General features: G+C 32.0%; 15 protein-coding genes across 37 annotated transcripts; 9 read left to right on the top strand and 6 right to left on the bottom strand.

The window, feature by feature from the left end:
• Nucleotides 1–869: 869 nt before the first annotated feature.
• Nucleotides 870–2297, bottom strand: LOC101209292 (protein BIG GRAIN 1-like A). Its single transcript, XM_004144160.3, has one exon. The coding sequence runs from the start codon at nucleotides 2201–2203 to the stop codon at nucleotides 1013–1015; it is 1191 nt and encodes a 396-aa protein (XP_004144208.1). The 5' UTR covers nucleotides 2204–2297; the 3' UTR covers nucleotides 870–1012.
• Nucleotides 2298–18869: 16572 nt separating this feature from the next.
• Nucleotides 18870–20162, top strand: LOC116404509. Its single transcript, XM_031887026.1, has 2 exons — nucleotides 18870–19386; nucleotides 20041–20162. The coding sequence occupies exons 1-2, from the start codon at nucleotides 18987–18989 to the stop codon at nucleotides 20160–20162; spliced, it is 522 nt and encodes a 173-aa protein (XP_031742886.1). The 5' UTR covers nucleotides 18870–18986.
• Nucleotides 20163–20274: 112 nt separating this feature from the next.
• LOC105436007 (protein RKD3) lies at nucleotides 20275–21325 on the top strand. Of its 2 annotated transcripts, none has more exons than XM_031888184.1 (4): nucleotides 20275–20456; nucleotides 20573–20673; nucleotides 20817–20966; nucleotides 21051–21325. In XM_031888184.1, exons 1-4 carry the CDS (start codon nucleotides 20348–20350, stop codon nucleotides 21189–21191), a joined length of 501 nt encoding a protein of 166 aa, XP_031744044.1. In that variant the 5' UTR covers nucleotides 20275–20347; the 3' UTR covers nucleotides 21192–21325. The 2 variants fall into 2 exon arrangements, with proteins under 2 accessions (XP_031744044.1, XP_031744045.1); XM_031888185.1 differs by having other exon boundaries at nucleotides 20576–20673.
• Nucleotides 21326–22425: 1100 nt separating this feature from the next.
• Nucleotides 22426–27406, top strand: LOC101208889 (PHD finger protein ALFIN-LIKE 4). Of its 2 annotated transcripts, none has more exons than XM_004144159.3 (5): nucleotides 22426–22940; nucleotides 23095–23127; nucleotides 23722–23950; nucleotides 26407–26479; nucleotides 26806–27389. In XM_004144159.3, the coding sequence occupies exons 1-5, from the start codon at nucleotides 22844–22846 to the stop codon at nucleotides 27076–27078; spliced, it is 705 nt and encodes a 234-aa protein (XP_004144207.1). In that variant the 5' UTR covers nucleotides 22426–22843; the 3' UTR covers nucleotides 27079–27389. The 2 variants fall into 2 exon arrangements, with proteins under 2 accessions (XP_004144207.1, XP_004144206.1); XM_004144158.3 differs by having other exon boundaries at nucleotides 22427–22940; nucleotides 26407–26539; nucleotides 26806–27406.
• A 7090-nt stretch (nucleotides 27407–34496) lies between these two features.
• On the bottom strand, nucleotides 34497–36394 carry LOC101204064 (ankyrin repeat-containing protein ITN1). Its single transcript, XM_004144225.3, has 2 exons — nucleotides 35726–36394; nucleotides 34497–35631 (listed from the first exon to the last, which is right to left on the bottom strand). The coding sequence occupies exons 1-2, from the start codon at nucleotides 36317–36319 to the stop codon at nucleotides 34795–34797; spliced, it is 1431 nt and encodes a 476-aa protein (XP_004144273.1). The 5' UTR covers nucleotides 36320–36394; the 3' UTR covers nucleotides 34497–34794.
• Nucleotides 36395–48256: 11862 nt separating this feature from the next.
• On the top strand, nucleotides 48257–49346 carry LOC101208403. Its single transcript, XM_004144156.3, has 2 exons — nucleotides 48257–48652; nucleotides 48784–49346. The coding sequence occupies exons 1-2, from the start codon at nucleotides 48524–48526 to the stop codon at nucleotides 49207–49209; spliced, it is 555 nt and encodes a 184-aa protein (XP_004144204.1). The 5' UTR covers nucleotides 48257–48523; the 3' UTR covers nucleotides 49210–49346.
• A 795-nt stretch (nucleotides 49347–50141) lies between these two features.
• LOC105435852 lies at nucleotides 50142–50994 on the top strand. The gene has a single exon (XM_011659071.2). It carries the CDS (start codon nucleotides 50389–50391, stop codon nucleotides 50965–50967), a length of 579 nt encoding a protein of 192 aa, XP_011657373.1. The 5' UTR covers nucleotides 50142–50388; the 3' UTR covers nucleotides 50968–50994.
• A 3980-nt stretch (nucleotides 50995–54974) lies between these two features.
• Nucleotides 54975–56684, top strand: LOC101203818 (ankyrin repeat-containing protein ITN1). The gene is made up of 2 exons (XM_004144224.3): nucleotides 54975–55581; nucleotides 56146–56684. The coding sequence occupies exons 1-2, from the start codon at nucleotides 55030–55032 to the stop codon at nucleotides 56614–56616; spliced, it is 1023 nt and encodes a 340-aa protein (XP_004144272.1). The 5' UTR covers nucleotides 54975–55029; the 3' UTR covers nucleotides 56617–56684.
• Nucleotides 56685–61286: 4602 nt separating this feature from the next.
• On the top strand, nucleotides 61287–62461 carry LOC101203573 (probable WRKY transcription factor 50). The gene is made up of 3 exons (XM_004144223.3): nucleotides 61287–61621; nucleotides 61904–62036; nucleotides 62214–62461. The coding sequence occupies exons 1-3, from the start codon at nucleotides 61414–61416 to the stop codon at nucleotides 62332–62334; spliced, it is 462 nt and encodes a 153-aa protein (XP_004144271.1). The 5' UTR covers nucleotides 61287–61413; the 3' UTR covers nucleotides 62335–62461.
• Nucleotides 62462–62572: 111 nt separating this feature from the next.
• Nucleotides 62573–67097, bottom strand: LOC105435853 (protein PLASTID MOVEMENT IMPAIRED 1-RELATED 1). Of its 7 annotated transcripts, none has more exons than XM_031887204.1 (4): nucleotides 66837–67097; nucleotides 66601–66649; nucleotides 63993–66277; nucleotides 62573–63904 (listed from the first exon to the last, which is right to left on the bottom strand). In XM_031887204.1, the coding sequence occupies exons 3-4, from the start codon at nucleotides 66251–66253 to the stop codon at nucleotides 62761–62763; spliced, it is 3405 nt and encodes a 1134-aa protein (XP_031743064.1). In that variant the 5' UTR covers nucleotides 66254–66277; nucleotides 66601–66649; nucleotides 66837–67097; the 3' UTR covers nucleotides 62573–62760. The 7 variants fall into 7 exon arrangements, with proteins under 7 accessions (XP_031743064.1, XP_031743063.1, XP_031743059.1 ...); XM_031887203.1 differs by having other exon boundaries at nucleotides 63993–66280; XM_031887199.1 differs by having other exon boundaries at nucleotides 63993–66354.
• Nucleotides 67098–70038: 2941 nt separating this feature from the next.
• On the bottom strand, nucleotides 70039–70994 carry LOC101208159 (uncharacterized protein At4g33100). Its single transcript, XM_004144155.3, has 3 exons — nucleotides 70732–70994; nucleotides 70549–70633; nucleotides 70039–70452 (listed from the first exon to the last, which is right to left on the bottom strand). The coding sequence occupies exons 1-3, from the start codon at nucleotides 70863–70865 to the stop codon at nucleotides 70369–70371; spliced, it is 303 nt and encodes a 100-aa protein (XP_004144203.1). The 5' UTR covers nucleotides 70866–70994; the 3' UTR covers nucleotides 70039–70368.
• A 659-nt stretch (nucleotides 70995–71653) lies between these two features.
• LOC101207918 (protein phosphatase 2C 53) lies at nucleotides 71654–76897 on the bottom strand. Of its 9 annotated transcripts, none has more exons than XM_031886939.1 (7): nucleotides 76742–76895; nucleotides 76334–76437; nucleotides 76132–76251; nucleotides 74625–75945; nucleotides 74183–74500; nucleotides 73964–74069; nucleotides 71654–72374 (listed from the first exon to the last, which is right to left on the bottom strand). In XM_031886939.1, the coding sequence occupies exons 4-7, from the start codon at nucleotides 75525–75527 to the stop codon at nucleotides 72040–72042; spliced, it is 1662 nt and encodes a 553-aa protein (XP_031742799.1). In that variant the 5' UTR covers nucleotides 75528–75945; nucleotides 76132–76251; nucleotides 76334–76437; nucleotides 76742–76895; the 3' UTR covers nucleotides 71654–72039. The 9 variants fall into 9 exon arrangements, with proteins under 9 accessions (XP_031742799.1, XP_031742798.1, XP_011657379.1 ...); XM_031886938.1 differs by having other exon boundaries at nucleotides 76658–76882; XM_011659077.2 differs by having other exon boundaries at nucleotides 76530–76882.
• Nucleotides 76898–81030: 4133 nt separating this feature from the next.
• LOC101203326 (U-box domain-containing protein 51) lies at nucleotides 81031–86617 on the top strand. Of its 3 annotated transcripts, XR_969804.2 has the most exons (10): nucleotides 81031–81710; nucleotides 81848–81930; nucleotides 82302–82423; nucleotides 82509–82721; nucleotides 82828–83137; nucleotides 83241–83342; nucleotides 83540–83968; nucleotides 84176–84943; nucleotides 85129–85274; nucleotides 86307–86617. XR_969804.2 is itself a non-coding variant. In XM_011659078.2 (9 exons), the coding sequence occupies exons 1-9, from the start codon at nucleotides 81545–81547 to the stop codon at nucleotides 85162–85164; spliced, it is 2229 nt and encodes a 742-aa protein (XP_011657380.1). In that variant the 5' UTR covers nucleotides 81031–81544; the 3' UTR covers nucleotides 85165–85694. The 3 variants fall into 3 exon arrangements, 2 of the variants coding, with proteins under 2 accessions (XP_011657380.1, XP_011657381.1); XM_011659078.2 differs by lacking the exon at nucleotides 86307–86617 and having other exon boundaries at nucleotides 85129–85694; XM_011659079.2 differs by lacking the exon at nucleotides 86307–86617 and having other exon boundaries at nucleotides 81548–81714; nucleotides 85129–85694.
• Nucleotides 86618–87434: 817 nt separating this feature from the next.
• LOC105435854 (extensin) lies at nucleotides 87435–88360 on the top strand. The gene has a single exon (XM_011659080.2). The coding sequence runs from the start codon at nucleotides 87547–87549 to the stop codon at nucleotides 88114–88116; it is 570 nt and encodes a 189-aa protein (XP_011657382.1). The 5' UTR covers nucleotides 87435–87546; the 3' UTR covers nucleotides 88117–88360.
• Nucleotides 88361–94345: 5985 nt separating this feature from the next.
• Nucleotides 94346–112911, bottom strand: LOC101203087 (separase). 5 transcript variants are annotated; one of them, XM_031887141.1, is made up of 31 exons: nucleotides 112151–112910; nucleotides 111745–111922; nucleotides 111550–111669; nucleotides 110360–110494; nucleotides 109781–110244; nucleotides 109175–109283; nucleotides 108968–109093; nucleotides 107758–108051; nucleotides 107567–107683; nucleotides 107250–107471; nucleotides 107021–107131; nucleotides 106692–106838; nucleotides 106240–106608; nucleotides 106055–106144; nucleotides 104155–104418; nucleotides 103935–104058; nucleotides 103090–103818; nucleotides 102535–102772; nucleotides 101994–102096; nucleotides 101251–101448; nucleotides 100997–101040; nucleotides 100674–100903; nucleotides 100340–100583; nucleotides 99611–100010; nucleotides 99255–99494; nucleotides 99059–99146; nucleotides 97811–98935; nucleotides 95807–97295; nucleotides 95419–95596; nucleotides 95224–95343; nucleotides 94346–94926 (listed from the first exon to the last, which is right to left on the bottom strand). In XM_031887141.1, the coding sequence occupies exons 1-27, from the start codon at nucleotides 112801–112803 to the stop codon at nucleotides 98424–98426; spliced, it is 6549 nt and encodes a 2182-aa protein (XP_031743001.1). In that variant the 5' UTR covers nucleotides 112804–112910; the 3' UTR covers nucleotides 94346–94926; nucleotides 95224–95343; nucleotides 95419–95596; nucleotides 95807–97295; nucleotides 97811–98423. The 5 variants fall into 5 exon arrangements, with proteins under 5 accessions (XP_031743001.1, XP_031743002.1, XP_011657385.1 ...); XM_031887142.1 differs by having other exon boundaries at nucleotides 94346–95046; XM_011659083.2 differs by having other exon boundaries at nucleotides 94346–95343; nucleotides 100340–100580; nucleotides 112151–112911.
• Nucleotides 112912–114298: the final 1387 nt, after the last annotated feature.

Raw genomic sequence — 114298 nt, forward strand, 5'->3', positions numbered from 1 at the left:
AAAAAATATCAAAAATACTAATTTCAAATTAAAGGCAGTTCTAAGCTACATAGAGTATTTACAAAAGGCCATTTTGAGTCTTGAGGCCAAACTCATATATAATGTCTCATCCCTAGACTCCAAACTTGCCGACTAGACAGAGAGACCTTAATACTCGGCCATTCAAAACATCTAATAACAAATTCAAAATACATTCTAAGTTTCCAACAAGTTGAAATAAAACAATATATATATATTCAACACAATTATTTAGCAAGTGTGGAAATATTCACATCTACCCTACCAAAACTAAAGTGTTCCAACTTCAAAACTACTTAAAATAGAAAAAAAAAACAGAGAGAGATGAGAAGAACACAATAGGAATGGATTGTAAAGTAATTAATGAGGTGGAGATGCTAACGCAATGTTGAAGTAAGTGAGAGTCCAAGTTGAGGGAGTCCAATTCCAGAGGAAGAAAAAAAGGAAAGAAAAGCACATTAAAGCTTTATTATTCTCTTGATGATCACTTTCTCTATTCCCATGGCTTAATAGATCTCTCTTTTTCTCCCTTTTTCTTTCAACTCTCTCTCTCATTTTGCTTCTGATTACGATCTCGAATCTTTCTTTCTTTTTCTTTCTTTCTTTCTTTCTTTCTTTTCATGTTTCTCCCTCTCTTCTTAACGCATCCCCATTTCTCCCTTTTCTTTCCCCTTCAATTTCTAAAATTTTTAATGGATCGATCTTCACTTTTCCCCCCCAAAAAAAGAAATAAAAGAAAACGAAAAAATCATCCTTAGTTATTTGGACATTTTAATATGTAACTAAATGAACCAAAATATATCCATTTTCAAATATGATACTGTGTATTCTATTAGTAACAGTGATCGGTGTCCGTAATATCCATTCATCAAGATTTTGAGAAAAATGTGTAATGACATTGGCATTGAACAAACTTGAATGGGTTTTGAGTTACAAAATTAAAGATATAATCAACACACAAAATTAATTGAATCTAACTAAAAAGTAAACACTATTACAGTAATAAGCCCTTTGAAATTGCGCGATTTTTCTCAACGTGAGTTGTTTCATACACTGGAAGTTCTTCGCTGAACCGTCGTTGGCCAATCATTTCCAGATGTTCCAATTCGAAAAGATCCGAACTCGAACAGCTAGCATTGTCGTCATCGTCGTCGTAGTTGTTGTTTTGAGTGTTGCTGTTTAAGTTCTTTATAAGCTCTCTGGCTGCAGCTTCTACTTTTCTGCTCTTCTCTGTGAATTGGGATTTTAGTTCTTTTTCCGCTGATTTGCCAATCGGTGACCGGCCGATTTTCCAGGCGGTGGGAATTGATACCGGCATTAGATTTGATCCATCCTCTTCGTAAAGACATTTATGGCCGTAGGGTCTGCAATCTTCGTCGAAGATTACGCTAACTGGGCAAAAACGAACTGATCTTTTTGTGTTATTTCCTTTTGAAGAAGCAGAGCTTTTGCTTAGACACGATCTTGCAAATGAGGAAGCTGATGAACAGGTGGATTCTTCCCCTGTTTTAACCTTTGTTTCTGTTGTTGTCGTGTTCTTCGACTTTCGGGTGTTTCCGGCGGTGAAGAGGGAGTTAATTAATCCGGCGAGTCGAACCCCTGGTGAAATTGGTTGCTTCACTTTCTTCGTACCACTTGATTTTGACTTGGCAAATTCGTCCAGCACTTTGCGGTCATTTTTTCCCTGAAACTGAGTCTTTTTTCTCTCTGTTTCCGCCGGACGGACACAAGCACCGGTGCGAATTGCCTTGAGTCTCGACGAGGCAAAACAGGATGATGGGGTTAAGGATCTGGTTGCGAACACTGATTCAGTGTCGGAAGAAGAGAATCCGCCGGAGCTGGAATCGGATGAACTGGAAGTTGAGGTGAAAAACAGATTATCGCGATCGTGGTCGAAATCGTGAGGCGTTTTCCTGTAGCGTTCTTGTTTTCTATATACGTCGGCCTTCTCGCCGACTTTCTTTTCCATCCATTTCTCTATCATGCAAGCTCGCCGGAGATTCGCCATTTCTTGGTCTTCAAAAGCTCTGGTTTTAATATGTTTCTTCACCGTCGATATTTCTCTGTAGAACTTCGTCTCTCCCGTGGGTTTTTTCTCCCCGTCGTCGATGGATCGGTAAATTTCATCAAGAAGAGTGGAGGAAAAAGATGGGTTTTTGTGTTCGTAGTAATCCCACTTCTTCATCGTAAATTACTACAAAATGCAACCTCTGTTTATTTTTTTGAGACAGAAATTCCTTAGAGAGAAAGAGAGAGAGATGAAATGAAATGAAATGGCACGAGTTGAAGATGAAGGAGGCGGGGAGATGAGTTTTATAGAGGGTAGTTCAGAGCGTGGAGTCTACGCGCCATTGCCAGCTTGTCTTGCTGACGTGGCATTTGAATTCACTTTTTTCATGTTCCCAAAATGTCCCTCCTTAATTCGAATTTGGAGCCGTTGATTCTGTTGGATTGGATGGGGAAGGAAGACGATGGGTAAGCGTAAGTATTTGCTGCCCAAATATATACAAATTGCATTCGTACCAACAACGCTAATTGTAAATATCACTCACATCATTGGTGTATATAGAGCACCCTAAAAAAATTTGTATGTTCGTTTCGTAATAATCGAACTTTTTGATTCCGAAATTGATAAATTGTGTTATGTTCCTCTCACTTAACTTAATTAATTTAAGTATTTTAGTTCATTGTTGATTTGAAAACTCATGTAAAAATAAATTAAAGTATTATATTTAGTTGTAAATGTAACTTAATTCTGGTTTTTCCATAAAAATATTGATTTTTCCTATGGTAGAATTGATCAACTTTTAACTTTTAACATGTGTTAAAAAAATAAGAGAAACAAATGTTATTCTTAAATTAGGTTTGGAAGTGATTTTAAATTTAACTTTTAAATTGGTATATCACTGTTCAAAATCATTCATTATTATTCAAAATAAATTTAATATTAGATTTTACATTTAAATTTTATAGCATGAAAGTTCAATTTTAAAAAGCTAAATGTATTTTAAAATGAATTAAAAATGATAAAATAATTTTAACAATTTAATGAACCTGATGGATGCCTTAAACAGGAGGTCTAAGGTTATATTTAGCCTAATTTATTGATTTTTATCCTACGTGGCACCGTGTTTAATTAATGCAATTTTGTTTTGATTTTATATGTGAGAAAAGTATTAAGTTAATGATGGTGGTAAGCTATAGTGCTAAAGTTAGCTCGGTTGATGCATGTTCTAAAATTAACCAAACTTGGTGGAGTTTAAATCCTTTCACTCTAATTTGTCAAAGTTGTTGAATTATGATTTTGTTTTACAAATTAATTCAAACTTTTGATTTTAAGAGGTGGTATAAATTATTTTATTTATATCGAACTATTTTAAGCATGGGAAAGAAGGTTAAATTATACAACACATTCCTAAACTTCATTAAATTTTGAAAATTTACAATTAAATTCTACTTTGAAATTTTGTTGAAAGTTAAAATCCTTGGTCTTTAAAATCGTAAATAAAAAAATACTTTTTTTAACGTAATAAAATATTTACCTTTCATATAAAAAAAATCAAATATAATAAATTTTATTTTTTACTCATTTTCTTCCCTAGGTAAATAGTTGGTGAATTTTTCTAATAAAAGAAAAAAAAAAAACCCTAATATAAATACATAAGTGTGTATATATATATACCTCGTAAAATTATTCACCATGCAATCAATTTGTATACATCAACTGTCATATCAATTTACATCAAACAATCACACCTGTTTTTCACTTTTACACATTACATGGTGACATTAAAACACTTAGAATAATGAAAAATGAAAAGTTTCGAAGTTTTAAAGGTAAATGATGAATTCTATCCCAAATTTTAATTAAAGAGGTGTGTGTTTTGGAACGCTATATATATTTTCATGTTTAAATATACATTCCTTAACTACAACTTAAACATGGTTGGCTAATGATTAGACCTCTAACCCTCCTATGATTAGACAAAAACATTCCTATATGGAAACTCTAATTTTATAATGTCTTAATTAAAGTTACTAACTTTTTGCAAAACTGTGAATATGTTGCTTAGTACTAATTGAGTTGCAAAACTTTATATTTGTGGTTTATACAAATTTGAATCATTCACATGTAATAAAATATTATTGATATATTATCTTTATAGTGCTACTTTTTAGTCATATGGATAATCGAATGTGTTAGAAGTATTTCCAAAATTAACATATAAAAACTAGTTAGTTTAAATTTAATATTATATATAAAAGATCATTTTTAAATATAGTAAAATAAATAGTTTAGAATCTAGGGATGATAAAATCTAAAATTTTGTTATATATGGTAAATGTTTTAGCCAATTTTATCATTTACAACAATCTCCTTCCTTGCCATAAGAGAACAAAGCAAAGAATTTATAAATTAATTTAGATATACTTTATAGTTATAATAATTTGTTAGGTACATACGCAACTGTTAATGTCTTGCATCCACTGCCCCATTTCCATGGAAAATTTATAACTAATTGAAGACCAATATATAGTTTATAAATTAATAAGATAAAGTGCAAAGTGAAGTACAATTCTCAATGATTTCATCAAGGGAAAAAGTAGACCCATGCCCCCATAGAAGCTATTGGACTTCAAAATATTTATGGTTGTAATTCTAATATGTTACTTTTAGGGTTTATTCTTGTAGGATAGGCTTTATTTAAATCAGTAATTTTTAAATATATATATATATATACATACATTACATACACTAAAGTTTTGATTTAAATAAAAGGCTAAAAGGATAGGCTGTTGAGTGGACAAAGGAGAGATTGAAGTGATAGAAAGGAAGGAATGGTGAGCGTGAAGGTGATTTTAACCCTATGGTTAAAGAGAGGCCTTTTTCTAAATTTTGAAAATTATAAATTTTAAAATTTTAAGGTGTCGAAAGGTCTCTTAATTTTGAAAATTATAAATTTTAAAACTTTAACGTGTCTATATAGTTTTGGAGAGGTTTTCAAGGATAATAACTTGATTGTTATAATTCACAATTTGATATATAATAAACTTATTAGTTTTAAAAAAATAGTTTTAACGAAACAAAACTTATAGTGGACTTTGAAAGTTGAATCTTGCTTATTTGAAACACAATTAAAAGTTTAGAATTAATATTATACGTACATTTTAAAGTTAAGAAATCCATTTAAAATTGTTAACGTACACCAATATTATCAACTAAAATAAGAGAGAAAGCTATTTATTGAATAGAAATAAGTTGATGTATTAATATTAACGTTAAGAAGTGTAAAAAATATAAACTTTTACTTATTTTTTCCTTTTTTAATTCTAGATCAAAGAAGGTATACGAAAAAGCTTGAATTAGACATATATCTAAACTACAAAACTATATTTGGATGATCATCCGTCTGTATTCATCAAGAGCACACATAATATGGGAGATAAATATAAGAAACCCCACAAATTGAGCATAGAAAAAGAGACATTTAAAAAGAGATATGATGTGCCTCCAATATACTTATCAAGATCACATGGTTTCCAATTGTGGTTGATTGATGAGAGAACATTGGGCATGATGGGAGCATCCTCTATAGGCCCTTTTTTGCACCCTATCTTGGAGGTAAAGAACAAGCCAACTCTTTTTCAATTTCTTTCTCTTTCCTTTTTTTTTTTTTTCCTTTTAAGTCGTGGTATATATATAAACCCTAGGTGGCTTCCACTACTAAAGCTATACATTTAAATTAAAACTATATGATATCATATATTTTGATCTTTTTCTTGTGTACTTTCAAAGTTTTCAAAAATCCTATATGGTATGGAATTAGTTATTCATGATTTGTCAAGAGTCTAACCCAACATGTAGGACCATAACACCAACCCTAATTCCCATTCTTGTAAAAGGGTTTTGGGTTTTTTTTCTTTGGTTAAATGTGCATTAGGGCATGTGTATCTAAACTAAATCTGCTCTTTCTTAGAAGTTGAGACTATAGGTTTGGAAATTTATTAGATGGTATCTCTTTCCAGATTTTGGTGCTTGTTTTTTCCTTCCAAAATGTCTAAGGGTTGTTGAGATAGAGATTTGATTCCATTTTTTGTTGGAAAAAGTGAGATTAGTGGTAGTTGTTTGAACAAATAGTATATGTATTCTTCAAACCTGAGTATAGTTTATCAATGTTTTAGAGATTAAGAGATCTGTAGTTTGAATATTCTGTACTTTATTTAATTGTGCAAGAAAAAATGTCTATACTATATAGGTGTAGCTTTATATATTATACATTTTATATTGTGTTCTATTCGTTGTGGTTTGAATCTTCTATTCTATCTGACTTAATTGTTTACTACCGTTTTAATCTATCTACTTGATTTTGGTTTATTTGGTTCACATATTTTGAAGGAAAAAAATGGTCTATTTTAGTCCCTATATTTTTAAAAAGTGATAATCAAAGATTAAAATATCAATGTTAATATCCATATAAAGATTATATTACAATTTATGGGTACATACAGTGATAGATATATTCATAAATTATATGACATATATTTTAGTAACAAAATATAAAAATAGAGTATTTCTATTCCATGTCGAGGACACATTTTATGATTTATGACCATTTATAAAATATCATAAGTATCGACAAAAGTTTAATATCAATGTTGAATTCTTCAAACTACGAGTATCTAAACTCTAAATTCTAAACCCATTCGTTAATATTATAATCGTGAAATTCATCGTTATAGTCTCTTTCATTCTTTTTTTATCGCGGGAAATTGAGCATTCACATATTTATATAAACACAGAGATTATTATGTATATAAGATAAGATATGATAAAATAAGAAAAGTAAAAATGATAATAATAATAATAAAAGAAAAGGTAGTAATGGTGCATTTGTTGACTAGTCAACTGAAGGAAGGGGAAATTTTAATTTAGTTGGAGGCCCCTTGAAATGAACGGCGGATGTGGGGATGATACGGGTATGGGGTGGCCCCAACATACTTTAGTTATGGTTCCGAGCGGAAGCAGCGGGATTCGGACCCCAGGGTCCTTAATTTGACACGTGAAAGCATTCACTTCTTTGTTGGCTTTGACTCATTACCAACACCACCTTAACACGTGCGCGGCCATCACATCTCACACGCCTTCTCTTCCTCCTCCTACCTGCCCGACCTCCCACAGACCCCCTAACTCCATTTCCATCTTCCATTCCATTGCTTTCCTTTCAATTGTCCAAAATTTATCACAAATATGCAATATCCAACCTAATTAAGAATTACGATTCGTTAACCCTACACATATATTCACTCAAATGTTTTTTCCATCCAAATTTTCATTTTAAATTATGTGAACCTGTGAACCTATTTTCATACCTATGAGTGTAAAAAGGGGTAGATTCTGTTTTATAAAAAAGAAAAGTAAAAGTATTTTCAAATTTATCAGAACGTGAGTATTTTGTAATGTAATATATGTGCTTTTCTTTTATATTTGATCTTGTAATTTCTCTATTTAAGTCTATCCAATGTAGAATTAATAAACAATATTGAATGCACTCCTAATCTTCCTCTTAATCAAGATTGAGATGAAATAGAGAAATTACATGGATCCGATATAAAATAAAAGAATAGTACCTTTTAGTTTCGAGTTTTCAAAATGTACCGTTTTAGTTTTTAAGTTTTTAAAAGTGGGTTTAAAAGATCATTCAAATAACTTTATACTTTTATTTTAAATAATTATATATGACATTTTAAATTAGAATAATAACTTCTAAAATCATGTCCTCCCTCCAACCATTTTTTTAATTTAAATATCATATAATTATTTTAAAAAAATTAAATAAAAATACTTCTAAGACTTTGTTAACCTATTTTTTAAAACTAGGGGTCTAAGATTCAAATGGATGTATTGTTACAAATTCTCTTACTATTTAGTTTATTTTAAAAATTCATAGACCAAAAACACATATCTATATATAAAAAAAACTTGTGAACTAAAAAGAAAGTTTTCTCTGGAATAATTTAATCCTATACGTTAGACTCTCTAAATATGATAACAAAAATCTTAAAGACATTTTTACGTTGGTAGCTAAACTAATGGGCGATCCAGTACAATTTTGGACAAAAATATCTATGGAAAGAAACAACAAAATTAAAGAAGAGTATATATAAAACAAAAGAAAAACATAAAGAAATATGATTAAAAAATAGACGTGTGGAATATTGAACAAAGTAAAACAATGCAATTAATACAAACCGTTTTGCTGATTTGGAGAGTGCTATTAGCCAACATATAGCTTCCAAATTAGATCCCACACGTTGAAAAGTAGAAAGAAGACAAACAATACAATGAAACCAAAAACAAAGAAAAAATTGTTAAAGTGACGTCGTTTTCATGGTCCAGCTTGTCTCTTTAAATTATTTTTTATTATACATACATACATACATATAATTGTTTGAAAATAAATAATTGAATTTGAATGTGACAAAATTTAAGGTACATGGAAAAAAGAAAAAAAGAAAAAAGTGTCCTGATGAGTGTGAGTGATGAAGGGCCATTGTTGAATCTTGAAACTTCCACACCTTAATGAGACAATTTAAACAACACAAAGTGGTTGCTAATTTGTATGGTTGAATTTGAATAATGCAGCCAAAATCGGAAGGACAATCTTTTTTTCTTTTCTTCTTATTATCATTTTTTTATCACTGTTTCTCTCTTCTTCTTTTTTTTCACTTTTGGATTATGACATTAATTTATTATTTTTCGAAATTTTCACTTTTTTTTTTAATCAAATATGTTTAGTAGATTTTTTTCTCAATAGATTGTAAATTTTAAAAGGAGATGTTGCATAATATAATAAATAAATTTAGAAAAAAAAAAACGTGAATTTTAATTCAAGAGGAAAAATATGAAAATCCTGATTTTATAATTCAAACTAAAATACATTTGACTACAAATTTTAAACTTTTTTCAATGTGAAAACAATGGTAAATAAATTTGTGATGAAATAATCCATCCTCCACTCCTCCCAAAAAAATTGAAGTACTATCAATCGTGGTTGTATTCATTTCAACTCCGATATTAAAGTAAATTGATTTTTCAGTGCAATACCAACAAGTTACATACCGTTTCACATGATATACTGCATGTCATAGATTATGAATCGAACTAGTGATAAAAAGTGAGATCATGTAGTTTAAATAATTAACTAAAAGGTTGTGGGGTTCAATCCAAGATAGTTATTGTATGTTAGTGGTTATATGTTTCGATCACTTGAATATATTGAAAATAAAAGAAAAATAATTTATTAGATGAGTTTACTTTTTTTTCCCTAATCATACAAAAACTAACTTCACTTTCATCCGAGAAGGTAAATAAAAATAAAACCCAAACATTCCCATGAGAAAATTAATTTAATTTTGTGTTGATTTTTCTATTGTCCTTTTATTTCTGAAAAATTTATTTGGCATATAGCCATCGAAATGAAATCTTAATATATATTTTACAAAACCTAATTCCCCAAGCAAACCAAACAAAGATGATTGATTTAATTGTTTTTTTCTTAGTTCTACTTCCATATGTGGAATGTACTACCTCTTCTCTTGCTTCTTTAGATGTCTTTTTGTAGGTGTATTGTATATCAATTATCTATGATGTTAATATAGTTTGATGGCAATTTGGGGCATATAATATTAATAATATCATAAGATTAAAAAAAATAATGCACCACTCCCCTTTAAGACTTTGGGGATTGTAATAAAGAATTTGAAGTCACACGATTTTAAAAAATATTGTGTGAAAACATAAAAATATTTCAAATTGAAATTATAATTAGTTATAGGTTGAATCAATTTAAACATGTTAATTAAAATTACATTTCAACATCATCCATGCACATGTAGGCTTCTTCAAACGCCATATTAATGAAATGGATGATGAGGATTGATGTATGAATTATTTTCTTTTAATTTTGATTACGACTATAAATTATTTGTTAAATGTTATATTGAAGGTTAAAAATCACTTTTGGTCTCTAAACTTTGGTAAAAGTAACAATTTAGTCTATAAACTTTAGTGTAATTTTGTTACAATTTTACTTTTTGAACTTTAAAATTTGTAAAGATTTAGCCCATGTTGTTGAAATAAATGTGAAAACAAATCAATAAACAGTAATTAGAGACTCATAATCTTATAAATATGCATGGTATGTGTCATAAAATAGTAAAACTTGACAACAAATTTTTATGAATTTTGTTTAGGTTTTGGGCTAAATTGTTACAAAATTAAATAAATACGAAAGCACAAATACTAAATTGTTACATACCAAAATTTATTGACTAAATTGGTACAAGATTGAAAGTTCATAAACTAAATTGTTACAATAGTCTGATAATATTTCCATTTCTTGTTTTTTGTTATTTATTTCTTTTTTTTTAAATAAAATAAGAAATACGACTATAGTTATTTGAAAAAGAAACAAAAAGAGAAATTTGTTTGATAAATTGATTGTTTCTCGTGTTATTGTTTCTAAAAATTTTGTTAATCTTAAATGTGGCACTTACGAAAATAGCAAAACAAGTGATAATAACTAAGTACATAGAACACAAATGGTAAAAACAAAGCCCAACTTACATATACAAATGTAAAATGTCTCAAATGTCTTCGTTATTAATATATATTTGATACTTATTTAAATTCAACTCCATTATAGTATTGTGTAAATGAGTCGTAAAATATTAAAGATGACAGATAAATATCTTAGTAAAAAAAATTATAAGCGTAAAATTCTAACTAATTTGGAAGGAAGTAAAAATAATAATTTTAAACTTAAATTAACTTATAAATGCCAAACTTGAAATTCAAAATTAAGAAATTATTTAAATAAATTTAAATACGGAACGGTTTAAAAAAAAAAGCTAAATAGAAAAGAAAATTAAATATTAAAAAATCCAAAATCCAAAATTAGAATAAACATATAAATATGAACAAATAATAATAAACAAAAAAAAATACTCAAAATAGAAAAAATTAATAAACTATTTATACTAACCAAATCACTCCAACACAAAATTTATTTTACATATTTGGTTAAATTTTCTATTTTTCTTAAAAAGTATATTAAACATAAAAAAAATTCATGAAAGTTGGAAATTGAATTGTAAGACTTATAAAATTGGCTTCAAATATGTTTCATAATCAATAAACCAACTAAAATTTTTAAAATATATATATATAAAAAAGAGATTCAAATAAAATGAAAATAGAATGGAAAGAAACTATATAAATAGAAACGTGATGAAACAAAAACCAACTTAAATGATTAGGTAAGTAAATTGATAATAATCGTATATGGAGTTGAGGGTGGGAAGTGGTGGGTCTGTAGGCGTGAAGAGAGAAGAGACAAGAAAAGAGAGCCAAGCAGAAAGAGTTAGGCATGAAAATGCAGCTTTGATGGTAGCGCCCACTCCTCGGGATTGCATAACAATCTCCTCCTCTCATCTCCTCATCATTTGTTTCTTCTTCTTCTTCTTCTTCTTCTTTTTCTTTTTCCTTTTCTTTCTCTATTTATCCATTCTACGTATTTATGAATTTCCTCTTCCATCCAACCTTAGTTAATATTTGTTCATTTTCATTATGTTATTACTATGACTATTTATTTATACCATATAAATAATAACCTTTTAAACTTGTTTGATTCTTTAATTTTTTGTTTTTGCAAAATTGAGACTCATTGTTTTTTTAATTACAATTATTAATTTTAAATATTATTGATTCTATGTTGAAATATTGAAATTTTTTTTAAAATTTAAAAAAAAATTAACAAACTATTTACATTTTATATAACAAAACAACTCAAAGACAAAATTTACTTCGAATGTTATATTTTTTATAGTTTATTTTAATTAATACATGACTGGACATTTAGGATAGTACTAGTTTTCATTAACATTGATGGATCAATTTTTCATTTGATTATATCTTTTTCTATTTTGCTTTATTTATACAATAATTTATGTGAAAATTCCAAACTCAAAGAAAAGTAATAGTCGACCAAAAATAAACCATGTGAAGAAAAAAATTTGTTGCACAACATAAGTTCTTCCAATCCGTAATTGCTAATCCCAATGACAATATAGCATTCACCCAAAATTATGTATTATTTACACTTTTTTTAATCTCACACTGTATGAAGAGAGAGAAAATATATGAAAAAATTAATTTGGACCGTTTCGTGCATCCACTTTATGTTTGAATGAAGTATTATCATAATCTTAAGATTATGACTATTTTTTTTTCTTATTTCTCATATTCATCACTTCTTCAAATATAGGCTATAATAATTCAAACTATTATAATATGTATCTCAAACACAAACTATAATAATCCATAAACTATTATAACTCACTTTAAGTCTTATACGCCCTTTAATATTTAGTAAATACTTGAATGCCATCACCTCAAATAAATAAGAAGAATTTATAGTATAACAAAATTTAGTTAGAGAGTTTAGTATAATGCATGGAGATGGAAGAGAGTTGGAGTGCACCGAGACATTATTATTTTCTCCAAATTTTTTAGGCCTAGAAAAGGGATTTGGAGGGCGTTCCTTTTAATTTTGCTGTATTGTGTTTGTGTAGTGTACCACCTTCAAGCTCCAATCAACAACCGATCCTTGGCTTTTATCATCATTGGGATTCCATAATAAACGAGTCCCACAGAGTCTGCCAAAAGTACTAAAAATCCTCTGAAAAAAGAGACCGATCCAATGGACAAATTTCAGATCCCAATATACAAAATTAAAGAAACCCAAAACACACACACACACCCCTTGGGATTTGAAACCTCTGTTCAAAAAAACACAAAACAAAAGCACCAAAACCCAAGTCCTCTTTAAATCATCATTTCCCCATTTTCTTCTTTCCCCTTTAACGTTGCGTTGGAGCCTCACCCTCACCCTCACCCTCACCCTCACCCTCACCCACACCCACGTGCAGTGCCATGTGGCTCACCCATTGCTTTCTTCTTCTTTTCCGTTTTTTTTTCCCCTGCATGTCTCTGTCTTCTTCACGTGCTACCTCCTTCCCTACACCACACCCTCAATTAATTAACCCAGTTTCTTCTTCATTTACATCCATCACTTTCTTTGTTAATATTAACGTATATCTTGATTTTTTGGTGAATTAAGTTGACCCATCACTCATTAATTGTAGAAGTGGGGTTGTGGGTTGTGGGATTTCAGGCTCCTTTTCTTTTCCACACTTTTAGTCGGCTACGCATTTCGTCGAACATTTGGTGTGCATGTATGTAAACATATGATGATGGATCAGATTGGATTGGATTGGATTGGATAGATTGAGGGCTTTTATTGAAAAGAAAAGATTGCCATGAGAAAGCAAAAGGGAGGAGAGATATGAAAACAGCGTCGTTTTCTCGTCGTTGTCCTTGTACTTCAGATGTTGGAGTCGGTTACGCCCATTATTCAATCACCTGTTTGGGATCAATTTCCCTTGCCGTAGTCATCTTATATTTGTCGGAGTTCTTTTCCTTTTCCTTACGGCCTTACATTCATATATTATCGAAATTTGAAGAAAGCATCGTTATGAACAAAAAGATCATTCAAAATATTAATAAAATATAACCAAATTTTATAATCTATTCAATAATTGATATTATATAATTATATACACTTAATCATAGAATAATAAAAAATAATTTACATAAATATAATAACACCCGTAATATTTACGGATGCGAAAATCATTTTTTTCATAATTTCATATATGTCTTTATGATTTATATCTTCTTTTCAATTTATTAATCACATGTTATCTCAGTGTAATTACAAGATCGAATAACTTCCTTGAACATCTTGGATCAATTATGCATGTGATCAAATAAAACAAAGCATAATATTTTTTTCATCTCAAGACATGGTATGCCTGAAATCGTGTATCAAAATCTATATGATTGATATTTTACATTGTGGGTTTAGGGTTTAAAATTTATACCTTTAATGATGAATCGAATGTGAATGATATTCTAATCAAATGTGGTTTTCAATTGTAATAACACATCATCTTATACATGCATTTGTTGATAAGGCCATAAGGGTATCTCTTAAAATGATCTAAGTTTGTGTCATTTTGCCAATTTATATAGTCTAAAAATTTTAGACATTGGTGAAATTTTAAAAGTAAGGAAACATGTTAGATAACTCAGATTGTATCACTACATGCATGCATGTTTTATTTCAATTAATTTATAATGAGTATGAAATGTTTTGAATTTAGTCTAAAGGTTTGAAACTAATTAATTTTATAGAGGAAAATATAAACGTAGAGTAAAATAAAATTTTGTAAGTATTAAACATTAAATTTTAATTTAAAAAAGAGATCAAATGCAAAAGGTTTGTATAGTACAATTTGAAGGGGTAACGATTTTAACTTTACCCATTTACCCATTTTCTTTTCAAGTTCATTGAAATGTTAGATGAGTTAAGTTGTTAGTTTTTTTAAAAGTTAAATAATTTTAAATAAAAATAAATTTATCTATACCAAAATTGATCATTTGAGATTTTTTTAAAAAGATAATACAAACAACTTCCTATCTTCTAATAAATGGTTGACTTTTATAAATTGGACAAAGTTTCTATTACTTTTGAGAAAATAAAATAACAATTGAAAACAAAAAAGAGTAATATATATGGAAAACAAATGATTTGAAGGACAAAATACGTGATTGAAAAGGATGTAATGAGAAAAGAAAAATGTACAATAATGAAATGGGTAAAAGAAGAAAAACATGGAAGGTGAAAAGAGGGTAGAGAGGTGAAAAAAAAAAGTAGGAAATGATGTGAAGTATGAATATTGTTGAAAAATATCACAGTAAAAAAGAAAGTGTAAACTTAAGTAAATAAATAAAAAAATAAAGGACATGAAAAGTACGTAAAGGAGTATGGAGGGTTTGTTTTAAATCTTATGATTTTAGATCCAATAAATCATTTTTAATTATGAAAAAAATATGAAATGAAGGTATTCCAATGATAATCGAAAAGAAAAAAACAATTACGAATTTAGTGATATAGATTTTATCTATGAATGTATTTTAAATTTTACTTTTAAATTCTATATAAATTAAAAGTAAAAAGTAGGATTTGAAATCATTTTCAATTTTAAAATAATTCTTTTTAATAAGATAAAAAAAACAATATAATTCATTTAAAGTTCGATATAAATTAGAATTCTTCACAGTTGCAAGGTTTAGTATTAGTCATTTCTAGCGTAGTATAGATATGATGTAAATTTATGCCATTATTATTATTACATAAGCTTAGAGGTTTATTGGTTGATTGTTTAATTTTATACCATTTTCATTTGTGAATTTACAATTTTAAATTAAGATACACCTTTTTACTTTAATTTTTTAACACTTTGAAATCTTAATCTCAATTTCAATATTCAAAAATCACATTTGTTTTTTTTTTAATGTTTTTGAAAGAAACACCTGTAAATATATAATAATTAGATTTAAAGTATTACTATATATATCTACATTTTAAAAAATTAAGAAAAATAGAAAAATTAATCAACAGCCTATTGACGATAGAAAAAATTATTACTAATAGTTCATATTGTAATTATTGATATATTACTGGTAGAATCTTATAGTCTACCAAATATAAATGTATACGTAATTTTTTAAACGTTGTTGTACATTTTATTATCTCCAGTATTTCTAATAATTTTCTCCACCGTCCGAAGAAAAGTATTGGGACGAAAATAAAAACTGAGTGTAGGCATCTCCGAGCGCTTTTTGTGGGAAAAAACTTTGATATTACTCAAAGTGAGGTCACGTAGTAGTTATCTGTGAACTTTCGGGACGTTTCTCACATGGTTAAAAATCGGCCGATTTTTTTGGTACGTTTAGATTTGATTGTTTAAATTTGGGAGCTAAATCTCAACGATTTTTTTCAAAAAACTTTTGGTACATAATTGTTTAGATTTGGGAAACAATAGTTTACATTTGGCAATTCATTCTCAAATTTCCTAGATTCCATCATAGGATTTTATTTAAAGAAAAATGTTAATTTATTAGAAAAGATTCGGGAAACCTTATGAAATCATAGATAAAATTTTGAAAGTTTTGAAAAGCATAAAAAAATTTATAACATTATAGACAAATTTGCTAAATGATTAAAATAATTTTTATTTATTTATATTTTAAAATTATAATAATTCTTAATAAATAAATTTCATTATGGTATGAAATTCACAAAAGAAGGGCAATAGCATAAGTCAACGGAGTTACAAGAGACTTATCGGTATAAACAAATTGGCCAAATGTGGAATAGATAGAAAAAAGGAAAAGACAGTCCGTTCTAAGTTTATCATTATTTTTCAACTTTTTTTTTTTGTAAAAAAAACATTATTTCTAACTAATCAATTTTAATATACCTTTTTTTAAATAAAATTGCATCAAATAACACAAATTATAAAATAAATATAATCTATACATACGGAAACAATATTTGCAAAAATCACAATGTTTTACCAGTCATATGATAAATTATTTTGAAAAGTAAATTTTGCCAAATAACCACACTAACTTGAATATGAAAAATAGATAATTACAAATTCGGCGGTGTTTAAAATGCTCCACTTTTTGGGCCACAAAAGAAGCCCAGCCAAGCCGAAGAGTAAATCAATGTTATGGCTTTTAGCCCAGCCCATAGTCCAATATAATTGCCCAAAGAGCTAAACCAATGTTAAATTACTTACAAATCTAATTGCTCCTTTCATTTTTCATTTAAAATTGTCTATTGGATCATAGGGTTTTAATTTTCCTCTGGATAAATGTTGCACTCTTAATTTTGTCCTTAATGATTATTCAACTTTTAATTTCGTCTTTAAATAGATCTATACAAAATTTGAATTTTGTGCTTGCGGATGATAAACATGATCAAATCAAAATAAACCTTAACGTTCAAAAACTAAAAAACAAACTTGCAAATTTCTCTGTAAAACTAACAAATTACAAATGAATTCTAAAGGTCGTTTGATGTAGATCTTTAAATATTAATTCAAGTAAAGTTTATAGTGAAATTGAAAATGATTTTAAAAGTTATGTTTATCAAAAACGAGAAATGAGAACACATTTAAGTAACATCTTATTTAAATTATTTATGCAACCAATTTTATAAATATTAACTATCACACCTATATTTATCTGGTTTTAACAAAAACAATTTCACTATTTTCAATAGGTATTTTTGGGACTAATTTAAGCATTATAAGATTAAAAGTTTGGAATATTTATAAAGAGATTCTTTGTGAGAGGAGTAGGGAGTAGGAAGTAGGTGTGTGTGTGGCTACAAATCTTGGAGAATTCCAATTACCAAGAACCACACACTATGATCTTAAATGCGAATCTCTATTAATCACTACATATATAATTAAGTTACTAAAAATACCATCTTCCTACATCTAAATGTTTAATTTTCGTTAAGCGTAATTTCTATATTTTGTTAAACACTAATAAAAATAATCATAATCATGCATTCAATTACACTATGTGTGTCGATATATAATTACAAAAATGTATTCTAAAATTACAAGATAAAAAAAAGCCCATTAAACAGTCAACAATAAATATAAACTAAATTTTAGATTTACTTCAAATTATTCATTCATAAATAAAATTTTGATTTTGTATCCAAGTAAATTTAAAGTTAATTGTAATTAGTTAAAGTGAATTTATAATTATTCAAAACGTTTTATACAAATCTATAAACTAATTGGACACTAAAAATACGTCATTTATATATATAGAGAGTAAGAAATCTATTAGTGTCTATTATTGATAAAATCTAAAACTTGTTATATTTATTTTAAAAGGTGTTTTAGTTTATTTTACCATACTTGAAAACGCTCTTAAATATTAATCGACAATATTGAACTATTGTTAATTTATTTAACAAACATTTTTATTTTGAAAATTGCGCCAGATAACAATTTTTTTAGAAAAAAGTGATCAATAATATATATATATATTTTTTTTTGCATATTGCAAATATGACAAGTAATTAGATAGCTTTATTTCGATTCTTCATTCTCATCTAGTTTAGTTATTGAGAGACAATTGAAAAAGATTTTTACTTGTTTCGGGATCCTTTATCTTTGCCTTTAATCATTGGGTTTAATTTAGACATTACTTCGGTCATCTAATCGTTTCAAAATGGTAGCAACATATCATTTTTTTGTGATTTATTTTTATCAAATAATCATATAAATAATGGATTCTCATGTGATACACTTTTGATCAAATTTTATGTTTGAATTTGAAACTTGTTCGAATTGGATCCTTTCGATTTGTATACCGAACATATACTTACGAAGTAGTTTTAACTTATTGATTGACACTAACCCTAGATCTCTGCCCTTGATAAATGAATCAATACTTTCTACTCGAGCTCCATCATGTACTATTTGCGTCAAAACCCTAAAAAAACAGAGCTCGAGTGTAGCCGAACAAACTATGTCGAGTCAAGAGCATATTCATTCCTAAAAATGATATTCATTTTTAAATTTACTATTTTTGCAATTTAGAAAAGTTGTGACATTGACTTTATTATTATAATATTATTTTGCTATTTTTACAAACGACCTTTTTATTTCACATTCTTTTCGTATTATTATATAATATACAATACATTTCATAATATGAAATAAAAATTGATTATGATAAAAAAAAATCATAAATGAAGAAGAAATTTTAAAAATAAAATAACCGTCAACACACTGATCTTTAACGGTAACAATAAATAAACCACCCACACACTCTGCCGTTTCTTCCTTTCCATTAAATTAAATTTCATCACACACACAATTCCCTCTCACCACAAAACTTCCCGCTCTCGTCTCCACGGCGGCTCTCTCGACAGCGCCGGCCGCCCCAAAAGACCCCAGCCAATCACATGGCAGCGGATCCAATGGCGGCGGCGTTGTTCGACGAAGTAGAAGATCAGGATTATCCATACGAGAGTTCCATCAACGCGAACATCCTGAACTTTGGGAACGACCGAAACCCAACGCTGGATGATTTGCAGTCGACGGCGGAGCAGCCAGCGGGGTGTGGGTTTGGGAACATGGGAATGGTGGAATTACTGAGGCAGTTTAGTTATGGTAACGGGCAATATGATTCTGAAGCGGGGCCGTCCAATATTGGTGGGGAAGAGGAAGATCCTCATCAGGATGATAATTATACGAATATTCCGAGTGATGTGGAATCTAAGTTGCTTCCTATTTGGCCTCTCACTCCTCTTCCTTTTTTATGTAGTTGTTGCCAAGTTCTTCGAGAATTTCTTCATACTAATGGTATGGTTCCCTCCTCAGGAATTTTTCATCCAAATTATCTTTCAATTTTTGTTGAAACGCAGTGTGTATGATATTGTGCTCTCTCACGTTGATTTCTGAAAGATTAGGGTAATATTCTTTCGATCAAACCATTTATAAATTTTTAAGAAAATGTTCCTTTCATTTTCGTAATTTTATGAAATTTGGTATTTTTAAAATTAAGGATAGAATTGTCAGAAAATTAATTTTATTTTTTGAAACTATTAACATTGGTTAATTACGAAGAAAAAAAGTGAAAATTGTGTTTATTTAACCCTAATTTTCAGAAACTACGAGTTTAGTTTGGCAAAAATTTAGATTTGGTTTCTCTCCTTATTTCTTCTATAGAAACTTCAAATATATTAAAGAATTACTTGAATTCATTGTCAAAATTTAACAAGTTGAAATACTATTTTTAGGGCTAATTTTTATAACATAAATCAAATGATTATGGCCTAAATTGTTATTAAATAGAGCTTAATGAAACACTTAGGGGCTAATTTTTTAGGTTTTATTCTGTCAAATCTTATGTAATTAGTTTCAATTTTTTACTTTAATCCTCTAAAAATTTTAATTTTACGACCCAAAATCATTTATTATTATTATTACTATTATTTTGAATCTAAATGTTGGCAGGAGTGCACAGCAGAAAACTAGAGATTCATGGTAGGCTAGGGATGATTAGCCATGCAATATTGGAGCATAAACCCATTGTTAATGTGGATAACATAAGTCCTCAGTATCAAATGTTCGAGTAAGAGAATTAAATTTAAACCGAAGTATTGTTTTATTTATTTAATTATGATTTTGTTACAATTAATTAATTGATTAACTAAAGGGTTGAAATGAACGATGATATATTAGTTTTTGCGAGAAAAGCTGTGAGGAGATAAAGCAATTTCTACTACAGTATTGTCTGAAGCAAATATTAGAAGATTACAATATGATTCCAGATCCAATGTCCAATTTCTACGATGCCCTTTGTGTTGGAATTGATTGGTTTGAAAATCTCAATACTGATGGTTTCTTTCAACTCTCTCCTGATAATTCTGGTTCGTTTTCTTTTTTTCCTTCCAAATTTTAATTAAAATGTTCAACTCCATTCATCACACCTTTCCATTTTTTCTTCTTCTAATTTTGTGTTTTGCTTCGTTTATTGTTTTTGAAGAAGATGATGAAATGGAACAACCCACTCCAGACTGCCAAAATGAGCCGCCGGAGCAACCGGAAGAGCAGCCTCCAAGACGACGACCCTCCCTTGCTGCACAGGTTTCGATTCCATTTTACTGTTGTTCTTTTTTACTTTTAATTTATCTAGTACAAAATGGAAAACTAACAGTTCTTTAAACATAATATTCAAATATAAAGAATTGAAAGTTGGTGATTCATTCAAATGTAATTTGTCTGCGCAGCGACAAAGAACGGGAAGAATGACGGTGAATGACGTGTGGGAATATCTTCATCTTCCAATATCAGAAGCTTCAAAAAAACTGAATGTGTGCAATACTGTATTGAAGAAAATATGCCGTCGGAGCGGTCTTAGCCGGTGGCCTTACAGAAAGGTGTGTGTGTTCTTCTTTATTAATTGTTCGACTACTCTGATTTTCACAGTAAAATGACTTGATAACTTATTTTGAACGACATAGATACGTAGTTACGAGAGACGAATAGCTGCACTGAGAGCCACCATGAATTCAAGCTACGGAGATACGAGAGTTCGAGCTGAAGCCGAGATTGAAAGGGTTCAAAAAGAACTTACTGATTTTTGTGCTCGAATCAGGATTTGAGTTCTTTTCCCCTCGTTTTTTCGTATACTTTTACTTGAGTTCTTGTGTGTTTTCGTGTGTTTTTTTGGTCATTTTAGGTAAAGCATAGTTAGTTGAAACTAAAATTTTGTTGTGTATAATTTAGCATTACTATTTATCTGTATTTGAATCTACCTTTATGTGCTTTTCATATAATTTGAAAAAAAAAATGAAGGAATGCTTGTTTAAGAACATCAAATTGCTATCTTAAGCCCCAAATTATTTAGTTGTAATTATTTTATGTTCAAGGATAAAAAATATTTTTGGTGCATGCATGGGCTTTGATTTAGTTTGCATTCGACTTAATTATAGGGTTTTTTTTTGTTATCTCATTTTATAACTTGTTTCATAAACCCTTTTAGTTTAAAATTTGAGGAATTTACGTAAATATAACAAAATAAAAAAATAAAACTCATGATACATGCAATAATTTTTTCATAAATTTCATATATGTCGTTACCGTTTTATATTTTACATCGATGCAATTAAAGTATGAGAACGAGTAATTGAGACAAAAGTCTTTCATCTCGGACCATATTTTAGAGCTTTCTTGATGACAATATAGTGGTTTTTGAAATGAAACTCATGCCATCTCGAGAAAGTTTTTCGAGCGAGATTGAGAATAGAGAATAAATTTAAGAATTCTTGAGTAATCTCGGGCTCGAGTCCAACTGAGGTTGAAGTTAAAAAAGGAAATTTGAAGGATCGATCTCGGGACTATCTCAACGTGTTCTTTTACCTCAATACATTTTGGGGCATGGTATGCCTAAGATCATGTATGGTGTGTTGATGAGAATAATTTTGTTATTTTACATTTTAGGCCTCCAAATTTTTTTCGTTTTTAAAATTATTTTAATTTGTTATATATATATTTTAAAAACTCGGATAGATCACTTAAATTTAATTATTTAGCATTCTAAAATTTATAAGCAAGAAAAGGAATAAAATTGTTGGGAGAGGAAAAGAGAAGAACGATAAAACACATATAAGAACGACCAAGATTTGAAGGGAGAGAAGAAGGAGTGAGGATAGGGCCACGTCGACTAATATCCGAATCAGAAAAGAAAAAAGAAAAAAACTTAAAATTGGTGGGGACCACCTGGCCACCTCAGCCAAAAAACCCACCCAAGAAAAAGAAAAAATATTTGTTGAGATTAAATTTCTGGGACCTCCGTCTAATCCCCCCCAAGTCCAATCAGAGTTTAGTAGCGCCTCCTCCATTTTTAGGGCTCATTTCCCAATTTATTTTCCTTTTCTCTTCCTCTCTTCCTCTCTTCCTTGGCCCAAAAATCATCCCATTCCGGACTTTTCCCCTTTTTATCCATTTCAATTTAATTTCACCTCTCTCCTCCGATTCAAATCCGGCCTTCATTCATTTCCCATTCTCTCTCTCCTCTTCTTCCCTTTCTCCCTCCCCCTCCCCACACTGTCGTCTCTCAGAGTCAGAGGTCAAATATTTGGCTGTTTTTTTTCCTCTTCTTTTCCCTCCTTTTGCTTTCCCTCTTCTCTCTTCTTCCTCTCCCCATGCTTCTCGATCTGTAGTTCATTCTTCTCTCTCTCAATTCTCCTCCTCACTCTCTATTCCACTTCTGCTTCTTCTAACTTCTACTCTCAACTTCTGACCTTTTTACGCTATGGACGGCGGTGCTCCGTACAATCCACGTACTGTGGAAGAGGTGTTTAGGGATTTCAAGGGCCGTAGAGCTGGTTTAATCAAAGCTCTCACTACTGGTCAAAATTTCACTTCATTCTCTTTTCTAAATTGTTTCGCGCTTTTCGTACTTTTTGTTTTTTTCCTCTCAATTTCATTACTCTTCGTGTTTTTTTTTTTGTTCTTCTGTTAATTTCGCTTGATTTTCACTTGTTTTGCCTTTTTTGGTTGCAGATGTTGAAGAGTTCTACCAGCAATGTGATCCTGGTTTGATTTCTTGCTGTTTTGTTTGCGGTTTTTGGATTATAGTTTGCATTTAGTTTGAGACTGTGAGAGATGCGAAGTTTTTAGTAGGAACGTAATTTTGACCACTGTCAGCTTAAAGAGCTATTGATATTGATCGATTTTGATTATTTTTTATTAGTTAACAGTTTTCCGCTGCTTATTTTTACTTAGCCAGTTTGACAGTTCTCTTTCTGTTTTTGTTTTTCCTTTTTAGTTTCTTAGAAGGCTATGCATGCGTATGATTTATGAAGTCTTTGATGAACTTTATAACTTAAATTAGAACATATGTTTTATATGGAAACGCAAAGGTTTGATTCAGTGGAATCTTTATAAGCTGGTCAGCAATGCGGTTTAATGCTAATTTTGTGATGTAATTTTGAAATGAGTTGGGGTTTTCTGTTTTGATATTCAAATTTTAGCGTGTAAATAATATTTGATGCATATATTACTGTTAAGATAGAACTAAGCATGTTGTATTACTTTCTTCTTTTAATACATTCTTCCTTGTTCTGCTTATTTCCCGAGGAAGTCATGTATGTATTATAACCTAAATTTTCTTGGACTCCACATTTACAGAGAAAGAAAATCTTTGCCTTTATGGATTTCCGAGTGAGCAATGGGAAGTCAATTTACCTGCGGAAGAGGTGCCGCCAGAGCTCCCAGAACCTGCACTTGGCATAAATTTTGCTAGAGACGGGATGCAAGAAAAGGACTGGCTATCCTTGGTTGCGGTTCATAGTGATGTTTGGCTTCTCTCTGTGGCATTTTATTTTGGAGCTAGGTTTGGGTTTGATAAGACAGATAGGTATGTGTTTCTTATCTAGTCTTCTTTATTTTATATTAATGATTCATACATAGTGTCATTTGCACTGTTTGTTGGCTGTAGTGAAGGCTTGAGTATGATTTTCAACTCTCTCTCTCTATTTTAATTTTTTTAAGCTGTTCTTAGTTCAGTATTTGGTTCAACACTTTCTCATTTCACATTATTGGTGAGCTTTTTGTATATTCCTTCTAGGATCTAATGTATCATAATGGGAGTTTTTTTGTGGTGTGCTATATTTTGGTCCAATTTTTTTATAGCCAATCAATACAAACTGTATACTTAATATTTTCTCATACCATATGTTTCATACAAGGACACACAAACACTTTAGTTTGGGTATTGTGAACGTGCAATATGTGTTTTTGACACTTCTTAAATATATTGGACATGCGTTGGCTACTTGCCTAACTCATGAAACACTACACCTGTTGAACATATTGGATGAACAGATTTGGGACAACTTTTGAGCATGACATTTTAATTGTCAACCAATTTTTTTGTTCTTGTTTGAAGACTAATCAACCATGAAAACAGATGTGGGAGAAAAGTAACAAATTTTGGCTGTGGCCAAAGCCATGCGTTAAAGCATTTAAGAATGTAAAGATGGCCAGTTTTAATTTCTTTTTTCTCATATTCAACGTTGAGTCATTTGGAAGCATGTTTAGTGGATTCTTTATTTTTTTGTGATAAGGCACGCATCGTTAGCTATATATACAATAATCACAATTAATCTTCCTGCATTGTATATTTGATGATATTGCAAAAAAAAAAAGTAATCCATCACTTCTATATTATCTTCTAAATGAAAATACCACTAACTAAAGCATGCTATTAACTATACGAGATTTTCCATTATCTTTTAGGTTAAACTACAAGCTTGGTCCCTTAATTTTTCATGTTTGTGTAAAATGTCATAAGTTCATGAGATTTTATTCATGTCTAATAATTTCCTGAACTTTCACTTTTGTATTTGTAGGTCCTTAACATATTTGAAAATTTTAAAAATTTTATGCACTTCTAAGACTCAGTTGGAACTTGATAGTTTTGGGCCCTATCATATATGAAATCCCATTGTAAATATAATTAATCTATTGATTTCAAAGTGTTAAATATGTTAGCGAACAATTAAACACAAAATTAGAAGTTGAAAAGATTTATTAGATACTTCGAAAGTTCAGGAAGCTTTTAGACTAAGAATTGGAAGCTCGGACCTATTGGACACTTTTTAAAGTTTTGAGACTTATTAGACACAAACATGATAGATTAGGGACTGTCTTTTAACCAACATTTTGTAACTTGTAAAGTTTACTAAGTATGCGCTTGCCATGCATGTGGCCTTATTTTATAGAAAACGAATAATGAAGTTCACTGTGTCTATGAATGCTGTGGCTTTGCAGGCTCACTTTTTATATGTAGGCTGGGTTTTCTAAAGGAGTTGCAATTTTTTTTGGAATGTGATATTGATTCTATTTCCATGTATCTGGCCTTTTTTCACCGTGAGATTTATGTTTCTGGATTCTTTATTTCCCACAACATAAAGTTTGCTTCCAGAGAAATTTAAACTATCCCTTGATAGACTGAAGGCTTCTGTTTGGGTGTCAGTGTTAATTTTTTTTTACTTCGTTGAACCACTTTTTTCTATGGCTAGTTTACTTTTCTTTCTCTAATCTTAAAGTAAGCTTGATTCTAACCAACTGTTATTTGGCCTTGGTCATTGGGGTCAGTGAATAAGTAACCTACCTAGGATGTATTTAATGAGCAAATCTATTAGAGTTAGGTGGTTGTCTCGTAAGAATAGTTGAGGTGCATGTAAGCCACTTTGGACATGGGATATAAATGAAAAAAGGTTTGGTTTTCCATCTGTATATATCCCGTTGCTGGGTGCATTTTCTTGGGATGAAAAATTTGTAAGTTTCTGATTCGACTAAGATAAGAAGAGATTACCATGTTAGTGTACTGCATATTCTGGGCATCTGCCGTCCTTTCAGGCTTTATGTTTTATTCTTGAACTGGATTATGTGATAGCTTAGAGAGGTGTAGGCTTGTAGTAGTAACTCATTTTAATATACTAACACAAATAGCTATAGTTTTCTCCTTTTATTTTAATTTTATGACAGATACTATAACCTCTCTTAAATGCATATAAACGTGACTATAACTTTCAGGGGGATGATGAATTTACTTCTTGTTTCAATTTTGTGAGCGAGAACCTATGAATTGCTTTCTTTGCTTGTTTCAGATTGAATACTGAATGTAGGAGAATGAACACACACATATATTGCATAGTTTATGTGTCTTCATTAGAACACGGATCGTGACTGAATCTTTTTATTTTAGTTTGGCTCCTTTTTGGGTGGTGTTTTCATTGGTCTCGGGTTTTGGTCTTCTCTTGAAGTTTCCATGACTGGGAATTAAAGTTTCTGTTGCTTTTGTTGCAGGAAGCGTCTATTTAATATGATAAACGATCTTCCAACAATATTTGAAGTGGTGACAGGGACAGCCAAAAAACAAGTTAAGGATAAATCATCAGTTTCAAATCATAGCAGTAATAAATCTAAATCAAATTCAAAGGTTTGAAAGAATTTTTTTTATCCAGCTCTCTCCTTTTTTCTTAATTTTTTTAGCCAATTCGGCTTAAAATAGTTATAGATTCAAAACTAGTGATTTTTAATTTCTCTAATGGTTTGGCTGAGGAGCCTGTAGGAAACCAGTCGGCCAGCATACTAAACTCGAGTATTATTTGATTACTAGTTTGCTTTGCTTAATATTTGATTTTGATCCTTGTTGGAGGCAACTTATTAAGCATATTATTTGGCATATATATTTGCAATATACAGCGGAGTTCTGAACCTCAAATAAAAACTACCAAAGCTGTTCAGTCGAAGGACGAGGAAGAGGAAGGCGGCTTGGAAGAAGAAGAAGAGGAAGAACACGGAGAAACACTTTGCGGAGCTTGTGGAGAGAATTATGCATCAGACGAGTTCTGGATTTGCTGTGACATATGTGAGAAATGGTTTCATGGGAAATGTGTGAAGATCACTCCGGCAAGAGCCGAGCACATTAAGCAGTACAAATGTCCTTCTTGCAGCAACAAGAGAATCCGACCCTGATGCGGTTTACATAGAGCAAGTGTGGTATTTACTAGTAACAACTTCCGCTCCCTTCCCAAACCAAAGTTAAACAAAAAAGGGGATAAAAAGAAAAAAAAAGAAAAGAAGAAATGGAATTCAAAGATTGTTCCCCTTAGGATCTCAGCGTAGACTAATTGTGTATTAGGATTAGTTTAAACTTTAAATTAGGACTATGATTAGGTTGGAAATTTATATTCTATGTCATTTGTGGACAAACTCCTTTCTGTTTGTGTATTGTATGAAAACTATGTCTTTTGTATGTGTGTGTTATAACGTGTTCTTGTTGAAAAGTTTATATTTGTCAGGATATCACTATTCTACGTGCCGTTCGGGTTACAGGTGCAACAAGAAGAGAGGTTTGGTACGTTCGTGCGGGTTCATTATGCTTTGAAGGTCAGTTGCTCTCATTTTATCTCTCATCTCAGTTAAAATGACCGGATCGATTCACACGAGTTCTTGATTTTTAGTCAGACTTCAAGTATTTTAGACTAGTTTACTGCTTTAGCGTCTGTAGACATATAACTTGTTATACTCATAATTGGAAAAAGAAAACTCCAACCACTTCCCAACACTTAACATATCCAAATGTGAGGATTTGTTTGGAGTGTTCTTCATTTTTCTCGTTGCATTAGGGATGTTCATCGGTTGGTTGGAGTTGATTTTTCGACCATACCACTCGTGTCTGTTTAGTAAATGTTTGAAGCGACCTTAACCGTTGAGGAATAAAAGTCGGTTGGTTGATTTAATTCCTTGAAATATCGTTTAAAAATTCCAAATAACACTGACCGACTTTCGATTCAGAAGCTTGCTTGGTTTTTCGGTCTATCATTCCTCGCTTTTTTCCCCTTGTAACTTTAATCATTTTGCTCACTCACAATACTTGAAATCTTCTTATGTTTCTAATTATAAATATTCAACTTCTTGAAGATCGTTGCTTTGTCTTGTAAAAGTATTTCATAGATATTTAGGAATACTTCCAAGATGTTTCTAAATTTAGGTATCGTTCTTGAGATGTGACTTTGGTTAATTTAGTATCCAAATACCCACATGACAACTCTTCACGAGTCTCGTTCTTGTCCAATAGTCTAATGTCATTAGATTAAGCATGAACAAAAATATAAAGAAAAGCTTTCTTTTCATACACATTTTTTTTCATTCTTTAAATTTCTGCCATGTCATGGATTATTATGTATTCATGTCACCTAATTAAGTTTATCATTGGAGAGAATCGAGATTCACCAATACCTCATTATTGAATCGAAAAGTCATAGATATTTGTTGGAGAACCCAAATTTGTAAGTCTACAAATTGTTTAGATGGATACTGTCGTTGCTGTCCATTGAAAATGAAAGCTATTTATTATCAAATTCTTTAGCCTCAATTTTATATGAATATCGTTTAATCAAGAATAGGTGAAGCCTAAATTTAGTTTGAATTAGACTATTTGAAACCTCGTGTCGAAACAAAAAGAAGAAAAAAACAACAAAGCAGTAGAGTTTAGTTCATTGCTATGATTTTGTGGTTTATCTCCTGTTTCTTGTTGATAATTAATATAATTCTTCAATTTTTTAGTTAACAAACTCCACTCTATCAACTATTGTTGCATCTAATAGTTATATTATATAAATATTAAATTGCGGAATGAGACATTTATGAATCGAGATTGCATCTGAATGAGTGGGGTGGTTTTGAGCACACGAAAGTATTTTTTGAGGAAAACATTACAAGAATTGAAAGCTAGTATCTATATCAATAATATAGAAACTTTAAAGTTAAAAATACTGAAAGAACTTGTATTTGTTTGTAGGAATAATTCACTGTTTGAAGTCTTTAACACAAGTAGTAGGGTTGTTAATTTTCAAATCCCAAACTTGAGGGATTATATATTTATAGATTTTTTTTCTTCTAATCTCTAATTTTTATGTGGTAATATTTGCCAATTAAAAATTACTAGAAAATTTTAAAATTATTTTCGAAAACTGTGTGTATATTTTCCAAAAATTAATATTAAAATAAATGGAATTAACAAGAATATAAAAAGGCAACAAAAACCCATAAAATTGTAATTTAATAAAATGAAGTTTCAACCAAAATAATTATATCAACCAAATAATTCACAACTGAAGAGATATTTTATTGGCTTCTAAAATGCTTCCACATCTTTTCCTGACTGGAGAATCCTTTGCATCCACAAATGTCTTTAACAACATCTATTAATTCAATGTGGTCTTGTTGTAGCCGTTTGTCACATAACAATTGGTCTTTCACAAAAAGAAAAGAAAAATCATCAGATTGATCACAGCCATGGCAAGTAGGGTTGAGGAAGATCAAGAAACTGCCACCATAGCAGCTGAAAATCAAACCTCATCAGAGAAGACCTTGCAGAAGGCAGACATAGAGCTTCTGATGGTAATCATAACATTCATCGGAACCATTTCTTTCCAAGCTGGTACAAACCCTCCTGGTGGCGTTTGGCAAGAAGGGTCGGTATATACTTGAAACGACCATGCTTAAAATATCTTCTTCACTCCTTATATTATTCATTATTTTTCAAAGTTTTGTTCAATTTTAGTCTATTGTGTTTTCTTAATCTTTAACTTTACTATTTTAAAGTTTTTGTTTTAAAAAAATTGAAGTTGGTTGGATCATAATAGTTCTTTTTATACTGAGAATGAGATGACAAAACGATAATAAGTGACCAAACCTATACTGTAATATTAACCATTTAAAAAATTTATTGAAATGAATGGTGTTGGATAAAAGGGAATTTGATATATGTTTGGGGTTTGAAGGCCTGAAGCAGGGAAATCGATAATGGCCTCAAAAAACCCATCTCAGTTTGTGGTTTTCATCGTCGGAGTGACAGTAGGGATGGTATTATCAGCGGCGCAACTTCTGACGCTGATGAATGAGTTGCCTTACAACAAACTCTCGGATTCAAGGAACTTCATCTACTGTTCTTTGGGCATCACAATCACTGCATTGGGTTTCGCTTATTGGTCGTCGTTAACTGCTTTGACGCCGTCCTCCATGATACTCGAGGTCAGAATTGTGCTCATCACTGAACTTTCCATTGGTGTTGTCATAGTGGCCATTATAGTCTACATACAGAAGAAAGACGTCTGCTCCAAGCTGAAGTGTAACAAATAGAATTACGATCAAACATTAAAACTGATGTTGGAATGAGATTGTAAAACGTGAAAAATTAAAGTATAAGCTAAGAATGGTGTGTAAATCGGTAAGAAGGGAATGTAATAAAAGATTACAAATAAAGCCCAAACCTCCCGATTCAACCAAATTTAGTTTTCTTAAAAAGGGTCATTTTCAAGTTATGTTTACCGCATATATATATACCAAAATCTATTAAATTCTTAGAAATATTGCGAAATAATTTTTTTCTTATATCTATAACGATATTCCTCCTTAAAAAAAAACAGTCTTTTCAAAGTTACTTTTCTTCTAAAATTTTGAAGAATTTATGCTCTAATTAATTATGCAAACTTTAAAAGAATCCTATTTAAAAGATTCCCAAAACATAATATTCACATTCTAAAAAGTAATATTCACATTCTAAAATAGTACAAAAATATAACAATCAAACTTTAGTACAATTGAAATATAACAATCAAATTTAAAATATACGTGGATATGTAAAAATTTAAATGTACATAATTGATTAAAAATATATATAAAATATATCTATAATTGATAGATTATTTGAAATTTTGTCATATTTTAATTTATTTTTTATATTTAAAAATGCTCTTTATCGGAGAAAATTAGGCATATGAACACAATTTTCCCATGTGATTTTTTGTGTGTGTTAATTTTGTTATTTACTTTAATATTATTATTTTAAATTACATTTAGTATAAGTTTACTACTTTTTTTAATCAAATTATGACTAATAAATAATATCAAATCTTTCAACTTTTACTAATCTCTCTTAATAATGTTTAATAGATATATTACTTCCAATTCAATAAAAAGTCCCCTACAGTGTAAAAATGCTTAAAAATCAACACAATATTTTTTTTCTAATTGAATCTCAGAAATTGATTTTTTTTTTGCAATAGTTACATTTTAAAAAAATGAGAGAGAGTGAGTTTTTATGGGGAATAATAAGACCTGCAGCTGGAATTGGATCAATCACCATGAAATTAAAAGATGGGAGTGTGAAACTTCTGAAGGCAAAGAACCAAGAAGAAGAAGAAGAAGAAGAGAAAGAAAAGGGTAATTAATATCCTTTCATTTTTGTTTTCTTTCCTTCGTAACGTGTAGGATAACAAAGGGGAGATACTCACCTTCGTAAACGTGTACGACTGCCATCAAAGAGGAACGTGGCTTCTTCTCCTCCAAGGTTTGTGTTGCAAACTGTCCTCCACCTGCTTTGGGCTTAAAAACAAAATAAAGAAGCCCAACAGAGGAAGAAGAACCAAGCCCAGCAATTATGTTTGAGGATCAAACCTCAGAGAAGTCTTGGCAGAAAAGGTGATAGCAGTGAGAGTTTCTATGTATATATCACAAATATTGCTCTTATACAGTAAATTTGAGAATAAACAAGAAGACTCTCACTCTTCTCCCCTAGAGAAGGGAATTAAACATAAAACTAAATTTACTGTCATACTCTTTTACCAACAAAATAAAGTTAAAAATTAGTTTTTTTATTTACAAATTATTTTAAACATAAAATTTAGGGAGAAGAGATGAGAAACACCTGAGAAGATACACCTAATTATTGTTCACGTTTTACTACTTCTACTTTAAATAATGTTTAAATTTAGTATTCAAAGTGATATACTTTTTCTTCCATTTGATTAGATAATCATAATAATGTTTTAGGCAAGGCAACATACGAGGTGAGTTTTTTTCAAAAAAGTTATAGTAAAAATGCTAATTAATAAACGAAGTGTCTACTTTTTTTTTTTATTATAAAAAAAATTAAGTTTATGGGTGAAGATTATACTTAAATTGCACTTAAATGATCTTGAGATAATTATAAAAAGATTTAATTTTAATTATACTTAAATCTTGATATCAACCATTACTTTATTCTAACGTGGAGAAAAAGACAAAATCATTTGTTTTTGCTATATTTAAAACCAACCATGAATACACTTCTTTTTAAATAATGAATTTGAGAAGAAAAAAAAGTTAGTTTTAAGTGAAATAAATACTTAAAATCAACGTTTAAATGCTGGGTGTGCTGGTTTTGAATTGATGAGTTTAGTTAATTTCTTTGTTTTTTTTTATTAATTGTACGTCCTGAATTTATTTTGTATCAAAATTTTAATTAATTATATATACAAATATATATTTTGTACATTTAATTCAATTTCTTGGCTTTATTGATTTTAATGAAAATAATGTAAAAACGAGAAATTTTAATATTAAATAATAATAATTTTGATTACGGTTGCATTAACATGAATAGTCTAAGTAGGAATATTACAAACCATTCACAAAATATAACAAATCATTTATTCAGATGAAGTTTACGAAAATTATAGTTAAGCAACATTAAAAATGGTTTAATAGGTTTCAAAATAAGTATAACGGAATGTTCATGCAAAAATATTATTGTGATTAAATCAAAAGCGTATATAGAATGGTTCAGATAAAAAAAGTTTTCAAAAATTCATTTTTATTAATTTTTCAAGTTTTGCAGGAATAGCAAAAGTGGTGGTCGGAAGTTCGTCGACCAAGTTTGTTAGAAATCACACCTAGTGGTCGACCGACAATAGTTGCTAGGGTAATGTTTGGAGTTGGTTGATGAATTTTCTAGATTGAATTAGAAAAAAAAAGTAATCCATGGGCTTGAATAATATTTACTATTCAATCCCATGGAAAAGAGTGTAGGAAGCTTTAGTGAAGACATTCGTTGATCATTGGTGAAGACGATCAACGGTCACCAATTTTAAGATGATTGGTTGGTCGTCGACCATCATAGCAATCAGTCGTCAAGGGTTATGGTTATTGATCATTGAGCATCACTACGACAGTTGCTTGTTAATAGACATGGAGATCGATAATTGACAATAACGATTGATTGTCGTCGATCAAGATGTTCACCCCACGACGGTAACATCCAAAGTTGTAGGTCGTCACAAGCAATCAAGATCGATCATCGACAATTAAGACGATTGATAATCAACAACCAAGACGATCCGAAGTTGACGATTAAATGACTGTGGGCTTATTTGATGAGATTCTGATGCTTGAAAATTATAGATGCTTGTGTGTGGAGTGCAGAAGTTGGTAATATGTTTTTTTTGTCAATGGTACCATCTAAATTTATCATGTATAAAATATTTAATTGATTTTTTAAAAATATTTTGTACATATAATTCAATTTCTTGACTTATTGATTTTCACGACAATAATGTAAAAGCAAAATGGTTTAACGTTCAATAACAATAATTTTGATTACAGTTGCATTAACATGAATGATCTAATTAGGATTATTACAAACTATTTAAAAAATATAACAAAATATATAATCAAATAGAGTTTACAAAAATTTTAGTTAAGCAAAACATTAAAAAATGTCTAATAGCTAGGTTTCAAAATAAGCATAGCAAAAGGGTCATGTAGAAGCAAAAGTCAAATATAGTTACATTCACTGATAGTTATGGTTGTCTTTTTATATGATGTACATGCAATTTAATATTTAAACCGCTTTTATAAGAAGAGTTTAAACAAAAATGAGTTTTTTTTTGTTTGAAAAAGTACTTTTTTTTAAGCCAATCAAAATAAGTTCGGAGTCTTTTAGTTAGAGTGACCAAAGAAAAAAAAAAAAACAAAAAATGTATATTTAAATCCTATTTCGTATGTTGAAGTATAACATACTCTTAAATTTAATTTTTTTAATTATGTGTCAAATATATTCAAAATTTCAGGCTTTTGACATTTGTTTTCTTCAAGTTTTACTCGAGAATGAGATTTATATTTTTTCCTACAAAAAATGATAAAAATGAAAAAAAAATTCTAATCTGTTCATTTATTTTTATTCTTTGAAAACAAATGTACCATTTTCTAATTTTTATTTTATTTTAGTAATAAAACAATTATTTTGATTTTACATATACAAAAAATAAAGAAATTCTATATTTATTCGTTCAAAATAATAAGAAATTACACTACCTATTTTGATTAGAAAAATCTTATTTAATACATAAAATTATAAATAAAATTTTAATCATTTTGAATCAAAACCACTAAAATAATTTATTTGAGTTAGTAATAATTTTAAAATAAAAATGAAATTAGTAATTTAAATTTGATAATTAAAACTTAAATTAAAAAAAATCATAAATTTACTTCAAGCCGATAATTTTACTAAACATAGAATGCCAAGTCTACTTGTTTCCAAGGGAGGGGCCAAACATGGGCTTCACTTCAAGAATTTATCTATCTACATTTACAACTAAATGAAAGATCTAGGAGAGAAGTTTCTTTAGCACGAAGTTAAATTACAATAAGTAACTAATGAGTTAGAAAAAAAGGCTATTACCCATATATATATAGTAATTATGTTTTTCTTATTATGAATTGAAACGATCTATAAACAACAAAATCATAAAGAGGATATCTTTTTATCCGTCTGATTTTCGAACCAGGATGTATGAAGATAACTAAAACTGAGTAATACTTGACTGCTAGCAGCTGATATTAGGTGCATTACTATATATATTATCATAGCGGCGAATCAGGGTGTTCGGTAGATTTATTTTCACGAGAATGAACGTAAAAGAGCTTCCCGATCAAGAAAACCCCCATGGAAGAAGTCACCACTATAGCAACAATGACCGAAATCCAAGAGATGACGGACTTCGGCTTATAACCTGCATCGGTAACGGAACCAGCTTGAAAAGGTTGTGGAGAGGGTGCAGGAGAAATACCGGGTGATACTGGAGTGAAAAAACTTATGGAATATCCATAAGTGAAAGCCATGGAACACACAGCAGCGCACATTGTCATAATCAAAAACCTCATGAAAATACGTTTCTTAGGCAACCCAACAAGAATCATCACAATTGCAATGAACGAAGTCATGAACCCAATTGAGTTAGCCACAAGATACTTCTGGTATGTTTCTTCGGCTTTTGCTGCCATCACCGACGTTCCGGCTCCCGGTGAATCGTCACCCCAAACGCCACCGGGAGGGCTCAAACCGGCTTGAAAAGCCATTGTTGCAATTAGGGATGCTACAACCATTAGTGATTCTTGCTTCATTAGCCACTCGCTTGTTTCGTTCGGAAACCACCAATCGCCACCGTGGAATAAAGCTGAAAAGGCCCATCTAAGCCCCGTCCTTTTGTTTTTCTCGACACAATTAGAAGACGACGGCGGCGGCGGCGGCGGTTTTTTGTTTGTTGTTCGGACGGCTTTGGCGGCGGTGAGAGTCTCTGCAATGTCCATGTCCTTTAAATCTCTATGGCTTTGAGATAGAATGTCAAGAGCTGTAAACCCATTTGAGGTTTTTGCATTTACTTGGATTTTTGTATTGTTGTTGATTAGATATTTCACCGTCTGCAATTAAAAAAAGTATCTAAAAACATAAATTAATCGATACAAAAATAGATGTAGGTCGGATGCATCGAAATATTTTTCAAATAATAATTACCTGAAGTTGTTTGTTGGAGACTGCTAAATGAAGGATAGTGAACCCATAATTATCTTGACTATTAATAAACCCATTGTCTCTGTCTTTCACTCCAATAGTTTCAATCAACATCTTCAGAGCTTCAAGCTGATTATACTTAACACACAAATGCAACACCGTTCCACCGCCGTCCACGGCAGTTCGAGCGGCTGTGGGTCTGACTCGAACGAGCTCAGCCAAGACATCAATCCGGCCTCTCATGGCGGCTAGATGAATAGGGTTCATGCCATCTTGATTGCATATAGAACACATATCAGGATCAACTCGCACCAGAATCTTGACAATGTCTAAAAAGCCCTCAGCAGCGGCGAAATGGAGGGCGGAACAACCGCGAGAATCCAACTCCTTGGCCAGCCGAGGGATTCGCTTGAGAAGCTCATGAACAAATGTGAGGTGACCAAGAAGAGAAGCCACGTGCAGTGGAGTCTCCTTAAAGTCGTTGAGGTAATTGAGTCTGGTTAACAAGAGTTGATCTTGTTGGAGCAACTCTAACAAGGTTGTTACGTTTCCTTCAATGGCGGCTTCATTAAGCTTCTCTCTTCTACTTTCTGCCATTCAGATTTCACTTAATTATTATCTCTCTCTCTACTTGCCTTTTCTTTTTTACAAGAATAGAGTGAGTTGTGGGATACATTTGGCTATTGTTATCATATATACACACAGACAAAGTTGGACAAGGGGCGATCACGATTCGTGGAAGTTTCCTTGTGAAACAAAATCCACTAGTGATAATTTGAAAAGTAAACCTTAGTTGATTACATTTGTTGATCTTTATTTGTGTTTCATAACTGGGCCTAAGATAATAAAAGGGACGGGATCGAAAAATTTATTAGGTAACAAAGACGGGAAGGGGCAGCCATCTCTTTGTTCTCGTTCCACCCTATTGACATCTCTAACACTTTGTAACTACACATCATTCCACCCTATTGACATCTCTAACACTTTGTTACATGTGTTGTTATCCCTAACAGTACAAGGATTACAAATTTATCACATTTACCTTTATTTGTCACTATTAGTAAAGGTAAGGATGATAAATTTGATTATGTTTGCAATGATCAGTCAATAAAATTTACTATCATCATTATCACACCAATTTTCATTTATGGATCGGTAAATGTAACCTTAAATCACCATTGATAAAAAAAATATAAGATTAAATTAGTGGATGAATGTAAAATATATATTATACTATTTAACACTTCTTCCTCATTTATAGCTTGAAATATAATACGTAGAATACTCCAACAAGTGAAAACCAATATTAATTAATTGAAAAATAATAACTAAGACTCCAGAAACTTAAATACACGACATAGTAGACTACTTAGAAAATTGTATCAAATGACAAATAGAAAAAAAAGCAGTTCATGACACATATTTTTTGCATATTGTAACGACAAAATTAGTAATATCAAACGGTTATAAAATGGTAATTATAGAACTTTTAAATTTGTTTGTAATTTATAAATTGTAGTGAAATAAATTCTATTATCGTAAAATTTTTTTACAATTTTTTTTGGAGGATTTCGAATTACTACAGAGTGAGAGAAATTGATTTAAAATTTGGAATGAATTAAAAATTAATATTATTATATTCTAAAATTAATCAACACAAGAGAAAGGTCTACTTAAATACAAATTTAGTGGCTGCTTCTTTAGTGTTCTTCCCCAAATTGGAAGTCAATGCATAAGTCGTTTGATGTAATATATTTAATTAACAATCATATCATATCCAAATCCTTTTGAATATAATTAGTTGCAACAACATCCTTTTGGTAAAAAATACTTAATGTACTATTCAATAATCTTTTTTCTATTGTCCATTCTATTAAGATTGTTCAATCATAAGTGGTGTTTGGTGATAAATTTCTCATTCCATTTGAAATGTTTGGGAGTATTATGATTGTAGAAACGGGGTTTTGGAGCCGTGGTATTAATTAGGATGCTGGCTGTTTGTTATTGGACAAGATGGCATATGTAATTGGGGTGAAAGAAATATTAAAAGGACAAAGGTGTAGGCAGCAAGTGGGGAGGAAGTAGAGATGAGAAAGATAATAATAATGGATCCCATCCAACTTGTGGACTCACACACTGTGTGGATATATTCAAGATGAGACGTGAAACAGCATTATTCAAATTAAACTTGTGTTCATCTTTCAGTCAAAATCAGTATAATCCAAGTCAATTAAAAGTCATCATTGTATTAACTATATTTAAAATCAACTAATTAATTTAGGACTGTTTAAACAGTTTGATATTTAAAAAATTGGGGTGATTTGAAAAAACAATTGGAGGAGAAAGGTGTTTTCAAAACTATTTTGATGAAATTAGTGATTTTTATGGCATTATTAGCCAGAGACGTATTCCATGTTATTATTATTATTTTTTAATTTTTCTCTTTTTTTTACGGAAAAGAAGGAAATGAAGTCAGTGGGCTCCATCAATTTATATGATAGTGGGCCATTCAATTTATATTATTATTATTTTTATTATTATCTTTTTGTTCTTCTTGTTGTTATTATCTTTTTTTATTATATTAATATCTTTATTATAATTATTACAATATTAAAATATTAAAATAACAAAATTTATGTACAAATTATTATTTAAAAAATATTTCCATAAAATTATAAAAATATTTTACTTTTTATTCTTCAATCACATATATGTATATATATCACAGAGTTAGTTTGTTATTGATTTATATCTTATCTCAATTTGTGTTTGTTATTGATTTATATCCTATCTCAATTTATCATTCCATCTTATATTACTTTTTTTTAATAACAAATCATTTCTAATTTGTATGAATTAAAAATTATTAAATATTTTTGAAACAAAATTAAACATTCAAAAATTGAATCTATACAATATCAAAAATTACACGGTTAAAAGAAAAATCATGAGCTAAACATATTAAAAATGGAATTAAACAATAAAGTTACCATTTACCTCCCTACTTAAATATTTCATTTTACTACTTTTTTTCATAATTAAATAATAATAATAACAATAATTTATAGCTAGTGGGACCCATTTCACAAATGCCAAAAAAAAAAAAAAAACCACACCTTCAACCTAAATAGTTTTGAAAATATCCATTTTCCCCAATTTTTTTTTTTAAAAAACAACCCTTTTTTTTCCAATTGTCCCTAATGAATTGGTATCAAAACTAAATTTCTTAAATTATATTGAAATTTAAAACGGTAAAAAAATCAATATATATATATGATTCCGTCATAACAATATATGATATAGTGTATTAGAGAGGACAAAAGAACATAGAACTCAGTGTCGAATGCGAACAAAGGAATTTAAAATCAATAATGTCATTGACCTAAGTCAATTTTAAATATTTTTCAGAATGATAAGTTATTTTAAATTAATTTTCGAGATGAGCCACCGGACTAATTTCTTGACCTGTTGCATCCTATCAATTAAAGGGTATAGGAAGAAGGGTGGAACACACACAAGTGCAAAAATGATTGAACGAGGTCATACCATATAAGGCTGCTGACCTATGCATTTTTATTTTGACAACATGTTCAATGTATAGGATCCAAGAACCTTTGTACAAGTTATATATATATGTTCTTTATCATGAACTATGAAAATTCATTTTTCGTTTAAAATGAGATTTCTCCAACTCTATCGAACAAAAGTAGAGTGAACTTAATATATCATAGTTTTTAATAAGGGTTGTCCTTTATACTTATCTAGTTTTAATATAAATAATTTGAGTAATGAGCAATTCCCCAAAGTTTGAATTAATATTAGAGTTTTTCTTATTGAAGCCGATTAGAGACATTTTGGATATAATTATTGGACCTCCTTGAAATTAGTTTTCAACCTCTTAAACAAATTAGAAAATTAAAGTTGGATTGTAATTAATTTTATTGGATCAAATTATTAATTAAATTCGTTATGTTTTAGGTTGGATTTGAGAATTATTATTTTGCAACCAACGGTTGAACTCTAAGGGACCGTTTGGGGGAAGGGTTAGGGTTATGATAAAATTAGTGTTATGATAAAACTAGTTTTATGATAAAATTTGTTTGGGGGAAGAGTTATGTGAGTAGTGTTATGATAATATGTGTTTGGGGGAAGGGTTATGTGATTAGTGTTATGATAGTTTTATGATAAGATGTGTTTGAGGGAAGAGTTATGTGTGTAGTGTTATGAAATTTATTTTTTAAACATTTTTTTTAAAAAAATCCATATTCTAAATCCAACCAAAATTTTGTATATTTAATTTACTAAATTATTCTATTTTCGTAAAACAACTTTCAATAATTTCTTTAAATGTGACGTCTATTTCCAACATTTTGTACGTTGTCGTCATGTGCAAATAATTTATTGATTTTTTAAAGAAATTTGTATTATAAATCTAATACACAGATTTCTTTGACGTAATTGTTACGAGCAAATAAATTATTATTTTTTTAAAAAAAATTCATATTCTAACTTCAATACACAAATTTTGTATATTTAATTTATCTAATCGTTTTAGTTTTCGTAACACAATTTTCCTTAATTTATTTAAATACAATATGAACTTTTTTTTAGTAATCGTTTCGGTTGAATAAATTACTACTTTTCTTTTAAGGATAAAACATTCTTAGTTTTCTTCTTATCTCAATATTATGATTTTTTTTCTCCTCTTTTTAAATCAAAGGATCATGATAAAAAAATTATAATAAATCAACGAAAGATATAAAAATAAGGAAGAAGAAAGAGAGAAAAAAAAAGAGAGTACATCTTGGAAAAATATAGCATAATTTGGAAAAAAATTAGATTCAAAATTTAATTCAAATAAATCTTAAATCAAATCTCACCATTAAATTGATTTTTTTAAAAAGAAAATTCTTATACATTTAAGGTTTAAATGCTTCCAAAAAAAATTTGTTATACATTTTTTTTAGGTTGTTTAAGAATTCTAAAGTTAGTTAATTTAATATTAAATCGTCTTATTTGATTTTGTTTTTATTTTTCTATAAGTTTAATAAAATTTAGTTTTTAGAAATTTATTTAACTCAAATTTATCCGAAATAGTTTACATACATATAGATTAGTTTTAAAATAAAATATTTAAAAAGGTAAAAAACAAATAAAAGACATAAAATAAAAAATAATAAAGTAAATACGAGTACTAAATACATAAACTAATCACAATTAATATTTATTTAAAATTTATTTCGTAAATAAAATAAATTAAAAAACAATTTTTTAAAGATTATTAAATTAATTAAAAAAACAAATGACATTTGATAAATAAAAGAGTAATTTTTTTAAAAAAATGAAATGGTAAAATTGTGAGGAATTGAAAAAGTAGGATTATGGAGAATTGAAAAAGTAGGATTATGGAGGGTTGAAGAGGGATTGAGAAGGAAGAGAGAGAGGGAAGATGGGTTATGATAAACCTAAAACAAGGGTTATGATAACCCTTCCCTCAAACAAGGGTTGAGTTACCATAAACCTAACCCAATAGTGATAATCCTTCTCCCAAACGGCCCCTAAAAGTTTTAATTAGGTAAGTGATTCTTCTACTCGGATACTCTATTGAGTTGGACATTTAAAAGTAAATAATTATTTTTTCTAATTATGGTATCATATAATTAAACATGCTATTTTATGATGGAATATTTTATGTGTTAAAAGGACATTATTCACATTGAGAAACTTTGGACTATAATATCATACTAAAGCCTATTAATTCTTGAATGCCATGCTAAAATTAGCGGTAATTGTTATTTCTCGTGATAGGCTTATATGTATATCTTATATTTTGTGATCCTTTTGAACCATGACTACTATGCCATGAACGATGTTAATTTCAACTTTGGAATCACTACTTATGTTATGTTTTGTGTTCTCTTGAGTTCACTATCTATGTTATGATTTGCGATATCGATCTTTAGGATCATTATCTATGCTATGTTATCATTAGTACGTTATGTCTATGTTGGAATGAGTTTAACAACTTAGCCAAAAAGTCCCGTAGGAGGCTAATCACCAAATATTTTTATAGTCATGTTTCTTACTCTATGTTTTTCAATAATGCCTACAAAATCACCTTATGAATACAAAAATTCATGGCGGGAGTGACCTTATGTCTTGCATTTTCATTGATCCAGTTAAATTTGATGTTGATCAAATGGTATATATCTCAAAAGTTATTCAATATATAGCGCCAATGATGGCTTCCTTTTGGGCCTCTGTCAAAGCTTTGACACCTGAAAAACAAATGCCTGAGATCTCACTGCTACCATATGGTCTATATATTTTGGGATTCTATATCTTATTGTCCTCCCAATTGTTCTACTTTACTGCCTACTCAAGAAATTCTTGTGAGTTATGTATCATTTTCCTATGTTTTTATCTTGCATTTCCTTCATTAGGGGAAAAAAAATTCAATGTAATTTGTTTAATTTGTCAATAAATTTCAATAATGTAATTCTCTTCGTTTTAAGTTTCGAGTTAATAAACTTTTTAGTTGGTTATTTGGTTCCATAGTCACCTTTCTCCTACTTTCTACTTCTCACTTTTTTTGGTACGTGGAATGCTTTGAATTTAATTGATAATGTATACGGTCCTTTCAACTATTTAATTTGTATTCATATTTACATTACTTATGTTTTTTAAATTAAGTTTAGAAAAATATTAATGCTTATTTCATGAGTGTTATGAAATTTGAATCATTATATTTAACGGTTAATTGTTTTTCCTCGTAGACTAAACAAACATATATTATTAATAAATCACTTTAACTGGATTTTGGTTTGCAGTCCAAAAATTATTTTTAAGAAGAATAAATTTAGTAGAAAACAAAAAGAAATATACTTGTATATGGTAAGTTGAAAAACCACTTATACATAAGAAGTTGAAAAACCACTTGTATATATGAAGTTGAAAAACATTGGATAAATCACAATTTTTCTTGAAGTTGCTTGACATGAAAAGTTTTTCAATTTTCCAAGAACAAACAAACCAACTAAAAGAAAATGGCAATTAATTGTTCAAATTTGCCAACTGGTTTAAAATAAAAGTCATTGCCTAAGTCACTTTTAGTTCATTTTCAAGATGAACCACTTGGCTTTCTTGACTTGCATTGCATGCATCCTATCAATTATAAAGGGAATATACGAAGTTGGGTGGACTACGTAAATGGGAAAATGATTGGATGATATCATACAATATAAGGCTGCTGACCTATGCATTTTTAATATTTGACAACATGTTGAACGTAGGATTTAACCTTTGTACAAGTTATATATGATGATCTTGATATATCATGAACTATTCCAAATTTATTTTTCGTTTAAAATGAGATTCCACCAATTCTGTCAAACAAATAGAGTGATATCATATGTTTTTTTTATAAAAAAAACAATATTTTATTGTAAAAAGTTCTTTAATAAGGCTTGTCCTTGATGGACAATTTACAAAAAAGACTAAAATATTTTATTGTAAAACATTTTTCTTGCACAATTTACAAAAAAGACTAAAATATTATTTAAATTCATATACTTTGAAGTTTGTTAAATTTTCTTTTGATTTATATACTTTAAAGTAGGTTAAAAACAGATTAATGAAAGTACGAAAAGATAAAAAAGAAAAAGAAGTTAAACAATGGACATGATCAACTAAAATCGGTCAAATTTTACAATATAAAAACCAAAATAGTGAAGAAAAGATACACTAAGAATTGTAATTTCTCAAACAATAATGTTGTCAAATATTAAAAATGCATAGTGATAATTTGGTTCTTAGTGTATCTTTTGGGAAATGCATAGCCAAATATTAAACAATTGTAATTGTAAGTTGATAATTTCCTTTCCCAACTTGTTTCTACTGATGATCGGATCAAAATATCAATCTATGATATCAGTTATCTCTGTTCGTATTGACTTCCCAATGTTCAAAATATTATGTCTTTGTTGTTTACTCAAGAATCACACGTTGAAAATAAAATTAACAATGATGTTTCTCTACCCACTGTAAATGTTGCTACTCAACCATTAGAAAAGGAAGGTGAAGGCCGCAACTGAGGCAATCAAAACGATTTTCAGTACACAAATAATAACTCTCAATATAATCAGAGGAACCATGGTGGAGGTAAATCAAATAGAGGAGGAAGAGGAAACAGAAACAAACCTCGGTGTCAAATTTGTACAAAATTCGGTCACATTGTTGATCGATGCTACTTTCGATATGCTCCAAGAAATAATTCAGGTTTCTCTCCAAACTCATCTACACCTTCATATACTAATAATTCTTACAATCCACAGATGGCTGCCATGATTGCTGCTCCTGATATGAATATTGATTCTAATTGGTACCCTGACTCTGGAGCTACAAACCACTTAACACACAGCTTGAGTAATCTATCCACTGGAGCTGATTATAATGGAGGAAATCAGATATATGCAGTAAATGGGTCAGGTTTGCCAATACTTTATTATGGTTCTTTGCATTTTAATTTAATTCATCATTTATTCCTTCAAAATCTTTGGTTCTGGAAAATTTACTTCATATCTCCTCCATTACAAAGTTTTTTTTGAATTTCATCCCGCTGTTTGTTATGTGAAGGATCAGGGAACTGGCCAAATTCTTCTCCAAGGACACCTCTGTAATGGTGTATACAAGTTTAGCCTCAAATCATCTTCTCCAAGTTTTTTGAAATTTGAATCTAATACTAGTCCTATTGCTTTAAGTATTGTCTTACATAATTATCATGTGAATGATATTGATATTTGGCATAAGAGATTAAGTCATCCTCACTCAAATGTTATCCGAAATGCCTTGAAAAATGTTTATAATGCCAATATCAGTATGAATAAAATGAATTTATGTGAAGCATGTGCTCTAGAAAACATCATGCTCTTCCCTTTCCTACTTCAAATACTGAATATATATATCCTTTACAACTCATTGTATGTGATTTTTGGGACCCTGCTTTTAACCTATCTAAAAATGGCTGCGTATATTATATTAGTTTTGTTGATGCATATAGTAGATATACTTGGATTTATTTTCTTCAATCTAAGTTTGATGCATTTGTAGCCTTTCAAAAATTCAAAACATTCATTGAAAAACAACTTGGCCGACCAATCATAATCTTTCAAACTGACAGGGGAAGTGAATTCAAACCTTCCATAGCTTACCTAAACAACCATGACGTTGAACATAGATTAACCTGTCCACACACTTCTCTCTCAAGCTACTTTACCTTTATCCTTTTGGGATGAAGCTTTCTCAACAACTGTGTATCTTATCAATCGCCTACCCACACCTATTCTTAATCACCTTAGTCCATTGGAAAAATTATTTGGTCAGGAAACCTAACTATCCTTCTCTAAAAAAATTTGGTTGTAAATGTTGTCCTTTCATCAAACCTTATAAATTCCACAAACTATCTTACAGATTCACATCATGTACCTTCTTAGGCTACAGTTCATCCCACAAAGGTTATAATTGCCTTTCTCAAGATGGTCGCATTTACATATCCAGACATGTTCTATTTGATGAAAATTCCTTTTCCTATGCATCTTTTTCATCTCATTGTAAAACTTTATCAACAAAAAGTGTCTTGGCTACTCCAATCCAGTCCATAGTCCATAAGCCAACAATGAATCATAATGAAGAGAGGCAACACACTAATACATTCACTGATAATAATGATAATTTGAATTCTACTGCTGTGTATCCCTTAGAAACAGGAAGTCAGGAACAATATGGAGATGAGTTACCAAGAGGAGACCGTGAGAATAAGCAAATATCATCACAGACCCAAGATGACTCTACCAATACAGATCAATCCTTAAATCTCAATACTCATCCAATGGTAACTCGGAGCAAAAGTGGTATTTATAAACCTAAACCTTTCTTAATTGATTATACTGAGACTAAAGCTAAAGAAGCTTTAAAGCGTCCTCACTGGAGGAAAGCTATGGAAGAAGATTTTAAAGCTTTAAAACAAAATAACACATGGAGTCTCACTCAGAAACAGGAAAATCAAAAAATGTACTGTGTTGGCTGTAAATGAGTTTTTAAAATCAAAAGAAACTCGGATGGGTTAATTGTTAGATATAAAGCTCGCTTAGTTGCTAAAGGGTTTCATCGAACACCGAACATAGATTACAATGAGACGTTTAGTCCTATTGTGAAACTAGTTACAATACATATGCTTCTAACTATTTCTATTATGAAATGATGATAAAGCAGCTTGATGTTAATAACGTGTTTTTACATGGTGAATTAGAAGAAAATGTTTACATGGAGCATCTAAAAGCACATCATCCTCTTGTTTGTCATCTAAAGATATCTATCTATGGGCTAAAACAAGCACCTCGGGCATGGTATGAAAAGTTAAGTTGTAGCTTACATACCTTAGGCTTTAAAACATCTAAAGCTGACCCATCTTTGTTAATTAGAATAACTCCTACTTCATGTTGATATATTCTGGTATATGTTGATGATCTGATTATCATGGAAAATTATGATAAAATCTTGGATGATTTGATTAAGTCTTTAAACAGTAACTTTGCTCTTAAAAACCTTGGGACACTCAGTTATTTTCTTGGAGTGGAAGTATCGTATCCTACTAATGGAGGTATGTTTTTATCTCAAACAAAATACATTACTGATCTATTGCAGAAGACATAAAGGATTGAGGCAAAACCAATCTCCACTCCGATGGTAAGTGGGCCATTACTTTTTGCTCATCAAGGTGAAGACTTTCATGATGTCTATATGTATCATAGTACTGTTGATGCATTAAAATATGCCACTTTTACACATTTTGGGATATCATATAGTGTGAACAAAACATGTCAATTTATGCTTTCTCCTAAAATTGCTCATTGGCAACATGTAAAACACATTCTAAGATACCCCAAAGGTGCTTTATCTCATGGTTTATGGCTTAGACGTACTAATAACTTATCACTTGTTTATTTTGTTGATGCTGATTGAGCTTCTGATCCCAACGATAGACAGTCCACATCAGGCTATTGTGTTTACTTTGGTAACAATTAGTATCTTGGGGATCAAAGAAACAATCCATTATATCTAGATTTAGTACTGAAGCTGAATACAGATGTCTTGCTTTACTTGCTACTGAATTAGTATGGATTCGTTCTCTATTAGTTAACTCATGCATCACTATACCTCATCCTCCTATTTTGTGGTGTGATAATTTGAGTGCAGTCCACTTAAGTGCTAATCCCATATTGCACTAAAAAATGAAACACGTTGAACTTGATATTTACTTTGTTCGAGATTTGGTTAAGAAGAAAAAATATTTGTATGTCATCTTCTAGCGTTACAACAAGTTATAGATATTCTTACCAAACCATTGTCTGCTTCATCATTTCACAAGTTAAAGAACAAACTCACCGTTATTGACGCAACAACCATTGGTTTACCGGGGATTGTTTGTTTAATTTTGTTAAGTTTTGAGTCAATGAACTTTTGGATGTAATTTGCTTTCAGTTTTAAGTTTTGAGTTAATAAACTTCAATTGTGATTTGTTATTTGGTTTCATAATTATCATATTCTTTCTCTACTCTCTACTAACATATAAGTTCCATTTTTTTTTTGTTGATAGAAAACAAAAACAAATTTTTTTCTTCACTTTATTCCAATTCACGTTTGGTTCCAAACACACTTGTACAATAATAAGTTGAAAAACATTGGATGGATTTAAGTAAAACGTGGGTTGAAGATTGAAGAAGTTGCTTGAGTACATGAAAAGTTTCTCAAAAATTCCAAGAACAAACAAACCACCAGTTAAAAAACAAAATGTAATTCAGTGTTCAAATTTGCCAACTGATTTAAAATCAAAGTCATTGCCTAAGTCATTTTTATGATTTTCAAGATGAACCACTTGGGCTTTCTTGACTTGCATTGCATCCTATCAATTAAAGGGAATATAAGAAGTTTGGTGGAAATACGTAAGTGGGAAAATGAGGTCATAAATATAAGAGGCTTCTGACCTATGCATTTTTCTTTGATGAACAATACTCATGAACTTAATGAACTATGCAGATTCATTTTCGTGGTCAAATAGAATGATATTTATGTTTAAAGAAATTAAAACAATAATATTTAATTGTAAAAAGTGTTTTACTAATAAACAAATGAACTTAATATATCATAGTTTTTAATAGGATTGTCCTTTATACTAATCTAATTAACGAGTAAGGAGCAAATAAAATATTCTTGTGTATTAATAAAACATTTTTTTTTCCTGGACACAATTTATGGAAGACTAAAATATTATTTAGATTCATATGCTTTAAATTTGTTCAATTTTATATTGATTCATATACTTTGAAGTTTGTTAAAAATGTTTTTTAGATAATTTAAGATTTATTAAAAGTAGGAAAAGATAACTAAAATCAAACAAAATTCAAAATATAAAGTCAAAAAGGGTGTCTGACCAGAAGAAGATACACTACAATAATGGTAATGTCTTAAACAATAATGTGATCTTTTGTTTCTATTCCAATATCACTTGTAATATAATACATTAATCCTCAAGTTGGGAAAGGAAATTATGTGTGAGTGGTGCATTGCATTATGTACTGTCTTGTGGCTGCTAAGAGGAGATAGTTCCTGGCATCTTCCATTGGACTTCATTACTTCATTACTTCATCAAAATCATAAAGCCACTGCCCTATAAATATAAGCATATGAGAAGGGGTTTTTGTAAATTGTAATTCATAAGAAGTTTTTACAAGTAATATAATCATAATGTCAAAAGCAGGGGCAAAGAATGAAGAGGCAACAGTAGTATCTATAGATACTGCAAGTGAAAATAAAAAGGATAGAGAAGAGAAGAACAGTGGTTGGATGAAACCAGGAGATGTGGATTTTGTAATGGTAAGTCCTTCAATTTCTCTGCTCTTTTTGTTTCTCCCTCTGGCCTCTATCCGTTATTAGTGGTTGGATGGAGCTTTCATTACTGTTTCATTTTCTTTTGCTCACCTTATTATTTGTCAATTTCACGACAGGTTGTCGTAACATTCATCGCAGCCGTGGCATTCCAAGTAGGAATAAACCCACCGGGCAGTGTATGGCAGGAGGACAAGAATGGGTTTACTGCAGGTAAATCAATAATGGCATCAAAATCACCTTCGGAATACAAGAAATTCATGGCGGGAGTGACACTATGTCTTGGATTTTCATTGATCCAGTTATGTGTGATGTTATTCAGATGGTATCTCAAAAGTTATTCAGTTAGGAGAATGATTATGTACATACTGATGCTGTGTACAATAGCGCCAATGATTGTTTCGTTTTGGGCCTCTGTTAAAGCTTTGACACCTGATGAAAAACTAATGTCTGAGATCACTGCTACCATATGGTCTATTTTGGGAGTCTATCTTATAAGTCTCCCAATTATTCTTCTATACTACCTAGTCAAGACGTTCTTGTGAGTTATATCATTTTCCTAATGGTTTTATCTTCTATTAATTTCTTTAATTCATAAAAAAAATCAATGTAATTTGTTTAATTTTCTTTTGTAAGTTTTGAGTTAATAAACTTCAATTGAGATTTGTTATTTGGTTTCTAATAGTTAACTGTACTCTCCCCTTGCATGGTATGGTGGACTTAGTTAACAAATATTATTAGGGAATCACTTAATTTTTTTTGAATTCCCGGGCACATATTGATTGTTTTGAAACGAAAGAGAAAATTTGAAACTATAACAAAGATTATATTGAGTTCTAAACAAAACATGAATTCATATCTTCTTTTTTAAAACAAAAAACAATGATATTCATGAAACCATTTTCCTGGCAGCTGCGGTTTAGGATATGCTGTTTCGTTTCAAACTTAATTTATTCAACAAGTTGGCAAAATGATTTGATAGGACAGTACAGGCACATGGGGCCAACGTACTGAAATTGCTGAGCAAAAGCAATATGTAATAATGTTATCTCATCCAACTTGACTGACTCATATATCATTCAAGATTCTAAATGAATGAATAATATTCAAACTTTCTCAAACTCCATTAAATATCTATGTTCCTTATAATCTGTCCAATTAGTAACCTAAAATGGTAAGTTTTCAGTGTCTTTACTAACACCATTTGCCTATGATACTTCAAATAATTTTTTAAAATTTTCGTTTCAAATACAGACCAATGAACTAAAATATTTACAAAATATAATAAAATTTTAGAATTTATCCTATCATACACACTAATAAAAATATATTTTATAAATATTTTTAATTGTTTATCCATTTGAAATAATTTACTAATTAAAAAGAATAATTCTATTCAATTATTTCGTTTTTTATTTTTGGTCTTTGAAAATTAACTAGTTTTTTCCATTTACCAAACATTATATTTCCTTTTTAAATTTAAAATTCTCATTTTATTTATATATGAATAGTCCACTTTTGGGGAGGAAAATATGAGGGTGTAGTCAGTCTTTCTTGGCTGCCTAAAGAAGAAGATGGTTCCTCCCATCTTCCTTCCTCACTCACACATTCACACGTTATTCAAATCCAAAACCCTATAATTACAACTTTATGTTATAATAAGAAAAGCATCACTTGCAAAGCAAAATATCCATTTAAAAGCTATTGAAAACAAGAAGCCAACAATGTCAAGACAGAACAATAATGGAGCTGAATCAGTAGCAATAACAATAGACACAACAGACGATACAGGTCATGAGAAGAACAAGATGATGAACAACAATAATTGGATGAGAGAAGACACAGATTTCCTAATGGTAGTAACGACATTCATTGCAACCGTAGCATTTCAAATCGGGACGAACCCGCCGGGTGGCGTATGGCAAGAAGACGATAAACAGGGAAAGTACTTTGCTGGGAAATCCATAATGGCTACAAAATCTCCTTCTGATTTCATTGGATTTTTGGTAACAATTACAGCTTGCTTTGTGTTTTCAGCAATGCAATTCGCTGTTCTGTTCCTTAAGAAATGGCCAGTTGGTGCCAAAAATTGGTCATTTTCAAGGTTCATTCTTTATTCAACTATGGGATTGGCCGTTTCTTCCATGGGATTTGCTTATGGATGCTCTGTTAGAGCTTACACACCTGACTCAGAGGAAAATACTCTTTTTGTTATTTCTTTTATTACTATGTTGGGATTTCCTATTAGTTTGGCTGCCATTTCAATTTATTTACAATACTTTAGTAAATCTTCATCTTCTTAAATGTTTATATCACATCCTTTGTTTTCATTTCTGTATGTCCTTAAATTTGATTTTTGTGAGGATTTTTAATATTTTGCCAAAACTAAACATAGATTAAATAGTCCAAACATAAATTGTGTTTTGTAATTTATTACCCACGCATATAAACTAATAATTATTAAATTACTTCCAACAGCTAGCCAAAGTATATATAAAACTCTCTCATCAATAACAACCAAGTATATATCAACACAAACAAATTAAAGATTTCCGAATTCCATTAACAATGTCAAGAGAAGTAGCAGATGACTCAGTACTTCCAATAGAAACTGATCAAACTATAAATGTTAAGGATAAAGAAAATCGAAAGAAGAAGAATGAAGGAGGAGAAAGGGATAGGGATTTTCTAATGGTAGCAACAACATTCATTGCAGCCATGGCTTTCCAAGCCGGGACGAATCCTCCAGGCGGCGTATGGCAAGAACGACAGCAACCCGAACTACGAACAAGGCAAATTCATAATGGCTACGAAATCTCCTTCTTTATTCATCAGTTTCATGAGCGACGTTACGGTTTGTTTCGCATGATCAGCGATGCAGTTTATAGTGCTGTTGGGTAAGTTTTCTAAAAAAGTTGGTCGGTTTCTAAGAGTTTTATTTACTTCACAATGGGGTCTGGAATATCAGCCATCGTTGTTGCTTATTGGTCCGCCATTAAAGCTTTGCCTCCCGAAGCTCAAATGTCTCATGTCATTGTTATGCTCAAATTAAAACTACTCTTGTTCTTAGTATTGTTTCGCTCCCTATTTCTATGTATATATCGAAAAGAAACGACTTGCATCTCGTTAGAGATCCTAGACCCTTCACATAATTTCTTTGTTATCGTATTGTACAATGATATGATATATATTGTCTGCTTTATAAGCATATAAATCCTGATTTGGCTTGAAATATCTTGAACAACCCTTGTATAAAAATCTCACTGTATTCTTTATTCTTTCAAGATAATAAAATTATAGTAATTTTTCCGTTGCATATTGACGTATAATTAACATACTATTAGTGAATCATATAAATGTATAGCTAGGGCTCCAACACGTCACCAAAAGTTACATAATACAATTTCTTCGAGGTTTGATTCTAATTTGCTTTATCTCATTGTTTTTGTCATACGTACACACTTTCCATTTACAAAACTAATTTAGCATATTTTGGTTACAAAATCTCAATGGTTTTGGTGGGTATTTTGTTAAATCATCTCCCTCCCTAAAAAATGCAGAAAATTGTACTATTAATTAGTTGATTATATTTATATATTAACTTAGAAACTCCTTTAATTTATTTTTCAGAAAATGATACTTACAGTGTTAGTAGGTGCACCTCCAAGCAATCCCACTAGAAGAACACCTTCTTAGCACTTTTATCATCCTCAAAGATATATTCAATAAAATATAGAGAATACAAAGTTCAGGTCCATTACAAGTTGGCTAGAGATAAACCACAAATAAAGAGTTAACTAAAAACATTAATATTTAAAGCAATAGATGTAGGAGAATAACTTTTGAAAAGCTTGTTTATTTAAGACCAAAATCAGTGAGCTGCTTGCATATATTCTCCCAAAAGCTAATAGAAGAAGTCATGGTCGTTGTTGTTGAAGAGTCTTCTATTCATTTAATTTCCATCCAGATGGCCCAAGTGAATCACTCCCCTTTGAGACTTTGTATTCATAGAGCAAATGTGGTTGCATATCGAGTCTCTTAGGTTGTTTGTATTGTTTGTTCAATCAGAGTGTGCCTTATAGCTATACTTCTTTGACTATAAAAAAAAGTATAAAATATAACTTTTTTAATCATATGGTATTGTATATGATCTTATGTTGTCCTCATTGTAACGTTGTTAACGAGAACTTAATGTTGCTATATACTATGCCTTAAATCTTCCAACGCCACCAATTGAAAGTACATTACAATTTGTAATTGTTTTGTGCAAATTTATTAGTCACTATACTTGGTAATTATTCAGGGTTTCTTAAAAATTAGAATATTCCCTAGCTTTAATATCTATTTGAGTTTTTCATTTTTTTTAAATTTAACTTATAAATGCTATTGCCTTCACTTAAGTTTCTATGTTTTTTTGTTGATTGATGTTTTAAGAAGTTAGATTATTTTATTTTTAGAATTTAGCTAATAACTCAAGTGTTTCTTTGAAAAAAAATGGAAGGAAACATGGTAAATTTTAACCAAAGACATATGATCATTGCATATAAAGCAACCAAATATTATAAAAGTAGCAAAGCTTAAATCAACTGCAAATGTAACAAAAGTTATCTTCAACTTGTAGAAAACATCCAAAAACTCCATTAAAGTCACAAAAAGGCTCAAAATTTTCAATGTTAGTTGTAGAAGGTAATAGATGTCTAATAACTAAATTTGGTTTGGTACTTTATTTGTTAAGTGATACACTTAATTATTCTTTTGCCTCTACCGGATTGAAAGAGTATTCGAAGACATAATTTTCAATAATATGCATCTAGATATCTCAATAAATTACAAACTAAAAGTTGAACTTTAGAATGCAACTGTGTTCGAACGAATAACTAGATTTCTTGCAAAAAGGAACAAAATTATTGGTCGACAAAAAAAGTACTTTTCTTAGGTTTTTGGACTTCAAAATTTAATGGAGTGTTCGTTACAACATTTTCCAAATTCTGAATTTGGGCACCTTTCTATATATATATAGTTGACATAATTATATGAAAAGTGAATGAAAATTAATTTTCTAATATTACAAAAATACCATCATACACCATTCATTATCACTAGAAATTTGTCAATCCCTAAAATATTCTTTAAATACTAGTGAATTTAAACCAAACTCTATTAATAAAAGTGGTATAAAAAATTAGATAAATTCACAAATTATTTTATTTGAGAATGGACGAGAACTACGACGAATGCTTGATCGTGTGATGCTATGAACAATACCCGCTCTAATGTGTCCATTATTGCCTAAGTCACTATTGGGTCAAAGTGGTATTATGCTTAATAGAGTTTGCTTTTACCTCATTAATTTGATTATTAGTTCCTTTATTTATACATTTTTTCCTTAAATAAGGAATAATAATGTAAATATATAAATTATTTAAGAAGAAAAAGAAAAAGGAGAGTGTAAAAAGGCAAACATATTGTAAATAATGCAAGAGACTATTATAGTCTTTATTAAAAATATGAATTCCTAAAAGAATACTTCTTTGCAAAGAATCCTTTTTTTTTCCTTTTTAATTTTTTTAATAATATGGACATAATTCCACTAATTTGGTTTTGTGGTATTCAAAACTCTATTAATTAAACTAAAAATTTATTTTTCTTTAAATGTGTTTGTGAGAATAAAATCAACCGAAATAGTTATATATGGACAAAGTTTATCACGAATAAAATATAAAATTTTACTATATTTTATAAATATTTTTAACATTTCTACTATAATTTACAATATGAAAAAAAAAAGTAGCGAGCATCAAAGTTTTATAATTTAAAATTTTCAAATATTTATTCTAAACATCTAAATTTATGTTGGTCGAGTTACACTTATCTTTGTTCAGTCACATCAACTTTTAAAAATATTTAAATTTAATTATATTTTCTCTTCGTAATTAAAAAGTCGGGTGCATATAAGTATTACTCGTCTACTGATAACCTCAAAGGCACGCAAAGCCAAGGGAAGGCAACTTTTTCACAAAAGTCACACACCATTTTTTGTGTCCCAAAATTGCTTCTTTGCAAAGAGTGGTTCATTGTGACTCAAAAAAGTTTTATTTATCTATGAAATGTTACTTTTTTCAATTCTTACATTTTTTTTTATTTTATTTATTCCAACGTATCAAAAATTCTAAAGCAGTTTTCTATTGTAAGATAAATAACTTTTTTTAAAAAGAACCCCAATAACTTAGATATAAAAAGATACCATTAGAGAAAGGTTTCTTTTTAATCTTTTACACATGGTTGCCAATTGAATTCAGAGCTATAAAACCACACCATCCGAAATGTAGTGGAAGTAAAAAGGTTGAACACACAACAAATAAAGAATGGCAACCTTAGAAAACAAGCTTCAAGAAGCAGCAATGTCAGGCAACCTAGAAAAGATAATAGAACTGCTTCAACAATCCCTTCGTCTTATCGATACAGTCGGACCCGATAATCCACCGCCTCACGATTTCGCCAATTTCCCTGACCGGATTCTTCAACAGAAGCCTCACCTGACTCGAGTGTTGGACTCAAAGGGATCATGCCCCCTTCACTTAGCAGCTGCAGAGGGCCATGTCGAAATAGTGAGGCTTTTGCTGCAAGTCGACTCTCATACGTGTTTGTTTCGCAATGCAGATGGCTGGAATCCTCTTCAACTTGCTGCCATAAATGGCCATGTTGATGTCTTGAAAGAGCTCGTTCGTGAAAGGCCGGATGCTGCTCGAGCTCGAACGGTTGTCGACGGTGGGGGAAACGCCTTGCATTTGTGTGTGAAGAACAACCAGTTGGAAGCTTTGAAGGTGTTGGTTGTTGATGCTGTAGGTTTTATTAATGAAAAGGATGATTTTGGATGCTCTATACTTCAATTAGCTGTCTCTAACAAACAGACTGAGGTACATAATCGTATAAATTGTATTGACAATGTGTCTTCTTTTCTTTTTCTTTCTTATTATTGAAAAAATGTTTTTAAATAGTTCTTAAACATTAGATAGATTTTGCTAAAATATTGGTTTATAATCATATAGCTAGGAATTAAACAAACTAAAATTAAGTTTAGGAAGGGATTGTATGATTTAAACAAACTTTTAGTATGGTATGATTGTGATATACCATTGGTATGTCTTTAACAATGTCCCTTTCATTAGTTATTATTGATCTTTTAAAAATGGAAACGAATGTAACTATGTTGGAATTGCTCCTTCACTGTTATTGAAGAAGAAAAACTTAATTAGGTTTTTCCTTCCATGCATACCTCTATCTTGGTGCATTCCCAATATAGTCTACTAAAATATTATCATAATTCCAAATCATTGCTCTTATTAGAGTTGAATATTACTATAAACTTCAAAAGTTAGATGTGGGTTAGGAATAATAAGAATCCCACTTTAGAAAGATGATCATCTATATAAGATTCATGGTTAAGTAGTGCATATAAGACTTCAAATATATGAATGCAGACGATAAAATTTTTGGTGAACACAAATGGAATGGAACTAAATGACCTGTTCCAGAGCAACAAAGAAGAAAACGCCTCGACCACAGGGGAGGTACCCGGCGCCATAGTGCCATCGCCCACCAGCCATTTTGACAGGAAAAATAGCTTCAGCAAGCAGCAGAAGATGAGACAGAGAGAGGCACTAATGGTGGTGGCGTCGGTAGTGGCGACGATGGCATTTCAGGCTGCCATCAACCCTCCTAATGGCTTATGGAAGGATGCAGAAAAATCGACGATACACCCTCATCGATTCGTGGCCTTCGTTTCTTCCATCACTTTCAGTTTTGTGTTCTCCATTATTGAATTATTTTTGCTCGTTAGTGATTATCCCTCCACCATTCCTCTTTTCTTGAGATTTCTTTGGCTTGCAAAGATCTTGTCCATTGGAGGCATGGCTGTGGCATATTTGATTGCAATTATGTGTTTGTCTTAATTAACTTAACATTGAATTATTACTACTTTTTATGTTGCCTAAATAGAGGTACGTGCATGATACTTGAATTTATGGTACCATTAGTGAATTCGTAACATATTGGAAAAGAAAACAATTAAATTAAATCTTAACACAAGTGTATGGTTGCATAGGCAATGGCATGCACACTATAAAGTCAATAACGATTTGGGAGAGCTAATAAAGGTAAAGAATACAATAGTAAAGAGGTAGTTGACAGTTTCCATTGGTCTCTCCTTTCCTCTCACTTTAAGACTCGTAACACATTTGAAGTTAGTTGAAAAATACTCTGAATTCTTTACCTTAATTAGCTTTCTATCGTCGAAGCTAAGTATCAATGACTAAGCATTTACACTGATGTTAACTTATTGCTTAATTTGCATGATCATGTTAACATACAGTGGGGTTTTAGTCAGTGGTACCAAATTTAGGCATCAACAATGATTATTGTGTTAAACGTACCATTTGAAATAGGTTATTGTATTTCTTTTTTAAGTGTGGTTTTGTATTACCTAGCTCAGTGTGATAGAGCGTGGTTGAAGATCAAGCTATAATTAGAGAAGCTTTGTGTATTGAGAGGTACTTTATTTTTTTTAAAAAAAAAGATATATATTGTGTGATCTTGAACGTCTCCACTAGCTAGGTTGACACTTTTGTAGTACTCTCGTCATTCCCACTTTATTAAAATAAGCAATACTTACTATATTTTGATTTGAAAAAGATATCCTTGATCTAAACTATCTTGAAATATCTTATGTGATAGATATATTTCTCTACCTAATCGTTTAAACGAGACTAATTATTTTTTTTTAGTCTGTGATAGATATATTTCTATACTGAAAGTAAAGGACTTTTTTAATATTCATTTTATTCTCAAGAATTTTTTAAAATAAAAAGTTAAACATGATTGAGAATAAAAGTAAACAAATTGTGAGAGAAAAAATTGACGAAGCAAGCAAAACGTTGTACATCCTTATTTCTAAAATACAAGTGAAACAACGTGTCAATCTGAAATTTTAAAACTATCAAGTTGAACTAAACTTATATAGTTTAGACTAGACTCAAATTTTTTAAATTAGTTTTTTAACTTTATGGAATGACAACATTTAATTCAACAATAATGCACTCAAAGGAACATGGGGTCTCACATATGACTCATATCCGTACAAAAACATTCCAATATTTAGTTTTAGAAATGGGTTTCTTTCAAAGAAAAGATCACAAGAGTGATTAAAATATAAAAGTCTTGAACAGGAGAGTTGGTCTAAGATAACTTTTTGACTAAAGAAAGAAAGAAAGAAAAAAAAAAAGAGATTATAATATCTAATGGGGGAATTAATTGGGAGAGTTATTTGTTTAATGTGATGAGTTGGGATAACTAATGATGGTTTTTGAATTCCCCATTTAGCATAAAGTAGTTTTGTTGAAAGTCATGGGTCTTCGTCTTCTTTACCACCAATTGAAACGTACATTCTAATTTCAAAATTACACCCATATTTCCATTATCAATAATAATATTCACTCCCAACTCCACAAATAGTCCTTTTATAAATATTAATAAATAATCTTACGATAAATCACAAAATTAAAATAAAAAAAGATTGAGAGTAAGCACTTTATATATGTGAACTCACCAACGACACTTTTCCTTTTTCAACCAGCCACGGAACAAGAGCACAAAATTCAATCAGCTCGAGAAAATGGGAACAATCAGAATCAACCCGTTCAGAATTCCAACAACCAAATCTAAATGGAAAGATAATAAATTAAGTAAATAAAGAAAGTGAGACCTCTCAGACTAGCAAATTCTCCTCACTAAGACGTAACCAAGGAACGAGAATTAAATAACAAACACTTCAAAAGTTTAAAGATCAAAATAAAACAAAATATAAAAGAAAGAGAGGGGTGGAAAAGCTGCAACGATGGACAATAGAGGTGGCGCAGTGATAGAAGCCCACGTGGTAGAATACGTGAGCAAGATGACGTAAGCTCATCCACCGTTTGATTCCCGTTCTCAGTCCGCCGGTGGAGGATTTTTTTTTAATTCTTTTTCAAAGCAAATTGAAAGGAAATTAAACCAAAATTTGAATGGTGGGATCTCCTCTTCCATTCACTATGACTTTTCTTATTATTGTTATTATTATTATTATTATTTTCTTTTTAGGGATATAATATGAATTTCACTTTTTAATAGTTTTCTTTTTCTATTAATAACGAAGAAAATTAGAATTTAGATTATATGATTTTAGAAAATGAAAATTAAATGATTTCAACTTAATACAAATTAAAATAATAAACCCTAAAAATGATCAAAAATAAAATATTTGGCAAAGATAATTGTAATCGATGGCAATTTGAGGAATAATAATTAAGAATATAGTAATATTTAAAAAAAATTACAAATATAGTAAACATATCGATGATAGACTTGTATCGTTGATAGACTCATATGACCTATCAGTGAAAGACTAATATATACAACATAGTCTATCGATGATAGACTTGTATCATTGATATAATTTGATAAATTTTACTATATTTACAAATTTTTTAAAATGTTGTTATACACTTAATTATTTTGAATTTAATTACTAAATTTATAACTATTCCTTCATAAAAATAAAATAAGTGGAATGAATTTTGTTTTAAGTAGTTTTGTTTAAATGGTTTGTTGATTTTTTCTATTTTTGAAATAGATTTCTATCTCATAAATATCTTAAATTTTAAATTATTGTTATATTTTCTAAATATTTTTGTTTATTTTTTAAAAAATGTTTAGTTTTCTTAAAGATTTTGAATTTCAAGCCTACGATAGAATAAGTATAGTTTAACGGACATTTTGTCAAGTTTAGAGGTAAAATTTCTCTACCCAAAAATTTGTTAAAAAAGAAAAGAAAATCAAAACTGTTTAAAAATATTTTATAAGTCGAAAGTCATGATATAAATAACTGTTGTTGTAATCATAGTTGAAAATTAAAGTATAATGTTATAACATTATGTATTTAGTTTACCTTCGTATAGTTTTGTGATGGGCTCATGAAACTTTATATTATCATCTAACACTAACTGTTCCACAAATGTCAATTTTTATTTTTAATAACGTTTTCGAAATAAACACTATTCCTTAGAAATAATTTTATTTCAAACTTGTGTTCTCAATTAATTAATAAACACATCCATTTTTTATTTAACACGTCTTTAATTTAATTTTGATCTTTTAAATAAGTATTCAAAGGAAAAGATATCATCAATAATTAGTTTGTGGTTTTATAAAACTCATTTTTAGACATTATGCGATGCATGATACTATTTACTTTCCTTCAATTAATCCCTAAACCCTAAACTTTAAATCCTAAACGCGTTCTCACCCCTCTAACAATGTTTAGATTTTTTAATAGAGAGATAGTAGACTAAGGAACAAGTGGTCAACACAATAACGTACATATAAGTAAGAACCCAATCACACTTTTAAATGTGATGGGAAGGAATTCTTGAAAATGAAGATAAAAGAGTTTTTGGTCAAAGCTATGAAATTTCTTAGGGATGGCAAAAGGATTGAAACTATTGAAAAAAAGAAAACTATTTAGGTCAAAATGATTATTGCAATAAAGTGGTATTTCCATTGTGATGGTTTAGATATGTTTGAATGAAAAGTCATGTTCTTTTTTCTCGTTACAACGACTATTACTCGGATCATGAAGTGATACAATGAAATGATAATATAATTTCATGCATGTATATGATTTTGACCATATATATGAAACATCACGACCTAACAACTAGCTAGGTTGGAAATTAATAATAATTATATCTTTTGCGTTTCAAAAATTAATAGTTTAGGGTTACTTATTCAGAATTTTATGGAGTTGAAAATGGTTTCACATTTCTATATACACAAATGCATGATAAGAGTTTATATACAAATACGAAGGTTGTTGGCTTCTTGTTTATAAAGATTGGAGCTGGATTTTCACAATTCCAAGAGCTTTGGGTTTGTGTTGATTTTTTTGTGGGACTTTGAAGGTATAGAAACATTAAGAGTGGTTGCTTTCAAAGACCAAAAGAAAAACGTTTCGCTCTTTGAAAATTCGATAAAAAAGAAAAGGGGTTTGAAATGCAAATAATTTGAAGGTCTATCTAAAATAACTCTTCAAGTACTTAAAAAAATTGTTTTAGAAGGTTTGAAAAGTCTTTATAAATACGTCTTAAATTCAAGCATGTCAAATCTTGTATTATATATTGAATGATTCGTACAATTCATAAATCATGTCACACGGTGCACTATTATATCCATGTCCTAACAAATTATTCAATTACCATATTGTGTAAAATATGTTTTCTACAAAAACGTAAACTTTATGTCAACTAGACCGTCAATTACTTAAGATATATATCTTCGACAAATAGAGATGGTCGAAACGAATTTGTAAGCTATTTGATTTAGTCGTAGGTTGAATTGAATCAATATGGATTGCCCAATGAAGGGGTTGGGTTTTGAGAACGATAATAATGTTGAAGTGAAATGAACACATATCTATAGTTGCAAAAGTCTACTCAAAGTCATCTGTTATGGCATACCCCACAGATTTCATATTCTACACTTGAAGGTCTCTTCATCTTTCATTATTTTAAGCATTAGCTTTGAAGCTTCCTAAGTTTGGAGGAAGGTCAGTGGGAAACTGCCTGTCAACCTAAACTCACTTCATATTTTTGCTCCTCTCTGTTCTACCATAACATTTTTTTTTTTTAATTTCAATTTCAAAACCAAGAAGTGTTTACATGTCTTACAATAGTAACCAGCACCTCACTACGTCGGAGAGTGATCTTTCCGAGCAGCCCGGGTTCGAGTTTACGGATTGGATGTTTGATGGGTGGCTGAATGAAAACTCTTCGTCTCTGACTGACTCGGTGATGTACCCAGTTTATCAAGAGGGGGAGGTTGATGAGTTTGTTGGGAACACCATTCAGCAAGGAGAGCCTAGCAGCAGTAAGCACATAACTCTTATTACATTTTAGCATTTGTGAGTTTTTATATCTTTGGGTTCTGTATCAGTCAGGTGGAATCTTCTTGCTAGCCACCATTAAAGATTGTACTGCTATTTATATTTCTAGAAGCAGTGGTACTAATATCTCTTTTACCTCTCCCCTTTTTGCATTTCTCTCTCCTACTTGTCAAAAACTTGATGAGATCGCCAATGAGTAGCTAAATATATTATCTCTTTTGAGGTTGTGATCTCACCTCGTGTATGATCTTGAATGGTGTTTGTAGGAGACTATGGGAGAGAGAGGGAAATTAGAGAAAGATTTGCATTCAAGACAAAATCAGAAGTTGAGATTTTGGATGATGGTTTCAAGTGGAGGAAATATGGGAAGAAGATGGTGAAGAACAGCCCAAATCCAAGGTAAGAAAACAAAAGGACTAGTAATGTTCTTAATTTAGCATTAAATTTTGTCCTAAGATAAAATGTTACAATCCTAGAAACATTAAACCAAAGATGATCAAGAAACCCAATGAAAACAGGTCTGTTTGTGTTAATTGTTAATCTGAATTGGCTCAACCAACCATCTGTTAAATGCAGGAACTACTACAAATGCTCAGTCGAAGGCTGCCCAGTGAAGAAGAGAGTCGAAAGAGATCGAGAGGATCCAAAATACGTGATAACGACGTATGAGGGTGTTCATACTCATGAAAGCTCTTGATTTGTTTATTTTTACATAAAAACTTTCAATGTTTAATAAGAAATTTGGATTTAGCGTGGGGAAATTGAAACAGTAAGAAAATTAATAGGTTGATAATACCAAACAGCATCATTGTCACTGTTACATATATTGATGACAGATTTTTTATCGAATTTATATTGATACAGATCAAATGGGTGAACGAAATCACCGGTAGGAATCAGACTCAAAGTCACGAGATCGAGATTAAAGAACATGGTACAAAAAATTTGTTAATATAGAAACGCATAGATATACAAAAATGAATCTGGAATAAGCAAATATACAAAGTAATCTTATGAAGACACTCAAAACTTTTGCTTTCACCAATTCCTTTACAAGTAAAACAAAAAGAAAATAAATACAATAGGAACAACTCTGATTCACAATACAAGGCCAATCGATTGATCAACTACAACGTATATGTAGATTAATACTTTGGTTCGGGATCACGACATCAGGGTTTCTTTTATGTAAACTCAAACCTGATGAACCAGAAATCATTCCCTCGTGTATTTCAGAGGAAATGCTCCACAAGATGTCGCCAGTCGGAGCTTTGGTACCAAGTGACGAATATTGGACGATTGCTTTCGACTTGGATAATGGGAGCTTGAAGTTTCTACCCATTCCACTCGAAAGCAACCAACGTGATCCCAATTGCTGCTGCATCGTGGTTGCCCAGAATTGCATCTTATTAGGCACAGAGTTTACACCCAAAAGATGAATAGCAGAGATTTTAAATGCACGAACAAAGTGTCCTTGGTCTGCTTTCTCCTGAGTCGGGTTAGTTTGAGGACTATCTTCTTGTGTTTGCAATGGCTCTTTCCCATTGTTGACACTGCTCGTTTCACTGGCTGTGTCACGAGATGTGTTGATAAAAAACCTCTCAACCTCCATTACGCACATCATCGGGCCACCAACTGGTTCGTAGTCCCGTAAGTGATCTCTAAGTTGCACCATGAGAGCCACCACAAGCTTGTTCCCAAACAATCCCAGCTCTTTGCTGGATATTCCAGAGTTGATATCTTTTGATAGTCTTTCAATTATATCTGCATAGTTAGCACCATGGGCCACAAGAGTTTTCATAATGTGCTGGCCATTTTGATCATCATCATTAATGTTACCAGCATCAAGCCTTAACCAGTGCTCCAATGTTATAGAAAGATCCATCAACCCAACAACATCACCTGTTGTATCAGGGCGATCCATAAACTGCAGTTCCTTTAATCCTTCCAAACTACAAGAACTGCCCAAATTGGAACGCCTCAGTCGACAGGCTGGCAGACAATGAAAAGGGCGGGCACTGATTCGTGCTGGCGTCTCATCATTTGTCAACCCAGACTGTATTCTTAATCCTTCTATTAAGAGGGTTTCGATCTTTTCCATGGCCCGAAATGCTATATCATCAGGTGACACAAGGTCTTGATGCATCTCGGAATTCAGAAGAGATCGAAGGCTACTATCTTTATGATGAGATGGCAATCCTTCGATGTCTTTCCTTTCGCAGCATGGGACCGAACTACATAACACGTTATGCTCAATCATAGGCTCCCTGTGACAGAAAGAAGATGAGTCAGGAACTTGCCAGGAATTGAGATAATGAAAAAGTTTTAAAATCAAACCAAAATTCAATTGCTGACCTCTCAAGCAAAGTTGTGCCGAGAGGACATTCCAATACCATTTGGTGGAGAGTTTTCCCGGTTATATCATCCAACGGCATCAACTTTTTAGCCAGAGTAGAAAGGTTAACAGTTCCTGCCAATGCTAAATTCTGTGCTACCTCCATGATATCATGGCCCATTTCAGCAGGCAAAACAACCGGTTCAGAACATTGAATGACTAAGCTCTGTCCAATGCTAGTGTTCTGAGAGAGCCAAGGACCCATGGACCGTAAAAATCCACCACCGTTCATCTTAAGAATTGCTCCAAAACCTTCCCCAAGTGAAGACAACTTTGGTGGCTCTTTCTCTAGGGGCAACTCTATAGGACTCCCAAATCCACTTGAACTATAATGTGGAGAGTGTTCAAAGTCACTCTCGTTTAAGCCCCATTCTCTCATTAAATGTTCCGACTCCAAGTCTGCAAGAATTTTGGCATTCCTTCTATTTTTCAAGGACTGGTGCCCCTCTTCTTGTACTTCTTCAGTAATATAAATGGGAGAAAAATCAAAATCCTCATCTTGATTTTCAGACGCAAACTCCATATCAACACCTCCAAAATCCTGCCACTCTTCTGTAGCTGTAAAATCCAATAATGGATTACCAAAAATTAGGGATTCTTCCTCAAATTCTCTCAATAAACGCTCTCTAGGAGACGAAATATCAGGATCTGAAAACCTGGCAGAACCATGCTCCAACCCCAGCATCTTTAGGAAATCATTGGCCACAGATTCATAAGAGTCATCAAGGCTTAGAGATTTTCTAGCACAATTCTCCTTGGCTTCCGTATCATTTTCATGTTCGACAAGCTCACCAACAGCTAATGGAGAATCTGTCTCCACCAACTGTGACGTCAACTCGTGATCAGAATCTGAACTCAACTCATCTGAAGCAACTTCTTCTACTTTCAGTTTTAAGTTATTCTCCTCATTATCGAATTCGTCCTGAGTAGAGTCATCTACATGAATATCGCAAACTGCATCCTTCAACATGACATTTGACTTAATCTCAATGCCAACTTTGTCGTCTTCTATGATATCATCCAAAGAAATAGTTTCTACTCTCGAGCCCTCAGGAATATGAACAGTAATTTTATCCAAGCTATCTTCCATCCCAGCTAGTTCTATCCCACATTCAATAATGGAAAACTCACCAGGGTCATTACTACCTCCAATTGCTTCATCAGACCTCTGTTCCTCATTAGATTGTGATTCAAGCTGCTCAGCCAACTCAGAATCTGAATGCCCCGACTTATGCTGGTCTGCCTCATCCATCTTACTATACAAAAGGCTAATTGACTCGGAGAGTTCCAGTTTTGGATTTAATTCATCAAAAAGTCCTGCTTCGTAAAACTGAGTAGAGGTAACAGATCGACTGTGTGAAATATTTCCATCTGGATTTGGAAGCCCATTTAAATTAGTAGAATTATGGTTTGCGTCATAGTTAGCAAGCCTTGACTTATGGTGCAATAACTTCAGGAGTTGGACAACATTTTCAGGACCACTCAATTTCATTGGATCGTCCTTAGTAACTAAAAAACTGAAACTGACGTGTAGGCTAGCACCTCTCGCATTGCCTGCAAGTCGAAAGCTGGTCGACCAATTCCCAGAACATTTATCCCCCTCAAGCTCCTCCAAGGTAAGAGGTAAAATCCTTGTGAGGTCAACCCAATGCTTCCCAAAATCAAGCCCTGGTGCTCCAAGCAAAGAAACATAGATCAAGTAAAGTTTATGCTCATATTTCGCCGAGTTATGAGCCAAGCTTTTCCCACCATATATAACACATTTGTGAATCAAAGTCTCATCAAATTCAGCCATGCCTTGGAAAACCTTAGACGGATGCGTTTGCAAAACCTCATCCTTCCTTTTCCAATGCACACTTAAACTGTGGCTATCGAAACTTGGGGGCAGACCTTCTATGGAATGAACCTTGAGATAGAATACACAGTTGAACTTTCGATGCCGAATATGGGTTAGAGCTTTCAAAGATTTCTTCCAGTTCCATGTAGAAGATGATGACCTTCTTTCAGTTTCATCCGCCAATGATTCTCCATCATTATGATATCCCTGGTTGAATCTTGATTTTGATTCAGCCAAATGGGATCCTGGCCGTACATCAGGTGGATAAACAATTGAGTTCGTGTGGCCCTTGTGCAAGTACAGAGCTTTACTTATTGCCTCAATTTCCTCCAGCAACCTTCCCCCATCAGACTCCCCTAAGCCATCACCATTCCCAGACTTCATTTGTGCATCAAGCAAACCCACAATCTGCTACTAGTTTCAACAATCATGTCACAAATACAACCTCCACAAATAAAAGGGTTCACAGCAACTCTGGTAAACCACTGAATCCATAACACAAAACAGGAAAAGGGAACATAAAGAAAGTAAAAAGGAATTCAATATCATCATCTACAATAAGAAAACCCCGTTATAAAACACCATTCCCCTTTTCAGAATTCACAATCAAATCCATTAGTTCAATAGAAAACAAACAGAAAGCCAAAATAAACCAACAATCCCAATCCCAATAAATCAGTCCAGGATTATAAGAAGAAATTGAGCAAACAAGAAAGAGAATGAAACAGTACCAAAATTCAATAATTTGGGCAGCTTCTCCACAACAAAATAGAAAGTAGACTGTTGCAACCCAAAAGAAGTAGATACAGTAATAGATTAATCAATCAGAAGGGGAAGAGAGAATAAGAAAGAATATGAACCATAGAGCCCAAAATCAATCTGGGAATGGAGCATATTCTTCCCTTGGAAATGTTTTTCGATGGGTTTTACATTTTTTTCAGAGGAAAAGCGTGAAAGATATTAATACCTTGTCTTATATGCCAAAAGGGAACTTGGAAAGGTAAGAAATCTTAAAATTGAATATTTGATTTGGGTTTCCATTACAGTGCAAGCGAATTCAGGCAAATCCGTAAAAGGGGTTGTTCGAAATTGAAAGATGAATCGTTGGATTGGCAATTGAGGCGGATGATGAGACAAAGGGGACCGACAGATCGGCGAGATCAAATGGGTGAAAAAGAAGAACACACGCGGCTCTTGATTGTGGAAATGAAATTTACTATACCCAACAACCTCGCCTACCTTCCAATTTCCATACTAAAGTTTCAATCTTTACATAAATCTCCTTTTCTAACTTTTTTTTTTCTTTAAAACCTTTTGAATTTAGTAATTAATTAATTAGATATAAAGTAAATTTTGATTTTTTTTTTCTCCTTACATATATAGCAAAATCATCAACTTAGTTACAGATAATTACAAAATGACAGAATGTTATATTTTGCTATTTTATCATTTTGTCATATTTTAAAATATTTTTAGTAATTTTAAAACTAAGAAAAAAATAAAACTCAAAACTCAATTCTTTAACATTTTGAAACTTACAAATAGAATAGAAACTAATTTTAAAATCTAGAGACAAATAAATAAAAGATCTTTTTTTAAATTATAAAACTATATGACAAATAGAATAGAAACTAATTTTAAAATCTAGAGACAAATAAATAAAAGATCTTTTTTTAAATTATAAAACTATATGATTTGGAGAGTAATGGGTGAGAGAATTGAATAGGTCTTCTTTTCATGTATTATAAACTCTATTAGAATTGATGTTTTGGGTAATACTAATTTCATTTACGATTTATTTAATCACAAAAAGTTATATTAAAAATCAATTTTACGAGACTTTTTTATTTATGCTAAAACCAAAAGTCAAATATAGGAAAGCAATCTCCTAAAAAATATAGTATATGTGTTGTGTTGCACTCTTTTTAAAAAGAATAATCAAAGCCTTTTATTTAAAATAATTGAGAATATAAAATTGTTGGTCTGAAAAGAATAAAGACAATGAATAATGATTAGAACAATTCTCATACAATTTTGAGACCAAAATAGAAGATAAGTTTTAATAATTGTAAAGAAACAAACAATTTATAAAATAGCTAAAATGAAGTAGATTAGAAAATTCGTAGAGAAATCAAATTATACTTTATTGGGGAGGGATGATTATAAGTTTTAATAATTGTAAAGAAACAAACAATTTATAAAATAGCTAAAATGAAGTAGATTAGAAAATTAGTAGAGAAATCAAATTATACTTTATTGGGGAGGGATGATTATTTATGTAACTTAAGATCAAAGGCCAAGGCCAAGTTTGATAAATTTTCGATAGTTTAATTTTGAAAATAAGTCGTTTGGAAGAAAAAAAATTAATCATTTATGAGAATAAAGTTCCTTCGAAGTCGTTTAAAAATAATTTTTATCAAAAGAGTTTAAATAAAAACAACTTCTTAAAAAAGAAAAACATTTTCCTATAATCTACACAAATTGAATTACTTTTAGCAATTTTAGAATGTTAAATCGTACCTTGTTTCTATAATTCGGCATTTAGAACATTTTTAGTTTCACCTTTTTGCAAAACAAAACACAAAAAAAAAAAGGACATTTCTGATCAAAGGTGTATCATTCTGTGTTATTCAATCGCAATAACATTTTAAGTATAAATGAAGTGTGGTATTTCTACCTTAATGACTAGAAGATTGTAAGATATTAAAAGGGATATCTTCAAGAAAGTCAGGTTAATATCTAAAATAATTGTACAAAATCGTCTGATAATCAATCAATATTGCAAAATCCATTTCTCTTTTTCTCTTTCTCTCTTTCAGATGATTCTTCCAATAAACAAAATATAATCGAGTCTCATCAGGTGGCTAACTATATCAAAGGAAGAACTAAATTTTTGGAAATATTTTGAACATTGCTCTAATTCAAGCTTTTCAGCTTTGGAGTCAAACACCAACGGAGCATAGTTCACGTACTATCAACTACATGATTTGAGGTGCGATTCTCCCATTCCATATGTTGTCTCCAAATAATAATAATAATAATAATAGTAATAGTAATAGGAGAGGAGTATCATCCAAATTCAATGAAATGCCTATATAGCTTATCTTATGTTAAGATAATATACTTTCTGAGTTATCAAATACGTTCCATTTCCAGGGAATCATACAAGTGATGAGAGATTCTAAGCCATAGAATGCTCGAAGAGCAACAATAGGACTTTTACAGAGTTTGGAGAGTTGGAAAGGATGGGGTAGCGAGGTTTAATGCCTTCCTGGTAATGAATTTATCTTAATTTTGTTGGATTCGAGTCCTTTTCGGTAGGCTTTCAGGTCTCCTCTTTTCTGGGGATTTTCTTTACACAACTGTTATTCTTTCATTTGAAAGCTCGGTTTCTCGCCAAAAGGAATAGGTAGATCAGTTTATAAAAGTATGCATAAAAGTAAAGCATAAACTGGGAAAAAAGCATGTACGAGTGATTTTCAGAAAGAGAAAAAAGATACTCTAGAATGAAAGCTAGATTTTTCATTTCAATGGTAGGAAAAGTTTCTAAATACCAATCAACTTGTGGATGGTCTCGAATCAGATTAACACAAAGAATGCAGAACAATGGTTTGTTTGGATTGACTAAAGAAAAAATTAATTTTTAAAAAGTCATTATCGTTTAAACTTTTTTAACAAAACATTGTTTAAAATAAACTTTGAAAGGTTACAAAAGTTAATTTGAATGATGGTTAAACACTTTAATTTTTTAACAAATAATAATTTATTTTTAAAGTTAAATACTTAAAAAGCGATCACGCAATCAAGCGATCAAGTTTTCTCCACTCCATATATTGACTCTAAAACAGTGGAAATCAATGCAGCTCACTATGAGCATAATGCTCCACTATGGCACATCCTCATTTTGTTATCAGACTACCCAATAAGAGTCTCGTCAAAAGAAGGATCCTACAGCAGATATTAACAGCTAATTATCTGCACTTTGCTTGAACAGAGAGGAGAGTTTTGCTTGAATAGAACAAAACCACTGCAGAACTACAATTATAAGCTTCTAGGAGAAGACAAATGATCTAGAACTAGAAAGAAGAACCCCATTATAGAAGAAACTCTTTGGTTCTGTACCAATGGCTCTTTTAAGTGAATTCTACAGAGAGAAGAACCCCACTATAGAACACAAAAGATTTTCAATTAATAAGTCATCCTCATAAGCTGATCTCGTTGAATTTCTACCAAGTAATTACAGTCAGGTGTTCTTCAAAATTCAAATAGTTTAAATCTCAATTAGCAAGACCCTCCATTTGTTCTAATATAGTGGTACAGTCAAGAGGGGGAGATAGAAACTAAACTTCAATATGCAGCCATTTTGATCCTAACAATGGCGAATAACAGTAGACATGGTTTTCAAGTTCGTAATGGCCTCAAACAAGATAAACTGTCAGCGTAATTGCAGGAACCAATGAATTCGAGCGTACCATCAACAAGGAAGCCTATCTTGATTCTTAACTCCCATCAGATTTCATGGAGGAATGAACAAGCGTTTCCTCTTCCAAGAAACGCTTCAACTTCTTATCATCCAAATGTTCCTGTCAATTAGACTATATATCAGATCTAAAAACAAAAAGCAAAAATAATGATATTTACAAGACCTAGTAATAATCAAGGTTAGTTCAAAGATATACATAAAGGCAAGCCCTGTACTTCTGCCACTCGGAGACGCAGGGTTCTTCATCCCAATTACCTTTTACGAACTTCTCCGAGTACCATCTGCAAATTAGAAACGGGAGATCAGTAGAACAACGCCGAGGTGAGAACGAATTAGGGTTCAAAAGGGGTTTAGGGAATGAATGGAAATGGAAACGAACCGATTAAAACAATTGTGATAAGCAGCCCTGAGATCAGCACACGGCGATGTTGCAGAAGCGGAGCTTTTACTCTCTCTCTTGAAGCCCATTGCTTGAGATACTATCATTCCATCAAATGACCATCCGAGAAGCATCAGCGGCCTGAACGACGCGGCGGCTCTTGGAAATTTTCTCGGCCAACGAAGTCGTCGTTTGTTCTCGCGCCTTTATACCTTTCCCATTTCAATTCAACGCTCATTTTTCCCGTCTTTGATTCAAATTTTAAATTTGGGATAAATTTTGGGAAATTGCAATCCAATCTTATTGACCTATCAATCCTAACACAAACACAAACACAAACGGTTGTTATCGTTACCAACACGACAACAATTACGATAAACGTGATAAATTTATATTTTTCGTTCTATAACACACTTAATTTCCAAACACAATCTGATTAATCACCTTCTATGATCAATAGAATATAGTAAAAAAGCACTAATAAACAACATATGAGATCCACTTTTCAATATACCATTATTTTATTACGTTTCACTTGGATTTATGATCTTAGTTTCATTAGTTATATTTGAAAAATTCTAATAGTGAGAAGAAAAACTCATTATTTAAGAATTTTCAATTCAAGTCACTAGTTATCATTCCATATGTTGTTGTCCCATCTACAACAAATATTATTTAGTGATTTGATTATCAGTTTTAACAAATGTGAGCTATGAAACATGTTTTGTCAAATAAAATGCACAATATAAGGATTATGAGTGAAGTAATTTGATGAATAAATACAAGTACCCAAATGATAGTAAAGTTAGAAGATGAATGACTGATGATTTTAAAGATTGAAAAGGGGAGTGGTTCAAAAAAGAACCTCAAAAATCAGGACAACTATGTGATGTTTATATAAGAATGTATATACAAAAGAATAGAACAAAGAAAAAAAGAACTCAATTTCTGCTAATTCTTTTATAATAAGCACCAAGAGTACGAATTGATACAATGAAAATAGAGCAATAAGCGTGGAAGAGTCCCAGTTTGTTTCGTCTATCCTATCACATTGCTGCAGCAGCCATTTACATTACCAGAAACTCATCAGGAGGCTCAAGAGCTTTATAACAAATGGCTCTTAAGCACCATGGATGGAGATTCTAGAATGCTGCATACTTCCTTCACATTCATATCATTAATATCATAATGCCCCGAAGAAAAATAGCCGGGCGAACATTAATATCGTTGTGTTTCCCTTGTGTCATAAATCATAACAAGAATATGGTACAAGTACAACTAAAACGAAGAAAAGGGGGAATGATTCCGTTATGATTTTGTCTTGAACTTCCTTTGAGTTTTTAAATCAATCACGATTACCGTGATGTTGTCTTTGCTGCCCTTTTGGAGAGCTCGGTTTGAGAGGTATTCTGCGGCTGCTTGGGCTGCAGGATCGATCCCCAACCCCCTCTCAGAAGGTAAACTGACACCATTCTTCTTGTGCCAGAGTAGGATTCGTCTTCGAGCCAGGTCACATACTTCTTCATTCGTCATCACGTCCCATAAACCATCACTGGCTAGAACGAGGCATTCGTCATCTTTCGCTCGAGGGACAAACATTACTTCTGGCTCTGGGATGATCCATGGTTTCAAGTATCTATCACCTGCAATCCATGTGGGATACACTTGAATAATCATATGATATGAATCCAACCTCCGTGCCTCGAAAATTGAAAATCATGGCATCATATACACAAACAGCAATCTCCTACAGTTATACTCATAAAGAATATAATTATAACCAACAAGTAATCAATTTTTTATATTCCCGTTCAACACAGAAATCACAGCAATCTCCTTTTTGTATGTTGTTTAGATCAACCTCAACTCGTGTGATTGGAGATTGACCTCCATATCCACAGAACATAATTGCCACCATAAACGAAATTATATCCACATGATGCACTTAATTCTACTGTGTGTCTATAAATTTCACATAGGACAACCCAGCATTTCAGAAATTCAAGTTCTTAGGATATGTCATAACATGGCACCACTAGCAGACAGAGGGGGGCATGATTAAAACTAAAAGCCATGTAGATGAGCGGCACCAAACAACCCGTGAGATGTTCTGTCAGAAGCAGCTCGTTCTGATATGGTTTGCATCTTGAATAATAGAAAGGGTAAACATAATGGCAAACTCATTTTGATGTAGCCTATCGACTAAATTGTTTCAAGCATGATGGAACCAAAAGTGTCTCTTGTTTCCTAGAGGAACAAAATATGATTTCATATCCTAAATCCTCATTAGTCTACACAGAGAATTTTATAATTGACTTAAAAGAACGGTAACTCCTCGTAGATAATATTGTTTGAAGTCTCAGGTCCAAGCCCAGAAGTTTCACCTTTAACAATTTCAAACCCTTTTTACATCCCCATACCTCCCCTAAGGTGGATGAAGTCTCTCATAGTGCATAAAGACTAAGTATGTGTTTGGTTTACTTTTCAAGTGCTTGATTTTGAAAGACCCATTTTAGAAAGAAAAAAAATAAGTGTCCAGGACAACTCAAAATGCTTTTGAAACACTTTTAAAGTTGATTTTAAGTTGTATTTATCAAGAGAGTTTAAATAAAAATGACCTTTGTCAAAAACATTTTTTTCTCAAGTCAATCCAAACAAGCCCTAAGACTTTTGCCTTCTGATACTCGGTTAATTTTTTTAAAGAAAATAAGACAAAAAAGAAAAAGTAGAATCCAACGGAGATGAGAGGTGACATCAGCTTGGTCGGGAAAATAGCTCTGTTGCAAGGCTTCTGAAGCACGGTTACAAAAAGCACAAGGATAAAAAGTATGACAAATTCTGCGGCAATATCTAGTCATATCTATCACCTCACTCACTAAAAATCTAAACTATTTGGTTAATAAGAGTAAAAACTGTAAGAACAGCACCAGAGATAATATTCCACACTTTAATAAGAAATGGAACTCCAAAGTGGCATCCACTTGTGATAAACTAGTGGACACATCTCAAGAATGTCAAGCCTAGAATCTTGACGGACAATAAAAAGTCTGATGGGAAAGATGCTTTGACTTGGAACCAATGGAACGCTCTTCTTTTGAGTCCACCTGGGTATGTTTAGTTTACAGCAACTATAGACTACTTTAGCGAAGCAGCAAGAGATCGTCGGAGATATTGTATCGTTTGAAGTGACTAGAAAACTGGACTTAAAAATTTCATGTAGGAGAAGACATACCAATGGATCTCGACATTGCAAGAACACCAAAAACACGGTGTCCGTTCCACTGTATGACCTTTCCTCCAGCAGCCTCAATCCTTTCATATTCATCTGCTCTATTTGGCTGAGAGTCAGCAAAGAGGTTAAAACACATGAAGATTAGTGGAACAAAATCAAAGATAAAGAGAAAAAAAGTATATGAGAAGTCGACTATTGAAAGATCAAACACGGACATACTTTATGATCCACGGACAATGCCATTGGCTCCTTCCCACGACAAAGAACTGCTCTTGAGTCTCCACAGTTTGCAACAATAATGTGAGAGGCACAGATAATTGCAACAACAGCAGTGGAGCCAACAGTTTCTGGCGCAACGGGCTCAACACCGGGTCCTCCTCCAATTTCTGCATCAACTTTTAGAAAACAGTTGGTGAATGCCTTTCTCCATAGTTCTTGGCAATTATCCTTCATGTTGCCAACAGCTATATCGTGCTTAGCAAGTTCTATCTCCTCAGATAAAGCCAAGTGCATACGTTCACGACAAAAATTTGCGACCTATATATTAAAAGATTTGAGGTAAAACAACAGTGATTAAATAGAAGACTTGTATATGATGGAAAGGGCAGAGGAAGTTAAACAAAAAACACATTCACCTGACCAATGGAATTTGTATGCATACCTGAGAGCCACCATGACCATCGTAAACCCCAAAAAAATGAACGGTTTGGTGAGCTATAGCCTTGTTTGAGCCATCAAGAACTCGGTCGCCAACAAGCATTTGGACAGGAAGTTCTGAAAACCTAGGTACGGTTGCCGCTGCATCTTCCATCTCAGGTCTTCTTCCACAGACCGATGTATATCCCCAAAGAGGTACACAATCTACCTCAAAAACACTTCGACCAACTGGTTCGCTTGCCTTTTTCTCAAGAGGCAGCTGAAGGACCATGTTATCACATGCTGCAGTACCTATCCCACCTCCAACATCTTCTTCAAGGCTAGCTGCTGCAGAAGAAGAACTTGCAATCTGAGTCTCGAAACTTTCAACATTAGCCTCTTCAATATTGGCTTTAGCTGCAATCTCAACGCTGCTAATGTCCTTAGCATTAATGATAGAATCAAATGCATCAAAAGAAGACGCCTCAGAACCTAAAAATTCATCACCACAAATGCTGCTAGTCTCACTAATCACTGAATGCGAACAAGAGCTATCGTAAATGTGATCGCCCTCTAATGATAAAGAATCATCTTCCTCACTTCCATGGGATATCGTCTCGCCTGCCGCACCCCAATTGCTATTATTTTGAGATAACACAACCGACAATGGAACTCCTTCGCACTTGTCATTCATAACCGAAACTGCAGTAATACCAATCTCTTCCTCCCCATTAGAACTCTTACAATCATCAGAACCTACTTCAGTCAGGTCATCAGAAGCCTTAGTCACAGAATCAGATAACAAACCAGCAGTATCTGCCATTAGCTTAAGTCTTGTGATATCCATGGGAGTTGCCATGTTGGGGTTATCACAGACTGAATTACCTACCCTAAATGGCACCACAACCGCTGGGGACATTTCCTCCATCAAATTCTCTACCTAAGCAATGATAAAAGTTACCCCCTAACCCCTCCAAAATAACAAGACCTGTCATACTTCAACTAATCCACCGCCTTTTTCTGTCATTAAGAATGATCTTGGAATGTGAATGTTGGGGTTGAACAAACCATTTTCCATCAATAAGAAACTTGACAAGACTCAAAGTAGGAAGCCAAGTCAGGGAAAGCAACGTGTGGAAGGCCTTAAAAAGTGAGGGGAAAATAAAATGAACATCCAGATCTGGTCAACTACACTGGATCAGACCACCAATTTCAAAGAGAAACTTTAACTTGGAGAATTTGATAAGCCCATCAATTTCCCATCTCTACAACTCCTTTCTGCCCAACCCCAAACAAATACAACCAGCAGGAATCAACCAGAAGAAACTTTAAATGCAGAGAAAAACCTGGAAACATAAAGAGAAAATAAAAAAACCCCAAAAAATTATAAATAAAATAAAATCAGACCAAACTCCTTATCTGTAAACACAAGAAAGACATAACGAAAAGGGGTTTTTAAGAAATATCACGAGAACCAACACAGAAAGCCAAAATCCCAAGAATCAGAAGAAAACCCTAGAAAAGATAGTTACCCTTTAAACAAAATTGATAAGAGTTTCCCTAAATCAGAGGCAATCCTTCGTAACCTCTCATATCCAATTCAGCTTCCTCTCTCTATCCCACTATCCCTCTCATGCTTTCTCTTTCAAATACTAACAATAATCAACCCAAAAAAGAAAAAAAAAATTAAACCAAGAAAAGAAAAAAAAAAAAGTAGAAAAAAGAGTTCACTACCTAATCTGTCAGCTCGTCAACTGCAGATTCTTCCCCTTCTTCTTCTTCTTCTTCTCCCACTATTTCTCCTTCTTTTCCCTCTTCAACATCACAAATCCACAAAGCTAACAAAAAAAAGGGGGGGAAAGAGAGAGAATAAGAAAAACAAAAAACCAAAGAATCAAAATGAAGAAACAAGAAATAATGGGTTGCTTACCACTTAAACAAACAGCAATTTACAAGACCCAGAAAGGAAAAAATACAAATAAAAATTGCCAAAGCTGCAGAGAAGTACGCAAATACGAGGAAAAAAGAATTGGGGTAGAAAAAAAAATATATACAAACTTCTTCTTTTCTTTTGTTGTTGTTGTTGAATGTTGAGAGAGAAAAAGAAAGAATAGAACACGTGTCGAGTAGTTGAAAACCCACCAATCCATGATGTTCTTAATCCCTTCCCCTTACAATCCAATCAAAAAGAGTCTTTTGTTAATTACAATCTTCTTCTCCTCCTCCTCCTCCTCCTCCTTCTTCTTCTCCTCCTCCTCCTCCTTCTTCCAATCACTCCCAACTTTGATGAACGAACAAAACAAAAAAGTTAAAATCAATTTCCACTTTCATTTTCATTTTCCTTTTTATGTCTATCTTCATTTATTGCTGAAAATGAATTCCGACCAATAAAATTTTCTATATTTCAAAATCTCAAATATGTTAAATTTTTGCCAATGTGAAAGTGATTTTTACTCTGCTAACTTAATGGTTTGAGATATTTCAATTTTCTTTTCTTTTTTCTTTGGTCCCAAAATTAAGTATTGGAATAGTTTTTCTTTCAATTTGTTCATATTATAAAATATAGTTTAATATTTTATTTTTAAAAATTAAAATAAGAAAAAAGATTTTAAACTGTTTAAAATGTTCTGATTTTAGATAAGTTTCCATATTTATACTTTTAACTTTCGTTTTTAATTTAATACTTTTTTTTCATCGGTAGTTTGTTAGGGTTGTTAATTGATTTAAAAATTTTATTATTCTTCGTCACTACACTTTTATCTAAAACTTTATTTCATAATTTTATTATCTAGACACTACTATTTTAAATTACTCAATAAATATTAACATCATAAAAACTATAAGTTAGTATTTTAGTAAAAGAAAACAAAGCAAATTGGTAAAATAAGACACCAACAAAAATTGAAATAAAACTCAAATTTCATAATAAAATTGAAACATTTATAACGTCTTAAGATTTTACGTTACTCCAAATAATCAAATATGAATATGAACCTCCCCTCCCATGTGATAATCTAAAAACACTTTCTTACTAAGCAGCATGTTAAAATACAGCCGACCTAAGTTTTATTAGTTGAAAATTACCGATTATTTTATTTCGATATTATATAAAGTAAACTAATTACTATTAAATTTTAGGTTTTTTCTTTTCTTTTAAAACTTTACTATTAGATTTATTTTAAATATCATATTATTATTAACGTGACCCATGTACACTATATGTCATTTTATCTTTTTGGACCTATTATTTTATTAAGCTTATTAGGTAAAAAGATAATGTCTTAATTAAACACATGATGTTTATAGATAGAGCTTTAGGGATTGGTCACCATTCATAGATCAAACTATGTGATTTTTTATCTGGTTTTTTTTTTATAAAATCACATGATTCAAAGATCTAGACGCTTATTGTTATATACAATATTATGGTTTTATTATATAATCAAAAAATTAAAGTTTACATGTAATTTACATTACCTATTTTACTCTTTAATTAATGAAGAGTATAACTATCTAGAAATTGTTTTTAATTGTTTTTTATTATTATAAGTTTATTCACATGTGTTTTAGCATTCATTGGTACTCTAAATTTCTATACATATTTATACGGAATTACATAGGAAAGATTATTTAGCCATTGTAACAATAAAAGCTTAAGTTTGTTGATACGTACCTGATAATCGTGAGATTTAGATTAAAATCTACTAAAAATTAATATTTAGTAATAATGATAGTAATTGTTGATGTCAAGATCTATAAAAGAAAAACGTACTTAACTTTCACGTGATAACAATAATAAATTTACATGTTAAATTTGACTTACTTACAATAAAGTAGGTTATAATGATGTATTTATACGAACCTATAACATCATTTTCATAGTCGTTTGTAAATCACATTACGTCATCTTTAGATATTATACTTGACATTCCTATATGCCATGAGATTGATGTAATATTTTCCATTCATCAAAGGATATGGTTAGCTTCAACCTCAATGAGGTCGACTAGTATATTTTGGCCCAAAATTCAAGTGACCTATTTTTTGAAGTTCATCTTTTCCTTTTTTGGTTAGGTTATTTCCTCTCCAAATAAGGACATTGTTGTAAATTTTGAGTTTGATATCAATTTAGTTTTTAGATTTTTAAATATTTTGATTTTCATTTTTGAAATTTGAGTTTTATTTCAATTTAGTTGATAGTGATAGTGGTAAAAAGAAAAAAAAAACTTTCATTTTAATTATACACTCATTTTCATTTTTCCAATTCAGTGGATGATTGATTTATAGGTTTTCTTTATAGGATGTGAAAATATATTCGGATAAAATTTCCTTGCACGAGTGTTATTATTTAACCGATAAAAAATAATTTAAATGACTATATTTAAGATTTATTAAAATTACAATAACAAAAATTAAACAACGAACTGAATGAAATAAAATTTAAAACATATGATAAAAAATTATATTTTTAACTTTCTATTTTTTTTACTTATCACCGTCCTACTAACATTTGATTTTTGGAGTTCATAATATATTTTATTTTTGAATCTATTGTACTGTGACAATTATTCATTTTTAGTATTATATATTTGTCATGTCTATCTTTCTTAATTCCAAAAATCAAATATATATGTTTTCTAATACAATATTTAGAAATTAGAAAATTGAAATTTCATCTTCAATTATATCCCACAACTATAAAAAAAAATGTAATATTTTATTATTTTATTTTATTTGAATTATTTTATGAGTGATGAGAAAGTCCAAATAAAACTATATTTTGACTCTGTCACTAAATTGATTACACCAAAAAGTTGATTAATTGTAAAGTTAGAGATGGGGAAATCTTGTTTGGTTTTACAAAAGATTGTGTTTAGTTCATCAGTCAACTCAATCAATTTAATTTAATAATAAACTATAAAACCTTACAAAAAGTGATGTGACATGAAATATAAAGGCCTAGAAAATGAAAGTTACATTTTTATATATTAACCTAAATAAATATCATTTTTGTTGATTGGTTTTTTTTGGGTCTCTCTTTTCAAGTGAAACAAATATAATTTTAGTTCATGTTATGTAGTAAATTAAAAGTGTAATCATTATACTTTTGGATTGAAATTGATCATACCAGTTCTAAACAGCATAATATTTATCAAATATATGAGTGAAGATTTTAGTAGATGCAATGAATATGAATAGGATTGTCAAAGTTTGACATTTTTTTTTTTCTTCTTCTTTTTCAAAGATTGTCAAATTTTGGACTTAAATAAAGTAAAATGAATTTATAGTTTGAAGATTGTTTTCGAATTTTGTGTTTTGAAGAATTAAAATAAGTAACATTATAAATTATAATTGATGTAAGAAAATTATTTTTCAAATAACCCGTCTTAATTTAAAATCTCTTTCGATGAAAATGGTTTAAAATACGTTTCAAAAATTATTTTGAGTGATTTTTTTAATAGTGGTGTTTTTTTTAATTGAATACTTGAAAATGTATTTCATATACACACTACAGCAAAAAGATAATTTAGTTTGTCAACGTCAATAGACAGATAGATAGATAGGATTGATCGACCAAGGTGGAATAGCACAATTGTATCAATGTGATCTTAGAAAATAGAACTAGGAGGAAGACAATTTGCAACAACATTTTGTAATCTACTTATGTGGTAAAAGTTTACTATACTTTCACTTGAAGAGCTAAACACGAGACCTCCCGTCGAGATTATTGTGGAAATCATAAAATTTTGTCTCAGTGCATAGTAAAACCCTACTTGGTTGGTCTATAGAAGATGAACTATCACAATTTAGATAAGCACTTTTGATTGAAACACAACTCGTTTATTATCACAATTCATATTCAATGTTTTAATTAATTGATACAACTTCGATATAAAGTATAAATTGATATTTTACCTAATGCTCATTTGTAACAGAATCGTGCGTGTTTTGAAATGCATAATGAATAATCATCCCAATAAATTACAAGTACAAAATTAAAACATATATGGTTGCATTAAATAAACTATATTGAATATATTTTACACATGTAAATAGTAAAATGGTTGAAAATATAGTAAAATTTTATATCTATCTCTTATAAATATTGATATATTTCTATTAATGTTTATCAATAGATTATAATGTGTACTTACTATAAATATTAAAGGGTGTTATGTTGATTCATTTTGATATATTTAAAAATATCCATTTTAAATATATTGATTTTTTTTAGAGTTTGAATTGTTTTTGTTTAGTATAATTAAATACACGAAAAGTTGTGGTCTCAATCTTATGAAAATATCAACATCTATGGATGAAATATTGAACAAAATAGCACAAATCACCACTAAATCAGGTGCTTGTTACAATGAGATTCTCAAACTAGCTAGTTGGATCATGATAAATTTTATTGTGTTATGATTACATTTCTAATAACACAATTCTAAACTTTTGATCGGATCAATTTTAATACAATAATTATCTTTATAGATTTATTATGGATGAGAAAATATTTGAATCTGTGGAAGAGAGAGGGAAAATTCATTGAAATGATCACATCTTCATTCCTCAACAAGAAGAAGATGAAGAGAACAATCAAAATGTATCGAAATCCACACCGCAGGATGTCACCAATTACAGCGAAGAGTTCCCAAAATTTAGGGGAAAGTTCAGAAGGATGACGACGATCTTAATCCACACGGCAATGGCTACAAACCCATTTCTTCATTTGGTCATGACATGGTTAAATTTAGCTAAATCAAACCAATGGCGGAGATTCGCCATTCTTCAAATGTCTGTTATGTTTGTTATCATCTCCATACCCTTACCTTACCTTCATGACTCTCCTCCATCCCCCTCACTGCTCTCTTCAATCGAAAAATCTAACCTTGGCCTAATTTCAAGCGGCTCTGGGGACCATCATCCTGAACCTCTTTGCAAAAGATGTCTCCCTCCTCATATCCACCAGAAGATGGGATTCCCTTGAACACCACGGCGGTCGCCATTGACAAGGATAAAAACAGCCATCACGCTGTACGATGGGCTATTGATCATTTGGTCATTAGCAATCCACTTATCATTCTCATTCATGTTAGGCATAAAGCTAATCGTAGGTACCCTCTATCTGTTTTTTTTTTTGTTTTTTTTTTTCCTTCTTTTGGATCATTATCACATACATTGTTTCCTTTGTTGGTCTAGTTTCTGATTGCTTTTGTTTTACTTTTGCTTTGTCGGTCTTTTTCTTAGAGGGTGCGAGCGATTCTGAAAATGGCGAAACTGATGCCCAGCAGCTATTTGTTCCTTACCGTGGATATTGTGCTCGTAAAGGGGTACTTCCCTTTATTCGGTTATACGTTGCAAATTGCTTGTTTTTTATTATGCATTCTAGGTGTTTGTGTTTAGGCCTGACTGAAATTTAGATTGTTGTTGGAAGTGGTTTAGGAAATTTGTATTTGAATGATTGAATCATGGTCCTAGATGATTGTGAGTGCCACAAAGGGAAGCATGAACTTTAGCATTGTTTGTGAATGACGACATAAGTGAAGGATGAGAATCATAAGTTTCGAGTTCTATATAAAAAAAATTAGAATTTGCTGGGGTTGGATTGTTTAAATGTTAATTGAGGAAAAAAGTTCCTTAACTAGTTGAGTTATGTTGAGAAACTAAAACTTACATCAGGATGTTTGCTTATGAAATTCAGGTTCAGCTGAAGGAGGTTGTTCTTGACGATCCTGATATTTCCAAAGCGCTTGTTGACTACGTTCATAAGAATTGCATCAACAGCTTTGTAGTTGGAGCTTCAACAAGAAGTGCTTTAGCAAGGTCTCTCTTTTCGTCTGCTCTCTTTCTCTCTCTCACACACATCCGTGTTGAGTAACTTGAGCTTCTAATGAGTGTGGTGTTTCAGGAAATTTAAAGCCCCCGATGTGCCAACCAGCATAATAAAAACTGCCCCAGAATTTTGTTCTGTTTATGTAATATCAAAAGCGAAGATAATATCTGCCAGGGCAGCTCTTCGGCCAGTGGCTAATACTGCCATGCCACCAAGACAACCGTCGCCGCTTGGAGTTCAGCCAAATGGTCAATCAGACAGCAGCAGTGAACCAGAAAATGGAGCCAAGTAATGCAGTTTTGAGAACTAACTTCCTATTAATACTCGGATTAGCTTCTGTTTTGATAGAGTGAGATAGTTTTAAATCTTTTGCTTTATTATTTGGTATATCCAGATGCCAAGTAGCAAAGGAAGGATGGAAAAGTGCTGGTACAGAGAGAATGCTCGCTGAAAGGAATGGCGGTGGAAAACAAGCAAAAGCATTGACCCGCGAGAGGCCAAAAACTTCTCCAACTAATATATCTTTGGAAAACATAGAGGTTCCAAATCGAGGGTCTAGGTCTTCATTTAGTCGTGATTCGATATCTGATGACAATATGATGACTGCACAAATGGCTTTTGGTTCAATGGATGTGACTGCTCAAAGTTTAGATTTCAGTGCTAACTCAAATTTGTCAATGGACTCTGCTGCCGGACAATCTACTGTAAGTGTGCATTGGTCATTGACGTTCGAAATTTCTATGCTTGTGATAGTTATGCAGTTGCAGTTGCATTGATTTAACATCTCTGCCGACTTATTTGCTACAGCGGGAACTAGAGGCTGAGATGAAAAGATTGAAGTTGGAATTAAAGCAAACCATGGATATGTATAGCTCAGCCTGCAAAGAGGCAATCTCAGCCAAGAACAAGGTAACTCTATTCATCACGGTTACTAGATGAGTCTTTAGATTGAGTTCTCAACTTTGGATGGTTTATATCCAACTAAATACTTTGCTAGTAAAGCACAGTGCTTTGATTAAGTCAATCTCGAAGGAAATTTTTTAGTTATTGCTTAGTTGCGAATAAATAAGAAAAGAACTCGTAAAATATGCTGTTTTGAAATTCAGGCAAGAGAACTAAGTCAGTGGAAGCAGGATGAGGCACGTAAGTTTGAGGAAGTCAGGCTAGCTGAAGAGGCTGCTCTTGCTATTGCCGAGATGGAGAAAGCCAAGTGCAAAGCTGCCATTGAAGCAGCAGAGGCAGCACAAAAGCTAGCCGAAAGAGAAGCCCAGAGAAGAAAACAGGCAGAAATGAAGGCCAGACGAGAGGCAGAAGAGAAAAAACGAGCATTGAATGCTCTAGCTCAGAACGACGTCCGATATAGAAAATACACTATAGAGGAGATTGAGGAATCTACTGAAAAGTTCTCTGAAAAATTGAAGATTGGAGAAGGTGGATACGGTCCTGTTTATGGTGGCAAACTTGATCATACAGCTGTTGCGATTAAAGTTTTAAGACCTGACGCTGCTCAAGGACGGAAGCAATTCCAACAAGAGGTACTGCCATATTGTTGTATCACTGTGCCTAAAATGATGTGATTTACACCAATGCTATAACGAGAAGAACTACATAGCTGAAACTTTAAACTAAAAAATAAACAAGAATTGTGAGCAAGTGCTAAGATCAAAGAAGTAATTTATGTAGTAGATTCCTGCTGTTTTTAGTTCATGGATTCATACAAAGTTTCCTTCGTTGTTTTGCAGGTGGAGGTTCTCTGTTGTATTAGACATCCAAACATGGTCCTTCTTCTTGGAGCATGCCCCGAGTATGGTTGCTTGGTATATGAGTACATGCATAATGGAAGCTTAGAAGACAGACTTTTCCGGAGAGGGAATAGCCCTCCATTATCATGGAGACGACGATTCAAAATAGCTGCTGAAATTGCAACCGCACTCCTTTTTCTTCACCAAGCAAAGCCAGAACCGCTTGTGCATAGAGACCTTAAACCAGCTAACATTCTCCTGGACCGCAATTTTGTGAGCAAAATTAGTGATGTTGGCCTGGCACGGTTAGTCCCACCTTCTGTAGCTGATCAAGTCACACAATATCATCTGACTTCAGCAGCTGGCACATTTTGTTACATTGATCCTGAGTACCAACAAACAGGGAAGTTGACGACAAAATCAGATATTTACTCGTTTGGAATAATGTTACTTCAAATTATTACTGCCAAGCCTCCAATGGGTCTGGCTCACCATGTGCAAAGGGCTATTGAGAAAGATAGGTTTGATGAGATGCTTGATCCTACAATTTCAGATTGTCCATTGGAGGAGGCCACAAATTTTGCGAAGTTGGCATTGAAGTGCGCTGAACTGAGGAAGAGAGACAGGCCTGATCTTGGAACGCTTATAGTTCCAGAGCTCAACAGGTTAAGAGATATTGGGAGGAGTTCTGACAAACGTGAACACCGGAATCACTATTCACGCTCTTCTGCATCAAGTTCCAGTTCGAAGCCGCAGTCATCAAATGAGGTCACAACTTCAATTGAAATCTTTTTTTAATTTTACAAAGTTAGAGAATCAAAATTGACTTAGCATATTTTCTAATCATAATTATTTAGTAATCAAACTTCAACTAAATTTTTTTACAAGTCAAAGATACAATGTTTTAGACTTGTTATTTCCAATGTTGCTCAGCATTTTTATTCCTAAACCAGGATTCCAGAATTATTTATACCGACGAAGGAAGTTAGAGACATGTGTATGACAATTGTGACGGTATACAAAGGACCGGCAAACCGATAAGAAGACAGTTGCTTGATTTAATGACTGCTTACAGAAGAACTGGTAATAGAACATGAAGGTAATGGAGTTCTTCATTTGAACGTGGAAAAAGCTGAAGGATCAATAATGTAAAATAAAGAAACTGTCTCTTCAATACTAGGAAGATGTACGATCCTTCATACATGTATATCTGAAGATTTTGATTGATCTTTGCTACCAGGGTGGGAGTTCATAGCTGTTCTTATCAACAGCTAAGACTCATTGCCTCGGAGTAAAACAACTAACTCCATAAGTTATATTGGATTACATGATTCCAAAAAGGAAAAAAAAAAAAAAACCATTGTAAATTCGGAATAGCTTTTGTTTATTCTCAAGTCATGCAGATTGAAATAGTCTCTTTACTTGTATTCATCGCATGTTGTCGTGATATTATCGGCTGGAATGTAACACAAATTTATAGCTTTATACTAAATCAATAACGCCTTTGAAATTTAATGCATCTGCTACAGTTGACTCAATAGTATAGGTATCTGGTTTGTGGATCTCACTTCTGCAGGGTTGATTTATAGCTCTAGATGACTGATTCTATAGAGAATTTTTTGCATATGGGTGTCAAGGATTTTGAGTTTATACCACATGAATTAGGTCTTAGTTTTCAAGTCATTTTGTTTGCTAACTCTAAGGTCCTTGAGCACTTTGGAGAACCACACCCTAAAAGTGGTAGCTCATACTATCTTGGTTCCTAACAATACGTCATTCCTGGAAAGCCAGGCTACTCCAAACGGTACTTCACTTGACCATGACCACAACAGTCATAACCTTCCACAAGTTCAACAACCTGTTAATGATAACATTTTTAGGTATTTAAGCTTTGGAGCACTTCACCCTAAAAGCTACCTACTGAGGTGGAACTTTGAAGAGCCAAGCCACTTAGTATAACATCGGTCAGTCCATTCTAACCAATGTGGGACAGAGGTAGCCGTACTTCCTTGGTTCCTAACACTAACTAACATTGAATTTAAGAAGTTTTACTGTATGGAGTCGTTTGTAATTGTAATGCATCGCTTCTTGTTAGGGGCAACCCTTGTGAAATATGTCCTTATTGAAACAGGGAATCTCCAGGAAGGAATTGAGGAGCCCAGATTGAGAAGAAACGTATAAAGCAAAGATGAACAAAAAGATTGAAGTGCAGGAATTATACAAGGAGATGGGAATCCTCATAAAGGTTGATTATGTTTTCAGAAAGGTATAAGGAAGTGGAGTTGTGTGAGAAACAAGCTTTCCTTGAGATTATTGTTTGTATTTTCTTGAAGCATCCAGTTCAAGCTTCTAGCTTTTACATAAACTCTATTGCCATCATAAAGAAAATTGGAATAAAGATGGTAAATCTTTCTTTTCAATAAATAAATTTGATTTTTCACATTTTAAAGAGAAAAACAAAGTACTTCTTTGAAAATACAGTAGCCTTGACTATTTTCCTCTTTTATTTTTATAAAATTCAGTTTTACTTTGAAAAAAATGGTGAAATTAGTTTTTTTTTTCCCTTTTTTCCTTTTAAAAAACTACTTTTCATGTGCAGTATAGATGTCTTCTTAGATTTTGAATGTTGAAACATTTTATTTCTTTAAGTTTGACTCTTAGATTTGTTTTAAAAGTTGAGTTTCTTTTCTCCCTAATTTTCTTACCATAGTTTAAAAACAAAACATTGAATTCTTAGTCATGTTTTAAAAACAAAAATTTAAGTTTCAAATTTTCACTAGAAGTTTTGAAAATGGATAACAAAACTATGGAAATATATACATCAGCTTAATTTTAGAAAACAGAAAACTAAAAATTAATACTCCATTGTATTTGTGTTTGGATTTTGAAATTTCTACTTGTTTAACTTTGATTTAAAATTAGTATTTTAAAAAATATTTCTTCTCTACTTAATCCAAACAAATCTTGATTAATTGAGTGTTTTGTTGTTTACTCTCTTTATTTGAAGGCAAATTTACACATTTTCATATAATAATACTTAGCTTATTATTCTTAATCTCAAAATAATAACTTTATCATTCATATCAAATCGTTTGTTTTTCTTTAAATTAAATATTTGAACATGTATTCCAAACATACTCGAAAGTGAAAAAAAAATGATACTCGAAAGTGAAAAAAAAATGATTAAGGAAGATTAATGGAATTCTAGTATAAGTTTATAAGAAGGCAAACAAAAAAAAATTGAAAGTGTAAAAGTGCAATAAAGGCAAATTCATAACCAACCCCTTTTGTTCTAACTCTTCTTCTCCACTTCAATTCCCTCTTCTTCTTATTCATTACAAAGCTTCCTCTTTTCCACAGCCTATTCATCAATGGAACATTTCTCCAAAACCCTTCATTTCTCTTCCATTCTCATTCTTCTTATCCTCCGCCTCGCTCGAGCAGTGCCCGAAGACGGCCGTGTCGTCGAGGTCGTTCCTCCGGTTAGCCTTCTTTGTATCAGCGAATGTTCAACTTGCCCCACCATCTGCGCGCCACCACCACCACCGCCACCGCCCATTGTGCTCAAGTCACCTCCGCCGGTGCCTCATGTCCCACCACTGGCTTACTTTCCACTCAATTCACCCCCACCTCGACCAACCTCATCTCCACCCCCGCCGTGGCCTTCACCTCCGCCACCTCCGGCTACGGCGACGGCGGTTTCCTCTCATTCCCCGCCGCCACCCGCATTCAGATATTATTTCAACTTGCCACCACCGCCACCGGTGCTGATCCCGGTACCTGTGCCGCCGTCGGCGACGGCTGGGCCTCATGGAAATACGAATAGTAATGCTTATAATTACTACTTTTATGCTCCGGCATCATCGTCTGCTCCTCCGTCGCTTCCGACGGCGCTTTTTTGGGGTTTGTTTCTCTTCCATTTGATGTTGTGTTCATGGTGAAAGGTTTGTATATTGATTTTCATGCATCTCTGATTAATGGTATTGGAGTATAAGTTTATAAGAAGGAAGATTAATGTTTTGGTAAGTAGAATTTTGGGAATTGTTATTTTTTAAAGTTTGGAATTTTTTCTTTTCTTTTTTATTTGAAATAAAGCTAAATATTTTTCATTGTTTAATCAATGGGTTTATGTAAATCCATCTATGAACATTTATGTTTTTTATAATTTGAATTACCTACTAATAACGATTGTTTATTTTAAGTTAAATAGTTATGTTTGTCAAAAAAAAATCATATCTAACGTGGCATGTATTTAAGATTTAAATTTGAACTTTTTCAAAATAGCCATTTATGTATATGATGGTTGGACATACGGCAATATACGTTACCACCTCCTCTCTAGTAGCTACGTGATGTAAAGATATGTTCGAAATTAATTAATTTATTACATTGCTTTTAAAGAGTTGTTTTTACACATATTTTGAAAAATAATATCGACTCTCTACACGATAATTGCCTTGAATCTCCTTAGTTACTTAGCTACGCTCTTCTTCTTCGCCCTCGTGATTTGGATTTAACTTTGTTCATCTTCTCTTCCTTAAATTTTCTTTAACCTCTCTTCATCATTTAGCCATCCATTAGCAGAGTGTCTTTAATTTAAATTTACCTATACAAAAAAAAGAGAGTAAGTAATTAGAAGAGAGTGAAAGGATTATAACATTAACAACATAAATTTTAGGTTAAAAGAGAGAGAGAGAGAGATCAGATGGGTTAATTAGGTTAGAGGGGTGACAGAGAGATAGAGAGCACACAAAGCTTCGAGCATTGATATCATTTATTGAAAGTTAATAATGAATGAACACAACATTATATTTTGCATATGCAAGAAAACAACTATGTGTGCTCCCTCTCTTCTGTCACCCCCTAATTCTTTCTTTTTTTCTTTTCTCGTGTTAGAAATAGACCGTGAGAAAGACCGCATGCATCCGTTTTTTATAACGTCCACATAAATGAAAATTTACTATGAGGTCAATTTTCTTAATAAAAAAAATTGAATTATTATTTTCTTTATCACGTACGAAATACGGACCGGCGTATAGGATTAGTTGTAGTTTAGATCATGATAATTTTGATAGATATCATGAAAAAAAAACTTATTCTTTATTAAAAAAGAATTAAAAGTTTAAGAGAAAAAATGGTTAGGCATTAAAAAAAATGAACCAAAGGAAAAAAAAAAGTTTTAATTACGTGGATTTCGAGTTTTTTCTTTATATAAAAAGAAAATAAACAAAAATCAAAATACGAAATATAAAAGGACCTCACTCAGGAATTAAAATATATAGATAATTTTAAAAAATAAAAAGAAGTAAATTCAACCAAAATTTTAAAAATCGAACATCGAAAATAAATTATTATCAAACAAAACAAAAATGGCAGACTCTAAGTAACATAATAATCGTTTCTCGTTCCTCTGGTCGCACACATTTTTTTTTCTCTTTTTTCACTTAATGATTGCATTTTGTTTCTCTTGAATCTGAGTTTGTGTTTGTTTTAAGAATGATTTGTGTGAAATGGAAGATCAAAAGGGGTATATATATATACACACAATTTACAAATGTGGAAGCAATAAAGAGACATCACTTGCATCACGTCTGGAATCAAATTAAAGAAGGAAAAAGCAAATTAAAGTATGCAAACTTTTATATATATATATATATATATATATATATATATATATATATATAGTTTTATCCCTTTCTTGATCTTAATTAATTTCTTCATATTCTCTATGTATGGATTCTCTAGGATTAAGAGTATAAATAAATAGTGTTAGTTTGACAAAATAATTTGCAAAAATAGGGTAGGTTTCAAACAATATATTTGTAAAAAACGAAGCCAAAATTTTGTCATCTTCATTTCGGTCACTTGAAAGGACGGGATCTTCATCAACCTTTTTTACTTTTTTAAATCTTGACTTAGTCGAATTAGAGCATGTTTGATGGAGAATCTCGAACCATAAATTTTGAAAACCAAATTGTATTTAGACATGTTTTTCGTGGCAGATTTAGATTTTGAATTATAATTTTTTTTAATATTTTTCATAATACTTATAAACTAAGATTGAGTTGGCAATAAACTATTATTAATTTATTAATGAATATAATTTGTATCTAAGAAATTGGTTATATTACAAATTTAGTCTATAGGTTGAAAGTCTTCGAAAATAGTCGTTACAAACGATATTGTTTTCTATCATTTTTTCATGCATGTACCAATTTTTTTAGAGAGAAAAATTAAATCTTACCCCTAAAATCAAATAATTAAAAAATAAATGAAAGAAAAGAAAAGAAAAAATAGCGTTGGAAAATCTCAAAAAGAGAAAATGAGTTCTTTCGTACATACTGTGTAGACAATCGTTTAAAAAATATATTTAAAGAAACTCTTTCAGCGTTTGGATGGTAAATACTTAGAAAGTTAATCTTAACGTGCAAAAATTTTGATCTATTTTTAAAATAGCATTACTTTTAGACTTAATCCGATTTCCTCTAATATTCACTTCTTTTTTCTCATTTCACGCATTGAAATTACAAGGAGTCGTTGGGATATAATACACTTTTGATTTCCGATATATAATTGAAATTAGTGTCATTTGATTCTAAAGTTTAAAAAAAAGTTGTCAGTGACGACGATGTTTTTTAAAGTGCAAATAATGTGATTTTGCATTCAAACACACGTGTATATCTCAATTTCATGTACGAAAAAAAATACTCAATGCATTATTATCTATCATATTTGACACGAACATAATCTTTTATATCCATAAATCTACTTTGATTTCTCTTCAAGGGAATTTTTCTTTGTTGTTTTCGATGACGTGTGGCTTATACTGAAAGGAGTCAATCGGGTGTGTACCTCTATGAAACATTTTTTCTTGAGTTCAATATTTCTATATTTTGGTTGGTCCTTTTTAATTAAAATGATTTCAATTCATTTTGAAGTACCAAAATTGAAAACTGTAAAGAGGAGAGAATTTGGAAACAGTAAATCAAAATAACTTCAAACTTTTCCAAACCATATATTCTTTGAAAGGCCAAAAGTAGTCCAAAGATTAGATAATGCTTTCAAACTCAAGAAGAACTCCAACTTTTTTAGAACAAGTTGCCAAGTTCTCAACACAATCAACATTAAGAACAAAGTATTGAAACAAATATACTTGAAGAATTTTGAGAATCAAATGATAAATATTAGATATTATATTACACCCACCTAAAACAGAACTTCAATTTCACAAATCAAAGTTTTATTGCTTAAAATCTCGTATAAATTTTTATTAAAATTTTGTTATATTAGATATTATATTACACCCTCGACTCTTAGAACACGTTCAAAATGAGATAGATCCAAAGTGATTTTCAAAGTTTGTTCAATTAAACCCAACAAGAGAGACATTCCCAAGATATATATTCTGATTTTCTTTTTCCTTCCATCTCTTAGAATGAAGATAAAGAACGTGGGAGGAATTTTCCAATCATTTCAAAATGGATAAACCACAAATTTCTCGATACAAAGACGAGGAAAAAAATGTTTATTTGAGGGAATATTTTTAAAAATAGCAAAAATAAATTAAAATATTTACACGTTATAGTAAAAATTTGGATTCTATCGAAAATAAAAATATTTAGTGAAAATTACTATTTTTGACGATTTTTTCCTTATTTAGACTCTTTTCTTTAAAATAGTTTAAAATACACTAAAAAGTTAAGATTTTTAGTGACGATAAAACACCATCTTCCTTGCTTATAAATCAACCTGCCTTTTAAATTAAACACTTAATTCAAGTTCTAACCTCATAAGAAAGGAATAATATATGTTAATTATTTTATCTAAATAATTATAGCAATCATTTAATTATTTGTTAGAGTATTTAATGTTAAAAGTAATATAATTTTAGCTTATTTAGATATTATAGAGGAAAATTGTCAAAAAAAAAAAAAAAAAGGAAAAATTGATAAAATATTTATACTTTCTAGAAAAATGAAGATTAATATTTTTTTTTCTTCCATAGATGACCAATAGTTTGTTCATTTTTTTATTTTTGAAAGAAAAAACTCATTGCAAACAAAAAATAATATTGTATAAGAAAAAGAGATTATAAAAAAAAAAGTTATGAAAATTTCGTACATTATGGTAGTAAGAAAAGTTTTAATACTATTTCACATCAACAAACTTTTTAAAAATAAAGTTGGAAGGTTTATCGACATTCATTAATGTATAGTTCATAAATATTTATGAAAACAAATTTATAGTGTGAACAAAGAGAGTATCCTACAATAGTGAGACGATGTTTGCACCTTCTTGTTGGCATGGTGTGAACATGTTTGTGCGTGACGATACGAGATTATATAAATCATGTTTTAATTGTTTTCTTATGTATGAAATAAAGGCGTGGAGTTGATCCGTAAATTCATCTTTATCACATGGAAGATTCCTAGAGGATTATAAGGTGACCAATCCTTTAACTTTGTAGACTTTCCCTTTTTAGGGAGTGAAGGGGTAATGATAAGAAATGATAACATTGTAGAATTCCATTCCAAGCATAATATGATTTTTTTTTATAAAATTTATATGAAACTTAGATTGAACTTTTGAGGGAATTAATACCCAATAATTGATTGGATAGAAAAGAGGAAAGTGGCAAAGGGCATATATACATATATGCTCAAACATGATATGCATATATATCAAATATCGTCATCTTTTTGGTTTTCTTTTCTTTTTCCTTCTTATCTTTTCTATTCCTTTTCTTTTGTGGGATGTTGTGCAGTGTACCTATTTTGTAACTTTGTCATTTACTCGTTACTGCCTAGTTAGTTTGTCGTTGTTTACAAATGTTATATAGTTTTAATGAGACGGGTCTATTATGAGATTCTCGTAATCAACAAATATAATCTTTTGTAACTGAGAGAGATAATTATTATGTAGGATCCACACCATCTTGTTTAATAATTTTCTATTGTTTACGACTTTTATCTAGAATCGTATTTGTCATAATGTATCGGTATCGAGCCAAACCTTTGGTTAGTTAAATAAAGGAGCGTTTAAGATTATTTATAAACGTGAGGGATTAAAATCTATATTTTCAAGCTTTATTGAATAAAAATACATTCACTGTGATCAAGGTTCAACATATCAATGTTGATGGAAAAATCAAGGTCTCAATCTTGTAAAAATATTAGTGAATGTGAAGTCTTTTATTGTTGCTTGTAAATGACCAATCAAATGAATTTTCTATCGTACAATCAATAAGTACTACAAGCAAAATTGGGTCGATGGAAGCACGAAAATTAGTTTATCAAAATTAATTATCGATTTAAAAATGATAGGGAGGTTGAAACATTAAATAAAGTACATAAGAATAGAATCACAAAATTAAAAGGACGGATGTGTAATTAAATGAAATGTGTTTTAGTTTAAAGGAATAGAACCGCCTAAACATTAACTTACCGACTATGTCTAGCTTAGTTAGAAAAGCTAACCAAGGTTCCTAAATATCAAATTAGTTAATTTATTTAGATGAAAAACTTCACAATCAATTTAACTGACGACGTTACACTTTAGAAATCATACTAAGATAATTAAACATTCAATAGAGTTTTCCCTTAGAACAATAGAATAATATTCTTCATTGTCATCCCAAGCAACAAGCATGCATGAACCATTTCACGAAGTATGTGTCCAGAGAACCCAAGGTCTTGATAGTTTGCTCTCGGTCTTCCGGTTAAAAAACATCGATGAAGACGTGTGGGTGCACTATTACGCGGTGGGGATTGTAACTTTCCATGAATTTTCCATTTCTCACTCAACGATTTCGTTTTTTAAGGATTGACGAATCAAATGATATTTTTGTTCCAATTTTTGCCTCTTCTCCCTTTGAATCAAAAGGTGGTCTATCGCTTTTCTTAGAGACTAACCTATAACTATATGCCATGTATTATATATGTTAACCTAAACCATCAAACTATGCGGTCTAAGCATGGGAAGCCGATCAATATTTAAATGTATCCAAACTAAAACTCACAAACAAGAGATGTAGTTCACGTTATCAAAATACTTCAAAATTACAATAAGTTCCTCCACAATCTCCAAATTAGAAAACTATAGATCTTACCTTTTTCCATGGTGGTGGAAAGGCTAGAAAACTAAAAACTAACGTTGTAAATAGATAGAGGATGAAGAAACAAAGCTAATTTTGTTTATTGGTCGATTCCAAAAAGAAAATCGAACTAATTATCCGCTCTAACGTTACCTATAAAATCATTGAATAAACACATGAAATCAAGACCTTAGAATTCCACAGAGCAAGATAATACGTTTTAAATGCAAAAATTGAAAGAAAAAAGAAGAGCCCTTTACAAGAAGAAGAAAAGAAATCAGAAAAATAAGGGAAAATAAAAGAGAAAAGAATTCAAAATGAATTAAATTGGCGGGCTTCTCCACTAGCGTTCTTAAGAAGAAACTCAGCCAGTCAGTCTCGGTCCATCTCCTCCGGCGTTTGCTCCATTTCATTTCACCGGCAATGGTGTCACTCACAAACTCCGCTCTCATCTCTATCCTCGAAACAACGAATTCCAAAGGTATATTCTCCCCAGTCTCCGATTTTCTTCATCCTTTCTCCGATATCAAAAAGCCCAAGAAATGTATTTAATCAGCCAAGCTTACCGAGGATTCTTCTGCAATCCGTTCCCTAGTTAAGGAGTTTCTCTCTTTTCTCAATCGTACTCTCTCCATTCTCCCCAAACGCGTCACCAGTCCTAACATTTTAATAAAGGAATGAGAGAACCTAAATGGTGAGGAATTCTCTAAGAAAACTTAACAAACTCAGCCTCTGGTTTAGAGAAGCATTCTTGCTCTTCTACATTGACACAATTATGCTGCACAACAACAAAGTACCGTATAAAGAAAATCTATAGAGGAAACAAAGTTGGCCTTAATTCTTTCTTTTGACACCCTTTAATACACCATCAAGATATCATACACTCAATGAAAGATATATTTAGTGGTATCGGTATTGGAAAAGATTTTAGGCGTAACTTCTCCATTAACTATACCTTCCATTCTATTTCTAGGGTAAGAGACTTCAAGACACATGCTAGTATGTTTGTGACGAGCATAGATGTATGATATTCCTGTTGTAGAGAGAAAAGGATGGAACATATCCGACGGGCCAACTGAAAATAAATAAAGAACAATGTTAGCATATAATATAGTATCCACAAAGAAGAAGAAAAAAGTTGATACATCACCTTGTAAATCTGATCTCTTAAAGGCCACTTGGCATATTCAGCAAATGTTGTGAGGCAGAAGAGACTTACGAGACTCTCACCAAAACAAACTAGCTCCTCTGCCAAGAAAATAGTACACTTGCCTAGATATGTCACCACTGCTCTCTGAGTCTTCTCGGATACTTTAGCATCTAGAAACCTGCCGAAGGAATGTGTATACCATATCAATAAACTGTCTACTGGGTCTGGACTAGTATGAAACCTGCAATTTCAGTAACTTTTCCACTAACAAATCTTGCCTTCAACAATTTCTATATACTCCAATCTAGCTACGAGCTAAGCCACCATATTAAAAAGGTGAGAAACGAATATGGTATCAACTTTTATACTTAAACAGTGAAGTTCTTACCTGAACCATGGTCTAACCTCCTCCTCCACCAAACCAAGAACCCTACGATAGTCGCCACTTTCCTTACTACGACCACATCCCGTACACTTAACAACCGTTGCAACGACCTCCACGAATAGCAAACAAAAACCTTCATCACCACTACCTTTATCCCAAGCCTCTGCAAAATCCTAAACCCATCTGCCTCCGCATCCTTGAAGAGTCCCCAATCCTCCTTGCAATGCACCATCCGAATCCTCTGGACATCGACAGAATAGGGTTTACACGAAAGCTGCGACGTCAAAGATTCCAAACAACCCAAGCAAAGCTTATAGGTTTGAAATAACTCTAGGGCGAAATCGAGATGGTTGCCCAGTTTAGAAGGATTGGTGAGGCGTTTGGGGAGAATGGAGAGAGCGCGATTGAGAAAAGAGAGAAACTCCTTAGCTAGGGAACGGATTGCAGAAGAACCGTCAGAATGCTTGGCTGATTTCATTTCTTGGGCTTTTTGATATCGGAGAAAGGGTGAAGATAATCAGAGACTGGAGAGAATATAGCCTTAGATGAGAGCGGATTCTGAGGCGACGCCATTGCCGGTAAAATGAAGTGAGCAAACGCCGGCGGAGAAGCCCGCCAATTCTATTGATTTTGAATTGATCTCTCCCTCTTTTTCTTATTTTTCCTCTCTTTTGCGAAAGTCGTTGGTCATGTGTCTGATTTCTTTTCTTCTTCTTAAGGGTATTTTTCTCCTTTTTGTTTTACCTTTCGAATTCTAAGGTCTTGATTTTAAATGCTGATTTTATGAGTAATGTCACAGCAGATATTTAGTTCAATTTTCATTGATTTTGAGGGCAACCAATAAACAATATTAGCTTTGTTTTTTCGTCTTCTATCTCTCTACAACGTTAACTTGTAGACTTATACCTTACTAGGGAGTGAAGGGGTAATGATAAGAAATGATAACATTGTAGAATTCCATTCCAAGCAAAATAGGAATTTTTGTGTTTCAAGAAGATTGAAACCATTAACACGTTTAGCAAACCATAGTTCCTAGCAGCCAAGCAAAACCTTCGCCAACAAAATGATAAGAGAAATGATGAAATAAAATGAAGTTATTTGCAGCCAATTTTCAAGTCTGGCAGCAGACTATAATAATTAATAAGAAACTTCGCTCAAAGGCAACAAAAGATTCTTGCATTAAGAACATGCAGAAAGTAAGACAACTGACACATCTTGAATCAAGTGCCAATATCTTTCTGTTATGCGCTTTATTTCATCTGTATGGGATTGAAGGGAAGCTATGTGATTGCATCTCGACTCAATTTTAGCACTACTTTCACTTGATTGCTGCCTGAGAGAAATCAAACCCTCCAACTCCATCGTGGAACTATTCTTTGCAAAGGAATTGAGTGCAGGCTTAATGATTGTCTTATAGTCAATCCCCATTACATCAGTTGGGGTCGACTCCTTTGCATTCAGTGAATACTGATGACAATTATCAAACTTTAACCTAATAATAAGAAAATGAAGTAGCAATTAGCATCAGCAGAGTAATTATGATGAATTTATAAGAATATTTTCAATTTTAGAACTCAAGGACATAGTTGTACAACCTATAAAGCAAATTCTGTTCAAGTAAGGTTGTTATGAAAAAAATCCTATTAGTATAAGAAAATTTGAATCCACCAACAAATTATTTGCAGAAATTCAAAGAGATGTCATGCTCAACAGTATGGCTTGTGATGGATAAGTTCCATAAGATGCCGAATTCATGAAAAAAGAAAATTGAGCATAACTAACAATCAAATCTAGAAACTTCCCAAACAATTCAATATAATTAGAACTTATTCTCAGTTGATAAGATTCTAGTCTATTACGGTTTCAAAATAACGACCTACAAGTAGTGGAAATAAATTTAAACTCGATTCTACTGTAGTACTGTATATGAAGGTTGAATTTGAGACAGTGGAAAACCATAACTAAGTGATGACAACAATAAGTATAGAAAAGGGAAAGAATGGCAACCTCCTCATAGCCTGGTTACATTCCATTGCCATGGTCTCAAGCTCCTTAAACATATTCCCCATTGTTGCATCAAGATCCCATGTCTTCTCCTGCCACACATTCCTTGAGACTTCGGCATCACCGATATCCCTCTCACAGCTTGCAATTCTCTCCTCATCTTTTCCACCTCTCTAGTTTTAACATCTGATCCTCCACCTTCTGCCCCAGCTCTTCATTCTCTTCACCAATCTTCTTGTCCTAATGTACTTTAACTTCCAACTCCTTTTCCTTCTCCACCAAAATCTTCATTTCCCGTATCTTCTCACTGAACCCAGCGATCATAGTATGAAACTTCTTCACATCCTCTTCAAGTAGACTCTGCTGCTATAAAAGGACCATGGAGAAAAACAAAAAAAGCTTCTCCTACTGCAGGTATACCCTTCTGCCACTTTTCATGTCTTCGAAATGGAACTTGCAATTTCAAAAGCCAGGTTGTATCACACAACAAGATTGATATTTGTGTCTTCCAATACACGATGGGAGTTGGAATGCCACAAGAAAATGTCGGTAGTCCTACAAAGAAATGGAGTATCTGAACTTCAAAGCCTATTACAGCAGGTTGTGTCATGCCTATTTAAGACGGGTCTTTCTTCTTCTTTATGCTCGTAGGAACACCATAACAAACTGGCGATGCTCCTATTAGGTATCGTAGAGTGCAAGCATCACGAGCCTCACACAAGAATGAACCAATCATTCGCTTATGAACAGAATGGCCTTTACTTGATGAGCCACTTTCACATGTTGCAGGTAAACTTGTCACTTTCTTATTGGCACACTTAGAACTTATTTTCATGGCTTCCAACTCTTTTGTGACAATGTCATGCTGAGCAGAACTAGATAAAGCACATGACCTTTCTCTCAACCAAGCTTCAAGAACTGCCTTCCCAAAACGGTCAATGTCTTTGTCAGTCACTTCCCATAGGTTGGCCACAATGACAGGAGAACCTGCCTTCAAATAAGATAATGGAGTCCCTTGTGGAACATAATGACCATTTAATGTCAAGGAACCACTGCTACAACCCATTAGGAGACTTGCAGCACATGCATCCAATTTCTGAATCTCTTGCTTGGGAATATATTGTGCTCCTGTAACCCAATCGCCCAGCCATATTTGCAAAATACAACAAGAAACAACGATATATAATGACAGTCTTAAAAAAATGGCCAAATGATAGAACTTAATATGATAAAGAATAAAAAAGAAATTACCACTTCCATGGCCAAAGTATATGAAGAGGTCGCGGCTTTTCAATTCTTCAATCAACTCTGAAGATGTGGGTGCATATCCAGCCTTTCCCTGTTATTCAGAAGAAACTTACTATGATAAGTATCACGATTCATTTGGAGATAATTTCCTAATACACGATATGGGAGTTATCTCTCATGTGAAGAAATAACAAGTTACCTCCAAATTTAGATCTTTAAACCAATTCTCAAATTCAATTTGCGTGTTGTTGAGATCACCACTAGGGTTCAATAAATAAAAAGCATCCAAGGGATCAATTGAAGGAAAGGCAGCCATGATCCCACCATCTTGCTCTTGCTGACGGTATCTTCTATCAAGTGTTGCACAAATGCTGCCAACAGAAGGCATGCGATAAACCTCCTGGTTTCGAAGTACAGGTAAATTCTCCCATGGAAGCATCTGGCAAATTCATCAATCCTTAAATTTATATATAGGGGAATGACTCAACACTGTTTAAAATAATAATTTGGTCTTCAATTATCTTCTACCATTGATGCTAATTAAGAAAAGAGTACCTGCACATCATAGTCCAAGACAAGAATTATGGGCTCTCTGCTGGTATTGTCTTCCACTTCGAGTTTTTTTTTTGCATCTTGTATTAGTTTCAAGGCCAATCCAGAAACTTGGTCCAATCCCTTCGATGTGTTTTGAAAAGGATTAGACCCCTCTTTATTATAAAATCGTTCCCTACCAATGATGCAACCTTTCCTTGAATACAATTTTGAATCAAATGCTTCAAGAACTTCCTCTGGACCTTCTAAAATAACCTTCAGTAGACTCTCATTCACGTCCAGTTTGCATTTGGATTTCAAATTCAGCACCAATGAATTAAATTCAAATTCTACATGCTTTCTATTTGACCAGTCCCCCAAAAGCATAAATTTCCAAGGGCCCAACCATGAATCTTCAATAGTTCTGTTAAAGAAGCAAAATACGAGAAACATGACACAGTATAAGTTTTCAACATTCTGCCAGCCAATTGGATACTAGAACGTTGATCAATACCCAACATTACTTACAACCGTTTGCACGGGAAAGAATACTCACTTCATTAACATTCAATTTTAGGGAAATGGGTTTACTATTCAAGTGCACTACCTACACTTGATTAGAGTCGTACAAGTAAAACTCATAAAATCCTTCGTATGAAATAGATTCATTGATTAAAGGAGGTAAAAAAACATAGGTGGAAAAATTTAATAATGACCAAAATAATTGAATTTAAGTTGATAAACGTAACCTACCCCAATAATTTACCAAGGCACTCATCAAGCTTTGTTCTCCGTTTCCACCACAACTTCCTATTTGTTTTTGTATCCTCGGAAGGGAACTCTGAAGATGATAAATAATTCCCCTCTAGTATAATTCTGAATGCTGGTACAATTTCATCAATGACCGAGGATCCCCACGGACATTGCCAATGCTTAGTCAGATCATTTCTTTCACATATATCACTTGAGTAAGGATTTGAATAATCTTCTGAATCTTCTACAAGCCCCAAAGAAGGAGTAAATTGCAATTTATGCTAAAAATATTACTGTGTAATAAGTATACCATATAAGTTTCTAGCTGCAGTACCTTTTAAGATTGTTTCCACCGGCAGTAATAAAACAAGTGGCTCACGCTTTGAATTTAAATGTGACATCAAGATCCATGCATGAACAGATGAAGAAAAATGGAGAATTTGTTGCAGTAAACAAGCAAGATCTCCTTCAATCAGACTAATACAAACCATAGTCACGCATGGAAGGTCATCAAAGAATTTTCTCACATATTCTTCAAGATCTTGACTAGAAAGAAGTCCCCTTCTACAACATGAAAGCCAGAATAACGAACTTGGTTAAGAATTTAATCAGCATGTTGTGAATATTGAATAATATTCAAATATGAATGCAATTTACCTAAACAACTTCAACTTTAATCTTTCTTCTCCTGTATCAAAATCCTGAAAATAAACTTCGTTAAATGAAAATCCATCTACGAGCCCATGCATAAAATGTAGCATACAAATAAGAATCCAGATGAGACAGAAAATAAATAATGGGAAAAATAGATCAAAGGAAAATTGATAACACAACATATGCAGCAATCCATTTATGAGAACTTTACAAAAGACTGCAAAAAACCTACAAAAAAAGTGCAAGTTTCAGCAGACCTGTGCAAAATTAAGATCCTGTACACAAGATCTTCCAGTTGTATTTGGGAAGAACTGATTATTAAATTGAGTTCCAACCGAAGCTTGGTGAAAATATGAAACCCAGTGGCTGTCTGCTAGTATTGTGTTGGAAGATGCCAAAGAAAATAGCTCACTTGTTGAAGAAATTACATGCATAACAGCAAGCAATCTTGAAACCTGTTCAGTAACAAAAAGAATCAAAGTTAACCACCAAGAAATAATATAAATAAATAGAACAGAAAGAATGGATTTTACTGAAGCACAAACAAAATGAAGAAAGGTTAGAGGAAAACGATTTTTGTTGTTTATGCATAGTTCCTAATTATAGTTTTTCATCTATCAAGAAAAACCACCATCATTTAACTCAGCATCCTAATGGAGTTCAAATTCATTTAAGATGACAAGCACTGAATCCCTAAATAAGCATCACATGAAGTTATGTGATATATTTGGAAAATTTCAGGATGCGTGACTAATGATACAACATGAAAAATCAAACATAAATGGATTATGGAAGAATGTACAATCACCAAAGCAAATTGCTAAATTAAGTAGCATGCTTACGAACAAAAAATCAATTTGTATGACTACTAATAAAAAAAAAAAAAAAGGAACACATTAATGATGAAAAGGGACAAAACATATTAACTAATTTCCAAATCTAAATAAAATAAAATAAAATAAAAACATTAACATCTAAAACTGAAATGACTAAGTTAGACCTTTTGAAAAAGTACGGGAACCTCACAGCAAAGTACAAGGGCAACCCTCAGCCAAGAAACCAATGTTTCAGAGTCAACCTGAGACAAAGGACAACAAATAATCCTGCCAAGGAGAAACCGGAAAAGGGAGTTATGGTATAACAGCTGATTTAAGGAAAGATAATATTTCTATGTTTTAGCAAACTTAATTTAATGTGTTATCTAAGAATACGTTTAATCCTCACTCCAAAGCAAGAATCCAATTTTCTTGTCCCAAGTGGGGAAACATTGTATGTATCTATAAATGCAAGATTCAAGATAGTTTTGTTCTACAAACCCTCAATATTCAGGGGAAAGGGAAAGAAATTTTCATTGTAATCAATATTGAACAGAAGTGATTTTTTGCTTAAAATACTAAATTTTAACAACACAGTGGTGACTAGGTAGGTACACAATAAGGAGATGGCAATATTTAATTTATACGAAAGATAAGATAGGAGAGGAATACAATAGACATAGCCATTTATGTGGAATATTTAGACCATAGATTAACTATACATACTTGGTAGTTGCATATTTGTATCTCTTCAAAGAGAACCAGCAAATTTCATAGAGAACCGATGCCCTCTCAACTGCAAACACATCTCCATGGACCTCCTTGCCAATTAACTCTAGCAAAACTGTGGGTTCAATCACATAGTGCGCTTGAAAGAAGAGATTTCTGCTTACTACGAAGGACATGCTTTTCAAAATAGTTTCATGTGTTTGATGAATTTGACCACGAATCTCTGAGATTTTACCTAGGAACAAACAACAGAGAAAATAATGATAATATAGTTAATATTAAAATCATTCCCTACGCCCAATGGGCAATGAAGAATATTTAATACAAATTGTAGTTAAACGGTGGTCACACTCAAGTCTTAACTAAAAGTTAACTACAATGGGCATTGGCATTCTTGTTCAAAATTGACACAGCAAAATGTAAAGAACTTCTTCATCATAAAAGTTTGACAATAAACATTTATTTAATTGGATGGGTCATACCAACAAAAGTATTTGTGTGCATGCTAATCACTAAACTAAAGAATCTTATGGTATTAAACTTTGTTGATACCTAAGCCAGAAAGTTGCTTTAACACAAGCCGTCTACGAACAAACTCCCACTTGAGATATATGAAATTGTTCATTTGTCCAGCTTCAATTAGTTCCATTGGTAGACATTGCCAACATCCAACTTTCCCATTTTTGCACGATGCTTCACTCCCTTGTGTGCAACAACTCACTTGCAAGTGTGATTGCTTTTGGCCCAAAGCACTAGAAATATCAGGAATGTTGTTTTTCGGATGCACAGGAAGGTCAACTTTTTCATCATTAGAATTGCTTGCGCTTTGGCCCTGGATCGTCCGATATCTAGAGCGAGTCAACCTCATATTACTCTGAGGATTTACACACTGATCCATTTGGAAAGACTTGGGAGCATTTGTTATTTTTTTAGCCTTTTTACCATCCCTTTTGTCCTTTGGCCTTTCCACTTGAATTGTCAAAGATGAAAGAAATGTTTCTTCATCTAGACCACTAATAGAATTTTTCCATGTAGAAAGATTTAGTTTCTCAAGAGCTAAATTATAAAACCCTTCTGCATTTATTAATCGCTCTTCAGATATTATCCCTTTAGCATTTACATACATATCGCGGGACAGATCTCCAAGTTGTTGATGAACTTTTACTTCAAGCACCAGTCTGCACTTCAAACAAGAAGTAATGCTATCCTTTAAAATCTGTTTGGCTCTTTCAAGTTCCTTTTGTGCTAAACTCCATAACTCTTTCTTCCTATATAATTTTCCTGCCAGAAGTACACAACAATTACCTACTATACAGTTCTTTCGAGCAAGTATACATTCAACAATCAATATCCACTGGAACATGAAACCAAGTAAACAATTCGTACTATAAAAGTACCTAAAGCAGAAGAGAAAGCAACTTCAAACAGTGGCAAGCTTTGCAAGCAGGAGATACTTTTTCCCCACATTAAAAGTGTTTCAGCCTCAGAGCCATTTCCAATGATCTCATGAACAAGACCAACCTGGATGTTATACAAGCAATAGCATACCCATATGAAATATGTTAGCAAGCAGACGGATTACTTAAAATCTGTTTTAACATAAAAGAAAAGTTTTACCTGAAGAGTGCTTTCAAGATAACACTGAAGTACATTAAAAGGACTAAGATAGCAACCTTCTACATCCCATGATATTTTATCAAATGACCACACATCACGAGCAGCCGATCTGTTTTTCTGGAGATTCTTAATGCCATATGCAGGCTTCTGACTAATATAAGCCATTTCACAATCTTTTTCAAGATGCTGCTCAACAGTGTATATAAACTTCTCTTTGAATAGTTTAGAACGTAAACGATGAGCTTCTTTTGCACATGAGAGAGCCTAATACATACAAATAGAGGTGATCAAAAGAAGAATACCCAATATCAAAAGATAGACAAGATATGCAATAAAGGTAGGAAACATTGCCTGGAATGTAACCATAATTCCCCCCCGGGAAAAGAAGGAAAGTTAAGTCTTATAAAATCAAAGCCACATCTAACAAGCTTTTTATATTCTTCAAATTGTTAATCAGTTCCTGGTTGTGAAAAACATACCACTCATACTCGCACTATGTAGTCCAAAACAGGAAATCTAAAAGCTCTATATGAAGCAGACAATGAAACTCAAGACTATCTCGTTAACAGCTGCTCTTCCACTCCAAGTTTTGGGAGATTTCACAGGCCTATTTAAAATGGTCCAGTGCATTGCCTAGCAAAAACAATAATCTATCTTCTTTGTCCAGGAATGCATTGTTTTAAAGATAAACATAGTGCCTTTAAGTTCATTAGGGCTTTCTTTATGGAGCTTTTGGATAGAGAGAAATTTGAAAACAGAGCTGTATGAAACAGACATAATGTCAACTAATTCCATCATATTGTTCTTGTAGTTATTTCCTGTACCAAATTGATCTTCTTGTAATTATGACCTCTACACTTGAGCTAATCTTGGAGGTTCAAACACTAGGCACTTCATTGTGCTAATTGAAGAACTACTAGTAACTTCATGAGCTTTAAGGGTGCCAATAAATTCATGATTGGAAAGGAATGGACAGAATTGAAACTAGGTAAGCAGAATCAATATTCATTTTCATAAATAAATCATATATCAAACATAGTTAAATTACAGCTGAACTCCAAAGCTTAAGTATATGGTAAATCTATCCTTCTGTTCATACTTTCATACTCCTCTCACTTAAAGACTTACAAAATAACACAAGATCAAACAAGAGATTATCAACTTAATCGAAGAAAAATTACATTAATAAAGATTAAAATACCTCCTACTCTAATAGGATGTTAAGCTACTATGAAACCCAAAAGCTTAAGCAAATGGCATGGGATAAATTTAATCTTTTACTCTAAATTAACAAGAAAACATAAACTATGGCACATAGTTATAAAATTTAAATATCTGTTTTTCTTTTTACAGTATTTTCAACTACTATGTGACTATTATATTCTTTTCATGAGTATCTGTCTGTTTCATCCATACTTTAGGGAACTTTGGAAAGGAGATAGTTGCTCCGTTTATTGTTCAAAATCTCATTTCAATCTAACAGTTCAATCTTGTAAATTGGACATAATCCTCATCTTCAAGTCTTAGACAAACTTTTAATACTTCTCTTAAAGTATTGACATAACATTAAATTTACCTTCATCAATCAATTTAAGTTTATAGGTCAATCGTTGATTTTACATTGTATTAGAGCATTAGTTATGTGTTCAAACCCTGCAATGTTATATCCTAATTGATTTCCAGGTCTTCTACAAATTTCCAAGCTCACAACGGAAGAGTGTTAAAGTGGCAATATAATATTAAATTTACTTTCACTCATCAACTTAAGTTTTAGGTCAATCAATTTGACATTTCATTCATGGTACAAGACTAGGAAAGATTCACGCTCACCCCATGCAGAAAGATAGTATAAACTTCAAATACAAATATTCTTGAGTTTAAAAGGATTATATAAACTTGCCTCAATCAGACAGCCTTCTGAAATAAGTTTTTCACATAAATCATAGTAAAGATGTCCAGCCAAGAAAATAGAACTCGTGCATGCAGGAATCTGCAAGAGAAGTAGCATTAGCAAAAGAGTGGATTCCACATATCAATGGCAGCCTAAAACTTTTATGGAGATCAACTGCAACTTGAGAGAATTACATGAGATATGAGTTTTGAGGCAGCTTCTTTAACCTCATCAACTGTCACATATAATCGAACAGATTTTTCATGTTTACAAGAACTCTGGGTATAATTTGGGCATAAAAATGAGAAAGTCTGCTGGAATACAACAAGCGTGCCTGGCAATGTCTTCAGACAATTTGTCCAAAGTTCAAAACTCTTGGGGAGCTCACCGAGATGCTCAGATAGTTGTGCTATAACTATCTCATTTGCTGGTGTAGTACACATTGCATGACTCATTCTTCTACTTTCCCACAGAAGGGCCAACAGCTTCTCCAATTGAACATTTTTCCATTTGAATAATCTAATCATGAGACTGTAGATGCTATGGTAGTAATCCATGCAACCCTGAAAATGAAAACCAAGCAGTAAAATAATGGACCTGAATATTACCCAAATAATAGTAGTAGAAATATGGCAAAGAGACAGACCTTCATTGATAACAAATCAAAAGCATTATGTAATAGCAGCAACATATACTCAGAAAGTATCAAGCGCTGACCATCTGGCAAGGAATCCAGATTTGAAATTTCCAACCATATGCCCAATGCAGAAGCAATATCTTGCAAGACTTGCTGCTTCATTGTCATCCAAACCCATTTAACAGAGAAATAAAAATCAGAAAGAGATATAGATAGAAAATAGAGATAGAGACAGAGACAGAGAGACATTTTTCTCACATCAAGAAACAAAAAGGAACTTGTAAAGCTACCAAATGTTAATAACTCAATATAGGAGACTAGCCTTTCATGCATAACACCTTTGAATTTGGTACAGCCTCATGGGTACAGAGTGCACGCAAGAAATATGCCACAGCTAACTGATGAGAATGAAGAACTCCAGAGCTGCAAGTTCCACCAGCAGTCTCAATCTGTTTCAATTGCAATATGTAAATTGTATAAAGTATATCCAACTTGAAAACAAGCAAACACTTCTTCTGTAAAGTTCAAATCAATAGAAAACGTGAAGCATCTCAACCACAAACTTACCATTGTAGATATTGCTTCTGATAAACATTGGATGCAATCGTCCAAACATACAGTTTCAGAAAACCTCAATACCCTTGCTTTTTTCATAAATACTCTAGCTTTTTCTAGCCTATGATCTGGTGTAACATACACATCCCTTAGGAGGGTACTCAAGATTTTCCCTTGTAATGATTGACAAAATTCTGGATTTAGCTTGCTCATTTCCTCATATTCAACAAGTTCCTATACAAAACTTAAGCAATCTTACATTACAACACAAGTTAATGAAGAAATTAAGGAAAACTAATTTGAAGTGAACAAATGACAAAGAACCTAACCTGTTCCATGAGAGTACCAATTTGTGCCTTTGTCATGATCCTAAAAGACCCCAATAAACAATACAAGGTCAATGTGCTTTTTGTGGGATCCACATTCTTGTGATGCTTGCATTGTATCTGGGGAAAAATTAAAATCAGCACCGGCGGAAAATATGTAGTGGCCTAATAAATTGAATAACTTTAGATGATACCTTAACCCATTGTTTCACCAATTGCACGGGAACTGGCAACCCATTAAATAATGTTGCACCCATGGACCAGCTCTTAAGAATCTCACTCATTGCTCTTTCAACCTTATGCATGTCACGCTGATAGAGCATATCAATGAGAAAAGCACTTCTCGTAATCACTTCATTAACAAAACTTAGAACAGTGTTTTCAGAAAATTCACTGTCTGTTGGCCTTGATTTATCATCAAGCATCTGACAAAACTGCCTAACACAGGTCCAGGATGCGCTACAACACAACTTCAATGCCTTTGAAGCCTGTACATATGGAGAAATAATAGACAAGATAAATACTAGATCCAAGTGTTCATCAAATTCTTCATATTTTATTTTATACACCCAAGGAGAGTCTAGCCAACATTTGGGTTGGGGTAAAAGAAAAAGGTAGAAATTACAGATAAATATGATGATAACTTTTTCATAACAGATTATTCACTTCTTGAATCATGAATGAAAACAAGATTTTATATGATCTAACAATGTGGATGAAATTCTTTGAAGGAATCCCACTGAATTTGAGTGAAAATATTTAAGAAATAAAAGAAAATTAATATCAGGGGCAAACCATAAAATAATTAATTTCATATAATTTATATATTTTTTAAGAATTTTCTTTTTTTCATAATATTCATTTAGAACGCAAATTTATAGATATATGCATCTTTGACATGCCTACATGTACACCAATGACCTCACATCAATATATGTCAATACTCAATAATCCAGGATAAATTCATGTCAAGGACAAATGGAAAATATTATCAATCAAATGTTAAGAAGTCAATAGAAAACGTCTGAAGTTTACTAAATTTATTGTTAACTTACACTATAAGCCCATATTAGTTAGATTAGGTTTGATCGGGTATAATTAAATTTTAATAATTTCTACAATTGAATTTGACGTATATTTTTGGCTTATGTACAAGCTCTAATTAATGCTCAAGTCAATATTAACTAATCGTTACCAACGGCATCCTTGCTATCAGGTCTCAAAGTCAATGAGAAAATAATTAGTTTTTGAAATAAAAATGCTTCTAGATAACTTAATACTTTTTCTTAGAGGAAATAGTCCAACATTTTGTGATTCCATGATGTGAACCAGGGGCACCAAATTTGATCCTTATACATCAACATCACATTTAAAAGTTCATCTATCTGATGTGAGAAAACATACCTCTCTTATTTGCTTATTTTTGTACAAAATTAGGCCAATGTTGTTAAGGGAAGCAAATAAATGTTTCAAAGCAAAAGGTTGAATCCATTTGCTAGAGATAATGTCCTTGATCAAATCCGTGCTCCTCTGTGAATAAGAAAAGAAAAACCATTCAGGTAACTTGCAACCATTTCAGACTAGTTAATATGCCCCAGAACTTGTGACAACCTTCATGTCCACCCTTGTTCTTATAGACAGGGTAAAAGCAGCCACAACAACAGTTAATAGCATATTAACACTCTCATTGCATTCATCTCTCTTAGCATCACTTGCGCATCTGAACAAGAAAGAAAAGAGAGTCAGAAAAAATATAATGCATAGCAAAAATTACTTGAGAATGCAGTACTCTATACTCGTCAATAGATAAAAGATTCAATAGTTCAAAAACCAAGATTAGAGAACTTAATTTGAATTACAATTCTAGAAAGATAACAGAAAGTCAATAGATATGGACAATCAATTTATGAAACATTTGATATCTTTATTAAATAAGTGGTCACGTGATTTTGTCCATAACTTCAAAGACATCCCCAACCTACCCCTTCACCTTAAGGTGATTGAGAAGTGTTTGAATCATGTGACTATCCTATGACAAAAACTTGGGTTAAGTTAAGCTGCTCCCTACTCGGAATGAATAGACTACATGTCAACAAAGAACTTTGACAAGGAAAACATTAAGTTATAATATGAAAATGGAACCATTATTCTTTTTTGGACAAGCACAAGTCTCATAGATATGATCATAAAAGAAACACTTATTACAAAATAACTTACCTTTGACGAAAAAGAAAGACGTCACAAAAATGATGCAAAATATTCTGAATATTATACAAAGCAGAAGCAGCTTTATCCTCGGCGAGGATTTCTTTTCTCTCGGAATTTACAGACTCAGCAAGCGGCTTGCATAAGAACTTAATTGCATCCAAGTAAGAGGACAGATAAGCCTCTGTCCAGCTCAGGAAAGAAGGGACCTCATGTTCATGATTAGATTTCCAATGTGAACATGGCTGGCCAACAAAATCTTTCAGCTCAATGCTGCAGGACCCGTTACCCTTTCTGCAGCCAATACAAAAGTAACTCCCCAGGAAACCATTTAAGCTAACCAAACGCTGCATAGTGTCTTTATCATCAAGTAAAATACTAAATGCAGAGCCATGAGTTCCACCCCTGGGTAGTTTAGAAAATATTTTCAACCCAACAGCATAAAGCCTCAAATTCAATCCCAATGGTGTTGTTTCCTATTAAAATAAATAAACAGATAAATAGGAATAAAAAAAAAATTATATTAGATAATATTGCAAATGAAGATGATGTTTGGAGAAGGTACATAAACTAAAAGCTCAAACAAGATACCTGACGGCAATCACTTGTCAGTTCCTCAAGATGTCTAGCAAAGGCACAACAACAATCAGAACTTGCACTCTGACATTTATTTACACAATAACAGATGAGCTGAAGAAACTCAACAACTGTACATTCAGTTTCATCCTGAAAAGAAACTCATTACCCATTAGGATTTTAGCATTAAAAGGTCTTTTATTAACAAGAGTTTAGCATTAAAAGGTTTTTTATTAACAAGATACAACACTTCTTATTATCTTAATGAAAAGAGATTATTGCTCAAAGATACAAAATCCAAAAGGAGCAAAAGAAACATTCAAAAGTTGACATCCATATCATGCTATATCAGATGCACAGCACATGTCCATGCAAAACACAGACTCTACTCAAACTAGAGGGCTCATGCTTCCTACGTCATGGCTTGTCAGGTCCCAAGATTTAAGGTTTCGGGGACACAATGCGATGCCAATGAGCCAGTTTGGCAAATTAGCATGCTAACCAACATGTTTAATGAGTTATGACCTATAACAACTCTGAGACATAACCTACGACTCAATAATTAATTTAACATGAAATAATTTATTTTAAGTAAAATAGTTGTCAATATATGACCTGACTAATTCTCAACTGAGGGCCCTGATTGGTTTCTATATTCCACGAGTAAAAGCTTACTTTATTTTATGTCATTTGTTTTAGTAACTTTATGACTATGTTCCAGTCAATGTCAAATCTAGTAGAATAGAAGTCATAGACGGCATTAAACACATCGTTTCCTTTGCATGGAAATCACCAGCCTCATTTTATTAAAGGAATGAGAGAAATATTAGCTTAGCTGTTCTGGACACCAGAGATTAAGAAGTTGATAGTTCTAGCAACTAAATGGTGAGGAAGTAGCTGCTCTCTAACATTCTCTCAGAAAAATTAACAAACTCAGCCTCTGTTTAAGAGAAGCATCCTCTCTCTTCTACATTGACACAATTATGCCGCACAACAACAAAGTACCATATAAAGAAAATCTATAGAGAGGGAACAAAGTTAGCCTTAATTCTTTTTTATGACACCCTTTAATACACCATTAAGTTTTTCTAATTTGATGGTTCCACGCGAGCACTTGTTCAAGATATCGTACACTCAATGAAAGATATACTTGGTAGCGTCGGTATTGGAAAAAATTTTAGGCATAACTTCTCAATTAACTGTACCTTCCATTCTATTTCTAGGGTCAGAGACTTCAAAACGCATGCTAGTATGTTTGTGACGAGCATAGATGTATGATGTTCCTGTTGTAGAGAGAAAAGGATGGAACATATCCGACGGGCCAACTGAAAATAAATAAAGAACAATGTTAGCATATAATATAGTATCCACAAAGAAAAAACAAAAAGTTGATACATCACCTTGTAAATCTGATCTCTTAAAGACGACTTGGCATATTCAGCAAATGTTGTGAGGCAGAAGAGACTTACGAGACTCTCACCAAAACAAACTAGCTCCTCAGCCAGGAAAATAGTACACTTGCCTAGATATGTCACCAGTGCTCTTTGAGTCTTCTCGGATACTTTAGCATCTAGAAACCTGCCCGAAGGAATGTGTATACCAGATCAATAAACTGTCTACTTTTTATTTAAGATAAAGGGTCTGGACTAGTATGAAACCAGCAATTTCAGTAACTTTTCCACTAAGAAATCTTGCCTTCCAACAATTTCTATATACTCCAATCTAGCTACGAGCTAAGCCACCATATTAAAAAGGTGGGAAACGAAAATGGTATCAACTTTGATACTTAAACAGTGAAGTTCTTACCTGAACCATGTTCTAACCTCCTCCACCAAACCAAGAACCCTACGATAGTCGCCACTTTCCTTACTACGACCACATGCCGTACACTTAACAACCGTTGCAACGACCTCCACGAATAGCAAACAAAAACCTTCATCGCCACCACCTTTATCCCCATCGTGAATGACACGAAAATCCAATTTCCCCGCCTTTGATCTACGATCAATATCCCGAAGCCTGTCCAAAATCCTAAACCCCTCTGCCTCCGCATCCTTGAAGAGTCCCCAATCCTCCATGCAATGCACCATTCGAATCCTCTGGACATCGACAGTATAGGGTTTACACGAAAGCTGCGACGTCAAACATTCCAAACAACCCAAGCAAAGCTTATAAATTTCAAATAACTCTAGGGCGAAATCGAGATGGTTGCCCAGTTTAGAAGGGTCGGTGAGGCGTTTGGGGAGAATGGAGAGAGCGCGATTGAGAAAAGAGAGGAACTCCTTAGCTAGGGAACGTATTGTAGAAGAATCGTCGGTAGGCTTGACTGATTTCTTGCATTTCTTGGGCTTTTTGATATCGGAGAAAGGGTAAAGAAAATCGGAGACTAGAGAGAATATTCCTTTGGAATCGGCTGTTTCGAGGAGTGAGATGAGAGCGGATTCTGATGGTGAGGCCATTGCCGGTGAAATGAAAGGGAGGAAACGCCGGGGGAAATAGACTAAGACCGAGTGCTAAGTTCCTTCTTAAGAACGCTAGTGGAGAAGCCCGCCAATTTAATTCATTTCGAATTCTTCTCTCTTTCTCTTATTGTTATTTTCGCATCCAAAATGTATTATCTCCTTCTGTTTAATTCCAAGGTCTTCATTTCATTTTATGTGCTTACGTAATGATTTTATGAGTAACGTCACAAAGTTTAATTATGAGTTAAAATCACTTTAAAATATGTTTTTAATTTTCATTCAATAGAAATTATATTAAACAATCTAAAATTAACGTTTTAAATGATAAAAAGTGATTTAAACGTGATAAAAGTTATTTTTACCTTTCAAACATGGCTTCGATATCCCTTACAAGAATTATTAGCATGTACTACATGATTGAACACTGTTTAGTTAGATATTTCTCTATTGCACTTCATACGTAATGATTTGTAACTATATTTATTACTAATTTTTCTAAACTTGTATTCATCCAAATCACGATTGAGTTTGTTAGCTTACCCTTTCTTTCGAGTTTTTTTTTTCCTCTAGGCGTTTGAGTATTCAAAAAGCCATTATTTTTATTGACCACCGGTCCACAACTTTGCTAATCTGTGTCAATTTGAACGTAGATTATCTATATATATATATCGTAAATTGTAGTGATTAGCACTTTCTTTTAATGATTATGTATAATTTATTCCCTTTTTTGTAAATTGAAACTTACATGTGTTTTTGTTTATTCTTTCAATTAGTTGTGTTTTCTTGGTTATGCTGTGCCTTTTGGGACTGCTGCTTAGCATGTCATGAGGCAAACATGGCAGTATTGGAGTCTGAATTGGTTATGTTGTGACTTTTTTAAGCAAGTCATGAGGCAATTATGGCATTATTTCAGTTTGATCATAACAATACTTTAGGTGTCTCTGTATATTTGTATTTATAATTTTGCAAGTGACGTTGCACGACCTTTAAAAGATTTTCCAGTAAGTTGGCAACAAAGGTTTTCCCGTAAGTTGGCAACAAACTCTATCGTAGTTATATCAATTATATTTAAAATATTAGCATATAAAGTAACCTTTTTTAAAAATTGTAAATATATAGTAAAATTTGTTAGAGTCTAAGAGTAACGAGAGTCTCTGTCACTAATAGATTATCTTGTAAATATTATCAACTCTTTGATATGTTGTGGACGTGTGTCCTAAGTGGGTAGAGTGATTTTTGGTGGTCTCACACCAAACAAACTTGGGGAGTTGTTAGCCATTACCTAGCTCAATAAGGTTGTTGCCGTGTGTTTGGATGTGCTTTCTCATGTATTGAATATTGGCTTTGATGATTTTCATAGGTTTTGGTACACATTATTTGTCACTCATTGGGAATGAATATCTTTCGTAGCTTTGGACCAATGATCACCCGTGACTTGTGCATACCGTTAGTGTCGCAAAGACTTTTGTTGGTCTCGTTGACACATATCATG

The sequence above is a fragment of the Cucumis sativus genome, chromosome 6, assembly GCF_000004075.3.
Source record: "Cucumis sativus cultivar 9930 chromosome 6, Cucumber_9930_V3, whole genome shotgun sequence".
Classification (NCBI taxonomy): Eukaryota; Viridiplantae; Streptophyta; class Magnoliopsida; order Cucurbitales; family Cucurbitaceae; genus Cucumis; species Cucumis sativus.

Excerpts from the sequence above, each read along its gene's own strand:
- LOC101209292 (XM_004144160.3), bottom strand. The coding sequence starts at position 2,203 with ATGAAGAAGTGGGATTACTACGAACACAAAAACCCATCTTTTTCCTCC.
- LOC116404509 (XM_031887026.1), top strand. The coding sequence starts at position 18,987 with ATGGCAGCGGATCCAATGGCGGCGGCGTTGTTCGACGAAGTAGAAGAT. Across the intron at positions 19,387-20,040 it reads AGAATTTCTTCATACTAATG|GAGTGCACAGCAGAAAACTA; the intron begins GTATGGTTCCCT and ends AAATGTTGGCAG.
- LOC105436007 (XM_031888184.1), top strand. The coding sequence starts at position 20,348 with ATGATTCCAGATCCAATGTCCAATTTCTACGATGCCCTTTGTGTTGGA. Across the intron at positions 20,674-20,816 it reads GACCCTCCCTTGCTGCACAG|CGACAAAGAACGGGAAGAAT; the intron begins GTTTCGATTCCA and ends TTGTCTGCGCAG. Across the intron at positions 20,967-21,050 it reads GCCGGTGGCCTTACAGAAAG|ATACGTAGTTACGAGAGACG; the intron begins GTGTGTGTGTTC and ends TGAACGACATAG.
- LOC101208889 (XM_004144158.3), top strand. The coding sequence starts at position 22,844 with ATGGACGGCGGTGCTCCGTACAATCCACGTACTGTGGAAGAGGTGTTT. Across the intron at positions 22,941-23,094 it reads AATCAAAGCTCTCACTACTG|ATGTTGAAGAGTTCTACCAG; the intron begins GTCAAAATTTCA and ends TTTTGGTTGCAG. Across the intron at positions 23,951-26,406 it reads GGGTTTGATAAGACAGATAG|GAAGCGTCTATTTAATATGA; the intron begins GTATGTGTTTCT and ends CTTTTGTTGCAG.
- LOC101204064 (XM_004144225.3), bottom strand. The coding sequence starts at position 36,319 with ATGGCAGAAAGTAGAAGAGAGAAGCTTAATGAAGCCGCCATTGAAGGA. Across the intron at positions 35,632-35,725 it reads TCTCCAACAAACAACTTCAG|ACGGTGAAATATCTAATCAA; the intron begins GTAATTATTATT and ends TTTTAATTGCAG.
- LOC101208403 (XM_004144156.3), top strand. The coding sequence starts at position 48,524 with ATGTCAAAAGCAGGGGCAAAGAATGAAGAGGCAACAGTAGTATCTATA. Across the intron at positions 48,653-48,783 it reads GAGATGTGGATTTTGTAATG|GTTGTCGTAACATTCATCGC; the intron begins GTAAGTCCTTCA and ends ATTTCACGACAG.
- LOC105435852 (XM_011659071.2), top strand. The coding sequence starts at position 50,389 with ATGTCAAGACAGAACAATAATGGAGCTGAATCAGTAGCAATAACAATA.
- LOC101203818 (XM_004144224.3), top strand. The coding sequence starts at position 55,030 with ATGGCAACCTTAGAAAACAAGCTTCAAGAAGCAGCAATGTCAGGCAAC. Across the intron at positions 55,582-56,145 it reads TCTCTAACAAACAGACTGAG|ACGATAAAATTTTTGGTGAA; the intron begins GTACATAATCGT and ends ATATGAATGCAG.
- LOC101203573 (XM_004144223.3), top strand. The coding sequence starts at position 61,414 with ATGTCTTACAATAGTAACCAGCACCTCACTACGTCGGAGAGTGATCTT. Across the intron at positions 61,622-61,903 it reads GCAAGGAGAGCCTAGCAGCA|GAGACTATGGGAGAGAGAGG; the intron begins GTAAGCACATAA and ends TGGTGTTTGTAG. Across the intron at positions 62,037-62,213 it reads AAGAACAGCCCAAATCCAAG|GAACTACTACAAATGCTCAG; the intron begins GTAAGAAAACAA and ends TGTTAAATGCAG.
- LOC105435853 (XM_031887204.1), bottom strand. The coding sequence starts at position 66,253 with ATGAAGTCTGGGAATGGTGATGGCTTAGGGGAGTCTGATGGGGGAAGG. Across the intron at positions 63,905-63,992 it reads GGCACAACTTTGCTTGAGAG|GGAGCCTATGATTGAGCATA; the intron begins GTCAGCAATTGA and ends TTTCTGTCACAG.
- LOC101208159 (XM_004144155.3), bottom strand. The coding sequence starts at position 70,865 with ATGCTTCTCGGATGGTCATTTGATGGAATGATAGTATCTCAAGCAATG. Across the intron at positions 70,634-70,731 it reads TATCACAATTGTTTTAATCG|ATGGTACTCGGAGAAGTTCG; the intron begins GTTCGTTTCCAT and ends TCTAATTTGCAG. Across the intron at positions 70,453-70,548 it reads AGTACAGGGCTTGCCTTTAT|GAACATTTGGATGATAAGAA; the intron begins GTATATCTTTGA and ends TCTAATTGACAG.
- LOC101207918 (XM_011659076.2), bottom strand. The coding sequence starts at position 75,527 with ATGGAGGAAATGTCCCCAGCGGTTGTGGTGCCATTTAGGGTAGGTAAT. Across the intron at positions 74,501-74,624 it reads ATGGTCATGGTGGCTCTCAG|GTCGCAAATTTTTGTCGTGA; the intron begins GTATGCATACAA and ends TTTAATATATAG. Across the intron at positions 72,375-73,963 it reads TGCAATGTCGAGATCCATTG|GTGATAGATACTTGAAACCA; the intron begins GTATGTCTTCTC and ends CATGGATTGCAG.
- LOC101203326 (XM_011659078.2), top strand. The coding sequence starts at position 81,545 with ATGTCTCCCTCCTCATATCCACCAGAAGATGGGATTCCCTTGAACACC. Across the intron at positions 81,711-81,847 it reads TGTTAGGCATAAAGCTAATC|AGGGTGCGAGCGATTCTGAA; the intron begins GTAGGTACCCTC and ends TCTTTTTCTTAG. Across the intron at positions 81,931-82,301 it reads GATATTGTGCTCGTAAAGGG|GTTCAGCTGAAGGAGGTTGT; the intron begins GTACTTCCCTTT and ends TATGAAATTCAG.
- LOC105435854 (XM_011659080.2), top strand. The coding sequence starts at position 87,547 with ATGGAACATTTCTCCAAAACCCTTCATTTCTCTTCCATTCTCATTCTT.
- LOC101203087 (XM_031887141.1), bottom strand. The coding sequence starts at position 112,803 with ATGGCCTCACCATCAGAATCCGCTCTCATCTCACTCCTCGAAACAGCC. Across the intron at positions 110,245-110,359 it reads TGACAAGTGATTGCCGTCAG|GAAACAACACCATTGGGATT; the intron begins GTATCTTGTTTG and ends TTATTTTAATAG. Across the intron at positions 106,839-107,020 it reads AGGCTGTACCAAATTCAAAG|CAGCAAGTCTTGCAAGATAT; the intron begins GTGTTATGCATG and ends ATGACAATGAAG.